Source organism: Dendrobium catenatum, unplaced genomic scaffold (genome assembly GCF_001605985.2).
Source record: "Dendrobium catenatum unplaced genomic scaffold, ASM160598v2 fragScaff_scaffold_1575, whole genome shotgun sequence".
Classification (NCBI taxonomy): domain Eukaryota; kingdom Viridiplantae; phylum Streptophyta; class Magnoliopsida; order Asparagales; family Orchidaceae; genus Dendrobium; species Dendrobium catenatum.
This window is the reverse complement of record NW_021320037.1, coordinates 431204-563235: the sequence shown is the minus strand read 5'-3', so window position 1 is coordinate 563235 and position 132032 is coordinate 431204. Positions and strand designations below refer to the sequence as shown.

The 132032-nt window shown below is 35.3% G+C and overlaps 4 protein-coding genes and 3 pseudogenes across 4 annotated transcripts; 6 read left to right on the top strand and 1 right to left on the bottom strand.

Moving 5' to 3' along the window:
• Window positions 1-17771: 17771 nt before the first annotated feature.
• On the top strand, window positions 17772-18451 carry LOC110116469 (annotated as a pseudogene).
• A 535-nt stretch (window positions 18452-18986) lies between these two features.
• On the top strand, window positions 18987-20756 carry LOC114578372 (annotated as a pseudogene).
• Window positions 20757-42128: 21372 nt separating this feature from the next.
• Window positions 42129-69387, top strand: LOC110116451 (annotated as a pseudogene).
• A 126-nt stretch (window positions 69388-69513) lies between these two features.
• On the top strand, window positions 69514-72206 carry LOC110116452. Its single transcript, XM_028700705.1, has 4 exons — window positions 69514-69981; window positions 70168-71065; window positions 71113-71582; window positions 71676-72206. Exons 1-4 carry the CDS (start codon window positions 69514-69516, stop codon window positions 72204-72206), a joined length of 2367 nt encoding a protein of 788 aa, XP_028556538.1.
• Window positions 72207-77089: 4883 nt separating this feature from the next.
• Window positions 77090-77404, top strand: LOC110116453 (uncharacterized mitochondrial protein AtMg00820-like). Its single transcript, XM_020850018.1, has one exon. It carries the CDS (start codon window positions 77090-77092, stop codon window positions 77402-77404), a length of 315 nt encoding a protein of 104 aa, XP_020705677.1.
• Window positions 77405-78143: 739 nt separating this feature from the next.
• Window positions 78144-85951, bottom strand: LOC110116447 (dynamin-related protein 3A-like). The gene has a single exon (XM_020850014.2). The coding sequence runs from the start codon at window positions 84065-84067 to the stop codon at window positions 82604-82606; it is 1464 nt and encodes a 487-aa protein (XP_020705673.1). The 5' UTR covers window positions 84068-85951; the 3' UTR covers window positions 78144-82603.
• Window positions 85952-125326: 39375 nt separating this feature from the next.
• On the top strand, window positions 125327-129006 carry LOC110116461 (disease resistance protein RGA2-like). Its single transcript, XM_020850026.2, has one exon. The coding sequence runs from the start codon at window positions 125418-125420 to the stop codon at window positions 128790-128792; it is 3375 nt and encodes a 1124-aa protein (XP_020705685.1). The 5' UTR covers window positions 125327-125417; the 3' UTR covers window positions 128793-129006.
• Window positions 129007-132032: the final 3026 nt, after the last annotated feature.

Genomic DNA, 132032 nt, shown 5'->3' with positions numbered 1-132032 from the left:
CCCCCCCCCCCCCTCTTGGTTAGCTTGGGCCAGTTTTATAGGGCTTAACATCCCTAACGAACTTTCAAGTTTAGTCTACCAAAAGAAATTATTTGGGGAAACACATTATCTAATTAAAAACATTCTTACAAGTTTGAATCTTTGCACCAAAAATCTTTTTGCTTGGACTGAAATGAATTTCAATTCATTTTCCCTGCAATAGTGTACAAAAAAATTTGCCAATGACAAAATAACAATAATAATATAGCATATTCAACAAGAAATATGCGGCCTTCAAGAAGAAGTAGAAAAAAGGAGATTTTTAAGTTGCTTAGTGATGAATCCAAACACATCTTTCATCATTTCTTGAAAATATTAGGAAGAATACAGAAGCTTACAAAGTGACTAGAGTTATCTTTTTTGTTATTTTTGCATTCCCGAAGACCTCAAGAATTGGATTTGTTTGAAAATGTTCATATTCCATCTCAGTACCTCCTCCAAGAGCAGCCAAATATTGCATTGCAATATTTGTTGTTTCAGTTTTGCACGCTCCACTCTGGCCACATGAAAAGAAGGCCATGCTTAGCACATTTGAGGCATCTAATTCACTACAAGCGGACAAAGATAGATAAGCTTGTAGTGTACAAAGAATGATAAGATTCAATTTAAATTAAACTGCATTGCCAAAAAAGGTAATAAACCCATTTGACACAAATTACTAATGGTATCAACCTTAATATGTTTATATGAATACATAATAAAAAAGACTTTCCATAGCAAAAAAAACCTAATTACACAATACCCAAGAAAATATCCTACCAAAAGAAAGAAAAGTGAAGAAAAAAAAAAGACACATGATAGCTGAGAAGTAAGTGTTGAATGCAATAAGACTGTGCTTATTGTAAAGGAATAGAATTTTATGGGCATACAGAGAACCCAACTCCTTTTGCTTCTTCCTGAAGCAGGCAGAGAACCTCAACCAATTGCTGAAGCTTACCTCCCTTGAACCCCCAAGGACGAAGGACGAAGACTAGAGAAGACGCCTTGGAACCTTGCTTGGAGAAACCTTTATGAATCCCTCTCACAAACTCCCCCTCACAAGTTCCTCCCTCTCTCTCCCTCTCCTCTTGGTTCTCTCAGGTCAAGATAGCAGCTAAAGGTCACTTTGCATGAGAAACTTTGGGTCCTTTAAATAGAATTTCAAGAACCGACATTATTGTCCAAGATGATAGAAATATCATCCTGACCGATCAGTACAACATAAGCTCAATCAGCCGGGATGATTTGGAACGATCAAAAGAAAATTGGTTACATCATCCAGGCCGATACAATATCGTCCTGGCAGATTAGTTTAAATCCAAGTACAATCTTCCTGAACATCACCCGAAATAGATACTGGCCGATGTCAATCATCCAGGACATCATCCCAGTCGATCCTGCAATCGGCCCAGCAGATGTTATCATATCAATCAACCTTAAGTGCTTTTCATAATTACCAAATTAATTTAGGCATAATTATGTTGCATCATCCAGGCCGATGTTTCGATCGTCCTAGTCAATGTCCTAAAATAAAGAATACCTAAATTGATTATGGCAGTTGATTCTTTCTTATTTTGAGCTTATCATCCTAGCCGATATAAGGATCGTCCAGGACAATGTGCTTAAAGACGGCTTCCTTAACCAGGATGCCCTAATTAGGGTTTCAATTTTTAATTGGATCGTCCTTGCTAGTATGAACATCGTCTAAGCCGATGTACTCAAAACAGAAAAAAAACAAAAAATCCCTCAAGTATGTGTGTGCAAGATTACTTAGCATTAGGAACCACTTTTATAATAGACTCAAGAAAAAAGAAAACATTACAGATTGACTCAAACCAAATCAATCCAATCTTGAGCTAGTCTTGAGTTGCGTTTGATCTTGCATACCTGAAAAGTTAGTAGGCAAGGCAGTCGTAGAAAAACATGAATGTTTTCTATCATCAAAAGTCTAAACCATAATCTCGGATTCGTAATAATCTCCCACTTTTTGATGATGGCAAACATAATCAGAAAAGTTCAAGCAGTTATGGCAGTTTAATGGAAACAGTGTAATGAAAAAGCAGTTTACTAAATTCCAGAATCAAAGTACATGGTACAGCGGACTACTCCCTCTTTTGACATTACAAAAAGGAGGAGGTAAAAAAAAATAGAACAGAGACTAAAATAACAAGCTATAGAAAAACTGGCAAAGAAATATTTTTTTTTAAATCAAGGCATAATCATGCTATAGTCTTCCATGTGATTGATTTTAAAAATTTGTATGTTAATGAGTTAACAACATTAAAATCCAAAAAATGGTAAAAATATTTGATCATGTTAACCCTAAGCTCGGACTTCTTTTAGGGTAAAATCATCTTTTAAAATCAAAAGGCCAAACTTAGAAAAATCAATTGGATAAGAAAAAGAGATCTGATCAAGACTTGGTTTCAGAAAAATATCTTATAGAATAGTATATCAAAGTAGTTTGTTACAATCGTGAAATTTGAATTCCAGTTCTTGAAAATCTCAAGTGATACAAGAAATCTTCTAAGTTTTAAGAGTTGGAAGAAAGGAAGATAGCTTGTTTTTTGATGGGCTCATTTTATGCCTCTTGTCCATTTAATGGTGCACTTTATGCATATTTTGATTTTTGATACACTTTGTGTATTTTTTTATGTGGCGTCATTGCGCATCTTTTTCTTTTGGCATCATTGGCCAATTTTTTTTATTATTTTTGCAAGCTAGATTAATTTCTAAAAACTCTTAAGTATTCTTAGTTGTGAGTATATATTCCAGATATTAGAGAAGAAAAACTCACTCTCTAATATAGGGAAGAACAAACCATAAATCAAAATCAAAGATCATATGAGAGATGCATTGATAGGATTACAAGAAATCTTGAAGTAACATAAAGACTTTGACTATTATAATATAAGCTAGATTACTATAGCAAGGTAGAAAAGATCTCAATTGAAAAATTCAGTTATTAATTTGAGATAGACTTTTTGTTTAGAAAAGAAAATTTCACCACCAAAATAGGTTAGAGAAAGAGACACAATCAATGGTGTTTTTACCCTTTAGCAGATTAAGATATGTAAAACATAACTACAAATTTTCAAAAAGATAAAAACAAGGCATACAATATCAATTCAGTAATGATTAAAAAAAACAAATTAAGGTATATGAAAAAGTAAAGTACTAAAACAAAGAGAACAACAAAAAATCTAACAAAAGATAAAGCAAAGTAATCAGTAGAGAAAAAATCAGTAGAGATCAAGTTCATGCATTAATGTCAATCACACCCAATATGGTCCTTAAAGTGCTAAAAGTGTCGAAGGTCAGTGGTTTAGTAAATGTGTCAGCCAGTTGATTCTCAATCGCTATATGGTGTAACTCAATATATCCATTAGTCACATGGTCTCTAATAAAGTGATGCCTTATGTCAATGTGCTTAGTTCTTGAATGTTGGATAGGATTCTTAGAAACGCAGATGGCACTAGTGCTGTCATGAAGAATTGAGCTGGTGCCTACAGGTAATCCTAAATCCAGTACTTGTTGTTTTAACCAAAGGACTTGGGCCAAACAACTTCTTAAAGCAATGTACTTGGCTTCAGCAGTGGAAATAGCAGCAGAGTTTTGCTTTTACTAGACCAAGAGACTAAAGACTATCCTATGAATTGACAAGTTCCATAAGTACTTTTTCTATCCACCTTATATCCTGCAAAATCATCAAATATCAGATTTAGGAACCCAAATAGGTTTGGGTTCCTTCTTATGAAAAGAAGATTGTGATGCATGAGTGTTATGCAGTGAATTATGTAATTTGGGTCTCCACACCCAATGTGTACTACGGTGAATGATGCAAGTATGTGCTATGTGTTCTAACATGCCACATGAAAAACATCTAACTCCAGTAAAAGGATTTCTTAATCGGTTCGGGTTATAATGCATCTTCTTAGTTATTGGCTTTGGATCAAATGTGGGTGTCATCCAATTTTTCTTAAGTGCATCTAATTCAACTTTAAATCTCAAGTGAGCATTTTCTAAGTCAATCTCCAAACAGTGCTTTTTATGCTCATATTCTTTAGTAGAAGCTTTAAAATCATATTCAAGCAAGGTGTAGGAAGCTTTCAAAGAAGTATGCTCAATTATTAATTTAGAATGTTTTTTATTTAAATCATCAAATTCATCAAGTAGAGACATGTGATTGCTATCAATTTGAAAGTGATCTTTACTCAAAATTTCATTCTCTTTTTGTAAAATCAAAATTCCAATTTCAAACTAGCGTGGGTTTTCTTAAATTTTTTATATGATGCATGGATTTTCTCATATATTTCAAGCAATTGGTCATATATTGGTTGGCATACCTCTTCTTGGTGAGATTGTTCAAAATCATCATCCATTAAGCACAAGTTTATTGTCTCCTCTTCAGGTTCAGTCTCAGATGAGTCAGATGTAGACTCCGTCCAGAAAGCTTTTTGGGCTCTTTTCTTATCCTTTATGAACTTAGGTTTCTCCTCATTCTTTTCTTTGCTTCAGTGATCTTGAAGTGTAGGACAATCAGCTTTGATATGTCCAGGCTTTCTGCATTCAAAATAAAGAACATCAGAAGAACCTTTAAAATTTTTATTATCCTTACCTTTCTCCAATTCAGATGATGCTTGTGACTCTTCCTTAGAAAGTTTTCGAATTGCCTAGCGATGAAGGCAACATTATCGCTTTCAGACCTGGGTGAGTCAGTGTCCGAGTCATTCACGTTAAGTGCCACCTTTTCTCCTTCTTCCTCTCAACTGCACAAGATTTCTTTGGTTCACCCCTTACTAGTAAGCAATGAGTGAACCAAGTAAGTTATCGATTGAATAGGTATTTAAATCTTTAGACTTTGAAATTGTAGTGATTTTAGCATCAAAAAAGGAAGGCAAACATCTTAACATTTTGTTCACTTTTTCATAGTTAGTAAGTTCTCTTCCTAACGCATGCAATGAAGTAACAATCTGAGTAAACATTGTATACATTTCAGAAAGTGTTTCATTAGGTTTCATATGAAAAAGTTTGTAATCATACAATAAAATATTCAAACGAGATTGCTTAACTTCATTAGTGCCTTCATAGGTGATATATAATTTATCCCAAATATCTTTTCCAGTAGAGCAAGTAGAAACACGCATGTAATCTTCAGATTTTAAAACATAGAAAAAATAGTTCAAATACTTTGCATTAAGTTGGGCTAAATCTCTTTAATCAAAAGTCCATTCAGTAAAAGGTACTTCAGTTTTAATTCCATTAAGTTCACGAGAAGGTGGAGAATATCCTTCTTTAATAAGTATCCACATACGATAGTCAATCGAATATAAAAAAGTAGACATGCAAGTTTTCCAAAAATCAAAAGGAAGATTATCAAACAAAGGTAGTCATGTTATAGAATATCCTTCCATTGCATTACGAATACCGTTGTTAGCCATGTATCAAAATTCAAAAAGTTTTTAAACTTAATTGTTATGAATCTCGCTCTGATACCACTTGAAAGTTCGTTAGGGATGTCAAACCCTTAAGAACTAGCCCGAGGCTAACCAAGAGGGGGGTGAATTGGTATTTTAAAAAATCTTCTTACACAATCAAAGCACAAAAACTTAAAACAAAAATCACCACAGAAATCAAAGTTTGGAAAAATAAATGCGGAAATCAAAACTAAGAAAGATCACACTGGATTTATAGTGGTTCGGTCAACTTGACCTACGTCCATTCCCCGGAGGCACCCTCCAAGTATTGCACTATAAAAGTGACTCTCTTTTTGCTCCCACAGCAAGGTAGAGAAGCCCTCACAAAAACTCCTTTTTGCCACCTCTGACGAGGCAAAGAACCCAACTCCTTTTACTTCCTCCTGAAGTAGGCAGAGAATCCAACTCTTTTTGCTTCCTCCTGAAGCAGGAAGAGAACCCAACTCCTTTTGCTTCCTCCTGAACCAGGCAGAGAACCCAACTTCTTTTTCTTCTTCCTGAAGCAGGCAGAAAACCTCGACCAATTACTGAAGCTTACCTCTCTTGAACCCCCAAGGACAAAGGATGAAGACTGGAGAAGACGCCTTAGAACCTTGCTTGGAGTAACCTTTATGAATCCCTCTCACAAACTCCCCCTCACAAGTTCCTCCCTCTCTCTCCCTCTCCTCTTGGCTCTCTCAGGTCAAGACAACAGTTAAAGGTCACTTTGTATGAGAAACTTTGGGTCCTTTAAATAGAATTTTAAGAACACACATTATTGTCCAGCACGATAGAAATATCATCCTGGTCGATTAGTACAAAATAAGCTCAATCAGCCGGGATGATTTGAGACGATCAGAAGAAAATTTGTTACATCGTCCAGGCCGATACAATATCATCCTGGCCGATTAGTTCAAATCTAAGTAGAATCATCCTGAACATCGCCCGGAATAGATGATGGCCGATGTCAATCGTCCAGGACATCATCCCAGCCAATCCTGTGATCGGCCCGTTCGATGTGATCGTATCAATCAACCTTAATTTCTTTCCATAATTACTAGATTAATTTAGGCATAATTATACTGCATCATCCAGGCCGATGTTTCGATCATCCTCGCCAATGTCCTAAAATAAAAAATACCTATATTGATCATGGCACCTGATTCTTTTTTATTTTGAGCTTATCATCCTGGCCGATACAAGGATTGTCCAGGATGATGTGCTTAATGACGGTTACCTTAACCAGGATGCCCTAGGGTTTCTCTTTTTAGTCGGATCATCCTGGCTGATATAAACATCGTCCAGGCCGATGTGCTCAAAACAAAAAAAACACAGAAAATCCCTCAAGGGTGTGTGTGCAAGTTTACTTAGCATGAGGAACCACTTTTATAATAGACTCAAGAAAAAGAAAAACATTACATATTGACTCAAACTAAATCTACCCAATCTTAAGCTGGTCTTGAGTTGCATTCGATCCTGTGGAACAGAAAAGTTAGTAGCCAAGGCAGTCGTAGAAAAACATGAATGTTTACTATCATCAAAAGTCTAAACCATAATCTCATATTTGCAACATGGTCTAAATGGTAAATACAAAAACTCATTAACACATTAGTATCTTAAATGAACAGAAATTAGGGGTAATTCCACGCTAACAAAACTCTAAAAAATAAGTAGAAAAAGATACCCACATAAATCATGTCTTGATCATATATGTATTGTAAGTTGTAGAGTACCGATGGTTCATTTAAATAACTAAGTTGCATCAGATCATCTACCCCATCAAGTATTTCAGGGTTTGAGGATAAAATGTTCTTTGTTTTCAACTTTAATACCTATAGAAGAAGTTTTAGGCTAAGCTAAAGATCATATATAAGTAAATAATTAATATTCATTCCTAAACCAAAACATCAAATGATTAGTTTCCCCTCTAGAAGATAAATAATTGACTCTGCCCCTAAAGTTGATAGTATCCTCCCTAACATACATTCTCCATTCGGAAGTTGGCACCAAGAATGAATCTTTTGATACAATATGAATTTTTCAATAAATCAATAATATGCAATCACATCAGTAAAATAAATCATAAATATATCATAGTTTGAAAAAGCATCCTAGATATTTTTCATGCATTGCTAATCAAATCCAAGTAGGGGATTCATCTAAGTATAAATATAAGAATCTGCATGAGAAAATCTCTAAAGTTGTATGTATATATTAAATTAATTGATAAATGCCAAGAATCTACTAGTTATTGGGCCAAATGAAAAAAAAATGTAAGATGATACTGATAATAGAAAAGAATAAAGAAAGCAACATCAAAATTGCTTAGCAAACAATGCATGGGCAAAGACTTCTTTGTTTTAAAAGCTTCAACTAGAGCTCATGTCTGATTTGTTTCAATGTTTGCAGTGGGAAATTTGCAGTGGATGAACAAACAAAGATAATCTCCCCTTTTTTGATAATTGAGTGTTACAAGTTTCCAACTTTAGTTGTCAGATGCCTGAAAGAATTCATAAAATAAAAAACCAGAAGCAAAAAAAGCACAACTATGAAAGTTAACTAGTAATGCTCCAGTTACATATATCTTAATTTATATGCAGAAAATTTGCTTGTTTTTTATGCCAAAACTATCGTAAACATCAAATAGGACAAAGCTGAAGAAATATGGTTACAAAATGATGTTTCTCCAATAATATGATGATGAATTGGCAGCTGATTAATAAGCTAAACATATAATACCAGACAACAAAGATTTTAGTTATATGTTTATTTTTTTCAACCAGTCACCAATACAGTACGATGCACTAAGAAAAGAATAGCGAATAATGAAGATCTTTGACACAATTTCTATGGTACCTCTGACATTAACATCATCTTTTCCTTCAGGGACAAGAGCGATATTAAACGATTCTGCTCTCTACTCGGACAGAGATCCACCTGTGAATCTAAAGTCGCTCGAAAATAATTGTAAAGGTTGGATACTAGGACAAGATCCAGGCTTCTTATTGAGCCTATACACTGACGGACCCTTCATTGGTTGCCAAAAGGTTCTCTGCAAAATAGGCTTCTTCTTCGTGGTCACTAAAGGTCTCTCTAGCGTCGTCTTCCTCTTCGCAATCACTATATTTCTCCAAATGAATTTAAGCCCTAGTTACACAAAAAATTATTATAAATACACTGCTTTTATAAATACACTAGTTTAAATGAAAAAAAAATTATTAAAAAAGAAAAATGCCTTTACTTTACTCTGGATATACCTAACTAAATAAGGGAAACAATTCTCTTGCATTTATTTTGCAGACAACCAAACATGCTCAAAATATTCGGAATGCACTACATTTACTTTACATTGCATTTCCTTTTCAGACAACCAAATAGCCCCTAAATAAAATAATTTAGTTAATATACAGCACAATTATACTTAATTTAGATTACAAATACATATAATAATAATAAATAAAGAAAGAAGAAACAAAACAAAAAGAATTAAATAAATTTCTTTTCCTTACTAAAAAAATACTCTCTTTTGTCTCACAAACAAAAACACACTATATTCATATAATAATTCAAATTCAGTTCAAATGAAATTTACCTGATTCTTTAAAATTTGGGTTGTGTTTATATTATAATTCATTCCCAATCAATGTATGAGCAATCCAACTGTTGAGAATGACTTGGGCTGTTTTCACAGCCTTTCTCATGTTTTGCTCTTGATTTAGCCACTAGCAGTAGCAATATAACATTAAAGATAACTGGGGAATTGATCTAGGTCGTTCATCTCTAACAAAACATGGTTTGGATGGTCTTTTACTAACTTCTCGAAATAGACCGAAACGAAGAGTGAGAGCGCTTTTAGCAAACAATTAGAGAGCAAAAAAGAGCTAGGGAGTTTTTTTCCGCCTCCATTTCCTTTTGGTGTGTGAAGCTATGAGTTGTTGATCTTGGTTTAGAAATAAAATTTATAATCGTTATCGTCATCCGTTCGTTAAAATCAACTAAAGCCGTTTTCAAACTAATTATAGATCTGATAAAATAAGTTTAATTGTACAACAATTTGATCCGACCTCGGCGCCAACATCGAACCATTCAATTGAATTGAGTCAAATTCAAATTAATCAAAGCTACTTTGATTATAATTAAATAATCTCAATCGACGCATCGATTTCACTTGAGTATAATCAAATCAAGGTTGATTAGCTCAAATTTGTTCATTTAGATGTATACAAATTCAAATTCATGTTGATTAGTTCAGCCTTTATTCCACCTCAGCCCTCCAATGCTTTTTAGATCAAGTATACAATATGAGTCCTTGGATTGGAGGAGTAAGATGGTCTTTTGTCTTCTTAAGGCATTAGGTTATAAAATAGTGGGACGATGGCTGGTTGGTAGCATCCATCGATTAGAAGAACTTACCCACCGCTGGTTGTCCGGGTGGTGAAGAGCTCTTTCTTCAGGATTTTGATTGTTTAAAGGAAATCTTGATCGGTCTTCTTCATTCCAATATTTTGGTGGAAGAGATTATGATTTTCTTGCTATAAAGAATTTTTTCCATTAGAAAGTTAATTGTCTCAAAAAAGTTTGATCATTCCCCGTCATATCAAGACTTCTTGTTGGAGTCCATGTTAAAACTAGTCATAAGACATGGTGTCGATTTGATTTAATAGCAAATGATTATATGCATGTGATGGATCATGATTAAATTGCAATGTTTTTAGCCCATGTTGCATGCCTCAATAGTGTGTGTGAACTTAATGTCGATGAGCTACATTTAAAATTTTTCTTCTCTTCACTTTTCTTGTAAGTTATTGCATTAGAAAAAAAGGGTTGTTATGAATTATGTAAAGAATTTTGCAAACATTAATGCTTTACAAACATACCTACAGGGAGAATGGAAATGTGTCTTATTACTTAAAAAGCTTTACTCAAAAATTCTAATGCCAATCTTTCTATAATATATTAGTTGATTATTGTTGCATGTTGGGTTTGCAATGAGGGTGAGATGGTTGCATAACTCATTCTCTACATTTATGTCATAACTAAACACTTGCAATAAAAATAAAAGTTGTCCTTGTCACCTGCATTTATTTTATATTAATAAAATGCAATATTCAGGTTTCTCCTATTTGTTTTTTGTGTAAACTTTGTCCTTAGAATCATAACCATCTCCTCTTTGAATGTGACTTTTCACTTATTGTTATCACTAATTAATTCCTAGCTTAAGTAATTTTATGTTTAGACCTACATTGTTGCAGGTGTTTTAGTATACTTGTGACTCTCCTCAATTAATTTGGCTCATCAAACGGCCATTTTATCTGAGCTTGTTTCTCTGTTTATTTTATTTGAAAAGAACCTAATGAGAGAGAAAATATATCCAATCACAATTTTGCAATTATGTCCCTCATCAACTCATTTTGCAATTACATCCTTTTATGATTAATTCTGCAAATTTTCTCAAAAACTTCCTTGATCATGGCTTTTCATTTTTTCCCTTTCTTATGTCTCTTGAATTTTTTATCTTTTTTTCCTCTTTGCGGCCAATGTCTTGAGAGCAAGTTTGCATAGTTTGTTTTCCTTTATTTAGTGTAGATTAGTATATGGTTTGTACTTGTGCTTTTCATCAGGAAGGAAGCTCTTGCCCTATTTTGGAGAGTCTTCTTATATGGTGAACTCCTCCATCTACTCGAAAGGTGGAACAATAAATCAAATGGCTTTATACTTTTTTTTTCTCTTTTAAAGCACAAAATTCTTTCATTTTCTAAAGCTGATAATCTCTCTTTTCTATAGATATGAATTACCAAATATTGCAGAAGATATATCAAGTGGTACAGCTTCATAAACTATTTAATTAATAAAATCTTTAGTTAAAGAAAACCTACTAGTAAAATGTTTAGTGAAATAATAAATATTAATAATTTGAAATTAACTCCAAGAATAGTAATTTGCATGCTTGGTAGTGGCTACCCTAAGTTTCTCAACCAATGTTTCAAAGATAAGGTTGCATTTAGGCTTTTTACTATATCGATCTAAATTAGCACCAGAGGATAGATTTTATCTGAACCTTGAAGTGAAAATGTTTCTTCTTTAGCTTCCTTACCGGCTTGTGCATGTAACAACAAAGTAAATGTTGGATAAATCTTTGTTACACGTACTCCAAATATTTCTTCTAAAGTTATAGTGTGAGGTTTTTCTAGTCTCTTATCTTTATTTGTTTCTCTTAATATAAAATTTCAATAATTCTCGAGCTTATGCCCAAGCCATTAGTAGCAGCGGCATGGTGGTCAGGTGTCTTACTTCTCTATAGATGGATCTTTTTTTTTTTAAACCCACAGAGGGGCATTCGATTACTAAAAGCAAATACTAGCCTTAAAGAACCGGCAGATCTCTAAAAGAAAAAAATATAAATAAAATCTACGATCCGACGTTTAACCTAATACAAGAAAGTAAAAGAAAATAAGCCAACAAAATAAAGCTACCACAGCATGAAAGGAAACTCAAGTCTCCGAGCTAGCCAAGGCACCAGCTAAAGAAACCAAAAGGTCAAGTGCAACCAACCAAAGGGACTAAGTCTGGCAATCATGCATCCATCGAGTATCAAGGAAATGACCATCAATTGACAGTAGAAAGACACACCAACCAACAGAAAATCTGAGCATAGAGGAAACCACACTAACCACCACAGTTGTCAACTCCAAGCCAACCCAAGATAAGCATAATTGCCTCATCATAGTCCAAACGTCAACAACAAAGCCAAAAGAAAAAACACATTTTATTTTATTCTTAGATTTACTTTTAGATCTCTTTCTAGCACTAGATGAAACAGATCATCTTGCCATAAGGTAATACATCTCTTGCATATCTTAAAATTCATTTTCAATCTCATTAACCTCACCATCAGATACATTCAACCAATCAGAATATCCACACAAGAATTACTCATAGACAACGTTAGTCGGACATTTAACTCTTCATTATACATGATCGAAATAGGAATATCAACAAAAGTTTTTGACACGACTAAGTTAACTAAAGGATTACCAGCATCCCCAACCACAGAATTCAAACAAAATTCTTTCTTATCATCAACATCATCAATGATAGGTGAAATAACTGGTGTGGGGGGAGATGGGGAAGAAGCATTATTCATCAAGCAGCCACCCATATTAGAATCAATACCCACGTTCTCCAAATTGTTACAGTTTCCCTCCTCCAGAGACACCGCACAGGTTAAAAAATTTGAAACATTACAACCAATCATAGAGCCAAAAATCAAAGCAGCCAGACCCTCAGAGACCAGAGCCACCGAACAAACCTCACTGCCAACATCCAAAGCTTCCACCGGAAGACAACTATCCCTCCCGGTCTCCGCCTTAGAAATATCCACAATATTAATATTAGCAACGCCAGACTAAGTCACTGGCAGCACAGTAGACATGTTTTGATGTCAGATACGAGTTATTACACTATCGATGTCAGATATATTCCCAAATATTGTATCCCGCCGACTATGGTCCTTCTGACCCTTATCACCTGCCAACTACGGCTCTTTCGATCATTATCGTGCACCGACTATAGTTATTATGACGACGACCACCCGCCGACTATGGTCCTACTTATCAAATAAATATTATAACACTCCTAAAAACTGTTTCCATGTAATGCACTTTATACAATGCATATTTTTTAAACTGAGCCAACACCCTTCTATAAAGATGAGTATTATTTATGATCAACCATCAATATTAGTGGATTCATTCAAACTAGGCTAGGCCTAATAATTTTTTTCCTTTTTCAATATTTTCTATATAAAAATCTTGGTGTCTTTTATGAATATTATATCTTACTCTTTTATTTTTTTATGTGCTAGATCTTCGTTCAAATCTAGGATGTTAAATTGTATCTCTCTAGCGCTGTGAATATTCCATGACACAAATGTTTGGCATCATCTGAATAATTTGATTCCTGGCTGAGAGGCAACCTTGGCTACAACCTCAAATGTGTTTATGGCCAAGATAATTTTCTCTAACGTTTTTAACATCCAAGATAATGCCACTAATAATCATTTTTCAATAAATATAAAGATGCTTCAAGTAAAACTTAAAGCTCTATACAGTCCCCAAATGAACTTCTATTTCTAGGATAATGTCTTAGTCTCAATCTCAAAGAGGCAATAACGATTTAAAAACAGACCAATTTTCACATTTAATTCAGGATACACATGACATTCGTCGCCTCTCAATCAAGGTATCATTAATCCTAGGTGGATTCGATTCAACATTTTCTACTTAAGTTAACATTATCAAACAATGCTCTAACAAATAATCTCGGATAAGTCAAACATCTTTGATGGATTCTCTCTGGCTCTTCCACATATTAGTGCTTTGTTAAATAAAAAAATTTAGGTTAGTAAATAATGAGTACAACAACTAGGAGTAATCATATATTCATCTACAAGTTACGATTATTTAAAACATAAGATCCACTTCACCTATGACCCCGGTAGGTGATGTCGGGTATAGGTAGAAGCCTAGGCACTAAGTCTTTTTAGCCTACATTTTCTTTATGCATTTCACATCTCTTTAGGGATATATATATATATATATAGCTTGAGTGTGACATCCTTGGCTAGATAATATAGATGTAGGTTTACCAGTCATAGCCTGCACATTTCTCATTTGTCGGTTTAGGGTTAGATCCCCTACCCCTTTAGTCTACGAAGTCGCCTTAGATGATGTAACTCATGGTTACTAACAAGGATCCTCCGATTGACACTAGACTAAGTAGCTAAGGGAAAAGGTGAACCCGAAATGATGGAACCATGAGCTCTTGATCGATGGCATCACATCCACCTAATAGGGTAGCTTTCACGCTCAAAATACATACTTATTTGGACACCTAGCACAGACTAGAAGTTACATTTAGGCCACCAACCTTGGACCCTTAGGTTAGGAGGTTTATCTGTTTATGTTCTCTTCTTACATGTTCTCATATTTTGCTTACTCGTATTTTCTTTACCTTTCATATTTTATGCTATTCTTTATCATCTTCCTTGATTATAAACCTTAAATCATTAATAGTAAACTCAAAATAAAATAATGTACACATGATTAAAACTTTAACCAAAACTGAAACCCTTAGTTAGGCTAAAAAATAACGGACACCAAAACATTGATTGACACTTTGAACCCCTGTCATTAACACACCATAACTTTTCTGATTTTACACAACATAAATGTTATGCGACGGACATTGCATGCTTGCCTAGGATAGCTTGGAGAGTCGTCGATTAGTAAAACTAATAGTACTAATGTACCTTGCTAATTCAGCTAAATAATTGTAATATTAAGCAAATACATTATTATCTCTTCAGTTATTCTGGCATTTAGTGAGTATGTTTCAGTAATTAAATTTAATATTTAACACCTACAAGTCATAATTATTCCCTATTCTCCCTTCCTGAAGAAAAAATTGTTAGTACTGTGATATATTTATAACATATGGTAGCAAATTTCTACCCACCTATTTATGTTCTTTATGTTCTAAATGCTTTTTATCTGTTTGAAATAATGCTCGTGCCAGTGGAAATGATCAGTGCTTTTTTATCAAAACTATTGTCTTTTTATGAAAACTGTCCAAGCAGTAGTTTATTTGCTTTATCTTCAAGTAGCCGATTACTCGCTAGTATGAGTTCCTTGAATTGAATATTTCAAAATTACTTAGTGACATTTTAGAGGACAATGGAGAAAACAAATCATCTATTGGAAGAAAAAGGATCTCCGATTACGAATTTTTTTTTAGCCATGCTAGCAAATGCACCTAAATATTAAACTCCTGTGAATGTTTTATTAATGTGGCTATCTTAACAAAATGTGTGTCAATGAAGTGTAGTGAAATTAATTTTGAAACAACACCATTATGATTAAAAAAATTCAAACCTGTGTTTAAAAATCAAAAGTTTTTATTTTAATTATTAGTTTGATGTTTTTAATCAGTTATTTTTGTTTATAAAGTAGATTAACATCATGCTTTTATAACTATTTGTACATAGCTCTTTCTTGATCTGTTAGTTAGAAGCTTTGGTTATCAATCAAAAGGTATTGCGTTAGCCTTAATATGCCCAAAAAAATTATAGTCACAGAAAGTTAACCTCATAATATAAACAAGAAAATCATGCAATCCATAAAAAAAAATATAAAAATGCGTATTAGATGAAATAAAACATTTTAAATTTAAAATAACTTTTCATTCATTTCAGAATTAATTCTCATATTGCTATTAATGATTTGACCTAGAGCTAATTTAATCTTGGTTCAGGTTAGGTCCAAGTTTTCTCATATTGCTACATCTGTTGGTTCTCAAGTCTCTATTACGCGGGTTTTAGTTGAGTTTAACATCACCAAAAAATATTCGGATAAAGTCTAGTTTTTCCTTGAAAAGTTCGGTTACATACAAATGGTTGAGATGAAGGGTTTTCCATCATTTTGTGATTCTTGTAAATGCGTTGGGCATGTTAGGGGTGAATGTTCCGCCAATTGAGTTTTCAATTCTGCATTAGAAACAACTGAAATAGGAACATCAACAACATGCTAATTTCTCTTAAAAACCTCCACATAAGGAGTCACTGAACCCCAAAAAAAGCCACCGGTGAGACATGAATGATATCATTCAAATCAATTGAATACTCAACTAAAACATCCTTGTTAACATCACACAAATCTAAATTAAGCCTATAGAAAGCATTACCTAAACAATGCCCACCATCCACATTTTGATTTGCATAAGAAACAACATTATCATTGGGAGAACTAACCCTGGCAATGACATCTTCTTGAGCCTCTGTTGCACAGGATTTAGTTGAGCTTGACATCGCCAAAAAATATTCGGACAAAGTCTGGCTTGGCCTTGAAAAGTTCGGTTACATACAAATGGTTGAGATGGAGGTTTTTCCACCATTTTGTGATTCTTGTAAATGCATTAGGCATGTTAGGGGTGAATGTTCCGCCCATTCCTTTGTTCTGAATATTGATCCTCCTATTTTGTCTAATCCCTCTCCGTCTGATGGGAATGCCATTGTGAATGCATATGCTTCTTTGAATATTGTCGATTTAGATGGAAATCCCCCTCCTGTTCAACCCTCTCAAGGTATTGGTGGTGTTGGAGTGGTGCTCGAGTGTGGGGAAGCTGATGTTGTTAGAGATGTTGGTATACAAGCTGTTGATCTTCCCTTGGTTACATGTGGTACTGAGCTTTTGTATGAACCTGTGCTTTCAACCCCTCTTATTGCTGGTGCTATTATATCGTATAATTTGGTTGCTGCTGATGTTTCAACTAAACCAATTGATAATTTGGATCCTCAATCGGTTGGTTTGGATCACCCGCTTGATGATATGGTGGAAGATGTCATTGACAAGGTTAGTTTTCCCAATGATAATGTTGTTTCTGATGAAAATCAAAATGTGAATGGTGGGCATTGTCTAGGTAATTCTTTGGATATGCTTAATATAGATTTGTGTGATGTTAACAAGGATGGTTTAGTTGAGTCATCAAGCGATTTGAATGATATCATTCATGTCTCACCCGTGGCTTTTTTTGGGGTGCAGTGACTCCTCAGTTGGAGGTTTTTAAGGGAAATGAGCCCGTTGTTGATGTTCCTTTTTTATTTGTTTCTAATGCAGAATTGAAAGCTCAATTGGCTTTATCTTTGAATAATGATGACCAATCGGATTTGTCAGAGGATTCCTACTCGGTGTGCGGGGGTGTCGTGGGTGATTTAGGTGTTGTTGTGGATGAATTGCAAGAGATGCATGCTTTGCATGTGGGGCTCATTGTGCATGATACCTTTCATGACGGTGGGAGGCGTCGTAAGAGAAAATCAGAGAAATAACTTTGTTGGTGCTTAGGGCTGCAAGCGAACCAAACGTTCGACGAGCTACTCGTTGTTCAGTTCGATTAAAGCTCGTTTGTGATCGTTTAAATAACTAAACAAACAAACTTGAACAATATTTTAAATACTCAATTCTTAAATAAACAAACTTGAAAACTAATGTGTTCGGCTCATTTATGTTCGCGAACAACATCATTTGAAGTTCGTGAACAAGCTCGACATTAAGAATTTGTCAATCTCGAGCTTGTTGGATTCGTCACATCGTGCCGCTCGATTGAACTATAAGCATATGTTGCTTTTCCTAAACAAATATTATTCATTTCCTGAATAAGAGTAGCATCTTTGTAATTAATTTTTTAATTTCTACTTGAGCTTTTGGAGTTAACTAAAATAATGGTAAGATATTTCGGGCGAACAGAAGAACTCTGCCGGAGGATCAGTAAGTATCTGCCCCGCTGCTTCTACCCGCGATGGAAAAACCAGAAGCAAAAGAAGCCTTGAAGGAGGTGAAGAGTAGAGCAATGGCGGGGAACGATCAGGACGAGTTCTATCTCCGTTACTACGTGGGTCACAAGGGCAAGTTCGGGCACGAGTTCCGCCCCGATGGCAAACTTCGTTACGCTAACAACTCCAACTACAAGAACGACACCATGATCCGCAAGGAGGTCTTCCTCACTCCCGCCGTCCTCCGTGAGTACCGCCGCATCATCAGCGAGAGCGAGATAATGAAAGAAGATGATAATAACTGGCCAGAGCCGGATAGGCTAGGGTAGGGAGGCAGGAATTAGAAATTGTGATGAGCAACGAGCACATCTCTTTCACCACATCGAAGATTGGGTCCCTCGTCGATGTCCAGAGCAGCAAAGATCCACAGGGGCTGCGTATCTTCTATTATCTGGTTCAGGACCTGAAGTGTTTTGTGTTTTCCCTCATATCCCTCCACTTCAATATCAAGCCAATTCAATCTTGAGTTTGCCTGGTAGTTCAAAGTTCACCTTGTTCTGTCTTTCTTTGATAACGGTGTAGATCCAAGCTCAAAAATATACATTACTGAAGTTATGAGGTTTGCTGTAGTTTCTTATGATTAAATGTTTGGATGAGCTTTAGCAAACGTTGAGTCGGTAAATGATTTTGTGTTGGTTTGTTCTCTTATACATGCAGTAACAGACGCTGCTACTTTGGTCCAAAAATAATAATAATAATAATAATAATGGTAAGATATTTTGTTTATTTTATTTTAAATTATTTATTTTTTATGATAATTTGTTAAATAGTGTTGATATAAATAAGATAAATTTACTTTGATTTATTTATTTTAATTATAGTCATATAATATGTAACAACTATTACCAATTTACCAATTGAATTATAGGGCTTGTTCTCTTCGACCATTCCGGGCTTTCATGGAATCCTAAGTCCTTGCCGATCAAGGAGTGGGAGGAATAATCTAATGGCTGAAGACACAGTTGCTGGCTCCAACGCAGTCCCCTCTCCCTCCCAGCCGGCGACGCCGGGACCTATTGGGAGCTCAGTGATTCCAATCGTGAACAAGCTGCAGGACATCTTTGCGCAGCTGGGGAGCTCGTCGACAATCGATCTGCCGCAAGTGGCGGTGGTTGGGAGCCAGAGCAATGGAAAGTCGAGCGTATGTGATTCCACTTCGACTTGGCTATGTTGGTGTGGTTAACCGTAGTCAACAGGATATCAATCTAAATCGAAGCATAAAAGATGCATTGGCTAATGAAGAGACGTTCTTTCGACGTCAGCCTGTATATCATGGTCTCTCTCATTGTTGTGGAATTCCTAAATTAGCTAAGAAATTGAATCAGATTTTGGTGCAACATATCAGGGCAGTTCTTCCGAGATTGAAGTCTCGCATAAATTCCCAGTTAGTGGCTGTGGTAAAAGAGCATGCTGCCTATGGGGATGTTGTAGAATCAAAGGCTGGACAGGGTGTGAAACTTTTGAACATTCTTACGAAATACTGTGAAGCTTTTACTTCAATGATTGAGGGAAAAAATGAGGAATTATCAGCAGCTGAGCTTTCTAGTGGGGCACGGATTTATTATATTTTCCAGTCAATTTTTGTGAAGAGTTTAGAGGAAGTTGATCCTTGTGAAGATGTCAGTGATGAGGACATTCGCATGGCTATTCAAAATGCCACTGGTCCGAAAAGTGCTTTGTTTGTACTTGAGGTTCCATTTGAAGTTCTTGTAAGAAGGCAGATTGGTCGTTTACTAGATCCAAGCCTCTAGTGTGCCAAATTCATCTATGATGAATTGATTAAGATGAGCCATCACAGCCTAGCTATTGAGCTTCATCGATATCCTGTTCTGCGGAAGTGCATGGATGAGGTAATTGGAAATATCTTACGAGAAGGACTTCAGCCAGCAGAAACAATGATAAACCACCTAATTGAAATGGAGATGGATTATATAAACACTTCACATCCAAATTTTGTTGGAGGAAGCAAGGCTGTGGAGATTGCACAGCAACAAGTCAAGGCCTCAAGACTAGCAACATCAGTTTCTAGACCCAAGGATAGTTTAGATGGTGATAAGTTACAAGCATCTGAAAAGAGTCAAAAATCTCGTGCCATTCTTGCTAGGGCTGGAGCAAATGGAGTTGTTCATGATCAGGCTCTGGGAGCACGACCTGTTTTAGATTCTGACAGACCGGGCTCAGCTGGAAGTTCAAGTGGAAGTGGACCCAGTTGGGGAATTTCATCCATTTTTGGGGTTAGTGAAAACCGTGCACCAGCAAAAGAGATCTCTTCCAACATGTCTTTAACCGTTCCTTCTCACAATGTGGAAGATTCACTATCCACGATCCAACTAAGAGAACCTCCAGCCATCTTGAAGCCTTCAGAAAGTCAATCAGAACAGGAGGCTTTGGAGATTTCCATCACAAAATTATTGCTGAAATCTTACTATGACATTGTTAGAAAAAAAATTGAAGATACTGTACCAAAGACAATTATGCACTTCCTGGTTAATCATACAAAAAGAGAGCTACACAATGTTTTTATCAGAAAACTTTACAGAGAAAATCTTTTCGATGATATGCTACGAGAGCCTGATGATATAGCTGCCAAAAGGAAAAGGGTTAGGGAAACACTAAGGGTTCTGCAGCAGGCCTACAAGACGCTGGATGAGTTGCCACTTGAGGCTGATAATGTGGAGAAGGGTTATTCTCTGGATTCGGATTCAACTGGCTTGCCCAAAGTCCAGGGTCTACCTTCTTCATTCTACTCGGTATCAAATGATTTCGGTTCACCTTACACTGATTCTCCAAAAAATCAGAGATCAAGGAGATCAACCCACTCCGGCGAACAATTGTCATCTCTGTATCCTAGCTCTGATGCCAATGGACTAGGATCTTATCCTTCAATCGAAGCATAAGACCACCTGAAGCAGAAAATAAGCTGGTTTATTATTTGAGATGACCTTCCATGGCTAATTTCTCATCACACCATCTTATAATTGAAGTCTTAAAGGTTATTCTTTAATGCCATTTTCACCCCATGCATGGCAAGAGGTCCTTGTATACTAGATGCGGTCTTTATTGCTTAAAATTCTATTTCTTGATATATATTTTTTACTCATGGAAGAAGAACATGAGCTGCTAGATGATATGTGCATTTGCTAAAGTTTTAATGTATCAAATGGAATGTTGGTGGCTGTATGCTGCCAAAATCTTACAGTTTAAAGATATCTATATTTTGTTTTAAAAAAAAAACTATTACCAATTGAATATTAATTAATGAATTAAACTGTTAATAATTAATTAAAGCGAAGTTATTATGTTAATATATGGAATTTCAAATTCTATAATATAGAATCACAAAGTTCTAAAATACTAACATTTTCTTAATGTAATAATTAATTAAGATTTATACTTTAACATTTTATTTTTAAAATTTCTCCTAGGGGAATATGTAACTCTAGAATAAAATAAATTCTATCTTTTTCTTATAACCACTACAGGAAAACGGCCCAATACCGGCAGAATATTCTGGCGGATTTTCGGCGGTCTTTATGACGGATTTTCGATGGATAAAGATTAAATTTTTCCTACTGATTTTTTGACAGATTTTACGGTTCGTCCGCGGGAAGGGTGCGGTTCTAGCCAGAGCGTCAGACGCACAGAGGCGTGGCGGCTGTTCGCCCGAGGGACGACAGCGGCGGGAAGTTCACTCGCGCGGGTTCTCCCCCGCAGGATGCTTGCCTGCGGGTTGGCGGGAAGGAATTGTTTTAAAACATTTTATTTATTCCAGCAGGTTTTTTTCGCCCCGGAAAAAAAATTCCGACAGATTTCTTATGACGGAATAAATTTTTGACACTCGATTTATCGGCGAACAAAATTTCATCTGAAATCCATCAGAAACTTTTAAAATCCATCGGAAACTATCAAATATTTCGCCGAAAAATCTGCCAAAAATGAGAGATTTTCCTATAGTGAAGATAGAGAAAAAATATTTGGGAATGTAGACTATTTTTTAAAATCTTTTTTTTTGCATTCAAATATCTTTGTAGAATTTCATGTTTACCTTTCAAGATGATATAGTATTCTCGCTATTGTATTAATATCAGAAATCATAATTTTTTAAAACTCCATTTTAGTTTTTAAATATTATTCTAGAATAACATGTTTGCCTTTCGAGATAATATGTTATTATTTTTGTTATATTCGACTACGAAAATGAATTTTTTTAAATCATATTTTAATTCTTTGAATACATTATAGAATGTCATGTCCATCTCTTGAGATAATAAGCTTTTCTCAATGGGGTATTCGATCACAAGAATAAAAGTACTCCGAATCTGTGTGGAAAATTTATTCTCTCATAAACTTGTATTCTTTCTTCTTTGAAAATATTCGATATTTTCTTCAACAGGCATTAAAATAGGTTTAACTCATTCAACTTGTCATTATAAATCTCATGTATTTCATTTTGTGATTTTTTTTTTGTCAATTTCTTGTGGAGTAATTCAAGTAAAGTATTATCCTTACCTATTAAACTTGTGAACTTGTGTGATCTCTTTATCTTAATCTCTTGGGATAACAATGCATGTAGCCAACTTCTTTATCATTGTTATCCTCTCTTATGACATCCAAAATATTCTTACTACATTGTAAATTAATTATGATATTTTCAATATTAGTAAAGATCAATCTGCTACTTTAAATAGTTTTATCTCTAAATTCTCTTTCTAGTAGTTGGGAGATTGTCCTTTCACAAGTTATATTTGTTGTTGATCATTTTATTCAATAACAAGCTTCTAGAAATGATCAAGCAGCTAAATATTGCTCTCATACCTAAGCAACTACATTCCAACTACTTATATGATTACAAGCCATGCTACTCTATAATACTTTATGTAAAGTTATCTCTTAGATTTTAGCAAGCCATATCAATGAGGTTCTTTTATTGCTTATTCCTCCCCCTTCGATTATCTTTATCAAGAACATGCCAATTTACATAAATTGCATTTTTCATATAGATATTTTAAAGAGCATCGATACCTCAACATGTATGAGAATGAACCTTCATAAGGCCTTCGATAAAATGAATAAATATGTTAATCTCAATAAGATGAGTGCTAAGGGCATCCTTTATTAAGTTTATCAATTTTATTAATGCTTGTATTTATGATGTCTTTTTATCTCTTTAATCATACGTACAATGTAATATTTTGATTAATGCATTCTTTGACTAGTATGAAGAGTTAAATTTTATAAACATATTCTCCTAATTATTTAAAAGGCTTACACTAATTTCAAGTTTTAGTTTAAATACTCTATTTCTAATATACAAAAGTGACATTAATTGTCTATCTATTTCAAATACTAAAGAATTATAATAATTTATTAATTATTCTAATTTTCAATAAATTTTAATCAAAGTTAATTATAATATAAAATTATATATCTAAAATCAAAAGTTTTAATTTCAAATAATAAAGCATTAGAATAATTTATTAATTATTCTAATTTTCAATAAATTTTAATCAAAGTTAATTATAATATAAAATTATATATCTAAAATCAAAAGTTTTAATTTTAATTATAAGTTACATGATTTTTAATCAATTTTTGTTTCTAAAGTGGATTAACATCATGCTTTTATAACTATTTTTATATAACTCTCCCTTAATTTATTAGTTGGGAGTTTTGGCTATCAACAAAAAATTTTTTGGGTTCCAACTTTGCTTATGTGGTGTGTGTTTGACTTAATTAGCCTAGATGTCAACTATCTGTAGTTTGAAAGAAAAGTTAACCTCATATTACAAACAAGAAAATCATGCAATCATGAGAGAATATAAAATACAAATTAGATTTTTTTTAGTTAAAACACATTGTGGGGACTACGCGTTAATATCCAAAAATCAGTTACAAAGTCTTTAGAAAGATCCTTCAGCTCGCTACTGCTCATGAGAGCTACAAGCAAAAAAGAAATAAAAAAACCTAAGAGCCGGTGGTTCCTTTTCCGACGATTACAAAAACAACATAAATAAAGACTCGGGCGGAGAGTAGACAGCACCCAAAAAAGGAAGAGCAGATTAATCCCGTTCAGCACATTCTTCCTGTAAAAATACTGATGAAAATTGAAATTGCAATGCGAAAAACAAACCAATAGTACCTTACGGTCATTGAAGCTCCCTAATTGAAATTTTAAGATTTCCATGCAAGAAATTCTCCAAAAAGAAATATTAGATAGATAGATAGTAGTAAACACAGTAAAATGACCCGATAATATCCCTGTTGGAACAACTATTACTATGAACATGAAAAAAACCCAGCATACCCTGTAGAACCCAATAAATATATCGAATACTCCGGCCATCCAGACAAGTTACCTAAATAACCTCCTCCCTCATAAACACCATATCATAGAAACTCTTCCTCATAAGCCAACCATTCATACACAGAACGTAAGCGGAAATATTATCATTAATCCAGATAACCTCAGTAATACCAGCATGACTATTATAAAGTAAAAGCAAAAATAAACTACTGCCCAGGTAATAACTATGGACCTCATCCAATAACCAAAAAAGATTCAGCCCCCTAATAAGGCAACTAGCTTTATTAACATAGGCCCGATAGCAGTAAGGGAAACTCCAAATTGAATGACTCACTAACAAATAAATGTAAACAAGACACTTCCGTTGTAAAGAGAGACTCTCGAACATAGGAAGTTTAGAATTGTAAGAAGACATATCAGTAGCCAAAAACACCCCAGCAAAGGCAGAGTAAAAGGGACAAACGACAAGCAACTAATAGCAAAAACAAACCAGCTCACATGAGCTAACCACAGTAACCAAAGACTCACAAAATAAAAGATCAAACATGTCGAATGTAAGGAAGTCCCATTTTGTCCAGCGTAATCATGCCTTTAAGAGGAGAAGGTAGATTATTATGAGGCAAATCCTGGTAGAAATCAGTCTTAGAACCAAAATTAGCCAACCAATCCGCACAGGTGTTACCTTCACGATAAATATGGGAAATATTAAAGTTAAGACTGTAAAGATACATCTTAATTTTCCTGATAATGTAAAAATCCTGTGGATAAGCCGCAGTATTATCAGATATAGCATGAATAGCAAGTTTGGAATCAACTTCAATATTCACATGATGAATACCCAATCTCAAGCAGATATCTAAACCGTGAGATAACCCCAACAGTTCAGCAGTTAAAACAGAGACCAAAGTGAGAGGGCCAGCAAAAAGCGCAATATGATCACCCAAAGAGTTGCGGATAATGCCACCCATGCCAGCAGAATTAATACCAACCGATCCATCAATATTCAGCTTAACATAAGGAAGACTAGGTTTCAGCCATTTCACAATACTATCCAACTTTGTCACAGTAGTAGTATTGTTGTTAATACCAAAATAACTAGCCAGCCGATTACAATTTCTATAATTTTTTTACGAAAGAAGATTAACATCAATCAACTGAAGGACTTTATTCCTAACATTGGTGATGATCTAATTAGCAAAAAATTTAATTTCATTGTGTTTAGAATCATTTCTCTCTTTCCAAATATACCAAATAATCAGAATAGGAATTAAGTAGTAAATATGCCCTTTACCTTTAGAAAACCAAATTTCAAGGATCTCTGGAAACATACAGTGATCATTGATCATATCCAAACCAACCAGGTTAAAATAATGGTACCAAACTCTACGAGCAATAACACTACTAATAAAAACATGTTGAATACTTTCAATATTGAAGCAGCATTGACATTTAGAAGCAAAATTAAAACCTTTCTTCCATAAAATGTTATCCACAGGAAAAAACCCCTTTAAGACATCTCCAAGTGAGTAAAGAATAGGATAAAGGAATTGTATTATGCCAAAGAGAACCAAAGATGTGAAAAACATCACATTTAAATCTAATATCTTCCCACACCTTTTAAAGCTGAAATTACCAAAAGCAGATAACTTAAACATGATTTTATCTTTAGACTGGACGTGTAAATGAATTTGAACAATTTTCTCAAAAATATTATGAGGGGCCACCTCCCGAAGTTTAGATCTATTCCATTCTCCATTAAAAAAGAATTCATTGACTCTAGTATTAGCAATGGTATGAGTACTGAGGTAATTATCAATCGATGAAGTTCCCATCCAATTATCTTGCCAAAAAGAGACATCTCCATTCCCAATTCCCCATTGAATAAAATGTACAGCTTCCCATTTGATTTTGCAAAGTCTTTTCCAAACAGAAGAATCATAGTTTTTGTGGTGGCACACAAGAGGATTAAAATCCTTACAATATTTAACCTTCATGAATTGAGCCCATTAACTATTGTTAGATCTAAATCCAAACCAAAGTTTATGAGAAAAAGAATGCACGGTATCAGAAATGGACTTACAACCAAGAGATCCTTCTTTAACAACCCATCAGACCTTTTTCCATTTTGCCCAATTAATACAAGATTTATTGTTGGTAGCACCCTAAAAAAACTTGTTTATCATTTTTTCCATTCTCATACAAACAGTAGATGGAGGTTATAAAGTATGAAAAAGAAATATAGGAATAGAACTAGGAACACTTTTTATCAAAATTAATCTACCACCAAACGAAAGGAAATTAGACGACCAATTAAGAAATTTTCTTTGAAATATGGAAAAAATATTTTCAAAAAGAAGAGTCATTTTCCTACCTTAAAAAGAGGAGTACTAAGATATTTAATAAGAAGTAAAGAAGGGATGAAACCACACACTCTTTTGATCCTTCCTAGCGTGCTGTTATTCACTGACTTGCCAGTAATAAAGTTACTCTTGTACCTATTAATGGATAAACCACTAACATTCTGGAAAATAGCTAAGACTTGAGCTATAATTTTTACATTTTTAATAGAAGCATTAGAAAATATAATAAAATCATCAGCAAAACTAAGGTGACTAATAAGAAATCCACCAGCAATGCGAAAATTAAGACTGGGATACATTATGTAAAGTTTCTCAAGCCCTCTTGAAAGATACTCCATAGCAATGATAAAAAGAGAAGGAGATAGCAGGTCCCCTTATCTAAGACCATGCTTAGAATTGAAAAAAACCATGATTACTACCATTGATGATAAAAGAGAAATAACAATTTTCAATATTTTTCTTAATGAGCATCATAAAATTTTGATTAAAACCAAACATGGAGAGGATATTGTAAAGGAAATCCTAATTTAAATTATCATAAGTCTTTGTAATATCAAGTTTAAAAAGAATGTTACCTCCAGTACCTTTAGCATTGATATCATGAACCATCTCTTGAGCTAATAAAATGTTATCAAAAATACTCCTACCTTTAACAAAACTAGTTTGATTAGAAGAAATAATTCTAGGCAGAATTAAAGATACTTTAGAGGCAATGATTTTAGCCACAAGCTTGTTAAAGAAAGTGCAAAGACTAATAGGTCTAAAATCATTCCAAAAAGTAGTATTGTCTTTTTTAGGGATAAACACAATATTAGTGGACGAAAAAGATTTAGGGTAAGGATTGCCTTTAAAAAAGTCCTGCACAGCTTCAACCACATCATTTTTAATAATATCTCAAGTTTTAACAAAAAATTTAGTAGTAAAATCATCCGGCCCTGCCACCGAATCCCCATTCATGTCATGAATAGTGTTCCAAATCTCTTCTTCCCTAGGAAGTTGAGTAAGCAAAAGATTGTCATTATTATTCACAAGCTTAGGAATCACATTAGAGTTATGAATAGGACTAGTAATGTTATTAATATTGAAAGTATCTTTAAAAAACTCAACACCAAAGAGAACAATAGAATCATCCGTATCATAAACACAACCCTGGTTATCTACCAACCTATTAATATGACTTCTAATTCTATTTTTATTAGCTAAGGCATGAAAAAAATCAGTATTTCTATCGCCTTCCAAAAGGATAGAAGAAGAAGCCTTTTATTTTCAAAAGATTTCTTCCTGATTTTGCAAATTGAAGAGATGAAGCTTGGCATTATCAAGATTAGAAAGAATTACATCAAAGGGCTGCTCTTGAAACAAATTGTTTAACACCAAGACTTTCTCTTCCGCTTCCTTAATATTATCAAAAATATTTTTGAAAACATGCTTATTCCACCATCTAAGAAGTTGTTTAAGTCTGCTCAACTTAGTCCAAAGTCTAGTCATACCATGAACATTGTTATCGGGAAAAACATTAGCATGCCAATTAGCAGACACCACACTAAGAAAATCAGAGTGATTAATCCTCATATTTTGAAATGTAAAAGCCAAAGAGAACTTCATTTTGTTATCAGAAATATTCATAAGAAGAGGCGTATGATCAGATAAGGTTCTACTCAAGTGCTGAACTTGAGTCATTTGAAATTTGCTAATCCAATCATTATTGAACAAGATTCTATCAAGCCTTTGCCACATCTTCGCTCGACTCCAAGTAAAGCTACTACCAGAAAAGCCAATGTCAATTAAATTGTAATTAGATATCATTTGATTAAAATCATCCATAGCATTCACATTAGGAGGATTACCCCTTCTCCTTTCACTAGCATGAGAAATAATATTAAAATCACCTCCTACACACCAAGGACCAATAGAGTTGTGAGCAAAATTCGATAGACAATCCCAAAGAGGGGTTCAACCCAATCTAGTAGAAGCCGCATACACAAAGGATGCATTAAAATTAAAGTTATTATAAGAAATTTGGACATGAACAAGTTGTTAAAAATTAGAAATAACATTAACATTCAGGTGATTTTTCCACAAAATTCAAATTTTGTTAGAACAATTTGCAAAACTTCTATTAAAACCCAAATTAGAAGCAGTTGAAACAATTTTGTCAGAAGAGATAAAAGGTTCAAGCAAAATCAAAAAATGTATATTGTGCACATGACTTAAATTCCTAACACGGGTTTTTGAATCTGACCCCCCAATCCCTCTCGCCTTCCAAATAAAGGCTTTAATCATTAGAACTTTTGGTATTAGCTTGAGCCCTAGTGGAACATGGTGTCTCCGGTATAAGTGCTTTGCCATTTTTCTTTTTTTCTTTTTTTCTTTTTTATCTTGGGAGAACCATCCTCCTCATTCATTTTAGAAACATTATGAAAGCAAGTAGAAGAAGAAACATTCATTTGAGATTCCAAAATTCCCTTATTAGCGTTAAGTTCCTCTGAAACCATCTGGTTATTACCGAGTATAATTTCCCCTTCTTCGCATTCCTCCATATCCTCATTTCCCTTATCATAATTTTCAAGATTAAGCAAGAAATTTGGAGAAACGTCATTATGAAGCATAGAGTCAACAGAAATAAAAATATTAGGAATGATTTCACTATCTTCAAATCTTTTCTCATTAACCAACTCTTTCTCGGGAGAATTGTTAAGGGATTTATCTAATAACAACAAATTTTCAGGAGCAATTATAGAAACATTTCCAACCTTCTCAACATTGGAAAGGTTCTCCTCCTATAATACAGGATTAAAAGGAGCCAATTTCTCAGTTTAATCGTTAACAGCTGCCGCAATTTTCGGCTTTCCAGTGGAGTTGTTGGAAACCTTCTTGAGCTCCGGGTGTAATTTAAAACATTCTGAAATCGCATGCCCGTGAGATTTACAGTGATTACAAAAATAAGAAACCTTCAAATTCAACTTTTGTAAATAACCAAAAGCTTTAGAACCCACCCACACTTCCTTAACATGCTTCTTTGTAATGTCAACCTCAACTAAAACCCGGGCAACAGAAGGTCGGTTTCTTGAAGCAGTAGCCTGGTCTGTTTGTAATGGTTGTCCAAAAATTGAACCAAGGGCATGCAACACTTTAGAATTGAAAAATTGAAGTCTTAAATTCGGAAAAGAGATCCAAATGGGTATAATCGGTGATTCTTCTTTAACATAAAAAAGGCGTCCATTTCAAAATATGCATCTGACAATTAAGTATGAAATAAGATCTTCGGGCAAAAACACGACTATAATCCAGATCATTGGAGAGTTGTATCGCAACATGTTTAGAATCTAAGAGACTAACCGAATAAAAACCCGAAAGCTTCATATTACCGAAAAAAGAATGAATCACATCAAGGTTTGGCCTACGGATGCCAAACCTACCAACCAAGGTAAAATGAAGGGGGAAGCAAGTTTTAAAACATCATCGTCAGAAATAAAAATAGCTGGCACACCATTAAAACTAGATTGAGTAGGGGAAGGTAAGGTATCACCTATAGATCCAGATAGAACATCTTTAAACGAATGGGATTTAGTAGGAGAAGGAACCTCCGAATCAGGATTGAAAAAACCCTTGTTAGAATCTTAAGCCTAGGAGGCGACGTATCCCCAAGGCATTGCCGAAGATGTCCCCGCCATCGTAAAAGGGCCCAAAGGGCCGAAAGAGAATCACAAACACCAACAGCAAAGAAAAAGCAAACGATCTCACACAAAAACCCCTTCGATAGAACATGAAAATGAACGGAGAAGGAAACCCTAAAATCGCCCGAGCGGTGCTAGGGCGAGAGCGAGGATGATGAACTTGATGATAAAATACATATTAGATGAGATAGAACATTTTAAATTTAAAATTCGAGCTGAGATAGAACATTTTAAATTTAAAAAAAGAAAACCATGCAATACATATTAGACTAGACATCATGAATCTAAAATTTTAGATTTTCTTTCTACTCGATCATAATCTTTGCAAAATCTTTTTAATCCCACAAATCATACACCAATTGTTTCACTATCTAATTTGAAGCCAACATCTTCACATTCTCCTTTACTAATTATCCAATCTGGCTTTACCTATTTCATAACAAACCACATTATCTCTAAACCTCGACTTCTTCCAATTCATAAGCTATCTCCAGCCAAAATTCTTTCATGTCTTTTAATTACATAATGATTATTCCAATACTATTCATAACTTCATGCTAATTATCATGAATAGGATGATTTGAGAAATAACCTTAGGATTAAATACATAATCATAATGATTATATCTTAACTATTAATTAAGAAAAACTTTGATAATTAGCTTCACTCAATCTTTAATATTTTGATTTATTGTAACATATTTTTATTTTTGTTGTCAAAAATCTATTATAGTTTAGGGTTTTTCTATTCAAAGTTTCTGATATTGAAGGAAGGTTAAAAATTAAAATCTAATAATTTAAAAAAAATTCAAAATGCTAAAAGCCACTTCCACCACTAATCAGTTGATTTCACCTATTTTGCGCGCGCCTCTTCTCAGCAGTGGAAGCAGTCAGTGCTGTTTTCTGAGCCAGCTTGAAAAGTGGCCAATTCATTTATAAATAGTCAGCCCAGCATTTTTTCTTATGGTTTTATCTGCTGCAGTTAAGAAATCATCTTCAGATAAATATTTTCTTAAAATTATTTTTTATTTTTTTAAACGATTTGCTTTAATATTTTAAAAGCTATGCATTTTCTTCCGGCTTTAATATGCATATTTTAGCTTTCAATATTATGTACTTTCTTGTATTTTTTTAAAATATAATTCTATTTATTTGATGCATTGAGATTTGTTACAAATATTAATAAGGTATATTACAATGATGGTAAAAGCAAATTCACAAAAGAGAGAAAATTAATATGAATGTTAAGAGTATAATAAGGAAAGCTTAAGAAATTTTATATAATACTTTTTTTATTTTCTTAGTTCTAAAATATAAAAATTATATTAAAATTAGTTGATAACATGCATGGAAGATATAAATAAATATAGAACCTTAAACTAATTTTGTGTAAACTATCCAGAAATAAGAAATGTAGTTTAAAAAAGCTAAATCGAGAGATTAAACGTAACTTATTGAATTAGTAATCTTACTAAATTTTTACATTAAACACAATAAGATTGTAAGAACATTTTATGGAAAATGCGTATTTAAACTATAAGTGAACATTCATCTAACTGTGTTAGTGAAATGGACTTCTGTGGCTATAAAATACCGTAACGTCCTATAGACGGAGAACATCTGGTCTTGGAAATTCTTCCTTCTGCAACCAATAATAGTAAGAAATTCTCAGTCGTTTCTCTCCAAAACAAATAAAAACATATTATCGAAATTTATTCCAATTTTTTCTTCTTCCATAAATCAAATGATAGTTGTTGAAATCATTTCTCTTCTTTTCCTAAATATCAAAGTCATCAGCTATTTAGAGTTTTCTCCTTTCTTGAGATAGGGAAGAAAAATAACAAGATAAGTGAAGTTGGTTTTATCTTTAAGTATTTTTTATCATTCTAATCTTCTAGAAATTATATGTAAATAAAGAATGACTCTGCTAGAATTCTTTTTAGGCTCACCAAATTTCGTAGTAATAATGATTTCCATCTAATTGAAAGAAATGGTACCCATTATTATTTTAGTTTCATTTTTATTCGTATGCTATTCTATGTACACATACAAAATCTGAGATGTATGCTCCTATTAATGATTCATATTATATACTATGCAATCCAAAGCTTTATGTAAATTTTAGGGAAACATGTACACAATTTGTTTGCGTAGGTGCTATATATTGGTTTTTCTCTTTGTGATTGATTAACAAGCTTTAGAGAAAATCACCAGATCCCCTTTTATATTAATATATATTTTTAGTAGAAGGTCTCAAGTCTTGCATGAGAAAAATGAAGGGAGTCGATAACCAACGTAAAATTTGTCGAATATTAATAATCCTTTAAGAAATATTTGTTGTTGTAGTAGTAGAAGCCCATAGACCCAAATCTGTAGCCCGAGAATGTTAAATACATTTGTCACATGGTCGATCCTCCTTTCACTTTACAACACTATTGACCTCTTCCCGACATCTATTGGTGTCGTCTATTCATAGGAGAACAATTTGAATAGGAAGGTAAATGGTTTTTCAACATTACGTAGATGAAATTTCATAATAAGAGCAATTCACCCTATGGCAGCGCACACTCTATATAAAAGTTGATTTCAGATCTTTCAAATTTGTGTGAAGATTTTGATTGAATTGGAATCTATGTTTCTTATATTTGCCTTTTAGTGATAGATAATTAGAGTTTTGGAGTTATATTTGTAGAATTATATTAATGAGCATTGTTGATTTATGTGTAATTAATATGCTGGTGCTGAATTATTCATAATATGTTGACAATTTCAGCGATTTCAAAATATTATAGTATTTGATGATCTTTGTTGCTTGATATTATATTTTCTTAATAATATAAAAATATCATTCAGATACACCTTTATGCCTTGAAACAACCAAATAAATTTCATGTTCACTCAATTATATTGCTTCTCAAGATCATAAAAATCACATATCTTTTTGTTTTTGAATGAAGGACATTTGATCATACTTTTGAGATGTAGAATTCCTGTTCAAATAGCTGTGTTTGGGTTTCATAGAATTAATACAATATAAGATAGTGAAAGGGTTTTGAGTATTTTATCCTAGATATCTCAAGAAATTACTTCAAGGGCCATTTTGATGAGCTTTTTTTGCTAGCATATTACTATAAGGTGTATTTCTATAATAATAAAAAATTTCTATCTTTTTGAGTTCATGAACATAATCATTTCATAGCTATAGATTTTTTTGTTCTTTTAATTTAATATGTGATTCGTTGTATTATAGTACATTTTTTTAAAATTTCAATTATATTTTACATCTTAAATCTATTGTGAAAATTTTTAAATTCTTAAAATCATAGAAGGTCGGAAATGATAATTTTGTTATAATATTATTGTGCTTCACATATTTGCTCTTATAATATTATTCAATATTTTTTCTTTTGTTTATATGAAACGTTTTCTTTTAGGAAATTTTAGATTGATTGACTATATTACCCTTTTCACCATTATTATTTAATTTTCTTTTAGGATATTTTTAGATTGATTGACTATATTACCCTTTTCACCATTATTATTATTATTATTATTACACTTAAAATTTTCGCCCCTATAAATTTGAGCATGTTGCTCTTCAAGTCTTTATTTGTTTGTTTGTTTGTTTTTTGTTTTTAATTAAGTTAGTCAAACTTATTAATATAAGTAGATTATGTTATTCTGGTTGGTGATAATAATTGTGTTGAATTTAGTTGGGCTTGGATAAGCATTTGTATAGTTGTTATTCTAGCCATGTTGGTGATTTGTTATTGCTCTTTATAGATTAATTCATTAGATATGAAATTATCCTTTATAGAGGATTCATTAATTTTACATTGGAGGCTCATCAATAAAGGTGGTATATATGTTGCGTCCTAGAGTATTCGCGGCGGTAGAGAAATATATAGTTTAATGTCTTAGCATTGTACGAAGATTCAGCACACAAGCAGAGAAGAGAGAGGGTTTAGCGTTCATAAGAGACTCCAAAGTTCTTACATGGAAAACCATGAAAAGGGGGAAAAACCACGAGGCCTAGCCCAGTTTGAATGAATCCACTAGTATTTGTTTTCGATTATAAATGAGGCCCTTCCTTATGAGAAGGCAATCGCTTGATGTCACAAATGTACATCACATAGAGCACATTACATGGTGGGAGTTACATAGTCAGGTTTGTTTGGTCAGCATGACCATAGTCGGCACGAGACAGTGGTCTGAAAGATCGTAGTTGGTAGGAGATCGGGGTCAGAAAGATCGTAGGTAAAGGGCAGTATTCTGGGAGAACTCTTGGCATGAAGTGGTGGCCTGGCGGAGTATAGGGTCTTAAGTAGTGATCCGGCAGAAGTCCACACTTCAGGTGGTGGTCTGGCAGAAGTTCGCCCACCTGCACCAGCACCATTGGGACCAACAGTCCCATCAGAATGAAGTTTTATTTTCTTAGTTCTAAAATATAAAATATATATTACAATTAGTTGATAGCATGCATGCAAGGCATCAATAAATATAGAACCTTAAGCTCATTTTGTGTAAACTATCCAGAAATAAGAAATGTAGTTTAAAAAAGCCAAATCGAGAGATTAAAAAAGCCAAATTTGAGCATGTTGCTCTTCAAGTCTTTATTTAATTATTTTTTAATTAAGTTAGTCAAACAATAATTTAAGTAGATTATGTTATCCTGGTTGGTGATAATAATTGTGTTGAATTTAGTTGGGCTTGGATAAGCATTTGTATAGTTGTTAATCTAGCCATGTTGGTGATCTATTATTGCTCTTTATAGATTAATTCATTGGATATGAAATTATCCTCTATGGAAGATTCATTAATTTTACATTGGAGGCTCATCAATAAAGGTGCTATATATATATATATATATATGAAAATGAATTTTTTAAATCATATTTTAATTCTTTGAATACATTATAGAATGTCGATCAAGGAGTGGGAGGAATAATCTAATGGAAAAATTTTTGAACTAAGCATAATTAACAATTTAATTATAAGACTAAGCATGGTGATTAAAGAATTTAAGAATAGGCAAAGTCGTCCGTTAATCCGGCGACTTAGGTGCAATCTAGAGGACGACATGGCAGCTGATGTGGCAGTCAGCAGAATTGAGTCTAAGTCGTCCGTTAATCCGACGACTTATATCTTAATTAAATGACCTGCTTTACCTTTCCCGATCCATTTCTCTCTTCTTCGGCATTTTGCACAGGTCGCTGCTCCCGTGCATTGTCGGTTCGTCGCCGGATTTCCTTAGGTAAGGTTTATGTTTTATGCATTTTTTTGTTAAATAAGTTAAATCTATGTTGAGTATTTTATTTTTTGCTTAGAGAAGATGATTTGCTAAGTGTTTATTTAGGTTTTTTTGTAAATCTCTGCATTTAGGCTTTGCATGAAGATTTGTTTGCGATTAGTATAGATTTCTGCATTTAGCCATTCAATGCTTGAAAAATTTGTAGATCTGTGATTTAGGTTTAAATTCATTACAGATTTGTGATTATAGGTTTAAATTTTGTAGATCTGTGACTATTAAGCAATGCTCCTTATATGACTATTAAAAGTCTTAAAATGAGAAAATAAACGCAAGACATATTGGAAGTGTTTAATACTAAATATATAAAGATAGTGAAAATAATAACTATATGAGTAATTTGTCTTAGAATGAGAACGCCAATATCTACCACTTTTAAAATGAAAAACTCGAAGAGTCATAGTCGATGAAAAATTGTAAGAAAAAATTACTTTGAAACAATTTCCGATTTTAAGAAGAATTGTAGTATGAACATAATCGAGTACTTTAACATTCATAAATTGAATGAGTTTTGTATTTTAAAGTTGAGATGTCATGATGAAGATAGTTGCCAAGAGGCCACTTGAGCAAATAAAACCTTAATAGCTAAAATTAAGCAAGAATTCATCTTTGGATTTATCACAATTTTCATCTAGTTGAGTGAAGAAAAGTTGAAATATCCATATAGAAAGGAGGCTTGCAAAGTGTATTTCTAGTATAGATTTCATCATGATGAAGATAGTTGCTAGCATTCAAGAGTTAGCACAATTTTTTGAATTAAGCATGAATTCATCTTTGATTAGTACAGATTTATGTTTTGATTAAATAAGACTTTAATTAAATTTAATAAATTTTTTTATTTTGAATGTTGGGTAATTTAATTTTGATTTTGAAAATAAATTAAAGTAGTGGTAATAATGATTAAATTTTTTTATTAACATATGCATCAATCTAATTATTCATCAAACAAATAATATTTTTGAGGAGGAATGGATGATAAATAATTAATATATGCATGAGATCATAGATTGATTTGGAACCGTGAGCACAAAATATGTGAGTCAAAATAAAATTACTTGCAATGCATGAATTATAGTAGTTTTTCATTATGATATTATTGTGTTAATATTATGATTTTAAGATAATATAAATTAAAATAAATATATATTAAGAATTTATTATTTGTTTTTTTTAGTTGTACGCACGAGGATAATAATGAGTGGACGTGGTGCAACTTTCGTGCTCCTATATGGAGGCGAGTTACAAGTTGATGACAAATTTGCACCAAGTTATTTTGGGGGTAGGAATCGTCCGTTACATGTGCCAAGAAATATAAACTTAGAGCAGCTTAAGTTGAGGATACTTAGAGCACTGAAGTATGATCCTACAAAGTATTCTGTGAACTTAGTCTGTCGAGTGCCTGTGAGAAATGAGTTTATCGCTTCACATGTTGAAGATGGCGAAGTTTGTGAAGTTTTATTATGTCAGGCTGCAACAGAATTTCTCATCATGTATGTCGATGTCGAAGAAAAAAATGTAAGTGAAGATAACATTGAGCCTCCAAATTCAGAAAGATATGAAACTTCAACCCAAGTTGAAAGGGTTCAGGTGGCTAGTACTTCAAGGTTCGAAGCAATAGAAGAAGCCCTTCATTAGTGAGTTTCCTATATCATGTTTAAGAAATAGATATGTACGAATTTATCTTATTGATTAATTAATGATTAATAATAATTTTAATGTAGTGATATTGAGAACCAACAGACGCAGGATCCTCCTTTAGCGCCTGCACAAACAGTCCCTTCATATTATTATGATTATGAGACTATGAGTAGTGGATCTAGTGAGCAGTGCTCTGATGATAAAGGTGCTGATCTATTACCAGTGGTTAACGATGGTGATGCGATTGATAATGAGGAGATTAGAAATATTATCCAAGATTATTGTTCTAGATAAGTCGGTAGTACGGATACAATGGTGGCAAATAACGACTACGCCGAGACTTGTAAGACAATAGAAGAATGGGATAAGGAAGTTGACATTGATGGTGATTACGATGCGGTGATAGTATAGGATGAGTTCTTGATTCAAAATGACTTAATAGAAGGGATGTGCTTCACAAGGAAGACAGATATGCAATTTGCATTACAAGGATGGGCAATTAAAAATAATGTGCAATATATTATCATCGCATCGAATAGGAAGAAATTTACAATTGTTTGTGCAAAGCATGATTGCCCGGTATATCCTTGCTTATGGCGACTTCACTCACCTTAGAGTAAACACTTAGGCGGTATATGGAAAATCTCATCCATAAAGAACCAGCATAGATGTGTGTCTCCAATTCTTGATAGTGGCCACCGTCAATGCAACTCACAGTTTATAAGTTTCTATATTCTACCCACAATTAGGAAGCAGATGGACTTGAAGCCAAGGGAGATAATCGGTCGTATGGAATCGAAGTTCAATATTAAAGTGTCATACATGAAGGCTTGGGATGCCCGGAGGAAGGCAATAAAAGTAGTTTTTGGCAGTTGGGAGGAGTCTTATCGCACTCTTAATTTGTTCATGGATGTTGTTGCCTCTGTAATGCCTGGTACGGTATATCGAATTCAGAGCATACAGACAAATAGGTTCCAAAGACTATTCTGGGCATTTGGTCCTTCTATTACTAGGTGAAAATATTGTCGGCCAGTTCTTTGTCTTGATGGCACATTCCTACTCGGTAAATATATGGGGACATTATTAACTGCGATAGGTATGGATGCTAATAATGGTCTATATCCACTTGCATTTGCTATAGTTGAATCAGGGTGTAACGAATCATGGATTTGGTTTTTAAGACAAGTGAATGAGCTACTCCCTGTAGTTACGAACAGGCATAATCTCTGTATCATATCAGACAGGCATGCTGGTTTGGTTAGAGGTTGTAGGGAAATCTTTCCTAATGTTGCTCATCGGCACTGCCTAAGACATCTACGTGAGAATTTCAAGAATTTTTGTGTCAAAAAATGCACGCAGCAGGAAATACTGATGATAAAGCCTTCTTTAATAGATGTATGGAAGATATGAAGAGGATCAAAGTGGACATCCATCAATGGCTCGTAGACCGAGATGTGAGCCGTTGGTCTTTAATAAATGATGGTGGATTTAGATATGGGGTAATGACAACTAATGCAGCAGAGTCTTTCAATGGAGTTTTAAAGCGAGCAAGAGGATTGCCGATTCAAGCCTTGATTACGGCCATATACTATAACATTATTTCAATGTTTATGAGGAGGTTGGAATTCATTGCAATTGAGGAGCAACAAAATAATAACTTCTTCGCTCCACGTGTTCAGACATCACTAAAAAAAGTTGAGACGGAGGCTAGACGAACGCCATAGCCAATCCGACTTAACTTGAATGAATTTTCAGTTGTTGACATGTCCTCTAGATCATACCGTGTCGACATACTAGACGGGAGGAGGTGCAAGTGCAGTTGTAGAAAACCTTTGCTATATCACTTACCATGTTCACATGTGGTCTGTTGTTTAGCATTGTTAAGACGAACACATTTTGAATATGTTTCTACCTACTACACGACAAACAACTACAAATTAAGTTATTCAGGAGAATTTCACCAGATCCCTAATAAGGATGAATGGGGAGAGCATAACCCCATCTCTGGAATGATGCCAGTTCTCCCCCCAAATTATCGAAGAAGATCTGGTCATCCACGAACAAATCGGTATCACAATACGATGGACGAGGCACAAGCAGGGAGCAGCAGGTTATGCAGAGCTTGTCACTTAGTTGGACATAACAAGGCCACCTGCCCAACTAGATTCAGTCGCAGGAACTAGGATTTATTTGTGACAACTGTTGTATTTTCACATGCATTTAAGTAATTTTTAACGTAACTTTTTGTAAGACATCAAAACATCTTTGAGTGAAGCTTTTATGTTTGTAGTTATCATTTGCGTATATGTAATATTTTCAAATTCGTCTCACTATTCACATTTCGCTATCTTTCTAGCTAGTATTTTTTCATAGATCTAAATTCTATGCTAAATTACTCAGCAAATTCAAAACCTCTACTATGGATAACTACGGAGATGCTTACACCAGAAGCAGGATTGTTTATGGAATTAGCCGTTTACGTGAGAGCTTATCATATCCTACTGATGATATCCTCGAAGCTAAAGTAGCATCAAACGAACTATACAGATGTGTTTTGCATGATTGGGGGGAAGATCAAGATTATGTTTTGTGGCACGAATATCAGGAGGTGAAAAAGATTAAGGCATATCGGCTTGGCTATGAACTTCGAGACGTGGGTTGGGACATTCTGCAATAAAGCATGTGCCACTACCAGATGTTCTATACCGAGACCCATTTGATCATCGCATCACATCAAGGTTTCGTATGGGACAGGCACATGCACAAACTTGTATTCCCCTCAGATGGTTGTGATGGACATTTTGACGTGACTCCTACTTGGACCTAAACGATATGGATTTTTGGAGGCATGTCCGGGCTTATATCTTATTCATATTAGACTGTCACCTCCTCCCGGATACTTCAGGTTCAGAGATACATTTACAATACCTTACTATTATGGAGGATTTGACAGTATTCAGTACATACTCTCTTGGAGGAGCAATTTTAGCCCATTTGTATAGAGAGTTGGGAGAAGCAACCCGGCCTAGTAGGGCCAACATAGATGGATGCATTCATTTGTTACAAATCTGGGCTTGGGAGCATCTGCATGTAGGACGACCACTACTTCGTGTTCCCTATCCAGTGGAACTTCATGGTCTTAGTGTTGGGTTCAGGTATGAGATACTATTTTTTAATCAAATGTTTTTATACTACCTGCAATAAAATCATAACTTCTTTGTTATGTAAATGTAATAGGTGGAATGAGGATCGACTAAGAGAGTTGCCTGTTGGAAATATCATTAGCTATAAAGTTGAGCTCGATGGTTTACTTGATAGTCAGGTATGTTCTTAGAGTTTTGAAAAAATAAATTAGCTTGTTATATCAAACTTATAGAATTTTTTATTATAAATACAGGTAATTTGGCAGTCATATACGCCTGATATTCAAGCTCAGGTGGCACATATTTGTCTATCAGGGGAGGATATTTGGATTGTACGAGTGCCTCTGATCAGTTGGAAGAGGGTTGAGTAGCACTTGCCAGATAGAGTACTACGACAGTTTGGATTATACCCAACTGCTAACATTGAACCAATGGATCCAAGCTTCAAAAGGGTAAATGGTCGTGGCAAACCAGACATGGACTGGATGTTATACCACCATGCACACATTGCCATATGGGAGAGTAGGCGTGGATACATAGTCACAGGGGACCTCCTTGACCAGCATAATAACTACTTCATCCATTAGTACATACAGTGGTACAAGTCATAGGCGACACTATACATGTTGAAGGCACCTGTTGAGCCTCCAACAACGGCATATCCTAGAGCTCCATCTGAGCGTCTTCTGGTACATTTAAATTTAATATGCTCTAAATTTCTTATATAATTTTTTTTAATTTATAACTAATTTCTTCTGTAAATCCAGAGGGATTTTTTCCTTGGTACTGAACAAGCTTTGCAACAACACTTCAATGGTTCAGATGATACACAACAACAGAGGGACATAAACACAGTGGCAGAGCTTTGTCGTGATTTGCGTAGCCAGTTGTATATTCAAGATCAAGGATATTTTGAGGATACAAATGAGCATGATAGACCATTTTCCATGACCCAATACCCTCCTCAGCAATACAGTGGATATGCTGGACCCTCTTCTTATCCTGATTAAGGGCCATCTACGGACCTCTTCAGTAGCCAGGTGCCAGCGGATTTGGAGGCATACCTCACACCGGATTTTATACCGAGCTCCCTTCATAGAGATGACATAGCTGAGGAAGAAGTTGCTGAGGAGGAGCATCACATGCTACGTCAAAGGCCACGACGACCTCCACAACATTACACTCTAGGCACTGATGCATTGCCACAAAGGTCGCGTAGGCGACGCTAGTTCTTCTTTTTATGTATTTCAGTATGCTTATGTTATGGATTATTTAATTTCAGTATGCTTTTGTTATGGATAATTTCAATTAATTTAATCTACTGTGTTCAAAATCACATAGCTTTCAAAATCGCATAGCTTTCTACTCCATAAAGAGTTCATTAATTTTAATTTATTCTACTAGTCTTGCATGCTAATCCTTTGCTTTAATGTTCAAATAAGATGAAATGAAGATTACTACCTTTATAATTATTTATTTTTACTTATATACTAATCTCAATAAATTAAAATTTCAATATAATCTTTGAACTTTCAAAAAACTTTAATAGCAAAGGCTTTAAAAACCATTGGGAGCCTTTGCTGTATCGAATTAGAAATTTTTTTTTATTATTATAGCATAAGTCGCCCATTTAACGGGCGACTTATAAGTCGTCCGTAAGCCGGGCGACTTATTATTATAACCATTTATTTGCCAACTCAGCATAACGGCTAGATTCCTAGTCAGCATAAGTCGCTATTTTAACAGGTGATTTTGCCTATATTTAAATTTTTTTTAAACAATGCTTAATTTGTTAATACAATTTTTAATTATGCTTATTGTTAAAATTTTCCCTAATCTAATGGCTGAAGACACATTTGCTGGCTTCAACGCAGTCCCCTCTCCCTCCCAGCCGGCGACGCCGGGACCTATTGGGAGCTCAGTGATTCCAATCGTTAACAAGCTGCAGGACATCTTTGAGCAGCTGGGGAGCTCGTCAACAATCCGAACTGCCGCAAGTGGCGGTGGTTGGGAGGCCAGAGCAATGGAAGTCGAGCGTATGTGATTCCACTTCGACTTGGCTATGTTAGTGTGGTTACCGTAGTCAACAGGATATCATCTAATCGAAGCATAAAAAGATGCATTGGCTAATGAAGAGACGTTCTTTTGAATCAGCCTGTATATCATGGTCTCTCTCCTTGTTGTGGAATTCCTAAATTAGCTAAGAAATTGAATCAGATTTTGGGGTGCAACATAAAGGGCAGTTCTTCCGGGATTGAAGTCTCGCATAAATTCCCAGTTGGTGGCTGTTGCAAAAGAGCATTCTGCCTATGGGGATGTTGTAGAATCAAAGGCTGGATAGGGTGAGAAACAATTGAACATTCTTACGAAATACTGTGAAGCTTTTACTTCAATGATTGAGGGGAAAAATGAGGAATTATCAACAGCTGAGCTTTCTGGTGGGCACGAATCATTATATTTTCCAGTCAATTTTTGGAAGAGTTTAGAGGAAGTTGATCCTTGTGAAAGATGTCAGTGATGAGGACATTCGCATGGCTATTCAAAATGCCACTGGTCCGAAAAGTGCTTTGTTTGTACCTGAGGTTCCATTTGAAGTTCTTGTAAGAAGGCAGATTGGTCGTTTACTAGATCCAAGCCTCCAGTTGTCCAAATCATCTATGATGAATGATTAAGTCGAGCCAATCACAAAAGCCTAGCTAATGAGCTTCATCGATATCCTGTTCTGCGGAAGTGCATGGATGAGGTAATTGGAAATTTCTTGCGAGAAGGACTTCAGCCAGCAGAAACAATGATAACCCACCTAATTGAAATGGAGATGGATTATATAAACACTTCACATCCAAATTATGTTGGAGGAAGTAAGGTTGTGGAGATTGCACAGCAACAAGTCAAGGCCTCAAAACTAGCGGCATCAGTTTCTAGACCCAAGGATGGTTTTGATGGTCATAAGTTATAAGCATCTGAAAGGAGTCAAAAAATCTCGTGCCATTCTTGCTAGGGCTGGAGCAAATGGAGTTGTTCATGATCAGGCTCTGGGAGCACGACTTATTGTAGATTCTGACAGATCGGGCTCAGCTGGAAGTTCAAGTGGAAGTGGACCCAGTTGGGGAATTTCATCCATTTTTTGGCTTTGTGAAAATCGTGCTCCAGCAAAAGAGATCTCTTCGAACAAGTCTATAAACGTTCCTTCTCACAATGTGCAACATTCACTATCCATGATACAACTAAGAGATCCTCCAGCCATCTTGAAGCCTTCAGAAAGTCAATCAGAACAGGAGGCTTTGGAGATTTCCATCACAAAATTATTTCTGAAATCTTACTATGACATTGTTAGAAAAAATATTGAAGATATTATACCAAAGGCAATTATGCACTTCCTGGTTAATCATACAAAAAGAGAGCTACTCAATGTTTTTATCAGAAAACTTTACAGAGAAAATCATTTCGATGATATGCTACGAGAGCCTGATGATATAGCTGCCAAGAGGAAAAGGGTTAGGGAAACACTAAGCGTTCTGCAGCAGGCCTACAAGACACTGGATGAGTTGCCACTTGAAGCTGATAATGTGGAAAAGGGTTATTCTCTGGATTTGGATTCAACCGGCTTGCCCAAAGTCCAGGGTCTACCTTCTTCATTCTACTCGACATCAAATGATTTCAGTTCACCTTACACTGCTTCTCCAAAAACCAGAGATCAAGGAGATCAACCCACTTCGGCGAATAATTCTCATCTTTGTATCCTAGCTCTAATGCCAATAGACTAGACTCTTATCCTTCAGTCGAAGCATAAGACCACCTGAAGCAGAAAATAAGCTGGTTTGTTATTTGAGATGACCTTCCATGCCTGATTTCTCATCACACCATCTTATAATTAAAGTCTTGAAGGTTATTCTTCAAATGTCATTTTCATCCCATGCATGACAAGAGGTCCTTGTATACTAGATGGGGTCTTTATTGCTTAAAATTATATTTCTTGATATATATTTTTTACTCATGAAAGAAGAACATGTGCTGCTAGATGATATGTGCATTTGCTAAAGTTTTAATGTAATCAAATGGAGTGTTGGTGGCTGTATGCTGCCAAAATCTTATAATTTAAAGATATCTATATTTTGTTTAAACAAAAAAAAAACTATTTAATTAATGAATTAAACGATTAATAATTAATTAAAGCGTAGTTATTATGTTAATATATGGAATTTCAATTTCTATAATATACAATCACAAAGTTCTAAAATACTAACATTTTCTTAATGTTATAATTAATTAAGATTTATACTTTAACATTTTATTTTTAAAATTATGAATTATTAAAATGACAAAATTTGAATATTTATTAATTAATGAATTGTGTTATTAATTTCTGGTATATGCATAGATTAAAAATAATAATACAAATAAATATATTAATTCGTTGTATTTAAATATAGAAATAATTGCAATTAAAATCTTTGGCGTTTTCAACAATTGGTTGTTACTTTAATGCAATTAATATAAATAAAATTAAGAAAATATCATACATTTAATTAAATAAATGAAGTTCAAATAAATTAAATGTATATTTTTTTTTTTGGGAAATTTTGGGGCATAAGCCCTTCATCTATTCAGAAAAAGTAAAGGTTACAAGTAATGACTGTAAAGGAAAAGAAGCAAAACCTACATAAGAAAATCCAAAAAACTTATGCAGGACACAAAAAACCACAACTATACCACCCAATACCTACAAAAAAGATTTATAAAGCACCAAAACGTGGTAATTGAAGCAAGATCTTTGATCTTTGAGGACTCAGGCTGCTGACCATGTGACAACTCGATGAATGAAAAGCCTCCAATAAATCCACTGGTTGCCGAAGAACGGCCCTCCAAGGGGAACAAGGTCCAACAGTAGTCATCATTGTCCCCAATAATACTCTCAGAGCCCGAAGCAGCTTTCCTGGCTCCCAAAAAAGGAAACCAAGGATATAATCCGAAGTATCCAGCAGTCCGAAAAAAGCCTTCAGCCAAGGCCATATAACAGCAGTAATCAACAAAAACATCAACCTCAGCTGAACAATTAAATCTCCCAGAGCAGTCCCGATAAATCCAACAACAGCCAGCCATCAAAGCAGCTCCATTAAGGCATAACCATTTTTCCATCTCAGTAATTTAAATAGCACAACACCTTTAATTTTGAGACATAAAGAAGAAGAAGAGGAAGATACATTGCCGAATTTCCTATCATTCCTTTCTCTCCAAAGATGATAAATAGCACAGCAAATAATAAGGTAGTAAAAGTGCTTTAAATCTCTAGAATGATGATTCAGGCATTCAAAAGCTTGTAAGATATTAGGCCTTAAAAATTGCTGCCTCATACTTGGTATAAGATTAGAGATTACTAAAAAAGAGTAATCACACTCAAAGAAGAGGTGCGATATAGTCTCTGGTTGATTATGGCAAAGAGAGCATGCATTAGGCACAAAAATCCCTCTAGAGCATAACACATCCGCAGTTTTGAGACCGCCCTTTAAAGCCATCCAACTAAACGAAGAAAATCTGAGACAATGATGTTTATGCCATATGAAATGATCCCAATTACACCGAGGCTCATTCTTATAAAGAAAATTATAATACTTGCTGTGAGAATTATCTTTTCCCCCTTCCCAGATAAGACAATCAGCATTAATTTCATCATTCCCCCCAACAGCAGGTAGCATAGAATCAGAAAACGTGGAAGGCAGATTCCACCCAAAATCATTCTTAATAACAGACAACCAAGCATTACTAGGAAAAAGAGTAAACAACTCACTCCATCCAGCAGTGTCTTGAAGAAGGGCACGGTTGCACCAGTGATCCCAGAATAACGCAATGGGACCATTTCTAGAGGGATTAAAAATGAATTTCTCTTTATCTTTAAGTGCAGTAATGCAAACATTCTTCCAGAATTTAGAATCCTTAACCGAGTGAGGCTTCCAAGGCGAGACATACTTATAAAAAAGCCAAGAAGCAAGAGGACTGCTGAAGTTGTACAATCTCTTAATAAGAGAACAATTAAAGCTAAATTGCAAAGAGTGAATAGACTGTAACCCAAGCCCCCCAATAGCCTTGGGCTTACAGGTCTCTTTCCAAGAAATAAGGTGCAATTTGGTAGCCTTAATGTACCCAAAGAAAAGAAATTTGACACATAATTTCTCGATTTGCTTTGTAATGGTTTTAGGTATAATCGAGCCTCGAATCCAATAGGCAATGGAATTCCAAATAGTGAATCTAAGATATTGCAGGCGACCAGCAAATGAAAGAGCCTTGGCTTTCCAACCAGATAACTTTTGAGTGACAGACTCCATCAATTTAGAGAAATCAGCAACTTTTGGATTGTAAGGTGAAATTGGAATCCCAAGATAGGCAATAGAAGTGGAGGTAGAGGGGATCTGAAGAGAAGATCTGATCTCTTCAGGATTCTGACAGTGTTTGGAAAGCAAGAGAGTACTTTTCTGATAATTAACCTCAAGCCCAGAAGCCATGGAAAAGCAATCAATCAGACGGCATAATACATGACAATTAGAAGCATCTGCTTTGCCAAATATAAGGAGATCATCCGCATACATCAAATGAGAAAGCCTAATCCCATCCACCATAGGAGCAATAAAAGCGTTATCTTTGTCCAGAAGGCAAGAAAAAGCATCCATCACAATGCAAAAAAGATAGGGGCTTAACGGACATCCCTGCCTCAAACCAGCGGAAGAAGGAAAAAAACCATGCAAGGCTTCATCAAAACACACCGAGAACCAAACATCATTGATACAAGCATTAATCCAGTTGATAAAGGAGGGAGGGAACCCCTTTTGATGCATTCTAGCAAGAAGAAACTCCCTAGAAACACAATCAAATGCCTTTTTGATATCCAATTTAGCACAAAGCATCTTAAATTGAGAGGAGTTTCTAGAGTGAAAAAGAATCTCGTTGGCAAGAATAACATTATCTGTGGAAACCCGATTTTGAATAAAACCAGATTGGTTTTCTTTAATAATCAGAGGCATAATAGGTTTCATTCTTAGAGCCAGAATTTTTGCAATTATTTTGTAAACCGTATTGCACAAAGAAATAGGCCTGAAGTCAGAAATCTCTTCCGCATGATTTGATTTAGGAATCAAAGTGATGGCAGTTGCCTTAGCAGATTTAGGAATGTAGGCATTATGATAAAATGACTTCACAGCTTTGCAAAGTAAAGGCCCAGTAACAATCCAAGTGGATTTGAAAAATTCAGAATTAAAGCCATCCGGTCCAGGAGAAGAATTGGAAGCACCAGCAAAAACAGCCTTCTTAATTTCTGCATCAGTAAATGGAGTAGTGAGTGATAAAATATATTCAGGAGGAATGATTTTACCCACCGGGAAGTGAAGAATGTCAAAGGAATGCCTCCTAGGAGGGTTGTAAATCCTTTGAAAGTGAGAAATAGTATCCTTATAACATCAGAAAAAGAGAGATTATAATTGGACATAGCAAGAGATATGGCAGTTCTCCTATAATTCCTCCTAAGATGAATCTTAGAATAAAGGAATTTAAGATCTTGTTCCCCTTTAGAAAGCCATTTGATTTTAGCTCTTTGGGAGATCCAAGAATACCAAATAGAGGAAGCCTCAGCTAATTGCACATTGATAGTTTTTAGAGCCCTGAAGATGCTCTCATTATTACAGCCCTGACTAAGCATGACAAGACAAGCATCTTGCTCCTTACAGAGAGAATCGAGGTGAGAAGCCACGGAATTAGAGGAGGCCCAATATTTCCCTTTTATCTCAGTCTTCAGTTGTTTCAGCATGGAACATAAAGCCGCAAATGGTTGCCCCCTAGGCCTCACAGAAACATTGGCCAGCAGCAAAAACAAAAAAATGATTAGATTTTAACCAAAAGTTCTTAAAAAGGAAACGGTGTTGATAATCCATCTGTTCACCCGGAAGAAGCATAATGGGGCAGTGATCGGAGCAAGAAGGGGATTTAATAACATAGTGAGACTTGGGATAAGCCGCCATCCATTCCCCATTTACTAGCATGCGTTCTAGTTTAATATGTATAGGATTAACAGTCCTCTGGTTGAACCAGGTGTAAGAATATCCCACATAAGCTAAATCAAACAGGTTGACATCAAACATGAGGGAATTAAAATCAAAGAGTTGATTTTGGTGAAGCTCATTTCCCCCCAATTTATCAGAAGGATACCGACAGCAATTGAAATCTCCCATAATAATCCAAGGTGCCCCCGAGGCTGGACAAATGCTTTTAATCTCCTCCCAAAATACCTTCCTTTCTTCCTGATTATTAGATGCATAAACCACAGAAAGCAAAAAAGGCGTGTTGTTCCCATAACAAACCATACTAGCTATCATTTGATTGGAAAAAAACTGTGGTTTAAATTCCAGTCTATCAGAAGACCATTTCAACCAAATCCTGCCCGAATTGGAACAATGAAAGTTGTGACAGCTATCTTCAAAATCGAACACCCGATGAGAATTGAAGAAGAAAGAATCAACTAAAGAAGAGAGATGAATTCTATTTTCAAGAATACAGATCATATCCAACCGCAAGGATTGAAGGTTAGGAATTGCTATGCTGGGAGGATTAACTGGAATAGAAAGTGTCGGAATAGATATAGGAGCAATGATACCAGAAGAGGAGGCAGTCACAATCCCAGTATCAATATCCGGCAAATTCCGAGATTCAGTAGCCTGGGCAGTAGGAAAAGTAACTTGCGAAGGGACAATTCCAAGTGAGGAAGAGGCAAGAGCAGCAGTGGTAGTGATTTGTTTTGGAGCTTTTCCAGAGGAACGGGTTTGGGATGAAGGCCTCTGGGAGGATTTTTGTCTCCTGTGAGTCCTGGAAGTGCTTCGGCCTCGAGGAGGTTGGGTTTCTTGTTGTGGAGGTTTAGGGTTGGAAGGGCAAAAAGAGGTAGTATGAGCCATCGATTTGCAAGTTGCACATGGGTTAGGTTTCCATTCATACTGGATTTTAAGAAGATAAACAACATCTTCAATGGAAATGGGCACCGATTCAGGAAAATCGGAAGTAGTGGCAACTTGAATACACACCCTTGCATACGTCAACCTTGTTTTTGCAGCAGTAAGCGCATCCACAGATAGCGGAGTGCCAATTTTAGAGGCTATTTTCGATATACCTTCCGAATTCCAGCAAACCAGAGGCAAATCGATAATCCTGACCCAAATCGGAACCGTGGAAAAATTTTCACGAGTAGGTTGGAAGTCTTTTGACCATTTTTGGAAAACAAAAGGTTTTCCATGAAAAAGCCAAGCTCCCTTACTCCAAACCATTTCATAGTCCTCGGCATTAGAAAATTTAAAGAGGAAAAAACCATCGCTTAAAGCTATTAGCTGGAATGTACCTTTGAGCTTCCAGATCCTCTTTGCAGTAGAAAGCAAAGCTTCATAGTAAGGTCGCTTACCAACCGAGTAACCAACCAACGATAACTTCCATTCCAAGGCCGCAGCCGCTGTGTACTCTTTGTTGAAGGGAACAATCTCCTCTGGTGTCTCGATGAGGGAGACAGGAAGAGAATCCAAGGTCGGTTCTGGAGATGCAGCAATAGAAGACCAGAGACGCTCCAACGCTGAAGGAGCAGTAGTTTTTGAAGTTGAGAGAGGGTTTAGAGGAGGGAACGAAAGAGATGACAGCGCATCCATGCAAGGACAAGCAAACCAGCCTTCCGGCGAAGGACGGAGGCCGGAAGAACGGTGACGAAAGGCAAGAACAAAGGAAGAAGAACAAGGCGGCTAGGGCACCACCTTATCTCACCTCTGCATAAGTCAATTAAATGTATAAATAAATAAATGGTTTGGATACATCTTTGATAAACAAAAATGAAGGCTAAGTTTGTTTTCCGGAAACACTATATGTTATATTCCAAATAAAATATTTGCAATATTTTATTTTCTTGGCTGTTAAAAAAAAAAAGTTTGAGATCCACGCCATTTCATTGATGTTTGTATAATTATTTTCTTATATTTTTTTAACTGCACTAACAATCAACCATTTATACTTGCAGGAAATATGTAACAACAATAAGGCTTTTGAAGAATTAAAATCAATTATGCACTAACAATTGATTTTTTTGTTAAAAATAATAAAAGGCACGCTTTCATGAACATTCGAGTGCAAGAACTTACTCTCGATTTTCTCTACCGCCAGTCTGCGGCCTTCGTCACAGCTAATACAGTCGTAGCCGGTACCAACAATCATTTGAAAGCTACATATCACCATCCTAAAATTTTGGAGCATTAATCTCTTGTTTATGGATAAAAATATTTTTAAAAGATGAACATGATTGAAATAAATTAAAAAGCACTTCAATATTTGATATATTAAAAAGTTATTTTGTGCATTCTCCTTGCACAATCTTTCTAATGCTTTACATTCTTCTTACCATTCAAATTAACAAATTTCATGAATAAAAACTTTTTGTAAGCTTGCCAAACTAGTCATTAAAACATAAATACTTAAGATATTAGTCAATCATATGAAATCGAACTTATCAATACAACAGATTTCACTAAGCCTAAATCAGACAAACTTCGAATGAAAAAAATTGTGTCAATCAGTTACCAAAATTAAAGATTATAGTTGCTGGATCCTTTGGAGTCTTATTTTACATACTGCTATTTAGTCTGGAGCCCAAACAACTGAATCATAATAAAAAAAATCACATATCGACATCAAATAAATATTGGATTTAAAAGCCGCTCTATCATGTATTTTTCCAGTACAAAATATATTATCAGACTTGCAAAAAATAATTATTGTGTACACAATTATATATAACAATACCCAATAATATAAGCTTTGATATACTGCAATACACATTAATACAAAGCAAATATATATCAGGGAAAAAATATCAAATTTTCTATTATGTATTTTTGTGTACGAGCTTCAATACACATCAATACGTAGCAATACAAAACAAGTATCAGAGAAAAAACGAAATTACCTACTATGTATTGTTATGTACAAGCTTCGATACAAGCAATAAACGACAATACAAATTTTCAACATAATTGAAACTAGTTAGTATACTTTTCAAAACAATAATCCATGAATTCTCTCATTTCCTCTCAGTTATCATTTCCATGCAAATAAATTTCATTTTGTTTTTTGTTTTTAATTTGGAAATGATAGATACTCTCTCATCCACTACAATAACTTTAACATGTGTAGATACTTGTGCGTAGATAATTGATTGCCTCTTTTCCTCTTCTAACAAGTTGTGTAAGGTGTCTTGATTTCATTCTTATGTCGGCCATCTCTATCGTTTAGATGAAATGCTATACCAGTTCTTGGGGTTGCAACAAATAATTCATCCTCATCTTTGACTGTAGTAGGAGCTGATACATTTTTTGTAGATGACTTGATCAAATGCACTATTAGAAATTCATCCTCATGAATGATGCCGACATCAGGAAGAATTAGGTAGCAGGGGCTTTCTCAATGATGTCGACAACAAGAGGATTTACTACAATAGGGACTTCCTCATGTATTCCTCAATAGCAACAACCCTCATTTTATGCAGGCCAACCCTAGAGCCAAGCTTGTCCATCCCAATCAGCATCGAATTGCACACTATGCACAATTCTATGATGGTTTGTTGGAAGCTCTGCACATTTGGATATAGGGTTTTTGTGCTGCTTGACCAATTCTTTCGTTTAGATGAAGAGGGGAATTTCTGAGGAGAATAAGGGGGATTATTAGTGGGTTGATGGGAGATGAAGGTGGAGAGGGGGATTTTTGAGGACAATGAGGGGGAGAATTCTGCATGTTTGTTTTCTCATAATTTACTCTCTGGAGGAAATAAAAAATATGCATAATAGTTATAAACAATAAGCTCACAAACAAATTAAATTATCTATCTCATTATGATATGTGGGGAAGCATGTGTACCTATTCATCCTAAAACTCATGAAATAATTCAGAGACCTCAATTTTGTTATAAACTAAGTCATTGGCCCATCAAGGAAATGAGGTGTTGACTTATTATACAGAGGGGCTTCGATTGATGTGTGCTCCAACAATCAAATCTGCATATAATGAAGCATAACATTAGCTAATAAATTTCAAATGAATTAGTAACCAAAGAGATTCTTAGAAGTTGTCTGCCCACACAATTAGCAAAGGAACAAATTCATTTATATATCCAAGTGGTCTGGTTTTAGCAACCAAATCATAATAAAATATCATATATCAGCTTCAAATAAATATTTGATTTACAAGCCACACTATATGTTATATACCATATAGAATATTAACAACATTTTATATTATTGGTTGGTGTATAAAAAATAGTTTGAGATCCTATGTCACTTTATATCTTGCATGCTATTAGCTAATGGTAATAAATATTTTTTTTTGAAGAAAATAAAAAATAACTATATAAGATTTCCTAAGCTTTCTTTATATGAATTTTAAAATTCATAGTAATTTTTATTTTAATTAGCTTTATGAGAGTTATATATATATATATAATATTTTGAATATATATATATTCAAAATATTGTTGATGTTTGTTTATTTATTTGTCCTCGATAAATTGAATCTATAGAAAATAATCTTTATTTTGAATGATAATTAATGATTTTTTTTGTTCTTTTTAACTGCATTGACATTCAACTATTTATAACTGTAGGAAAACAATTATGACTAGTAACAATAATAATGCTCTGTGAATTAATTTCAATTATGACAAATATTCGTTTGAAAATGTGCAATGTCGCCGACAATAATATATTTCATTTTATTAAAAGGTTTGTGAATGAGTTAGATGTGCTAATTGTAGAGAATATTAATTTGAAGGAGGAATTAAGAAAAATGAAAAAGGAGGTGGAAGAGACTATAACATTTATGCCTAAAAAATAAGAGAAAATGAAACTTTTATCGGAAAATTTTGAGAATAAAAATATATGGAGAAAAAATTTACAGTTTGTTTGTTAACAATAATAGTTGTTGTTGTCATTGTATTCACAATGATTTAATGACATCATTACATAAATAAATATATTCGTAATGTAGTGACAATTGAGATAAAACTATGATTATGTTGTTTGATTTCTTTCAAAACAAGTAGAGGATGGTAGTCAATAGGAGGAAATGAGAAGCTTGTCCAAATATAGTTATACTTGTATGAGGTTCTAGAGAAGATTGGAGTAGTAGCCTATCACTTGACACAACCTCCAATGATGATTATATATCCATTGTTCCATGAATCACTGTTGAGGAGAGCAATCAGGGATTAGACATTTAGTTCTAAGTTAGCGTAGACATTGAAATAAGACTTAGAAGTGATATTAGAACCACTGGAGTTGATGGGGGTTTGTTATGAATGAAAGGAGGTTATTAAGGAGGTTATAATTAAATAGAAGAGGTTACTAGACTACGAAGTTACATGGTGTTGACCTCATTTTTGTATGAGGTCACTAGAACCCACTTGGGTTTTCTTTTGGTGACCTAATGATTGGCATATTTCCACTTGCCAATTATATAGGTCCCAATCAAATACCAAATCCAACACTAGATTAATTTCGAATCAATCTTCAATCGTTTCTAATCATATTTCAACCATACTTCAATCTAGTTTTAATTCAAATTTTAAACATCAAGTTTTCAGTCAATCGTCAATCAAAATTCGTTAGATTTTTATCAAACAGATTCAATCAAGCGATGAAGAATTAAGTCGACCAATTCGTATTCATTTTGAAGTTAGATGGCTTTGATAGACATGACTTAACCTATCTCGGCTTGACATAAATTAAATTGGCATTAACTAACTTGGATACTTTTAATCAAATTAGTATGAATGCTATACTTAATTAAACTGGCTTATTTGATTCAATTATTAAGTTCTAATCATTTCAATATTTCAATTTACAATCCGCTTATGTAAGAGTCGTTGGATCAAGGGTTGTCATGGGTATGATCGTCATAATTTTGCCCTTCATACTTCGGGGCTGTTTGGTAGAATCCAGGATTTCATTTAAGCAGGATTTCGTAAATCCTCCAAATCCGAATTTACGAAATCCTGGGAGGTTAAATCCTGAAAACTGTTTGGTAACATTCATGATAAATCCAGTTAAATCCTGTGTGACTGTTTGGCTGTTCAATTCAGGCCACCATTTGAGGATCCACTATTTGGGAGGATGAAGCAGCCGATCTAGCAACACCTCACCCCCTTCTAGCTTGACTTCTCCTGCAGCTCACAACCTGAAGCCTCGTCTCCTTCAGCAGTGGCGAGCTTAGATCTCCAGCCCTTTGCTGGTCCAGCCGACTCCGCCTCCAGCCGGCCTACCTACAACCGCCGGCGCTTATTTCCTCTCCAACCGGTCATCTTGCCGACCACCTGCTGTAGCTCCTCTTTAGCAGCCAACTGCGCAACGCCTGACTCAAACAAATCCTCTAAACAGCAGCTCTCTCCTCTCCTCTACTCGTCCAAGCAAAAGAAAGAGGAAGAAGGAATTTATAGAAGAATCGAAGAAGAAATAAAAAAGAGCTGCTGGGCCGGCCACTGGAAGAGAACATCTCTCAATCTCACGTGAAACTGCTCTTCCTCTCTCACGCCTCCCGCCGCTCCTTCATCCTCTCAAGCTAAATTTCTCCTTGCACTTGCTGAAGCCGGCCAAGCAAGCTATAACAAATTTCGGTTAAGCTGGAGATGGCATTTATTGGCTAGGGGAAATATGAGAAGCTGAGCTGCTCGAGTAAGAGATTGTGGAGTTCAATCAGCTAGAAAACCCACAACACCTTGCTTCCACCCCATCCGTTCCTCTCTGGGAAGCGTCTGCTTCTTATGCAGCAGCAGCCGATCTTCTACAGCACTAGCCACTTCATGAGTATCAGCAACGTTTCCACTTCAACTCTCATCAAACCTTGGCTTTGGTTCTACTTCAGTTGCTTCAAAAGAGAAGAAAACATAATGTTGAAAGAGATATCAGAATATATAGATACAAGAGGAAGCTTATATTACTCAATACAAGGTAAATTACTAAACTATTTGGTCAAAATAGATGCTCTCAGAATGTTGTTACAGATCTCCATTTATTTATTTTTAGTTAGCATAATTGCATATCATTATGACGGTATACTACTGTACAAAACCTGATATGTGTTCAACGTATAAATTATGCTGTCATATACTGTTAGGAATAAATCTTATTTATCATATGGAAACAATAGCCACTGAATGTAAATCTCCCCATTCTAAATCTTTGCTAGTTAAATTTATCTGTAATATTTTAGATTTGGAATTCGTCTCTAGCATTGTGAGAGATATGGATAACATTACTTTCTCAGGGAAGTTATATGGTTTGCCTCATTTAAGATTTCTTTTGAATAACATGATTACGCTTCTGTAAGCCGATTACACATTTATGTACAAAGTTTGATTTCATTTGATTTAAACACCTTAAGATGATGTATTGTGTATTTTTCTTTTAGAGCAAGACTTCAATTTGCCATTAGTTGAGAATCAAAGTTTTCTTCTTCACTCTATCTACGGACTTGAGATATTTCAATTGAAATTTGATCAGGATAATCATGCCTCTATTCCGAGTACAACTTTCCATTGTGATAATATGAGAACCTGCTCTTGGGTTGTAGTTATTCATTTATGGAATTTGACAACATCGGTATTGTAAAAATATATGAATAAATTATTTATAAGCATTTATATATGCAGTGACCGTATAAGTGGATCAACTATTATCATTACGTTTAAAATTTGGTGCCCTTGCTTTCCGAGAGTTTCAACATCAAAAGTTTTATTGTGACCAAACCTATAAGCAATTCCTAACTGAACTTTCCTGTAAAAGATAAATTTTCACCTTCTATTTTACATCGAGATATGTATTTTTCTTGTCATAAAATTCAATGAATGAATAATTAATGTAACACTTGGGTATATATTTTAATATATGGACATAAGAATGTGGGGTTTATCACTTCAGGATTTTTTTTGTTTTTTTGTTTGCAATTTTTTATAATGAATTCTTTTTTGAGTTTTCTATTCAGATTTTTATGGTAGCCTTGTAAATGAAGAATTAAGAACTCTCAGGCACATCTTGTATGCTTTATGGTGAACTTCTTTGTTGTGATGCTTGTGCTATGGCTCATATCTTTCAGATTGGGTTGTTTATATGCGTGTCTGAATTACAATATCATACATTCAATTCAAAAGTTCATAGTTCTCGTTAAATATCATATGTCAGAATACCCCTCGTATCAATATATAATTTGTTGAAAGTATTGTTTCTTTTCACATTGTGTTCTTATTTAATTGTACCGAGTTTAATGACGCCAATTGCTAGAGTGAATCTGTGTCAGCACAATGGTGTTCTATATGTCTATTTATTTGATCTTCAAGATGTATTGTCTTCCACAATCACTATATTCATTCTTAAATTAAATATACACATGTTAATTTATGGTTGATTGAATCCAATGAGATGTTAATTTGAAAATCTATGTTCGTCAGAAAGTTTGTACAAATCTCTAGATGAGGTGATTAATCTATTTTGTTTTATGTCGCTCATCGTACTGTCATATTTACTTGTTTTTCAAATTTTATTTTATGATGTTCTTTAATGAACTGAATTGTTAATATTATTTACCGAAATTTTGTCATGATCCTTATGACACTTCTATCATGCTACTTTAATTTTACCATGGCCCATCTTTAATAAGCTTTTGAGTTTATTTGTTTATTTATTTTTCTTTATTGAGGCTTGTAGGTTTTTTTTTTTTTGATATAATTCACTATTTTTTTTTTAATTTTAATTGACCTTTCTCTTATATTTAATGGACAATAGCAAACCATCAAGCTTTTTCTTACATGATTATCATACATGTTTACTGTTCTCCACCTCATGTTATTATCAAATTAGAGTTTTTTTTTAATGACAACTTCGTAATATTGAAATGGTGATTCTCTCTTAAATTCTTTTACCATTGGCCTTGCATTATTCTTATCTAAGTAAAGATGCCAAACTTCTATCACTCATCAAGCTCAATAAAACTTTTACTATATGTATCATCAGGGATTGTATACACTTTCTAGTCATAGTTTGAATACAACATGTTAGCTCATAGTAGTGCATACGATGGCTATGTAATTGATTTAATATTCTAGTTTCATTGGAAAGCATATAAATGGTCTAGACAGCAACCAATAAATTTGTCTCTTACATATTATTGCTTGTACTTATTCCATTAAAATTGTTTGCGCACATGTTCAGTCCTTATATATAAATTATATTATATATATATATATATATATATATATTATATATATATTATATATATGTATTTATATTGAATACGATTACTGACACCGCTTTCTCTCGTCGCCTTATTTGCGAGGTACTAATGGAGCTAATTGGAGGATAGAGCCAAGGAGCTTCAATCACCCCGTTTCTTCTAAACGGGGTGCTACGGCCGGAGTCACCGTTGACTAGCTCCGGTGACCAGGTAAGTTTTCTTAAGACTTAGAAAAGCATAGATCTTCTAGATTTACTTGTTGAGTTATTTCTAGCAGCATTAAATTCTTGCTATAATTCTTGCATTTAGTTAATATCTGCTTTCTTCTTTTTTACAAATTCAAAATTCATCGACTATAGCTTTGTTTACATTCTTAGGCATGTCCAAAGGGTTAGTGACATTGATTCAAACCTATTAAACCTATGACATCTTTAAGACAATAATTAAGGACACTTCTAGAGAACTTAGAAAATTTCTAGAGATTAGGAGAATATCTCCATTTATTCATATAGCTGAACAACGTATAACCTAGTGACACACTCTTTAACACCTAAAACATAATTTACCAATATTTAAATCATTCGTATATAAACAATACAATGAATAAACACCTATAAGACAATATCAAATTCAAAACATCCTTAAAGTTTGTGTTCTTCTCTACTCTAGGAAAAATTATCAACTACAATTATTGAACCCTTTAAACTCAATCAAAACCCTATAAGTTAGAATCAGTCTCAATTAACCCTAACACCTTCATTCAAATAAATTCATTAGTCATTAATAAATCAAATTTTAAGTCCAAAAAATATAAATAACTCTCTAATTAACCAGATTTGAATCCTTACACATAAAATTAAAACAATCAGATTTGACTTCAAGTTTAAGAATAATTTAATAATCATTAAATGACATGTATAAATAAATTAATTAATAATAATTTAAATTCTAGAGAATTCCTAAACACTTGGGAATCTATCCTTGGGTCATTCATGACCTTTGGAATTGATTACAAGGAGTTTGGAACTCAATTAGATTCAAAACATCAAAACCTCTCTAATTAAGACAATTAAATAATTCTAATAAATGATCAAAACTTTGAAAATTCATAACTAATTCAAATAAACTCTAAATCAATCAAACTTAAAGGCGTTCAACTCGTCTTAAGGGCTAATATTTTAATAAAATACTTTTTTTTGAAAACATTCTTAATCTAAAATTCAAATTTTAACCCCTGATTAAATCCTTAATGATTCGAATAATTTTAGAACATTAAATATTTGATTCAAAATCCAAAAAATTTCAATCTAACTTTAAAACTAGCAATCAATCTTAAAATCAATTTTGAATCATTAAGATTTAAACTTTAACCAAAATCTTCCCTTGAGCCTTTCAACTAACCAGAACATTAAAACAACTTTAACCAATTACCCGATTTAGGATATACCTAAACCACACAGCCTGCTACACACACCTAGATTGACCTATTAGGACACGGACTCTAGCTTTAGGTTAGGCCGGTGTTTCTTTCTTTCTTTTTAGATAGATTGATATGCATACAAAATGAGAGTGGCATCCTAGGTTAGATAATATAGACATAGGTTCACTGTCCACAGACCTGTGCACTTCCTGTTTGTCAGCCCAGGATTATAGGTCCCCAGCCCCTTGGCCTACGAGGTCCCCTTGAATGAGGTAACCCATGGTTGCTAACAAGGATCCTCTGGTCGGCACTCGACTAAGTAGGCTAAGGATACCGATGAACCCGGGACGATGGAAAACCATGGGATCTTGACCGGGGACGTCATACCCACTTGGTAGGTTAGTCTTCACCCTCACTTTCTGGGCATTTTTCCGATCAGGTGATCGAGAATATAAGTCCCAATTTTCTAATAAAATTTCAACTTGAACATAAAGATTCCTCCTCAATCTAAAATTTAAAGCCCAACACTTAGCTTAGGTTAGGGCACTTCTGAATTATTTCAGAATCTCTAAGTGCCTCCTATCTTTCCTCCGTTGATTCCGGAAATAAGTGTTCAAGATTTGATCAAATCCCAATTGAAATTCCAAATTCACCTCCTTGATATCATTCATGGAAAATCTTAAAAATAAAATTTTTGCCGTTATTTTAATCGAGAGTTTTCGTAGGAGACCTTGTTTTCTTACGATGTAATTAACTACGAGGGCTTGCGCTCGTAGGAGATTTAGAACCACACACGCACCTGATTTTAAAAATTGATTTTCCAAAATTCATATTGGTTTCCTTTGGGAAAGATAAAAATGATCGTTATTATCACATTCAAAGAATTATCATTGAATGGTGTCATCTCCCTTTGGGGAGATGCATCTTTCTTTGATAAGGCTTTGGATGAGAACTCAATGATCATACTTCTTAAATGTTGTAACTGGATATTTAGTTGAACTTCATCTTAATCCCCCGGGGCCATACGAAGTTCTCTTTAGAATCCGGTCACGATATTCAAGATGAATTTCATAATTCTAAATCTGAACACCGTTATGAAATTTTATTTTCGTCCTTCGGGGTGATATAATTTTTCTAACGGGACGATTCGATTTTAGAATTAGAATTAAATCTCAATTTCAAAATCCCCAAAGAAAACTAATATTTTTCAAAACCTGTTTTCAAAATTCCAACAACACATGGGAGCCTTATGAGAGGGGGATACATAAATTCCCATCTCTATACCTTGAGGATGAGATGGTTCTTTAGGAGCGAGATATTTATGTAAACAGACCAATCGAGGAGGGACTGGTCTAGCCAGACCAACCATTGGCTGACCCACTTATTACATCATGGCTTGCTGTTGCTGCCGGCCTAAATTGTGATGCCCAGAATTTAATATGAAAAAAATTTTCATTTATCTTTTAATAAATAACAATCATAACTATCTAATATCATCTATCAGAGTAAAACATATTATATAAGTTAAAACATCAATGTTAATATCTTTATTCCCAAAATCATATGCAATGCTCATGATCTATACAATCATATCATAACTATTATATTATGAGTAAAAAAAAATAAAAAGAAATAGAACATAAAGAATCATGACCAACCTCACACTCACGCTCCCACTCACGCTGCTCTACCCTGACCTGAAATTATTTAACGATATATAATGAGCTTAAAATGTCTATCAGATCACCAAAACCTGTAATTAAAATCAAAGCATGACAAAGGAGCAATATGCATATCAACATTCATATCATAGAAAAAGAAATATCATTCACATGCAGTAGTAATATAATCTATAAATAATAAAATACTACATTACTAAAGCCAGTAAAATAGTAAATCGGTACGAGTGTCAAATTTATAAAGCATTAAATTCAAACATCAATAAAGATTATTGAAATCAAATCATTACAGTAAAATAATATAAAAGTATGTACATGTTATCAAATTATTCTATATCAATATCAAATCAGTATATTATGTGTTTAGTATGTCAAATGCTTCTTGTACAATGAATCAATAATATCAAATAATATCAGTATTTATGTTAGTAACAGTTCAGTGACAAGACCAGTAGAATAATGCAATAACTATAAATCCGTACAGTAACAATAAATCCATATAATTATAAGAATAATGTCTCAATAACATGCATTTCAGTAGTGATACTAAATAAGTAAGAAGTCCTGGTTATCACGGTGTTTTTCAGTATTGTATCAGTATCAATAATTTGTTTGCTTAATAAACATAGTCGTCGTTCTTTGCCCATCGACACAATAATCATCTCCATATAACTCCTAATTAGTATCACATGAATTAGTATAGGATAACATCATACCAAATTATTTAAAGGAAAGTCTGTCGGCCCAACATCCTATACAGGTTAATCAGTCTTCAACCAACGAGTCAAACATCCTTTACTTGTCTTTTACAAACATAGTATTATCACAACAACATAATAGTAATCTTAATCATATATCCACATTCATTTTCAATGCATTGCAATAAATTGTCGAATTTGTCTCGTCGAGCCGCTCGATTCGACTATAAGCTTGTTAAAATCAGAGACCGTTTGGTAACTAAAATTGTGATACGAGCTTTCCAACAACAATTCGGGTGCTTGATTTGGGCTCATTTTAGCTTGGATTGAGTTGAATTTGATGCTTTTGGGTTCGTATTTCCGAGATGTTCAGTTTGACTATAAGCTCGCTGAAATCGGAGTTCAGGTGCTTCCGAATTTGATTTTTGAAGTTTTCAACTTGATTTTTGCGCCAAGGTTTGTGCCCGATCAAGATAATTTCATGATGACGTATCTGTTGCCCCACTATTTTCGGACGTCGTAAATCCAGGAGTCCGAAAATATGCATCACAAATACTGAAGAATTTTTTTTCAAGTGAGCCAAAATAGATCTTGCGTGTAGGAGCTTTGAATGGTTCTTAAAGTGCCAAAATTGAGTCCGGAACGTCAAAAAACGGTCCCAGTGACCCCAAAAAAGTCTGATTTGATATTTTCGGGGCAAAAATCGGACCCAGAAAGGACCGGGAGCCGAACTGGCCGAAATAGCCGGCTGGGCAAAAATCGGACGCAGAACTGCGGCCACGCTCGCGCAGTGTTGCTGCTCACTGCCGCGCCCGGGCCACGGCCATGCAGTGCCCACATCCGTGCTTGGGCTTGCCCGCGGCTTAGCCACAGCCAGCTGCCGCCGGCGCTGCTGCGGCTGGCCAAAGGCTGCGTGTGCCGCACCTCCACATGCAGGATGGCGATTTGCGTGTTGCGTGCGCGGATCCACGCGCCTCCTCTTATGCAGAAGTTTGAGACTCCTCCTTTTTCTTCTTTCTTTCCCACTCTGACTTTCTAACAATTAAGGCTTTTCGTTTTTTTTAGTAGGAAACTTTCCCTACTCAATCTAGTGCCCCTCCTCTTGTGCAGAAGTTAGAGACTTCACCTTTTCTTCTTTCTTTCCCCTCCTGGAGGGATTTTTGACAGTTGATGTTTTCCGCTGTTTTTTAGTAGCAAAATTTCCTTACTCAATTCAGCGCCCCTCTTCTCACGCAGAAGTTGGAGATCTCTTCTCCTCTTCTCTCTCCCCCATTTTTCTTCTTGCTCTAGGGGCTTTCTGCTATTTTTAGTAGGTGATCTTTCCTACTTAGATTCGCACCCCTCTTTAGTAAGAAAATTGAAATTGGTGATTATGCATCTACAAAAAAATATTCCCGTCAGAGAAGATCAACTTATAGACCGATATGAGGGCGCGAAGAAGACTCAAAGGGCATTAAAAATTGATGAAGTTATCTCCAACATCACCGAGGATTCCTTCATTTCTTTTAGGAAAAAATTCCATTTTCCTAATGATCTGGTGATGAAGGTGCCGGCAATATCTGGTCGTGCTTGCTTTCCTCTCCGGGATATATGACGGTGTACGAATTCAGTTTGCGAGCGGGGTTGCGGTTTCCACCACCTCCTGAATTGATTGACATTCTGACGATCTATGGAGTGAGTTTGTCTCAATTTTCCTACAGGGCCATGTCGGTCGTAGTGGGCCTGATTGTGCTTTTTAGGGACCGCGGAGTGGTGTTGTCTTCAGATTTTCTTGCTTGGATGGGGCGTATCTTTACCGATACGCAAGGTCGTATCTCCTTCAGATCCAAGTGGTTGGATATTCGCACCTGGGACCCATCGAAAGACTAGATCAATGACTTCTTTTTTGTGCAAAATGATTGGGGCCTCCAAGAAAAATGGGGAGAGTTGAAGGAGTTACCCACCCCTCTTCACAATGAAGCAGAAGATTTATTGAGGATACTGAAACCTCCCGATATTGACGCCCTCCGTTATGAGGTGCGTTATTTGTGCATATACATAGACGAAGAATACTTATTCAATGTAGGATTATGTACTCAAGCAAGGAGAATTAATTAGCAGGTATTAAAACCGCAGCTAAAGAATATAATTAATTAAAAAAATATAATGATAAAAAATTACACTTTTTGATCAAATTACAAATATTAATAAAATTGTATACAGGTGCAGGAAGGTGCTCGTATGTTTATTTCTTCATCTCAAATAAAAATATAGCCTAAATAGAGAACAAGAATACCCCATACCTTCCCTTAGGCTTGTAACACAACAAGAGAATTTGTAGGAAAAATATTCGCTCAGGATAGCTGATTAAAATTGAGTACGATGATAGAATTTAACGGATAAAATTCCCACTACATCTATTTTTGACAGTAAATTTAAAATGAAGAAATGCATGCTATACAATCCTAGTCTTGTATAACAAAACTTCTACTCTAAGCAAATCGGTGTTCCTTTCAAAGGGATTAAATATTACAACATCAAAATATAATGTCCATAAATACTGAGGAAATTAGAGCTTGAAGAATTCATGCATTGAAATATGATTTGCCATGAAATAAACAATGGATTTTGAGAAATAACTTACTTTTTGGTACAAAATTGTTGCATGTATCTGTAAAAATATACCAAATCACATCAATAAAGACAACTATAATTGCATAGACAAACAACATCAATCGCATAGGCCAAAACCAAGTAATAACTACTGATGTAGAATGTATTATTCTCGCCATAAGTATGACTAATAATAAGAAAGGCTAGCTATAGAAGATCCGTCCATAAGCTATAAAGAAGTTAGTCATTTGTTGAATATTATAGCCATTGCATCTCCATTAGAGATTAACCTGAGCTGAGAAAAATGAAACAAAGTAATACTACACTTTCTTAACAATATAAGTACTGATAATAAATATCTGGTAACAAAAACAAAATCAGAAGTGAATCAATAAAAAAATACCCAATCAGCTGTACTCATGAATAGCTCATTTTCAGCTGGTTACTAATAAGGAGCCATCATAAGTATATATAACATCTTCATCCTTAAAAATGCATAAGCCGTTGGTTATTTGTAACATTATTTATAAAATCATCAGGGGAAAAAAGAGATTAGTAATAGGCAAACATTTTCGAATCAAACAAAAGAATTGATTTGTAATAATGCTATAATATCAGTGCTTCTTGTCAAATAATACTAAATTATAGTAAACATAAACAAATTTAATATCATACAACAACTTAAGAAAAGAAAACAGTAAGCAGCTCTGATTTTTCAGCTCTCAAAGCGCCTCTTATAACAACTTCAGATGTGTATATATGATTTTTCTGCAACAAAACTTGTTCGCAATTTAGATAATATTTCAGTATTGTTTGAGAATAACAAAGAAAGTACAACGTAATACTGTGATCCCCATAGCATAATTTATAATCTCAATAAGTTGTTGATGCATGAATCCCATATTCTGTGTCCCAAAGAAGCCAATTGCTCTGGGTCCTTGCTGCTATTTTTTTAGAACTTGGCTATGGATAAGTAAATGAGCAAAAGTTAAGTATAAAGACAACCATATAGATAATTGTATAGCAAAGTAGAGTAAGAGTTCTGAATTAAAATTTGATGCTTGAGCAATGTTGAGCAACGTGCTACAAAACAAAAAGTTATGCAAAAAATATTTGTAGTGTGACAAAAAGTTAACCTCATACTACAAACAAGAAAATTATACAATCCATTAAATAATATAAAAATACATATTATATGAAATAAAGCATTTTGTAAAAGATAGGTAAGAAAATCATGTCATCTACGTCTTATTGTAACATATGCTGATCTACCACATAGTTCAGGCAGAGGCGCTAGAGATGTTAGGCTCAACCAACCCTTGACCCTAACCCTCGAAACGATCAATAGTTTCTATATCTCACATACAGAGAAGAAGATGCACATTCATATTCATAGGGATAAGAATCCGAGCTAGAATAGACAACAATTGAATCATAGTTGAGTAAATAAATTTTCATTCATTTCATAATTAATTCTCATATTGCTATTAATGATTTGACCTAGAGCTAATTTAATCTTGGTTATGGTTAGGTCTAAGTTTTCTCATATTGCTAAATCTGTGGGTTATCGAGCCTCTGTTGCGCGGGATTTAGTTGAGGTTGACATCACAAAAAAAATATTCGGACGAAGTCTGGCTTGGCCCTGAAAAGTTTGGTTACATACAAATGATTGAGATGGATGTTTTTCTATCATTTTTTTATTCTTGTAAATGCATTGGGCATGTTAGGGGTGAATGTTCCTCCCATTCCTTTGTTCTGAATACTGATCCTCCTATTATGTCTAATCCCACTCTGTCTGATGAGAATGCCATTGTAAATGCATTTGCTTCTATGAATATTGTCGATTTAGATGGAAATCCCCCTCTTATTTAGCCCTCTAAAGGTATTTGTGGTGTTGGAATGGTGTTCGGGTGTGGAGAAGCTGATGTTGTTAGTGATATTTATATACAAGCTGTTGATTTTCCCTAGGTTACATGTGATATTGAGCTTTTGTATGAACCTGTGCTTTCAACCCCTCTTATTGATGGTGTTATTGCATCATATAGTTTGGTTGCTGCTGATGTTTCAACTAAACCATTTGATAATTAATTTAGATCCTCAATCGGTTGGTTTAGATCACCCACTTGATGACATGGTGGAAGATGTCGTTGACAGGGTTAGTTCTCCCAATGATAACGTTGACAGGTTAGTTCTCCCAATGATAACGTTGTTTCTGATGCAAATCAAAATGTGGATGGTGGGCATTGTCTAGGTAATGCTTTGGATTGGCTTAATATAGATTTGTGTGATGTTAACAAGGTCATTTTAATTGAGTCTTCAAGCGATTTTATTGATATCATTTATGTCTCACCCGTGGCTATCTTTTTTTTTTTTGGGTTTGCAGTTGACTCTTTATGTGGACATTTTAAGGGAAATGAGCATATTGTTGATGTCCCTATTTCAGTTGTTTCTAATGCAGAATTGAAATCTCTATTGGCTTTATCTTTAAACAATGATGACCAATCAAATTGGTCGGAGGATTCCTACTTGGTGTGCAGGGGTGCCGTGGGTGATTTAGGTGTTAATGTGGATGAATTGCAAGAGACGTATGCTTTGCAGGTGGGGCACATTGTGCATGAGACCTCCCATTGCTATGGGAAGCGTTGTAAGAGAAAATCAAAGAAATAACTTTGTTGGTGCTCTTCTTGCTATTCATGATGGGAGCTTATGTTGACCTTCAGGCATGTCTTTCTTGGATTGCTGTGTTGGTTGGAGCGTGGTATGGATAGTGGTTTCTTCCAGTTGTTTCTTTTGGGTGGTCTTGTTGCTGTTATTGTTTACATTGTTTACCTTTATTTTTTGTGTATTGTAATAGTTTGAATCAAAAGCTCATAGGTTCTCTTTCTATTGATGTATGTTTAGACGGCTGTTGACTCAGTTCTTGTATGTTTTCTTTTTAATTATCTTAACGCATAAGCCCCTTTGTGTGGGTTTTATCCAAAAAACAAAAAAAAGAAAAGGTTAAGGCTAAGTTGTAAAACCTTGGCTCTCTTAGATAAGATATTGAGTCGAGCCAAATTTGTTTTGTTTCACTTTTCAAACAACTTTTAACATTCAAGTCTAATTTAAATGAATAGATTGATAAGTTATTATGTAATTATTATAATACATTTTTTGAATTAAATGATTATAATTGTAATTAAATATATATTTTTAATTGAACCTTTACATAATTAAACTAATGGAGAAAAATTAAAAATAGGAAATAGTATTTAGATGTCAAATGTTCTACTTTGTTTTTTAGATATTTAAATTAAATGTTTAAAATATTAAAAATACTATAATAAGAAGAAAAAAATAATTTTTTAAAATTAATTGTTTCAAGAATACATGGAATAAATAAAATTTGAAAAATTATTGATTTTATGGAAGTTAGTTGATTTTACTTACTATGTTAAATAAATAAAAATCGTTACATTTTTGAGAAAGCTCCTTTTTAAAACAATAATAATATTTCATCTTAAATATTATAATAATATAACAAACTTTTTTTGCTAATTTAATTATAATTTAATTTCTTTTTTGATTTTTTTAAATGATAAATAATAAGTAATAAAATACCTAAATTTTTTTAGTGGATCCTTCCCAAAAATATATATGTATTTTTTAATATAAATTATGAGCAATTAAATTATAAAATAAATGATTCTAACTTTGAACGGCCTTCCCCACCGCCCGGGAGCAGTTACCACGACAATAATACGCTGCTTTCCCGGCTTTTATTTCTCCAATTCGCTCTCCTTCTCGCAGCGTGAATTGGCCTCTGATTCTTTTCCTTCAATCCGGACTCAAATTCCTCAGTGAAGCAGGCCTGGTATGTCCTTCATCTTTTGGATTCATTTGCTCTACTTGATTTCTAAGGAGATTTTTTTTTCCTCTCTAGATTCATCCCGTGTTTGATTGATGCTCGATTTGTTTTTGATAATTATTTCCTGTTGGAGGGCTTGTTTTGCTCATTTGGACCTAAGGTTTGCTGAAATGATTGAAACCTCTAACGTAATAGGAGGATTTGATCACACATAACAAAGTGATTCTAATTTGTTTTCTCTCTGCACGCATTTGCATAATTTTTTGTTTTGGTTCAGAAATAAATACAGGTGCCTACGTGTAATATTCCTATTGGATTACGATAATATATATTTGTTATTGATGTACTGATATGGACGAGGTAATTGGAAATTTCTTACGAGAAGGACTTCAGCCAGCAGAAACAATGATAACCCACCTAATTGAAATGGAGATGGATTATATAAACACTTCACATCCAAATTTTGTTGGAGGAAGTAAGGCTGTGGAGATTGCACATCAACAAGTCAAGGCCTTAAAACTAGCGGCATCAGTTTCTAGACCCAAGGATGGTTTAGATGGTCATAAGTTACAAGCATCTGAAAGGAGTCAAAAATCTCGTGCCATTCTTGCTAGGGCTGGAGCAAATGGAGTTGTTCATGATCAGGCTCTGGGAGCACGACCTATTTTAGATTCTGACAGATCGGGCTCAGTTGGAAGTTCAAGTGGAAGTGGACCCAGATGGGGAATTTCATCCATTTTTTGGGTTTGTGAAAATCGTGCTCCAGCAAAAGAGATCTCTTCGAACAAGTCTGTAAATGTTCCTTCTCACAATGTGGAACATTCACTATCCATGATCCAACTAAGAGAGCCTCCAACCATCTTGAAGCCTTCAGAAAGTCAATCAGAACAGGAGGCTTTGGAGATTTCCATCACAAAATTATTGCTGAAATCTTACTATGACATTGTTAGAAAAAATATTGAAGATACTATACCAAAGGAAATTATGCACTTCCTGGTTAATCATACAAAAAGAGAGCTACGCAATGTTTTTATCAAAAACTTTACAGAGAAAATCATTTCGATGATATGCTACGAGAGCCTGATGATATAGCTGCCAAGAAGAAAAGGGTTAGGAAAACACTAAGCATTCTGCAGCAGGCCTATAAGACGCTGGATGAGTTGCCACTTGAAGCTGATAATGTGGAAAAGGGTTATTCTCTGGATTCGGATTCAACCAGCTTGCCCAAAGTCCAGGGTCTACCTTCTTCATTCTGATGCAGTGCATCTCATAGTCGCGGCGGGTCCTAGTGACACGTCATTTTATTTGCTTTCTTTTCTTATTAATTAGTTTATTTACATGAGGTGATGGAGCAGCTTTCCGTTAGCTAATTCCTGCTCCATTCTCTTAGCTTTTCCTTATTTAGTTATTGGTACCGTGGCCTTTCTTTTATGCAGTCTTTGTTTTAGTAAGTTGCCAGTTTTGCTCTTGGCCGCTGGCTTTATCTTCTCCCTTGGAGGATGATGAAGGTAGTTGATGAAATATATTTTCAGGCAAACGCCTTTCTATTGTTCTTGCCTTCATTGTTAGTTTTCTGTGAGCCTACTTCTTTCACAGCATACCTTATCATCTGGTATCAGAGCCGGAGGCTCGGAGAGATGGCAGAGTCCAGCAAGCGTGCGACGAGCTAGGAGGACCGAAGTCTTGAGGCACTTTGGGCTGCGCACACTGGTATGGAGAAAAGATTGGATGATATGGCCGCGGCAATCGACAAGCTCACCGCAGTCTTACGACGTGAGCCGCCAATCACTAGAACAGGGGAACTACCGGTACGAATGGGAAGACCAGCTCCACCCATGGGAATGCCGGCAGTTGGGCACCGTGGATTTCCGGTTAGAGGACGGAGGCGAGCCACATTGCTCCCGGAACTATCTGAATCTGATGAAGAGTGGGACAGTTTCATTCCAGATGGCTTTTCAGATTTTGACGTGGACTTGGGTGAACGGAGACATCGCCGGCCTCTGGGACGTGATCGAAACAATGGTGAGTTTCATGTGAAACTCGATATTCCTTTTTTTAATGGACGATTGCACATAGAGGACTATCTTGATTGGGAACGCTCAGTGGAAAACTTCTTTGACTACATGGAAATTGAAACTGAAAAACAAGTCAAATATGTTGCCTGTCGGCTCAAGGGAGGGGTGAGTGCTTGGTGGTCGCAATTGCTACAGTCTCGTCGTAGAGAGGGGCGAGGCCCTGTCCGCAACTAGATGCGAATGAAACAACTATTGCGAGGACATTTCCTCCCCACAGATTATGAACAGATGTTATATTTAAAGTATCAACATTGTGTACAAGGCCAACGCTCTGTTAGTGAATACACATAGGAGTTTTATTGTTTGTCGGTACGTAATGATTTAAACGAGACTACGAACCAGCTGGTAGCTCGTAACATCGGGGGATTAAAAGACAGTATTCAGGACAAATTGGAATTAAATTCCGTTTGGTCCTTGTCGCAAGCTGTAAACTTTGCACTAAAGGCTGAGATCCAGTTGACACGGCAGTTGAGGAGCCATTCAAACAGAAGAACATTCGTGGACGTTGGAGCGGAACTTCCAAGACCACCTGGAACAGCCATATGGAAGACACCAACACAGACAGACAATAGTGGATTAGCGAACCAGAGCAAATCGATTACTGACCCGAAAGCTCCAATGAGACCGAAAGCACCTTTTAGAGAAAATCCTTATCCTCGACCACAGGGCCTCAAATGTTTCAGGTGTTTTCAACCTGGGCATAAGTCTAACGAATGCCCGAATCGACAGCAGCTGCAATTACTTGAAGGAGAGGAAGATGTTGATCAAGGTCAGTTGGAAGGATTTAATACCGAAGTTGAGGATGTGGTAGGAGATGAAGGTGACCCGTTAGTATGTGTCCTAGAGAAAATTCTATTGGCACCGAGACAGCAAGGTAACTCTCAGCGCCATGCTATTTTTAGAACCAAATGCACCATCTCTGGGAAGGTATGCGATCTCCTCATCGATAGCGGGTGCACCGAAAACGTAGTCTCCCGGGCAGTTGTTCAAGCATTACGAATAAAGACTATGAAAAATCCACATCCTTACAAGATAGGCTGGGTGAAGAAAGGAATGGAGATTATGGCGTCAGAAATGTGCCGAATACAATTCTCCATTGGTAAACACTATTCGTGTGAGGTGTTGTGCGACGTGGTGGAAATGGACGTGTGCCACTTGATACTTGGCCGTCCGTGGCAATTTGATGTGGGTGCCTTATATGATGGAAGAGCTAATACTTATTTGCTGGAATGGAAGGGAAAACGACTCCGATTGTTACCGCATTCGAATGGGCAAAAAGATGGTTCGGAGACCATCCGTCCCGTGCTCCATTTAGTCACAGGCAACAGTTATTGTCAAGCTGGAAGGAGGACACCCAACTATTTGCTCTAATCATCACAGAGGCTGCTCCAGACGGCATAACTAGTGGAGATCAAACTACAATTACGGCACTACTTGAACAGTTTCGAGATCTCCTGCTTGAAACGCCCTCGACATCCTTACCGCCCTTGAGAGCGTTACAGCATCAAATAGATTTTGTGCCCGGATCTACGCTTCCTAACTTACCACATCATCGGTTGAGCCCGAAAGAACATCAGACTTTGCAACAGTTAGTGGATGAACTGCTGAAGAACAATTTAATCCAGCCCAGTCTGAGTCCGTGCGCGATTCCGGCCCTGTTTGTTCCCAAGAAAGATGGAAGTTGGCGGCTGTGCATTGGCAGCCGCGTTATTAACAAAATTACTGTCAAATTCCATTTTTCGGTGCCACAGATAGAATAACTGTTGGAAAAGCTGACTGGTGCCACTATATTCTCTAAGCTAGATCTTTGCAGCGGGTACCATCAAATTCGAATCCGGCCTGGTGACGAGTGGAAAACGGCGTTCAAAACCCGCCATGGTTTGTATGAATGGAAGGTGATGTCGTTCGTGCTGTGTAATGCACCGTCCACTTTTATGCGGTTGATGAACGAAGTCTTGAAGCCGTTCCTCAATATCTCGTGCGTCGCATACTTCGACGATATTCTCATTTTCAGTTCATCTCTGGAGGAACACCGGACGCACTTGGCGGCCATATTCACGACCCTTCAACACAATCAACTATATTTGAATCCAAGTAAGTGTGCTTTTGCCGTCCATGAAGTCTATTTTCTTGGTTTTATTGTATCTGCCGCAGGAGTACAAGTAGACAACCAAAAGGTGGAGGCTATCCGAAATTGGCCAACTCCAAAATCATTTACGGATGTTCGGAGTTTCCATGGGTTGGCTAATTTTTACCGACGATTCATCAAGAACTTCAGCACCATAATGGCGTCGATCACCAACTGTTTGAAGTTAAAACAGTTTCACTAGGGAGGAGAACAGATAGATAGCTTCAAAGAAATCAAGATGGCATTATCTTCCGCTCCTGTGTTGGCCTTGCCCAACTTTGATAAACCTTTTCAGGTTGACACTGATGCCACCGGTGTTAGCATCGGAGCCGTCTTGAGTTAGGAACACAAACCAGTAGAGTTTTTCAGTGAGAAGATGTGTCCATCCAGACAAAAATGGAGTGTGTATGAGCAAGAGCTCTATGCGGTGATTCGGGCACTCAAATAGTGGGAACCTTATCTTCTTCACCAGGAATTTATTCTTTGCAGTGATCACCGAGCACTCCAGTTCATCAACCAGCAAAAACACAAATAGAATGCACGCTCGATGGATTTTATTTCTACAGCGATTCTCTTTCGTGTTGCAACACAAATCCGGGGCCCAGAATAAAGTCGCTGACGCCCTTAGCAGGCGGCATACTCTCATCGCACAGCTCCAGACCGAGATCACGGGATTAGAATGCTTAAAAGACTTGTACACCACCGATGGCGACTTTTCAAAAATCTGGGAGGAATGTTTGGGTGGTGACACTATTAAACACTTCTCCATTCGTCATGGATTCTTATTTCACCAAAACCAGCTTTGTATTCCAGATTCATCTTGGAGGCCGCAACTCATCAAGGAGGTTCATTGCGGTGGACTCGCGGCACATTTGGGGAGAAATAACACTTATCTACAGCTGAAATGTAGATTTTTTTTGCCGCATTTGCATCGGGATGTCATGAGGTTCGTTGAGAGGTGTCCCATTTGCCAAAGCTATAAGACCGGCGGGCAACTCAGCGGATTATACTTACCACTACCTACGCCAGACACTATTTGGGAAGATTTGAGTCTCAATTTCGTACTGGGGCTACCACGTACTCGTCGTGGTCACGACTCGATCATGGTCGTTGTTGATCGATTTTCCAAAATGGCTCACTTCGTGCCATGTAAGAAAAGACATTCGACGCCTTGAATGTCGCTCGTATTTTCTTCACTGAAATTGTGCAACTACATGGCGTACCGCGAAGTTTGATGTCAGATCGGGATGTCAAATTTGTTAGCAACTTCTGGAAGGAATCATGGAGGAGATTACACACGGACATCAAACTCAGCTCCGCTTATCATCCACAGACAGACGGACAGACTGAAGTTGCGAATCGAACTCTAGGGAATCTCCTTCGTTCCTTAGTTCAAGATCATCCAAAACTGTGGGATGATTTGTTGGGACAAGCCGAATTCACCTATAATAGTATGACCATCCGGTCTACCGGAAGGAGCCCCTTCAGTGTAGTATATACGAAACATCCGAATCACACCGTGGATGTCGCCGTGATTCCGAAATGCGCTAGTCAGCCGGCTGCAGATTTTGCTGCTCAATTTGCTAAGATGATCCAGGAAGTGAAGGAGAAGCTCACTGACTCTAATTTAAAGTATAAAGAAGCTGCTGATAAAAATTGAAGAGTTCGAGTTTTCAAGCCGGATGATTTAGTTATGATTCGCATCCAGAGGGAATGGTTTCTGGCCGGTACCTATTCAAAACTGAGCCCTCGTAAGATCGGACCATTTACTGTGCTTAAACAGATAAATCCCAATGCATACGTGATTGATTTACCTAAGCACTATAACACCTCCAGCACATTCAACATAGGTGATCTCACGGTTTATCATCCACCTGATGCCGCCCCGACTAATCTTTCATCCACAGATTCAGATTCTTCTATTAGCAGGGGAGAATGATGCAGTGCATCTCATAGTCACGGCGGGTCCTAGTGACACATCATTTTATTTGCTTCCTTTTCTTATTAATTAGTTTATTTACATGAGGTGATGGAGCAGCTTTCCGTTAGCTAATTCCTGCTCCATTCTCTTAGCTTTTCCTTATTTAGTTACTGGTACCGTGGCCTTTCATTTAGGCAGTCTTTGTTTTAGTAAGTTGCCAGTTTTGCTCTTGGCCGTTGGCTTTATCTTCTCCCTTGGAGGATGAAGAAGGTAGTTGATGAAATACATTTTCAGGCAAACGCCTTTCTATTGTTCTTGCCTTCATTGTTAGTTTTCTGTGAACCTGCTTCTTCCATAGCATACCTTATCACATTCTACTCGACATCAAATGATTTTAGTTCACCTTACACTGCTTCTTCAAAAAACCAGAGATCAAGGAGATCAACCCACTTCGGCGAATAATTCTCATCTTTGTATCCTAGCTCTGATGCGCCAATAGACTAGACTCTTATCCTTCAGTCGAAGCATAAGACCACCTGACGCAGAAAATAAGCTGGTTTGTTATTTAAGATGACCTTCCATGCCTGATTTCTCATCACACCATCTTATATTTGAAGTCTTGAAGGTTATTCTTTAAATGTCATTTTCATCCCATGCATGACAAGAGGTCCTTGTATACTAGATGGGGTCTTTATTGCTTAAAATTCTATTTCTTGATATATATTTTTTACTCATGGAAGAAGAACATGAGCTGCTAGATGATATGTGCATTTGCTAAAGTTTTAATGTAATCAAATGGAGTGTTGTTGGCTGTATGCTGCCAAAATCTTACAATTTAAAGATATCTATATTTTGTTTAAACAAAAAAAACTATTTAATTAATGAATTAAATGATTAATAATTAATTAAAGCGTAGTTATTATGTTAATATATGGAATTTAAATTTCTATAATATACAATCACAAAGTTCTAAAATAATAACATTTTCTTAATGTTATAATTAATTAAGATTTATACTTTAACATTTTATTTTTAAAATTATGAATTATTAAAATGACAAAATTTGAATATTTATTAATTAATGAATTGTGTTATTAATTTCTGGTATATGCATAAATTAAAAATATAATACAAATAAATATATGAATTCGTTGTATTTAAATATAGAAATAATTGCAATTAAAATCTTTGGCATTTCCAACAATTTGGTTGTTACTTTAATGCAATTAATGTAAATAAAATTAAGAAAATATCATACATTTAATTAAATAAATGAAGTTCAAATAAATTAAATGTATAAATAAATAAATGGTTTGGAAATATCTTTGATAAACAAAAATGAAGGCTAAGTTTGTTTTCCGGAAACACTATATGTTATATTCCATATAAAATATTAGCAATATTTTATTTTCTTGACTGTTAAAAAAAAAAGTTTGAGATCCACGCCATTTCATTGATGTTTGTTTTTTATCTGTCTCCAAAAAAATGAATGTAAGGAAAAAAATTATTAGTTTGAATGATAATTTTTTTTTTATATTTTTTTTAACTGCACTAACAATCAACCATTTATAATTGCAGGAAATATGTAACAACAATAAGGCTTTTGAAGAATTAAAATTAATTATGCACTAACAATTGGTTTTTTTTGTTAAAAATAATATAAGGCACGCTTTCATGAACATTCGAGTGCAAGAACTTACTCTCGATTTTCTCTACCGCCAGTCTGCGGCCTTCGTCGCAGCTAACACAGTCGTAGCCGGTACCAACAATCATTTGAAAGCTACATGCCACCATCCTAAAATTTTGGAGCATTAATCTCTTGTTTATGTTGATAAAAATATTTTTAAAAGATGAACATGATTGAAAAAAATTAAAAAGCACTTTAATATTTGATATATTAAAAAAGTTATTTTGTGCATTCTCCTTGCACAATCTTTCTAATGCTTTACATTCTTCTTACCCTTCAAATTAACAATTTTCATGAATAAAATCTTTTTGTAAGCTTACCAAACTAGTCATTAAAACATAAATACGTAAATCATATGAAATCGAACTTATCAATACAACAAATTTCACTAAGCCTAAATCAGACAAACTTCGAATGAAAAAAATTGTGTCAATCACTTACCAAAATTAAAGATTATAGTTGCTGGATCCTTTGGAGTCTTATTTTACATACTGCTATTTAGTTTGGAGCCCAAACAACTGAATCATAATAAAAAAAAATCACATATCGACATCAAATAAATTTTGGATTTAAAAGCCGCTCTATCATGTATTTTCCCAGTACAAAATATATTATCAGACTTGCAAAAAATAATTATTGTGTACATAATTATATATAACAATACCCAATAATATAAGCTTTGATATACTGCAATACACATTAATGCAAAGCAAATATATATCAGAGAAAAAACATCAAATTTTCTATTATGTATTTTTGTGTACGAGCTTCAATATACATCAATACGTAGCAATACAAAAGAAGTATCAAAGAAAAAACCAAATTACCTACTATGTATTGTTGTGTACAAGCTTCGATACAAGCAATAAACGACAATACAAATTTTCAACATAATTGAAACTAGTAGGTATTTTTTTGTTTTGGGTGTGAATGCTTCCCTTTGCTTCCTCAACATTCCCGGTCCAAACTTCATCCGAATTCGACTTCCTGCATATTCCTTGGATATGCAGTTAATCAAAAAGGATACAAATGCCTTCATAAAGACACAAATCGAATTACTGTTTCCCGTCATGTTAAATTTATAGAAAATTTGTTTCCCTTTCATCAAACTAATTATGTCTGCGCTACTACACCTCAGGATATACCCGCTTCAATGCTATTACCTACATCAGTGATTCATCAGGATCTACCTCCTTCACAACAACTCAGACCAACCTCAAATCACGATACCACGTCCAATTATCCATTGCGGCCTAGATCAACAGACAACTCCAGTCATCAGTCAGAACCTCTAACGGTCTCAACAACATCTGACTCGGTTCAGCTACCTCGTCACCATATGGTTACCAGAAGGAAAACTGGATCACTTAAACCAATATGCAAACTAAATCTATTTAATTCAACAACATCGGCTCACGATTTGCCAGAACCACAAAATTTCTCTGAAGCCAGTAAATGTCAAGAATGGAGATAGGCTATGGCGGACGAGTTTCTAGCTCTACAAAAACAGGGCACATGGGATCTACTTCCACCACCTCCAGCTGCCTCTATTCTGGGATGTAAATGGACATTCCGCAAGAAATATAATGCTGATGGCACAATAGCAAGATTCAAGGCAAGACTGGTCGCTCAGGGAAATCGTCAAGAACACGGGCTGGACTATGATGAAACATTTAGTCCGGTAGCGAAGCTTCCCACAATTCGTCTAATGTTCACAATCGCTCTCCATAACGGCTGGCAGATTAAGCAACTGAATGTGGCAAATGCCTTTCTTCACTGGGCATCAACATAGCCACTGAACCAGCTCAGTATTTCCTCTCCCAATCTTCTTATGCTCAATCCATTCTTCAACAAGTTCATCTTCTAAATTGTAACCCCTTAACCAACCCCTCCTGTACCAAACTTCCTTCTCAAATGCTGCAGGACAAGGAACTGTCGGACCCGAACGTCTATCGCAGGATCACAGGAGCACTGCAGTACCTAACGATAACACGCCCCGACATTGCATACGCCGTCAATATACTATCTCCGCATATGCATAATCCCGAGCCTCAGCATTACTATCTCCTCAAAAGGCTCCTGAGGTATATCAAAGGAACGTTAACGTTCGGCCTACCCATCACAAAATCCAGTCTTCATCTTCGGACATTCTCTGATGCGGACTGGGCGGGAGACCCGATCACACGCAAATCTACCTCTGGCTATTGCACATTCCTAGGTGACAACCTGATTTCCTGGACGGTGAAGAAGCAAAAGACCATCTAAACCATCCTTGGGTCTAGAAACTGATGCCGCTAGTTTTGAGGCCTTGACTTGTTGCTGTGCAATCAACACAGCCTTACTTCCTCCAACAAAATTTGGATGTGAAGTGTTTATATAATCCATCTCCATTTCAATTAGGTGGGTTATCATTGTTTCTGCTGGCTGAAGTCCTTCTCGTAAGAAATTTCCAATTACCTCGTCCATATCAGTACATCAATAACAAATATATATTATCGTAATCCAATAGGAATATTACACGTAGGCACCTGTATTTATTTCTGTCTATATATAGTCGTTTCACTCTGTAATCACATATATGAAAATATACAATAACCTTTCTCTGTTACGGTAGAACAAGAAAGATTCTTCTTCATTCTCTTTTTTGCAATCTTCTTCTTCTAAGTTTCAACATGGTATCAAAAGCGGGTTGAGTTTCTGGACATCAACCCATGGCCTCCACTGCTTCTGCATCCTCCGCCGTCTCCGGCAGCACAGGTGCCATTACTGATTCCTCTCAGATATATCCCTCGCTCAAATTTATTGTTTCCAATCTCAAAACATTAGTTCTGCATCAACTTTCGCTGGAAACGTATCCCATTTGGAGAAATCAAATTCTCAAAGTTTTCAAGGCAAATGGCTTTGTCAAGTTCTTGGATCCTCCGTCCTCTGATGCCAGATCTTCAAGAAATCAAGAATCTGGCTCTGACGACATCAACAGTTGGCTCATTACCGACCAAAACCTGGCGGCAGCGCTCTGTTCAACCATCTCAGCCCCAATCTTACCTTATGTGATGCATCTTGAAGCGACACATGAAATCTGGCATGCGCTTCAAGCACGGTTTCAATCTTCTTGCCGTTCAAAAGTGATTCAACTCAAAAATGAGTTACATAATATTTCCATGAAGAATCAGTCAATGCAAACCTACTTGTCTGAAATCAAGAAGCTGGTAGATAATATCGCATCGGCCGGGGCTACCATTGATACCGAAGATATCATTCTCTATATCCTAAACGGATTATCTTCGGCCTATTAGTCGTTCAAAACGACAATTCGAACAATGCAGTCCAATATGACATTGGAGAACTTATAGGCCCTCTTAATTAGCGAAGAGATACACATTCAAGCTGATCTCCAGCTTCTTGACATCCACCCGGACAACAATACTGCGCTATATGCTAACAGGGTGCGAAGCCGTCGTGGCAGGGGTCGCAGCAATCAGCCAACCAGCGCGACTAACAAAACAACTCCAAGATCTTCTCTCCAATGTCAAATATGTACTAAAAGAGGTCACACAGCCGACATATGCTGGCATCGTCACAACGCAAATTACATCACTCCAAAACAGTCGTCTGAAAATGCCAATGCACTTATGGCTACAACAGATACCTCATCTAATGACTGGTATCTAGATTCCGGGGCGTCGACACACATGAAGAACAGCTCTGAGAATCTTGATCAAGCCTCCGTGTACACCGGCTCTGACCACGTATCCGTTGGGGACGGGAGAACCATACCGATTGCTCATTCGGGAACTGGTATCCTTCCAACCCCAGATCGTAAGTTGTTTTTATCTAATTTACTACATATCCCATCTATTTCTCACAATCTCTTGTCTATGTCAAATTTAGTTGCCGCTAATCAAATATCAATTACGTTTTTTCCTGATGGCTTTATTTTCAAGGATTTACAGACTCACAAGGTCATCCTTCAAGGACCCTGTAGGAAAGGGTTGTATCCGCTAACTGTCAAGAAAGCTTCTTCCCAGCTTAAGGCAATGTCTGCTTCGCAAATGCAATCAATAAACTGGCATACTAGATTAGGACATCCGCACAACAGAGTTCTCCAGCTAATCGCCTCAGCCAACCCGTCGCTGCATATACCAAGAAGTTACAATCCATGTATTCCGTTTAACGTCTGTAAGAGTCATAAGTTGTCATTTGACAATTCTGTATACCGGTCTCTTAAGCCTTTAGATTTCATTCATTCCGATGTATGGGGTCCCTCCCCCGTTATCTCGCACCAACATTTTTGATATTATCTTCTATGTGTAGATGATTACTCAAGATTTTGCTGGTTGTTTCCTCTAATAAATAAATCTGATGTCGCAAAAATGTTTATTAATTTTATTACATTTATTGAAAGACAGATAGGTCGCAAAATCAAAGCCTTCAGAATCGTTGGAGGAGGGGAGTTTGTCAATAGCACATTTCAACATCATCTCCAAGCCAACGGTATCCAGCATCAAACATCTTGCTCGTACACACCTGAGCAAAACGGAGTTGCTGAACGCAAGCATCGGCATATTTTAGACACGGCGAGAACTCTTCTCCAGACGGCATCGGTTCCTCATTTGTTTTGGCCAGACGCCGTGACAACAGCAGTCTACCTTATTAACTGTCTCCCGTCCCCTAACACTGCCAATCAAGCTCCCATTACACTCATGTTTAATACTAAACCTGACTATTCTTCTTTCAGGACATTTGGGTGTGAATGCTTCCCTTTGCTTCCTCAACATTCCCGGTCCAAACTTCATCCGAATTCGACTTCCTGCATATTCCTTGGATATGCAGTTAATCAAAAAGGATACAAATGCCTTCATAAAGACACAAATCGAATTACTGTTTCCCGTCATGTTAAATTTATAGAAAATTCGTTTCCCTTTCATCAAACTAATTATGTCTGCACTACTACACCTCAGGATATACCCGCTTATATGCTATTACCTACATCAGTGATTCATCAGGATCTACCTCCTTCACAACAACTCAGACCAACCTCAAATCACGATACCACGTCCAATTATCCATCGCAGCCTAGATCAACGGACAACTCCAGTCATCAGTCAGAACCTCTAACGGTCTCAACAACATCTGACTCGGTTCAGCTACCTCATCACCATATGGTTACCAGAAGGCAAACTGGATCACTTAAACCAATATGCAAACTAAATCTATTTAATTCAACAACATCGGCTCACGATTTGCCAGAACCACAAAATTTCTCTGAAGCCAGTAAATGTCAAGAATGGAGATAGGCTATGGCGGACGAGTTTCTAGCTCTACAAAAACAGGGCACATGGGATCTACTTCCACCACCTCCAGCTGCCTCTATTCTGGGATGTAAATGGACATTCCGCAAGAAATATAATGCTGATGGCACAATAGCAAGATTCAAGGCAAGACTGGTCGCTCAGGGAAATCGTCAAGAACACGGTCTGGACTATGAAGAAACCTTTAGCCCGGTCGCGAAGCTACCCACCATCCGTCTAATGTTCACTGTTGCACTCCACAATGGCTGACAGATTCAGCAATTGGACGTGGCTAATGCGTTTCTACACGGCACATTAAATGAAACCGTGTTTATGCAGCAACCAACTGGATTTGAAGATAAAATCAATCCACATTACGTATGCTGTCTTCGCAAAGAAATTTACGGCCTCAAACAGTCACCGAGGTAATGGTACACCACTTTCACCGATCATCTTCTCAGCATCGGGTTCCGTCACAGTCGAGCAGATCCTTCACTCCTCACCTTCGTTCAAGACAAAATTAAAATTTACTTGCTAGTATACGTCGACGATATACTTATCACAGGGAACCAAGAAAGTGCCATAGCCAATCTGATATGCAATCTTTATTCCAGATTCAATATGAAAAATTTAGGACCGGCAAAACACTTCCTGGGCATCAACATAACCACCGAACCAGCTAAGTATTTTCTCTCTCAATCTTCTTATGCTCAGTCTATTCTTCAACAAGTTCAACTTCTACATTGCAATCCATTAGCAAACCCATCCTGTACCAAATTTCCTTCTCAAATGCCGTAGGACAAGGAACTGTCGGTCCAGAACGTCTACCGCAGAATCACCGGCGCACTACAGTACATGACGATAAGTCGCCCTGACGTTGCCTACACAGTCAATATTCTTTCTCAGCATATGCACAATCCCGAATCTCAGCATTACTATCTCCTCAAACGGCTACTCCGGTACATCAAGGGAACCATAACATTTGGTCTACCCATCACAAAATCCAGTCTTCACCTTCAGACGTTCTCTGATGCGGACTGGGCGGGAGACCCGATCACTCGCAAATCCACTTCAGGATATTGTACGTTTCTCGGTGACAACTTGCTCTCCTGGACGGTGAAGAAACAGAAAACGGTATCGCGATCCTCGACTGAGTCCGAATATCGGGCGCTCGCAGCCGCCACAGCTGACATTCTCTGGCTACAGCGGCTATTGTCAGATTTCGACATAGTGCTATCGGAGCCAACGCAGCTACACTGTGATAATACTTCAGTCATAGCGCTTGCCCACAACCCGGTGTTTCACGCCAGAACCAAGCACATTGAAATCGATCAGAGATTTATTCGTGACAACATTCAAAATCACAACATTAGACTCTTCCTGATTAGCACCGTCGATCAAATTGCAGATATCCTAACAAAGCCTCTATCCACGGCACGATTCAAACTGCTTCGGGACAAACTAACAATCCAACAAGATCCGTTAGCTTGCGGGGGGATATCAGTACATCAATAACAAATATATATTATCGTAATCCAATAGGAATATTACACGTAGGCACCTGTATTTATTTCTATCTATATATAGTCGTTTCACTCTATAATCACATATATGAAAATATACAATAAGCTTTCTCTGTTACGGTAGAACAAGAAAGATTCTTCTTCATTCTCTTTTCTGCAATCTTCTTCTTTTAAGTTTCAACAATCCATGCACTTCCGCAGAACAGGACATCGATGAAGCTCATTAGCTAGGCTGTGATGGCTCATCTTAATCAATTCATCATAGATGAATTTGGCACACTGGAAGCTTGGATCTAGTAAACGACCAATCTGCCTTCTTACAAGAACTTCAAATGGAACCTCAGGTGCAAACAAAGCACTTTTCGGACCAGTGGCATTTTGAATAGCCATGCGAATGTCCTCATCACTGACATCTTCACAAGGATCAACTTCCTCTAAACTCTTCACAAAAATTGACTGGAAAATATAATGAATTCGTGCCCCACCAGAAAGCTCAGCTGTTGATAATTCCTCATTTTTTCCCTCAATCATTGAAGTAAAAGCTTCACAGTATTTCGTAAGAATGTTCAAAAGTTTCTCACCCTGTCCAGCCTTTGATTCTACAACATCCCCATAGGCAGCATGCTCTTTTGCAACAGCCACCAACTGGGAATTTATGCGAGACTTCAATCCCGGAAGAACTGCCCTGATATGTTGCACCAAAATCTGATTCAATTTCTTAGCTAATTTAGGAATTCCACAACAATGAGAGAGCCCATGATATACAGGCTGACGTCGAAAGAACGTCTCTTCATTAGCCAATGCATCTTTTATGCTTCGATTTAGATTGATATCCTGTTGACTACGGTTAACCACACCAACATAGCCAAGTCGAAGTGGAATCACATTTCCCAGCAGAAAATTTCGTGCATCAGTACATTTGTCCATTATATCTAGCTTTGTGATGACACCAATTGTTCGCGAACCATCTGGGTCAACAATCCTCGCCATTTGAAGTGCATCAGAGTTTGATAAATCTGCATTTGCCGGTGAAACTGCCAATATTATACAAGTTTCATGCTTGATGTATGATAATATTATTGTTCTGATTCTAGCCTCAATGTCATTTGGTTGATCACCAACTGGAACCTTCGTTATTCCGGGTAAATCAACCAGAATAATATTGAGAACATTAGGCGAAAAAATTATTAAATGAATTTGCTTGTCCGAAACTCCTTTATTTCCCCCAGCTTCACGGTCTGTTTCAGCCAGAATCTCACGCCGGATCTCCGAGAAGTCGTAGAACCTATTGCCTGGAATGTGCAAGAACTCGCCCCACTCCTCCATGTCTCCAGCAGACGCATCTTGCTTTCGGGTGAAATGAACGAGTTTCAGCACCAGCGGGCGTCGTGTGCAAATATCGGAGCCACGCGGCAAGAAATCGCGGCCTACCAGCGCCTCCAATACGCTCGACTTTCCACTGCTGTGGCTCCCAACCACCGCCACCTGCGGTAGGTCGATTGTCGACGAGCTCCCCAGCTGCGCAAAGATGTCCTGCAGCTTGTTCACGATTGGAATCACTGATCTCCCAATAGGTCCCGGCGTCGCCGGCTGGGAGGGAGAGGGGACTGCGTTGGAGCCAGCAAATGTGTCTTCAGTCATTAGATTATTCCTCCCACTCCTTGATCGACATTCTATAATGTATTCAAAGAATTAAAATATGATTTAAAAAATTCATTTTCCTATATATATATATATATATATATATACACAGCACCTTTATTGATGAGCCTCCAATGTAAAATTAATGAATCCTCCATAGAGGATAGTTTCATATCCAATGAATTAATCTATAAAGAGCAATAACAGATCACCAACATGGCTAGATTAACAACTATACAAATGTTTATCCAAGCACAACTAAATTCAACACAATTATTATCACCAACCAGGATAACATAATCTACTTAAATTATTAAGTTTGACTAACTTAATTAAAAAAAAATAAATAAAGACTTGAAGAGCAACATGCTCAAATTTGGCTTTTTTAATCTCTCGATTTGGCTTTTTTAAACTACATTTCTTATTTCTGGATAGTTTACACAAAATGAGCTTAAGGTTCTATATTTATTGATGCCTTGCATGCATGCTATCAACTAATTGTAATATATATTTTATATTTTAGAACTAAGAAAATAAAACTTCATTCTGATGGGACTGTTGGTCCCAATGGTGCTGGTGCAGGTGGGATTATTAGAGATTATCTTGGTAATGTGATTGCTGCTTACTCTGCCCCCATTCTTACTTCTTCTGCTATATATGCTGAGCTCAATGCGCTCTTATACGGTATGAATATTTGTGCCAATTTGGGTTTTAATTTTATCTGGATTGAGGTGGATGCTTTGTTGCTTATTCAAATTATTAATAATCTCATCCCTGCCAATCCGAATTTGTTTTACCTCATTAGGCAAATTAAGCAATCTCTTGCCACCTTCACTTATTATATCTCTCATATTTATCGTGAGGCTAATGTTTGTGCGGATTGGTTAGCTAAAAGAGGTTGCATTATCCATAATTATGAGGAATTAGACACTACTTGTCTGCATCCGCAGTTACAAGGTATGATCCGTTTCGATAAATCTGGTTTATCTTATGTTCGACATGTTTAGCTCCTTTGCTCTTAGTCCTGGGTGGTTTGTGCTATTTCTTTGCCTTATGCTGATCGACTGCACCTTTTCGTGCAACTTGCTTCTTTCCTGTTATTATTACTACATGCTGGACTCTTCTTCTATTTCTTACAACTTTGCTTTCTTCATCTCTGTTGGTTGGCTAAGTTCTTTAGCGGGTTTTTGCTTCTCTGTTACTGCTTATATTTCTCACTATGTCATTGTTAGTTCTGTGTTTTTCATTGACACTGCTCAGTTCTTCCGCAGTAATTTTTATCTTTTCTGGGTCTGTTGTTGTTGTTGCCACACATTAGTTACGAACTACTGCTCTTCTTCATGTATGGATCATTTTAAATCTATTTCTAGTGATTTCAGGAGGTGGTTTTATCTTTGGTGTTTTTGTATCAATAGGTTGATTCTGGAGTTTATTGTATTTACTTTTCTTTCAGTTCATATGCTTACACTCTGTGTTGGTATTTTGGTGAAGAATCAGTTTCCTTAGCTTGGATTAACTGTTTTCTGCCTTATATCTTTTTTTGGAGATTTCCTTGCAGGATTTTTATCAATCTTCGGATTTTAGATGCTATGTCTACAAGGTAATCTCTTTTGCGTTTTTGGGTTGCTTTCTTACCTTTTGCAGGAAGACAGAGCTGATAGGTCATACCATTCTCTTCCTTTTTTGGGTGCTGTTGCCTCACAGCCCTAGCTTTATTTTTTGTTATTTTTGTAATCGTAGAAAAAGGATCCACCAGCTCTTAGGTTTTTATTTTCCTTTTTCAATGTAGCTCTTTCGAGCAGTAGCGAGCTGGAGGAACCTTCTAAGAATTTTTGTAACCGATTTTTAAATATTAACGCGTAGGCCCCATGAGTGGGTTTAAAAAAAAAACTAAGAAAATAAAAAATATATATATTATATAAAATTTCTTATGCTTTCCTTATTATACTCTTAACATTCATATTAATTTTCTCTCTTTTGTGAATTTGCTTTTACCATCATTGTAATATACGTTATTGATATTTGTAACAAATCTCAATGCATCAAATAAATAGAATTATATTTAAAAAAATAAGAAAGTTCACAGTATTGAAAGCTAAAATATGCATATTAAAGCTAAAAGAAAATGTAGAGCTTTTAAAATATTAAAGAAAATCGTTTTAAACAATAAAAAATAATTTTTCGAAAATATTTATCTGAAGATGATTACTTAACTGCAGTAGATAAAATCATAAGAAAAAATGCTTGGATGAATTTTTATAAATGAATCGGCCACTTTTCAAGCTGGCTCAAAAAGCAGCACTTACTACTTCCACTGAGAAGTGGCCCGCACGAAATAGGTTAAATCAACTGATTAATGGTGGAAGTGGCTTTTAGCATTTTGAATTTTTCTAAATTATTAGATTTTAATTTTTAACCTTCTTTCAATATCAGAAACTTTGAATATAAAACTCGAAACTATAGTAGATTTTTATCAACGAAAATAAAAATATGCTACAATCAATCAAAAAATTAAAGATTTAATGAAGCTAATTATCAAAGTTTTTCTTAATTAATAGTTAAGATATAATCATTATGATTAGGTATTTAATCCAAAGGTTATTTCTCAAATCATCCTGTTCATGATAATTATCATGAAGTTATGAATAGTATTGGAATAATCATTATGTAATTAAAAGACATGAAAGAATTTTGGCCGGTGATAGCTTACGAATTGGAAGAAGTAGAGGTTTAGAGATAATGTGGTTTGTTATGAAATAGATAAAGCCAGATTGGATAATTAGTAAAGGGGAATGTGAAGATCTTGGCTTCAAATTAGATAGTGAAACAATTGGTGTATGATTTGTGGGATTAAAAAAAATTTTGCCAAGATTATGATCGAATAGGAAGAAAATCTAAATTTTCAGATTCATGACGTCTAGTCTAATATGTATTGCATGGTTTTCTTGTTTTTAATTTAAAATGTTCTAACTCAGCTTGAATTTTAAATTTAAAATGTTCAATCTCATCTAATAAGTATTTTATATTCTCTAATGATTGCATGATTTTCTTGTTTGTAATATGAGGTTAACTTTTCTGTCAAACTATAGATAGTTGACATCTAGGCTAATTAAGTCAAACACACACCACATATGCAAAGTTGGAACCCAAAAATTTTTTTGTTGATAGTCAAAGCTCCCAACTAATAAATCAAGGGAGAGCTATATACAAATAGTTATAAAAGCATGACGTTAATCCACTTTAGAAACAAAAATTGATTAAAAATCATGTAACTTAAAATTAAAATTAAAACTTTTTATTTTAGATATATAATTTTATATTATAATTAACTTTGATTAAAATTTATTGAAAATTAGAATAATTAATAAATTATTATAATTCTTTAGTATTTGAAATAGATAGACAATTAATGTCACTTTTGTATATTAGAAATAGAGTATTTAAACTAAAACTTGAAATTAGTGTAAGCCTTTTAAATAATTAGGAGAACATGTTTATAAAATTTAACTCTTCATACTAGTCAAAGAATGCATTAATCAAAATATTACATTGTACGTATGGTTAAAGAGATAAAAAGACATCATAAATAAAAGCATTAATCAAATTGATAAACTTAATGAAGGATGCCCTTAGCACTCATCTTATTGAGATTAACATATTTATTCATTTTATCGAAGGCCTTATGAAGGTTCATTCTCATACATGTCGAGGTATCGATGCTCTTTAAAATATCTATATGAAACGTGCAATTTATGTAAATTGGCATGTTCTTGATAAAGATAATCGAAGGGGGAGGAATAAGCAATAAAAGAACCTCATTGATATGGCTTGCTAAAATCTAAGAGATAACTTTACATAAAGTATTATAGAGTAGCATGGCTTGTAATCATATAAGTAGTTGGAATGTAGTTGCTTAGGTATGAGAGCAATATTTAGCTGCTTGATCATTTCTAGAAGCTTGTTATTGAATAAAATGATCAACAACAAATATAACTTGTGAAAGGACAATCTCCCAACTACTAGAAAGAGAATTTAGAGATAAAACTATTTAAAGTAGCAGATTGATCTTTACTAATATTGAAAATATCATAATTAATTTACAATGTAGTAAGAATATTTTGGATGTCATAAGAGAGGATAACATTGATAAAGAAGTTGGCTACATGCATTGTTATCCCAAGAGATTAAGATAAAGAGATCACACAAGTTCACAAGTTTAATAGGTTAGGATAATACTTTACTTGAATTACTCCACAAGAAATTGACAAAAAAAAAATCACAAAATGAAATACATGAGATTTATAATGACAAGTTGAATGAGTTAAACCTATTTTAATGCCTGTTGAAGAAAATATCGAATATTTTCAAAGAAGAAAGAATACAAGTTTATGAGAGAATAAATTTTCCACACAGATTCGGAGTACTTTTATTCTTGTGATCGAATACCCCATTGAGAAAAGCTTATTATCTCAAGAGATGGACATGACATTCTATAATGTATTCAAAGAATTAAAATATGATTTAAAAAAATTCATTTTCGTAGTCGAATATAACAAAAATAATAACATATTATCTCGAAAGGCAAACATGTTATTCTAGAATAATATTTAAAAACTAAAATGGAGTTTTAAAAAATTATGATTTCTGATATTAATACAATAGCGAGAATACTATATCATCTTGAAAGGTAAACATGAAATTCTACAAAGATATTTGAATGCAAAAAAAAAGATTTTAAAAAATAGTCTACATTCCCAAATATTTTTTCTCTATCTTCACTATAGGAAAATCTCTCATTTTTGGCAGATTTTTCGGCGAAATATTTGATAGTTTCCGATGGATTTTAAAAGTTTCTGATGGATTTCAGATGAAATTTTGTTCGCCGATAAATCGAGTGTCAAAAATTTATTCCGTCATAAGAAATCTGTCGGAATTTTTTTTCCGGGGCGAAAAAAACCTGCTGGAATAAATAAAATGTTTTAAAACAATTCCTTCCCGCCAACCCGCAGGCAAGCATCCTGCGGGGGAGAACCCGCGCGAGTGAACTTCCCGCCGCTGTCGTCCCTCGGGCGAACAGCCGCCACGCCTCTGTGCGTCTGACGCTCTGGCTAGAACCGCACCCTTCCCGCGGACGAACCGTAAAATCTGTCAAAAAATCAGTAGGAAAAATTTAATCTTTATCCATCGAAAATCCGTCATAAAGACCGCCGAAAATCCGCCAGAATATTCTGCCGGTATTGGGCCGTTTTCCTGTAGTGGTTATAAGAAAAAGATAGAATTTATTTTATTCTAGAGTTACATATTCCCCTAGGAGATGTGAATCTTCTAGAAACACTCTTGACTAAAGTAGTGATAAATAATTTGTTAGATTTCAAAGTAAAAGTCAAAGGTAAGAGGTTTTGGAGTTTATAAGTGATTTTTTTTTTTTTTTGAAGAAAATGCAAAAATTGCATTAAAAAAAGAAAAAGAAGACAAACTAAGGTTTCACCATATTAGATTCCTCCTTTATAATAGACATGAAAAGAGGAGGAATCTTATCTATGATTACATCTTCCCAAACAAAAGTACTCATTATTCCATAGTTAGCACAAAGATCAGCTAACTTATTAAAATTTCTATCAACTAAATTAAAAAAATATGTTGAAATTCATTAAAGGGATAGCAGTCATCATACCTCAAAGGATCTTTATAATTAGTATTTTGCAAGTACCTTATGACATTAGCATTGTCTCCTTCAATTATAATGCCCTTGTACTTGAACATCCAATCCTTGATCATCTCTTTGAAAGATTGAATTGCCAACATTTCCAAAGATGCAATATCCCAATGAATATAAGATTTACCAAAAGCCAAGAGAAATCTTCCTTGATGATCTCTTACAACACCACCAATACCGGCTTTATAAGAAGGAAGGAGGGAAGCATCCACATTGACCTTAAGCCAATCGGGTGGAGGGGGATACCAATGAGTATTGAACAGTCTAAAAGACTGCTTAGTATCCCATTTACCCGAGAAATTAATAGATCCTTGAGCCATTGTAGAAGAATAGCTCACAGCATTAGATCCAATGATCAATGAGCTTATTTCTTTGTCATTATGAATCAAATTGTTCCTGGATTTCCAAGTAAAGAAAACCACATTGCAATATAAGTTGATTATAAAAGTGTTTTGAAGAGAAAGCCATTTATTGCATTCCAAAAGTGAGTTGAAATTTGGAATATGAAATCCCCATTTATCCATCAATTGAAATTTTTCTTTCAGCTTTTTACATCTAGCAACCACATGATTTAAGTCTTCATCTTCCATACAGTTTCTTGGACAAAGACTAGAGTAATGCAATCTTCTACGTTCAAGAAATTTGCAAGTAGGAATGGCATCGTTGAATATCCTCGACCAGAAGTTCTCCACCCTTGGATTCAATTTGGCTTTTTTGATCCAGCTCCAATAATTCGGGTAATCCGAAAGATTTTCAGTATGCTGAATAATCAATGCAGAAATTGATTTTCCACTCAATTGATTCATCAATTCTCTCTTGTCTTCTTCAAAATTATTGTAGATCTTAACTTGTGAAATTAAGTTGACAAGATCATTACCCATATGGTTTTTGATAGTTTCCAAATTCCATCTATCATTATTGATAAAGTTTGAAACAGGGAATCTGCTTCCATCATTAGGAGTAACAAAAGTTGGCCATTTGTTTAAACTTTTGTCTAATATCCATTTATCATTAAAAGCATCAATATCATTACCATTGACAACTTTCCATCTAATGATTGTGTTTAGAGATTTACCTCCATCAGTAAGTATTTTCCAAGTTGAAGATCTTGATCTCATAGAGAAGTTTCCATCCAGAATATTGCCATATTTCGGGTAGAGCATTTTATGTAATAATGATTCTTTGTCTTCCATATATCTCCATGCCAATTTAGCTCTCAAAGGTCCTACAAACCTTGAGCAAGAGTGAAGACCTCTTCCACCACAAGCTGTAGGTAAACACATAACATCCCATTTAACGTAATGGATGCCTTTGTTAGTATTAGATTTATTCCATTTGAAATTTCTGCTGATTTTGTCAATTTCATCAAGCACACTCTTTGGAACAAGAGAGTTTGTACAATGAAATGTAGTATAAGAAGAGAGAATAGTTTTGGACAAAAGAATCTTTCCAGCCAAAGAAATAAGTTTACCTCCCCAAATGTTAGTCATCTTCAATGCTTTATTAATGATGAATTGAAAATCATCTTTAGATAGTCTTCTAGAAGCCAATTTGATACCAAGATAAGTCAAATCCTTGGAAATTTTGAACCCCATTATACGGGTAATGGATTTCTTCAACCTTCTTTTAACATTTTTTCCAAAAATCAAGCTAGATTTGTTGAAGTTGATGTATAACCCTGTACTTTCACAGAATTTTTCCAGAACAGTTTTTATCTCCTTGACTACTTTCACATTAGTTTTAGAAAAGATGATTATGTCATCAGCAATAACAAATGAGAAAGTTTAGGACCATTAGAGCATAATTGAATTCCAATGCTATCTTCTCTATACTTCAAAGCTAAGGATAGAAGTTGAGCACAAAGAATAAAGAGAAAGGGTGATAAGGGACAACCTTGTCTAAAGCCACTCTTCCCTTCAATCCAATTTGAAAGATTACCATTGATAAATATGGAGAATTTGGAGTCTTGAACACATTCTAAAATTAATTTGGAGAATTTTAAAGGAAAACCAAAAAGTTCCAGAATTTTCCTTAAAGCCGGCCAACCCATAGAATCAAAAGCTTGTTCAATATCAATTTTGAAAGCCATCAAACCTTTAGTAGAATGAGAAAATCTGAGTTTATGCATCACTTCTTGAGCTATAAGAACGTGGTCAGAAAGAGATCTCCCTCTCAAAAAAGCAGCTTGTTCCATAGATATAAGTTTTGGGATGATAAGAGACATCCTATTAAGCAAAACTTTTGATACAATTTTATAAACCGAATTACATAAGCTAATCGGTCTAAAATTAGAAGGAGTTAAAGGATTAGAAACTTTAGGAATAAGAACAATGATAGTTTCTTTCCAATAAGGATCCATATTAGAAGTTTCCAAAAAAGCTTTTAATAGCATTCCAAAGATCAAATTTAATGATATCCCAATAGGATTTAAAGAAAGAGAAGGTAATACCATCATTGCCAGGAGAAATATGATTACCACTGGATTTGACTACATCTTCCACTTCCTTGATTGAGAAAGCTTTTTCAAGAGAAGTTATATCAGTTTCATCAAGTGATTTCAACGGGATTGGCCAATTATCCAAGTTGCATTTTCTAGTCCTCCATTTGTCTTTAAAGTAATTGAGCAATACATTCTCAATAGATTGTTGATCTTCAACAATTGTGCCATCTTCATTTTTAATCTTGGATATGAAGTTGGAGTTCCTTCTAGCCGAAGCATAAGTTTGAAAAAATCTGGAATTACGATCTCCTTCCATCATCCACTTCACCTTAGCTCTTTGTTTCCACCATATCTCCAATCTTGCAAGAGTTGAATTGAGTTCTTCTACTTTGACTTTGAGTAACCAACTATCATTCTCCGAAAGAAATCCATCATTAGCCTCCTTAATTTGTAGTTCTTCAATTTGTTTCAAAAGATCACCTTTCAAGGTGATTAAGCATTTCATTTTTGCTTTACTCCAATAGAATAAAGCTTTTAGTGATTTCTTCAATTTGGAATTCAGAATTTGAGCAAAGTTACCTTCACATTTTATCTTCCAGATGTTTCTAATGACTGCAATCGAGGCCTTATTTGAAGCCCAGATATCTTCAAATCTTAAAATCTTCTTTGGAACATGTTGAATCATAAGATTAAGGAGGATTGGGCAATGATCTGAAGCAATACGAGCTAAGTGTTTAACCACAAGTCGGTTAGTAGTGTTCAAAGCACAAGAATTTAAGAGGCATCTATCAAGCCTTTCAAGAATTCTATCAACACCATTTTGATTATTACACCAAGTGAATTTAGGTCCAATGTATCCAATTTCATGAAAATCATGATTGGATAAAAAAATTTTCATTTCTTTAGGTCCTTGGGAAAATTTAAATCTTTTCCCTCCTTTCTTCTCTTCTTTGGAAAGAATGCAATTAAAATCACCTCCAATTACCATGTTCAAATCTTTGGAAGAGTGTTTCCCCAAAAGCTCCCATAGACTTCTTCTTTTGTAGACATCCTTGCTACCATAGATAGTAGCAATCCTCCATTTGCCTTTGTTAGGAATCTCCAAATCTCCAATAATACATTGATTAGTAGTTTCAATCAATTGAAAATCAGCAATATTAGATTTCCACAATACAAGAATTCCTCCTGATAAGTCTTCTGATGGAACTTGAGAAAAATTCCATTCATTGCCAATAAGAGTATCAATATCTTTCCTATTAAAATAGAACATTTTAGTTTCAAGAAGACCAATAAAAAAAAACCCATGCTCCTTAACAACCTCCTTTAAATATCGAGAAGCTCTCCTCTTTCTAGCTCCCCTGCAATTCCAAAATAAAATGGAAGAATTCATGGATTAAGAGGGGAAGAAGTCCCCGCCTTATAGTTCTTCATGTCTTTATTAATCACATCACATCTCCTGCTTCTAGGAACCAAGTTGATAGGTCCCAAAATTTTCAATTGCTTTGAACCCTTCTTCTTAAGATTGGAAGATGAATCACCTTTGACTTCTTTTGTCTTTGAAGCTTGGAAATTAGTTTTTGAAACTATGTCTTCAACAGGAACTTCCATTATTTCTTCTGATTCATCTTCATGAGGAATAATCTCACCATCTTCTACTATATTGTTAAGAATACTAACATGTTAGTATTAACAATATTAGAGGATAAGGAAGCCATACCTGATTCTGTATTTGCTGAATTTAAATTGATTGGATTCTCAATCGTCATTGGCTTCTCAGTAATAAAATTCCCTTCAGCAGGAATCTTCTTAGAACAAGGTTCTTCAATTAAAGAGGTGTTATCAGTAATGAGAGGAGAAAGATGAGTTTCCTCTGAGTTTGTAACAGTTTTTTTGTTCACCCATTGTGTTTTTGATCGAGGGAGATATTTTTGAAGCTATTATTTCTGTATTTTCCTCTTCCATAGCTGACATGCAATCAAGGACCATAACCATTTTGAGAATTTTTATCAGAATTATCAACTGGATCTGTTTTTTTAACAGTATTACCAGTTTCCAAATGAAGATTTGATTTCCCAGCATCAATGATTTCAGAATTGTTGATTCCAGAATTGTTTTGAACAGATTTGGTCTTCAGATCGATATCAGGACATCCAGATTTTAGATTTTCTATTTTTCCACATGTAAAGCAAAAGTTAGGTAATCTTTCATATTCAATTTTTTGAAAGAATTTGCTATTACAACCTTCCACCCAAACACCAAGAGGTAATTGTGTATCCAAATTAATTCGAACACACACCCTACCAAATTCTCTTCTCCCCCATTGAAACATGTTCCCATCAATCATATAAGGCTTGCCAATCATAGAAGCAATTCTACAAATGTTGATTTCATCCCAACATTGTAGAGGAAGGTTTGGCATCCTAATCCAAATAGGAGCTGATAAACCTTTTAAAGAAGGAGAAAAATTTGGAGACCATCTATCCATTCCAATTATTTTTCCATTTACAAATCAAGGTCCGTTTGAGAAAACAGATTCCAACATTGATGATTCATAAAATGAGCAGAGGATCCATTCTAATCCAAGCATGGTGAGATGAAATTTACCAAAAGCGGACCATTGCCTTCTTAATTCGGTACTTGTCACGGGAAAAGGAACATTGCTTCCAAAGACTTTAATAACTAAAGAATTTTGAAGCTTTTTAGAGTTTTCTAACTCATTGATACAATGAAGTTTCACAGAAGAACCATCATCAGATAAAAAATTGCTAAGGTCCAGGTTGTGGACTTTAATATGTTCCTTTTTGTTCCAAACATTTTGCTGGGGAGGAGGCATTGGTCTATTGTTGATCAGATTCAAAGATTCATTGCACATTCCCAATTCTCCAGAATTACATGTTCGAACTTTAGAAAGATAAAAAAATTTCAACTTTTCTTTTTCAGAAATTTCAGAAACCGATTTATCAGCAAAATTCTCAGCAGGAATATTTGATAAATTAGAATTATTCCCTTCTGAATTTCCATCAGCATAAACTTGAACATCAGAATTTTTCAGAATCTCTGTCGTATTTCCTTCATTGGCTTTCACATTAGATTTTCTGAACATCAGCACATCTTCTTTTTTCTTCAAAACAGGAAAATTTTCATTATCAAAATAAAAATTTGTAGATTCTTAAATCATTAATCCTTTTCCTTTACCAACAACAATCGGAACAGGTTTGGACGAAGTAAGCAATCCAGCTTCATTGATAATTAAAGGTTTACCTGATCTGGGAATGAATTTTGAATTTTGAATAAAACCTGGTAATCCATCTCCGAAAGCAGGCGGAGATGACGTAAAGGATTTGCTTGGAGCATGAGAACATCCATTGGACGATCGGTGAACATCAGAAGGACCACCGACCGAAGTTGGCCGGCGCGTCTCCGACGACATTCAATCCAGCGGAGAAACCGCGGAAATGAATATTTGAAATCGAACGGCAGAAATCTTAATTTTTCTCAGAGTCTCTCTCTCTAACTTTCTCTCTATAACGGCATATATAATTATATTATGAGTTTATAAGTGATTTATGCGAGGTAAATTTGCTAAGTATCCAAATAAGTTGTATTATGAGTTTATAAGTGATTTATGCGAGGTAAATTTGCTAAGTATCCAAATAAGTTGATAATTGGAGCGTGGAAATTAACCTACCAAGTGTGAATGATGCTCTCGGTCAAGATCTCATGGTTTTATCATTTCTGGCTCAATATTGCTCTTAACATACTAAGCTGAGTGCCAACCAGAGTATACATGTTAACAACCATGGATTACATCATCCAAGAGGACCTCATAGGCTAAAGGGTTTGGGGACCTAATCCTAGGTTGACAAGTGAAAAGTCCACAAGGTTATGCATAGTGAGCATATGTCTATGTTGTCTACCCTAAGATAACACACTTAAGTTTTTTTTTTGGTTAAAACCCACACAAGGGGCCTACGCGTTAATATCAAAAAAGGGTTACAAGGTCCTTAGAAGGAACCTCCAGCTCACTACGCTCAAACGAGCTACAGTCAAAAAGAAAATGAAAACCTACGAGCCGGTGGATCCTTTTTCTAAAAGTACAATAAAGCAGAAAATTAAAACTGGGCTGAAGATCAACAACACCCAAAAATCGGAAGTGAAAGATCAAGGCGTTCAGCATAAACTTCCTGCAAAAATAGAAAACACAAAAGACAATGCAAAGAAAATAAAAAGTAGGAAGAGAGTTACATTGATTGAAGCACAAAAACCCGAACGTCCAAGAAGTCCTGCGAATAACTCTCCAAAGAAGGATATTAGAAGAGAAATAAGTAAGCTGGAAATTAAGAAAAAAAAGACTGATAATCTTGACGGCCATAGTGACGAAAAGAACATTGTTGGGCTCCAAGATATCCAACAAAAATCTGTGCTTACAAACGATAAAACCAATCGATAGACCACTGTCGTAGCAACAAACCCACCAAGACATGAAGTACGAAACAGGAAAAATAGACCCACCATAGTTAGACCCTTTCCAGGCTATCACCAGTAAAAACCAAGTAACCAAATAAAAATTAGCACCAGAAACCATGATTAACGTATCCATAAAAATCGACAGAGAGAGGATAATACTACTCCAGCACCTATAACAGCAGAAATCATGTCCAGTAATATCAATCCAAAAAAGGCTGATACTCAGAATATTAGAAATGCAAAACCTGGAACACCACCCAGCGAGACAGAAACAGAGGCACCGCCAGAAATGAATGCGAACAAAAGTTAATAAGAAAAAACAGAACAAGACAACCGCACCAAAAACAAGCAAGATGAAGCAGTAAGAAGCAGACATCCAAGGCAAAACAAAGGCAGCAAAAAAGAAATATTAGATCCTCATATAGGGAAGCCCCAACCGGTCCAGCTTGGTAAGACCTTTTATTTCCCTGGGAAGGGAATTTTTGTTAAAAAGAAGAAAATCATTCATGTCACACCCCAATTTGGCTAAACCATCAGCCACCGCATTTCCATCACGCAAGATATGAGAGATAGAAAAGTTAATACGAGAAAGACAATTCTTAATATCCCTGATCTTATAAAAATTGTTGGGGTTGTTCATAGAGTAGCCATTAACATAATGAATAAGAAGCAAGGCATCCACTTCCACCCAGATGTTATTAATACCAAGAGAAAGGCATAATTGGATCCCATAAAGCAAGCTGTCAATCTCTGCTTGCAAAGCATTAGTACCAGGGGACGGACCAGCATAATCCATGACAGTCATAGCCTTATGATCACGAATAATGCCACTACAACCAGCATTCCAGTTATTAAAAGAGCCATCCGTATTAAGTTTAAAGCAGTTGTAAACAGGCCATCTCTAGTAAATCAATTTTTCTTTCTTGCTGATAGGCTCAATAAGTAATTTCAAGCCCAGATGCTTAGCCGTATTAATGCAGTTCTTAAAAACCCCAACTTTAATTAAATTGACACTATGAAGTTGGACAATCTTGTTCTTAACTTTAGCAATAACATTTAAAGCATTCATCCCAATATTCTCATGCTTAGAAGCATTGCGGCTCTCCCATAAATACCAACAAATGAGCACAGGAATAATATTTCTAATGTGACCTTTAGTAGGAATAAACCAATCACTAAGCATAGCATTGATTGAAACAAATTGACAACCTTTAAACACATTAAAAATATTATCAAAGTACAACCACACTTTGGTAGCAATCGGCCCATTGATGGAAACATGGCTCAGGTTTTCAAGATGGAAGCAACATTGGCACTTAGAAAAAATAAAGAAACCTTTTTTAATCAACAGGGAGTCAACAGGTAAATACTTGTGAAGAATTCTCCAAAGAAGAAACGAATAAGTAGAAGGAATATTAAGGTGCCAAATATGCTCATAAAAATAGTTCTTAGGCAGAATCTGTCTGATAGAGTTCCAAACAATTTTAGTATCAAACCGGCCATTAGGGGACTTACTAAATAAAATGCAATCTTCATTATCCACAGCAATGGAGATCTTAATAATTAAACTAATAATGGTATTAGGAATAATATTAGCAAGCAAGTTTATATCCCAAGTGTCATTAATAAAAACATCTTTAACTTTCAACGAAGAAATAGAGTGAGTATTTAAAATGTTATCAATAGAGAAGTTACCCAACCACTTATCATATAAGTGTTCATAAAGAGGGCAGGCTAGTGCAGATTTAAAGCCTAAGAGCCTCTACCTATACTCAAGACCCCCTACCAAGACCGTATGTGAAGCGAGTTTTGTATCCTAAGCAGCCTTAGTTTATAGATGAATACAAAATTATTTTTACAAGTGCCGATTCTCGTGTTTTGAGATGTTGTAACATTAACTATGTATTAGTGGTGTCATAAGTAAAAGTCATAGGGGTCCATTTCGCCAATAGAATTGGAGGGGCCATTTTCAGTTAATAATGGGGAGAAGATGCAAATGAGGGGGGTTGGACCGGCCTAACCGAACCCAAATTAAAACATTTCTTTAAATTAAAAAGGTGACGTCTACACTAGCTACGAAGACCTATGTGCTAAAGATCATTTTCGGGAAAATTGAACTCGAATAATGAGGTCAACATATATCAGGCTTTATGTATCAATAAGTTAGAAAGTATTAATAATAAATCCGTATAGTAATATGAACAATGTCTCAATAACATTTATTTCAATAGTCACACTAAACAATTAAGAATTCTGATTATCACGATGCTTTTCAATGTTGTATCAGTATCAGTAAATTGTTAGCTCAATAAATAGAGTCTTCACTCTTTTTCCGTCGGCATAGAAATCATCTCCTTAAAACTCTCAATCTGTGTATCACATGAATCAGTATACGATAATACTAAACTATAATATTTAACGGAAAGCTCATCGGCCCACCATCCTATACATGTAAATTAGTCTCCAAATAATAATTCAAGCAGATTTTACTTGTCTTTTACACACATTATTATTACAGTGGTATAACAGTAAATAGAGACCAGCTATTACTCAAAAAGCACCAAAATTCCCTAACGGTAGATAACAAAAGTTATACTAATAAAAAATTCATATTTTTAAGAATTTAATCAAATTATCAAATATTGTATAAAATAACATTCTGAAGCTTTAAATGAACTAAATCACAATTTTCAAATGTTAAAATAATTTTTTGATTAATAAAAAATTATTATATGTTTAAAACCACCTAGTGTAAATTCTCAAATAAATACTCAAACTATCCATAATCTCAATTTCTATAACTAATAAAAAATTATAATAGTTAAAAATTTACCAATATAAAATTATTCTTATTTTTTGGTATCAGAAACATAAATTTAATCGAACAAATATGAAAAACACAAAATCCTTGAAATTGGAAATATGGCAATGATTCCTTATAATAGGACAATTAATTCTTCCAACATGTCCTACTGGCAAAAATTGCTTCATGACCTCTAAATCTTGATTTTCTTTTTTCTCTTATTTTTTCTCTCATATTCCTTATTACACTTCTCTGTCAGCAGATTTAAGAAAAAAGAGAAGAAAATAATATAATATAATAAGGTTTTTTAATAGAATATTATATAATTATTTAATATAATAATATAATTTTAAATTAATTTTTGTATAAAATTAATATTATAAAAATTAATTTTAAATTGTTTAAAAAAATAAGTTGTATAGTGTGAATATGGAACTAAAGATGACTCTTTGCTTTGTATGGTTTAGTCCCACATCACTTAGAAGTTTTGCTTTGTATAGTAACCCTTTTAGTTCCATATGACAAGGGTTATTAATGTAGAATCCACATAAACTTTATAATATATATAATAAAAAAGATAAAAAAAATAAATAGATAAAAAATAATATTATCAATTAAAATAAATAAAATATTATCAACTAAAAAAATAATTATTATTGCATATTATAAAAATTATTTTAAATCATTTAAAAATAAATAAATTGATATAGTGTAAATATAGAACTAAGGAACTCTTTGCTTTGTATAGTTTAGTTCCACATCACTTAGAAAGTTTTGTTTTGTATAGTTTTATATAGTTTATTTGAGAGCTCGTTCTTTGTTTTCTCTTTTTTGGATTTTGATTTTTTCCTCCAGGATCAGTCCAGGCCGATATGGATCTCCTGGGACGACAGTGCATGGCAAAATCCTGAGAGCAAGGTTTTTGGAAAATTTATTATCGGCCTGACAATATCGTCCTAGACGAGCTGGGATTTTGTTCACATCGTCCTGGACGATGTGTGGCGATCGGCCGGCGCCGATCAGACTTGTTTTATAAGGAAATCAGCTGATTTGAGGAGAGGAAAAACTTTTATAAAATCAAAATATCTGAGGAGAGAGAAAGAGAAGGAAAAGCAAAGGAAAAGCTTGATTTCGGGAGCAGCCGCGGGACGCTTTCGTCCGCCGCCGCTGTTAGCAATTTGTTTATCTCAGTCTGTAAGGACTCCGAATCTTGTTTCCATTTTCGAAGATGTTGAGTTTTGTCGTTTTTGGGCACAGATTTGTGTTTTCTAACGATAAATGCCCGTTTTGATATCTTGACCGAAACTTTCACCGCACAATCTTTTTGATATGTTATTCTATGATTATTCTACACGTTTTGAGTATTTTCTGTAACGAATCTCCCGGTTCATTTGAATTCTACGCGATTTTGATTCGAATAGATAATTATCGGGATTGGTGATTGATGTGCTTCAGTAGAATAGAAAGTCTATAATATTATTGTGAATGTTCTACTTGTAATTTGGTAAAATTGGTATGTTAAATTTTGTGTAAATCCGATATATACTGCCGTTATGCCACTGGATTTTCGTAACTATTTCCAATTTTCCGAAATTGTGATTTGAATTGATATGCATTACGAATGGGATTATCTGATTATTGATACTGAAAGACAAGTGGAGCCTGGTTGAACCGTTGGTTGGAGATTTGACTTGACCTGTACAGGATGGTGGCCGACGGGCTTTCCTTTAAACTATTGATCATTGATATAACGATTGGGAGTCATAAGGAGATTGATATGCCGACGGGCACAGAGTGATGACTCTTATTAAACCAACGTATGGATATCTACAACAACACTATGGATTTTCTACAACTACATATGGATTATTGATAGCCAGTGATTGTACTTGTCCAGTAAGATTATTGTATTGAAATGCATGTGTACCGGCATTGACTCGTGATTGGTTTATCGCTTTATAGATTTGGATTTATTGCTTTATTTGATTTGGATTCACTGACAGATTTACGGACTTACTGTTATCGTACGATTCATTGATATTGATTGATACTATTGTTCTACACTGTATTGAACTGCTGCTTTTGGATTCATTGCTAGTCATACGACTGGGTTTTATTGTATTGATTTGATGATTTTCATAACCGATTGACCATATAGTATTGTTTTAAATTGATTCGATTGATTTGACTGATCGATTGATTTCCTACTGTTTATTGATTCTTCTACCGCTGCGCTTGACTACTGATTTGATTTTCGTATTGCATTGATTCATTGATCATGTGCAATAGACTGTTATGGATTTGATTGACTGACATGCAATTGTTTCTAGTATCGTGCTTTGATTTCAGTTATAGGTATTAGATGCCTGCTGGGCTTTTGAAGCTCATTATATGTGGTTATATTTTCAGGTCAGGTAAGGGAGCAGGAGATTGAGGTTGATCAGGAATCTCCAAGTTTTTTATTCTTTTGTCATATGTGATTTCTTTGTACTCAGGACAGGATAGATGCAGTTCATAGTGTAGCTCCTGAGTATTGTATATGATCGTTTTGAGATATGAATCGACTTGTACATTGATGTTATAAATGTTATAGATTTTGCTAGACTGTTTGATTGAAGTATAGATAGCTTCTGGTAAATGGTTTTAATGAATTGATTGAGATTCTTTCCAAGTTAGATCTTGGGGCTTCACATATTGGTATCAGAGCAGTGTTATTGGAAGAATGGATTGTTACCAGAGTTAGAATTGTGATTGAGAGTTTGGGTAGAATGGGTAGCTGTAAGTGCAGTCATGTTGCATACAGTAATTGCATTGTGTGATCATATTATTCTGAATTGTGTAGGTGAAAAGATAATAATGGATAATCCGGAATCAGTGTACCAAACGAGCCAACACAGTGCAGCTCCAGTACATGCAGAGATATGATGCAGTGTGGCTACTCTATATATACAGGTGATGGGGATGCACAGAGTAAGATGATGGAAGTAAAGAAGAAGAAGCAGATAAGCACTTGCTATGTTTTATAAGCTGAAGCCTCCGTTGCTCAAAGGAGCTGTGGGACCCCAGGCTGCTGAAGATTGGATAATGAGGGTAAAAGATCTTTGACAGCATGCAGTGTCCGGGAAATCGAAAAGGTACATTTAGCTGTGTTTCTGTTTGAGGGAGAAGCAGAGAGATGGTGGATTGGACAGCAGAGGGAGAAATTCCAGGGAAAGATAAATGTTGAGATCACCTGGGATGAGTTCACTACAGTGTTTTCGGATGTGGTTTGTACCTCCGTCAGCTCAACGACAAATGCATGAAGCTTTATGAGATTGGAACAAGACGCAGGACAGTGATTGCAGTACAAGGCCGAGTTTACTGCACTTGCGAGGTAATGCTTCGCATTTGATCCTTACTGCTGAAGAAAAATGCTATAGATTTCTACACGGATTGAATAGAGAGCTGAACATCCACTAGTACCTTCCGGATCCATGAGTTTTTCTGAGTTGGTGGAGCGGCCAGACTGATAGAGATTGATTGGCAACGCCAGTATCGAATGATATGACGAACCAGGAGGAGGAGAGATGGAAACTAGACGAGAGGACATCAGGTAGAGAAAGGGTAGTAGAGAAAGAAGCAAGTATGGTGATTCGAGGGGATCTGCATCGGGATCTGCATCAGTAGTATCTTCTGGTTCTAGCGAGTGCATTCATTGTGGGACGACGACATGCAAGTCAGTGTTACTTATTGACGGGGATGTGCTTTCACTTGTGGGATAGGCAAAGGGCATAAGTAGCAAATTGCCCTCAGAAAGGATTGGACGGAAGGACTGATTCAGGTACAGGACATCAGAGGACCATTGGCTCCGAGAGCTTACAGTGAGAGATCAGGGAACCAGATGATTGATAGAGCCGTAGAGATGTCAGAGGGAGATGTTGCCCCACGACCTCCTGCACTTCCTCCAGTGGTGCCACGTATTTACAGTTTACAGCATCATGAAGATCAACATGACCAGAAAGATTCTGCTGGTAAGACGAATTTGACTAATTGATTGATTGACATATTGGACGATGCATAGTGACATGTGATTACTGATTGTGTGATTTGTATGATTTTCGTCGAGTTTTGATTTTGATTTGGCTTTGATTGGATTTGTTTTGTCTCATTTTGCTCCGGACCCTTAGGGAAATGTCGGGACGACATTTTTCTAAGAGTGGGGAGATTGTGAGAGCTCGTTCCTTTGTTTTCTCTTTTCTGGATCTGATTTTTTTCCACCCAGGATCATCCAAGCCAATTTGGGATCGTCCTGGGACGATCAGTGCATGGCAAAATCCTGAGAAAGGTTTCTGGAAAATTAAATTATCGCCTGAAATATCGTCCTGGACGATTGATTTTGTTCACATCGTCCTGGACGATGTGGCGATCGGCGGGCCGATCAGACTTGTTTTATAAGGGAAATCAGCTCATTTTTGAGAGAGAGAAAAACTTTTTATAAAATCAAAAATATCTGAGGAGAGAGAAAGAAGAAGAAAAGCAAAGGAAAAGCGTTTGAAGCCGCGGAGCGGCTTTTCGTCCGTCGCCGCTGTTGAGCGATTTGTTTATCTCGTGTAAGGACTCCGAATCCTGTTTCTGTTTTCGAAGATGTGAGTTTTGATCTTTTTGGCACAGATTGTGTTTTCGTACCGATAAACGCGCCGTATTTTGTATTGACGAAACTTTCACCGCACAACTTTTGATATGTTATTTGCTATGATTATTCTACACGTTTTAGTATTTTTTGTAACGATTTATCGGTTATTTTGGCATTCTACGTGATTTATTCGAATAATAATTACGGGATGTTGATTGATGTTGCTTCAGTAGAATAAGTCTATAAATATTGTTGTGAACGTTCTGTGGAATTTGGTAAAATGGTTATTTTAGATTTTTGTGTAAATTCCGTATACTGCTGTATGCCCGCAGGATTTCGTACGATTTCCGATTTTCCAAAATGATGATTTGAATTGATATGCATACGAATGGGATTATCTGATTATTGATACTGAAAGACAAGTGGAGCCTGGTTGAACCGTTGGTTGGAGATTGACTTGACACTGTACAGGATGGTGGGCGACGCGGGCTTTCCTTTTAAACATATTGATCATTTGATATAACGATTAGGAGTCATAAGGAGATTGAATTGCCGAACGGCACAGAGTGACGACTCTTATTGAACCAACGTATGGGATATCACAACAGCACTATGGATTCTACAACAGCACTATGGATTATTGATAGCCAGTGATTGTACTTGTCCAGTAAGATTATTGTATTGAAATGCATGTGTACGACATTGACTCGTGATGATTTATCGCTTTATAGATTTGATTTATTGCTTTATTGATTTGGATTTACTGACAGATTTACGGACTTACTGTTATCGTACGATTTCATTGATATTGATTGATACTATTGTTTCTACACTGTATTGAACTGCTGCTTTTGGATTCATTGCTAGTATAGACTGGGTTTTATTGTATTGATTTGATGATTTCATACCGATTGACCAGATAGTATTGTTTTAAATTGATACATTGATTCTGACGATCGAATTGATTTCCTACTTGTTTATTGATTCTCTTACCGCTTGCATTTGACTACTGATTTGATTTCCGTATCTGCATTGATTCATTGATCATGTGCAATAGACTGTTATGGATTTGATTGACTGACATGCATATTGTTTCTAGTATCGTGCTTTGATTTCAGTTATAGGTATTAGGTGACCTGCTGGGCTTTTTGAAGCTCATTATATGTGGTTAATATTTTCAGGTCAGGGCAAGGGAGCAGGAGATTGAGGTTGATCAGGAATCTCCAGGTTTTTTATTCTTTTGGTTATAGTGATTCTTTTGTACTCATGACAGGATAGATGTCAGTTCATAGTGTAGCTCCTGAGTATTATATATGATTTTTTGAGATATGAATCGACTTGTACATTGATGTTATAAATATTATAGATTTTTGCTAGACTGTTTGATTGAAGTTATAGATAGCTTTGGTAAATGATTTTAATGAATTGATTGAGATTCTTTCCAAGTTAGATCTTGGGGCGTCACAGTTTCTACCTTTCACTTATTGCAAGAGCTCTTAAGGAATAATGAAGACATATAAGAATGATGAAATTATAATAATATTGTGTTTAATTTAATTTAAGAGTTTTATATTAATATTTCTATTAATTGCGATTAAGTTTAATATTTATTTAAAATTAAATAATTTATCTAATTAATATTATTATAAAAATTTGAACCTGTCGATTTTAAAAAATCGGGACCGATTCACTGGTTGAACCAGTGATTCTTCCAAAAACCCAGCCGGTTCAGAGCAAAGATGGTTTTCATATTTGACAGGACCGACCCTCCAACCGGTTCACAGTTGAACCGGTTGGACATGCTGGTTCAGTCCGATTTTTAAAGCACTTCCTTTTCTACGACCTCTTCCATGATAGCTTTTATAACTACTGTTAAAGCTTCCCTCTTATTTAATTAATTTAAGATCTAGCATAAGGAGTTATTTAGTAATCATTTCATTCATCTTCTTTCTTTCTTCATTGAATCCAAGAGTTTCTCGATTGTCATCTTTTGTAAATCTTTGGTCTCCTCGATGTTAGTTGTGATACTATCAAATCTTGATTCTAATGATCGAAGAATCTAATAGGAAATGCTTGTAGATTTCAAGCGTTACATATCAATCAAAGAAAATCAACGAGAAAACTCCACCAAACTCCAAAAGAAACAAAAAAAAAAGTAGATAGCTTTGTATTATTGGTTGAAAGGAATAGAAAAATACCACTTTAAAATTGATCCTATATTCAGGAGGAGGATTTATCTCTCCAAATTCAAATCATGGTTTTTTTTCTTTTGATTTGTTTGGTTTTTAGATGTTTGTGGGTCATCATTTATTTGCTTTTACATGACTAATATATGCTTAGCCCACAACATAAGTTTATAATTTTCATTTATTTACTTTCTTTTTTATTTTAAATAAGCAGTTTTAATGTAATAAAATTGATACTACATACTTTCTTGTGTAATTTATCTTTAATAACATGATTTGCTGTTTTTAACTTCTAATTATTAAGTGTTTCACAATTTTACTTTGATTTATCATTGTTGCCACAATTAGGGCTTAATTAGTAGTTAAAAATAGAAAATCATGGGATTAAATGTAAATTAGACAAGAAAGCACTGAATATTAATTTTCTTTGAATTAAAAGTGCTTCTTTGAAAAAAAAAAGTATAAAAATAAAAATTCCAAACTTTCGTTGTTGGTTAAGCAGATATTAGTCCAATAAAAACAAGCCAATGATAACACACAAACATCTAGAAATCAAAAAACTCAAAAGAACAAAAAAAAAAAAACAGAGAAACCAAACTTTATTATCATAGTTTTAACTCCATTATCGTTCCATTACAAATATATTATTTTTTTACTATAATAGCGCTGAATCATTATAATTATAGTGGTCACAATAATAGTTATTATTGTGATAAAATAAATTGCATATTTTTTTCTCCTCCATATATTCTTCTCCTCAAAATTTTCCAATAAAATTTCCATTTCTCTTTATTTTTAGTTATAAATGATATCATCTCTTCCATATCATTGTTCACTTCTCTTAATTCTTCCTTTAAATTAACATTCTCTATAGTCTGCCCATCTAACACATTCGCAAATTTTTTGATAAGAAAATATATGTTATTGTCTGCAATATTACACATTTTCAGCGAACATTTATCATAATTGATGTTAATCATCAAGAGCATTATTGTTGTTATTGGTTATAATTGTTTTCATGCAATCATAATTCGACACAATCCTAGCTCAAATAGGTTTAAATCGAAGATCTGAAGCGCATTTGAAAGGTTCAAACCATAATTTTGATTACTAAACAGTTTCCAAACATGACATGCTTATAGTCGAATCGAGCGGCATGACGAGAAGAATCCAACGAGCTCAAGATCGACAAATTCTAATATCACTAAGACATTCAAATTTCCAGTAAATGCCCCATGATTAAGGGAATCAACATCGACCGTTCATTCAAACCAATCCAAATTTACCCTTGATCTTCCTCTTATTTAATAGTCACGCCACTCTAAATAAACTACAAATAGACCTCTCATTCCCCAAACAAAAGGAGGAAGAAGAGCCCCGAAACAAGGAGGAAAAGAAGAGATGAGAGGAAGAGAAATTGAAGCCACCGAGCTCCTCCTCAACCACTGGAGTTTCTTCGGATTCTAACCGTCGCCGGACTTATACTTGACACTGGACTTCCACCCTTCGCCGGACTACTGCAGTCATCGGACTTTCGTCGAATTTCTACCTGACATCGATCTTCCCCTAGTCACCGGATTTACACAACACTAGACTTCCGCCCGTCGTCGAACTTTTGTTTGTCGCTATATAGTTGTCGGATTTCTACCTGGAACCGGACTTTCGTTCGTCACCAGACTTTTGCCCGTCATCGAACATTCGTCGGACTTTTACCCGACGCCAGACCTCCTCCCGCCGCTGGACTAACTGCATCAAACTATTAACTATTAGAACTCACCGAAGTTTTTTTTGCACTTGTAGGGGCTACTTAGAATTCTATCATAACCTATGCAAGCATGTTGGCTAACTGCATCAAACTATTAGAACTCACCTAAGTTTTTGTTGCACTGTCCATTTTGTGTATCTTGATAGTAGAGTTCATATATCCTCTGATAAAATTCTCTTTTCTAATCAATAACGCACAAACACAATATATAATTCAATCAATTAAATGCATAAATGACAAATCTATACTACCAAACTTTTATCCCACTCATAATCACTTCATATACCACTAGTTACAATCTAATTCTTCCGACAACTGCTCGTATACCAATTTGTAATTCCCATAATTAAATTTGGAAGAATTGTAGATTTATCATTTTAAGAATATACCAAAGCTTCTATGAATCATCAATAAAAATAATATAGAAGCCCAAACTCTAACTATCGAGATATTGGATGCTTTAGCTAATGACCTCACAGTTTTATCTTGTTGGTGTAACTTCTTATGAGGTCACCCATCTCAAATTTCTTTGAGATGAGCATACTTAAATATGAAGTTTCTTAAATAAAATTTCAGCCATTACATCAAAAAACACCTCAATATTTAAGAGTTAACTTCTTTTACTTAAGAGATTTCATAATCTTCCCCACCTAAATAACTGAAATTCTTCTCAGCATATGAATCCTAGAATCATCCACTAGGATGATAGAATTCTAAGTAGCCCCTACAAGTTTAAGTGGTGCTCCTGCCACGTAACACTTTATCCCATACAGGGTTCAAGAGGTAGCTCTCATGACGTAGCATTTTGTCTTGTATGACACTTATTTCCCATCTTCTAGTTGGTGTATTGCTCTGATATCATTTGTAATAGCCCAAAATCTTAACTATCAAGATATTGTTCGATTTGGCTAAAGGGCCTCACAGATTTTTCCTCTTGGTGTAACTTCCTAATAGGTCATGCATCATAGAATTGCTCTGAGATGAGCACGCTTAACTAAGAGTTTCTTAAATAAAATTTCAACCATTACACCAAAAGGCACCTTGATGTTGAAAATTTTAGCTGCATTTACTTATGGAGTTTCACACAAGTAACTCAAGTAAAATTGGGTAGGTGTACAATCTAGCCCTAATTGAAAACAAGTTCATGATAGACATCAATGAGAGAAAAAAATAGAAAAATTCACAATACATAAAACATGAGAAACTTCCTATAAAATGTGTTGTATATGGCCATATGGTTCACATGCTCTAGGATGAGGAGGACCTCCCCTTTAAACGATAAAAGGCTTGGGACTCATTAAATTTAGGGACAATGAGCTTGCCCTTCATGAAAGGATTGGGAATGGACTCCAATATGACATGCAACTTTACAAAGAAAAAATTAAGTTTATAATCCCTCAACTTGTTTTCCAGGACACTCATCCTTGTGTGGATGGAGGAGAGTTGAATGCCACCATCATTAAATGCACTCCCTATGAAGATATGGAGGAATAATGTGAGGTTTCATCTAATCTTCTCTCACTAGAAATGAGATATGAAGGCTACTAAACTTGCCACTAAGTTAGGCATGATTTGTGCAAGTACAAACCCATAAACATTCAAAATCGTGATGAGTTGAAGCTATAGAGGGAGTGCATGTTGAGCTTGAAATGGTCATAAATGAAACACAACTTGTCCTTAGGGCGAACTTGCACTTTGAGTTCTAATCTTTGTGGTAGTATCCAAAAAAGATTATGTTGATGAGTAGATCCATTGCTATCGAGACCTAGTAGTGCTTAAACTTCACAAAGGCCTTGTGGGATCTCCTCAAGGCAGTCTATTGAATGGGAGTACTTACGCCAGCAATGTGACGAGAGAAACTAAGTGGAGAGAGTGTTACTGAAGAAATAAATGAATAAATACTACTAAAAGGGGCAAGGGGGCATTAATATAAAAAATAGAAGCTCAAAATTTTTGTGTTGTGTGTCAATTTTAATATTAAAGAGCAAGATCTCACCTCTCTCTCATCATCATGAAAAAAATCTGCTCACACTTAGCTCAGTCACCCAACAAAGTCACTCTAACTAAAAATGAAGAGTTTCTCTTAAACCAACAACAAAGAGCCACTCTCAAAGGACAAATGAAGATTCACTCTATGGGAAATAATGAAGAGCCACTCTTATATAAAAAAATAAAGAGTCACTGTCAGGCCAATAATGAGGTGTCACTCTTAAAAAAAAATAGAGATGCCATGATAGAAGCTCTTGTTGCTTTTACACTAATATTTTTATGTATCTTCTTACATACGAGTGAATATATATTACTTTCTCCTCAAAAATGACTTCTATAAAGGATCCAAAAGGAGGTTGAAAGACACTACACCCATTTTTCACCAACTTTACAAAATGAATCACACTCCGAAAAAGAAATTGGATTAATTTTGATGACTCCAAAAGTTTGTGATTTGTCAGCACCTTAGCCCTCAAGTCTGGCATGCCCCTACACAATGCAAAAAACTCATCACTCGCAATAGAGGATAGTTGAACCTTAACCATGATGTCCCTCATGCCTCTACGCAATGCAATAAACAAATTACTCAAATCAAAGTAGTTGGTTCTCCCTATGGCCTCTACCCTCCTCTTCTCTTACTTGAACTTAGCCCTAACACATGCAAGCTCCTCCTCTAAAGCTTAGATTTGATCCGACATAACCTCCAAGGGAATTGGCACATTTCCAATGACATCAGTGTCTTGGTGACTAGACAACATGGTAGGTTCACATCATCATAATAATCTTGGAAAAGACGCTCTTTTGAGGCAATAGTAAAAACTTGACAATGAAGCTTTATTTACTTTCTCATTATTAAGAGAGGATATTAAGCACTTTCGAACTTAATTTTCTTTTTCTTTTCACATGTTCTTTTCAAAGGAGTATGTAAATTGAAGAACTAAATATATGTCAATGACGCCTATGTACTTAACTCGTATGTACTAAACAAGTTTACCTCTGAGGTGGTCGACCAAGATGGGCGGTCACTTAGAACAAGCTATATCTTGAGGGGAATTTGTCAAAATAAAGTTTGGAATAGGAAGACATTCGCCTTAATAGAGCTTGTAGTACAAAAGCTCACCCCAGAAGAATCTGATTAATGATGCACAAATTCTGAATGATTTCAACTAGGAAGCTCACCTCAACAAACCTTCAGTTGAAGAAGCACTCACACTAGAAGGAATCCCTCTCAATAGACCTCCCCAAAAAAGACTATTCACCTATAGATATCCTCATCTAAATTATAAGAGGCATACAAACATATAAAGCCCACAATCAACTCCACTATATTTGTCCTCACTCACAACCAAACTCCCTTTAAAAACTAGTAGCTTTCCCTAAGAGACTCACCTCTTGTCTATATGCATCACCTTCATAGTTTCCCTAAGACACTTGCTCCTAAGAATTGACCCATGGCAATTGCCCTCGAGGACTTGCCCAAATGATCATATATTCCCCAACATAGTCCATAAATCTTAGTCTATACTTTATTAAATCATATATTATTTCTCTAATTTGTTTCTAGATATAACCTTTCCTATATATTCATAACTTCATTAAAAAAAAAAGACTTCATATAATTTCTCACAGTTAACCTAAATTACTTAGTTTCTCTCCTACTATCCATACTCATTGGTTCTCATGTTTTTATTCTTTCACTCAAGCTAACCGAGCTTGCTAACATAGCCAGAATATCATCCAAATATAGATTTGAATCCAACAATAAGAATAAGAACAATGTCAGATATTTTGCTTACAAAGGAGAATAAGCTACAATATAATTATTAGTCAAAACTATTAAATTTTTCCTCCCAAAAGGCCAAATAAGAAATCCTATAAAAATATTCTTTGTAAGCTCCATTGCATAATACGGTTAATTATTATGTGCAGATGCTGAACGTCATTCGGAGACCAATCAAAATGCGCCACATCACCTTTATGCTCAGTACCGCTCGATATCATGGCTAGGTACCAATGACGTGGTGCATTCTGATTAGTCTCCGAACATTGTTCTGCGTCCGGTCTCCGCACAAAATAATCTCTCACATAATACACACCCACTCCACCAATAACATTTCTAAATATCAAGCATCCTCTTTAGAATAAGGTAACATTACTTCAAAAACATTTTCAAAACAATCTACTGGAACCATCATAACTGGAGCATTACAGAATCTGAAAGTCACATAAAAATACCAAAAAAAATAACATACTGCTGCTCCAGGAAAATAAATAAAAAGATCACACACAATTAAAAAAGATAATGCAATAAACTAAAATGCATAATAATATTTACACTTTAATACAACTTATAACAGATTTCATATTTGAAAATTTTTGGTCAAGATATTCTAATCATCACTAAAATTTGAATGAATAAATCTTCTAATAAGTTAATTTACTCTTGAGTGCAATAAAAAACTAATTAATTAATTTTATATTACACTCTTCTGACAATAAATTCAAGAATTAAAAAATTTATCAGGATCAAATTTAAGTAAACAGATATCTTGTCCTAAAATTTCTCCTTCTACACGAGATGGGAGGCGACCAGAAATTATAGAAAGAACTTCAAGTAAAAACTGATTCCTATGATGCACCATGGGTGAAAATGTACAAGTCCTCTGTATTCTTTTGGTCATAGAAACTAGCACCTGCCTCAAAAGTTGAACGAGAGAAAAAAAAGATAGTCAAGAGGAGAAATTATTTGCAAAACTGAACCTATGCTTCGTTTGGGACGGCTTTCTTACTGCTTCTTAAAGCGGCTTTCTAGTTAAAAAATTTTAGATTTTTTACTAGAAAGCCGCTTTAAGAAGCAGGAAGAAAACAGTTCCAAACGAAGCCGTAAGCTCAGCTAAAAATCTGAAAGCTTCTGCTCCTTAAAAGTACCAACTTCTTTAAAATCATTTAAATGCGGCTTTGGTAGAGCATAGGGTTGATGGGTAGTAGTACTTGAATGAATGCCACCAGTAACGTTATTTGGAGAGGAGAGCTGGTGATAGTTCCCTACAGATGAGTAAGTGCCATTTGTTACAGAGCCAGAAGAATGATGGTTCCCCACAGCAGAGTGAACGCCGTTTAAGATATTTGTTAATGATCCTGCGAGAAAGCCATTTGTGGCATTCATTGAAGATCCTGAAGGACCTGGCAAAGAATGATTTGAATGTGGAAATATACTGTGGGCAACGTCAGGTGCTGAACGTAGTGTGAGTTTGGAAGCTGTGGTTTCAGAAGTTTCTACATGGGAGTGATTGGTTTCACTAGGGAAAGCATAAAATGAAGTTAGAAAGCTGATTTTTTTGGCTGGTCAAGAAATTCTTCTGATCAAATAATTTTTTTTTTCAACTGAAGTGCCAAGGAAAAGAAGACAGCTGAACATATCACTAATGAAGCATACTAACCCATTAGTTGAGTGTCTTCCCTTCATCGAAGGTTCACTTCTTGACCGAGGTTTATCTCGTGGGCTGTACGTGATCTCCTGTGAGAACGTTATATAGGTTTTATGAATAAAATTCTTACATTTAGATTTCGTTTGGAACGACTTTCTGACCAGCTTTCTAGTATAATAACTAAAATTTTTGAACTAGAAAGCTGCTTTAAGAAGCAACAAAATGAAACCTTAGGCATGGAACATAAAGCAATAAGATAAATTTTGGTGACCTGAGGCATACATTAAGTTTGATTCCTGCAAAAGCATGAATGGAACCATGGAGATTGTAATGGTTTGACCGAATAAAGGGATGATCAAGTAGCATATTTGCTTTTGGCCTTTCTGCTGGGTTCCTTCGGAAACAACGCTGCAGAAAATCTTTACCCTCTGATGGCAAAGTCTCAGGTATTGGTGGATCTTTATGCAATACCTTAAACATTGCAGCAACCTTGTAGGCATAGGAAACAAATATTATATGCTAATGAAAGGGAAAATATTCCAAAGACATCTAAGAAAGTATTGTACATTAGGAATGAATGATCGAAAGGGTAAAGAATGAAATAACTGATGAGGTTGATAAGGTTAGGAATAAAGTCGTCGTCATAAAACTAACTATTACAAAGATATTGTATTAATAGTGCCTATGCATGCCAAATTAGATAAAAGAAAAGTTTTAAACCTACAACAACAACAATTATAACAATAACATTAAGGCTTCATTTGGGACGGCTTTCTTACTGCATATTACAGCAGATTTTAGTACAAAATGTTTTATTTTGTTCTAGAAAGCTGTTTTAGGAAGCAATAAAAAAGCAGTTCCAAACGAAGCCTAAGTCTTTACCCCCACTACGTGAGGTTGACTACATGAATACTTTTTCCCAGTGTCCGATAAAATCTAATAAAAAAGTTAGCTATTTCTAATACTTTCTAGCCAAGATGTTTTTAGATCTACTTATATTTTTTTTAACATAGGTTAGATTTAGTACATCTACTCTTTTAATCTGGTCATCGAAAGGCCAATAATTTTGTTAGGATGCAATGTCAGTCAACAGCCCAACAATGTTTTTATTAGATTTTATTAGGATCTTCCTCTAAACAGGACAACAGGTAAATGGCAGGTTGGGCTGGTAGGTTCTTGTCCTTGGATGATATTCCTGTTGGCAGATCCTCGCTGATTGGAAATGCCTACAGCTTTCTCCCATTCAGAACCATGATTTTGCGCTGAATGGAAGGATGTTTAATGCTGCTGATTTATGGTTGATTTCTACGCATTCTACCTATTGTTTAAGTTGTTTTTTTTTTTAAATTAAATCCTATTGATTTATTTAGATTTCTTTCATTCTAGGATTAGTTAATTTCTCTCTATTTTTACTTTTGTAACCCTTAAGGCCAAGTTTCAGCCACTTGATGCAACGAAAATTTCTACGAATTTGTATCTTCTTCTTTTCTAAAATTATTTTGCAACTACAAGAAGGGACTAATAGGGTCAAGCTAAGATTTCTGGAAGAAAGGTTCTCCTTCCACCTTAGTAAGACACAACACCACTCAGGAAGTCTTCATGGAAAGCTCACCTCTTCAAATCACATCCTACAAAACTCATTGAGAAGAACTTCTTCCAATGATCTCACTCAATTCAAATGGTGATCTCACCCTTTTCGTTTCAATGTGGGATACTAACAATGCTTTGGTGATGTCCTAGCTCATCAATTCTATATAAGTGTACTTGATCCACAACATTGCATAAGCAATTTAGGATAAAGTTAACATATGATATTTTTATAATGTGTATCTATAATGTGTATTTCACCTTGAATATTATTATTGCCTACAAAATCTATAATGTGTATTTCACCTTCCTGAGGCAACTCGGGCAATATGGATGCCTTTTCTGATAATTTCAACATTCTATATGTATCAGCATCATCCGTTTAGTGAACGGGCGATTTTCGAGTGAGCTTTATGCAATGTCCACAACCATTGTCTATCATTTCTATCATGTTTGATCAAATTATGAGTGAGAGAAGCATCTTTGGTAATTTCAAATACTCCAAAAGATCAAATGTAATTTTAATCAAGTAATTTTGATCCAACTTCATGCATTTTGAACTGATACGCGTGATGTCCCATAGTTGGCTATCATTCTCATAGTATTCACTGGAATTGGATGTGAGACACATATAAAGGTCAATAATAATAAATGTTTTGAGGTATGATCATCCATCCTCTTCAATAAAAGCTTTAGTTTCCAACATAGTAGAAATTGAAAACCCAAAGACTACATGAGGCCATTAATAAATTAAAATGGCAGGATGTAATGGAAGATGAGATCATTCAACTACCCAGAAGGAAATTCCTATTGAATGTAAATAGGCATTTATTGTCAAATGTCAAACAAATAGATCCTTTGAGAGATACAAAGTATGGATGGATGCACAAGGGTTCATCCGAACTTATGGGCTTAAGTACTCTAAGAATTTCACTATTACTGATAAATTTAACAATATTCAAGTCCTCTAAAAAATAATAAACCTAGACTGGTCGCTCCATTAAATAGATGTCAAGAATGCATTGATTGGTAACTTAACTAAAAAAAACCAACATTGATCTTCTTCTAGGCATCAGTGACCCTCAGAAGATATGTTCAATATATAAGTTGAAAAATATCTATGTGCATACTGAAACTATGGTTTAAAAAATTGTTCGAGGCACACGCCTCAAGGAGCATCTCGAACTGAGGCACATGATGAGTGCCTTGATGCTTAAGCCTCATTGGCACACCTTTTTTAAATTAGGCTTAACACCTTGAGACATTTTGTGTGCTGAACCGTCCCTTGGCCCTTGATCCCACGGTGCCGGTCTCCTTCCATATTTGGGAGGCTGATTTAGGAAGGATTATATTAGGGTAATTATGCATGATTTTGTGTTTATTTGTTTCTTTATTAACATATCTTGTATAGATCAAAAACTAGGGATAATTTTGAATAATGAATTTAGGAAACATTTTCCCTCTCCAATTCTCTGAATTTAACATGGTATCAGAGAGAGGCATTCAGTTCTTCTTCAAAAATGAGGGCCTGAGAGAGGGAGAACTAGTTCTTACATTCTGTTCCTACTCGCGTGCGTCCAGGGCAGTTGAGCAAGTGAGAGAGCTTCCCCTTTGCGATATCTATGTGCGACTCTTATACGTGCCTACCTAGGGGCTAAGCTGAGTGAAGAAGAGGATCAAGAGGGAGTGAGTAGGAATTGCATGCGTGTGCTAGAGCCAAATCTAGCAAGGAATGAGTGGTTGAAGAGCAGTTGTACATGCCATCAAATCCTCCACTAGAAGAGCCCCTCCTTGTCACAAATCCTAACCGCTTCTACATGTTCTAGATTCACTACCCTCATATCTGGGAGATGTAAAAGAAGGTAGAAGCCTAGTTCTGTATAGTAGAAGTCGACTTCCTAAGATCTCAGCCACCAGGATCAATCCTTCAAATTGAACAAAGGACACTTCATAACCCACGTTTCTCACCTCTACACTATCGTTGATGGAATCGTTATTTAGAACCTTGCGGGGTCGAATTTGGACTGAAGTCGGTTCGATGGATTCAAAGTTCGGCGATGGAACGGTCCTGATATGTGGAGTTGCCCAGACAATGCATGCGGTGTTGAAGAATATGGTTTTCTTGGTGGTAAGGCAACTCACTGCTATGGTCCAATGAGTGCTTATGGTGATAAGGAGTTGGTGAGCATGCAAATGGTGAAGTGCGCTACTTACCTAAGTAGGGAGTTGATCATAGATATCTAGAGTGAAGCTACAAAGAGATTAGAAGCACTTTATCCTACCCTAAAGAAGCTGGCGCTTGTTGGTGGAGAGATTATCGGAAGGCCCTGAGTCAACCTGATTGATCAGGTCAACCTGGGTTGACCCAAACTTGACCCAATTCCCTTTCTTTGATTTCAAATCAAATTTACTTCTTCTCAAGCTCAATTCTCTCCACCCTTAGACTCAGTGGGTTAGACCCAACCTACTGGGCCCAATCCCATGCCCTGGGTCAACCTGGTTGACCAAGCCAGCCCAAGTTGACCCCTTTAGACCCATTTGAGCATAAATCAAATTCAATCCAACTCCAAGCTTCCTGGAGCCCATAACCCACAATTTTCTGGCGACTACGGTGGGACTCGAACCCACAATCTCCCACTGAGTATGTTTTGGCCATGATTGAGGTGAGATGTATTCTGCCTTGTTGACAATTGCCCATTCTGTGAAACTTATAAGGGTGGAGCTCAGAATACAGGTCTTTATATGTCGTTACCAGTGCCAGATTAGATTTGGGAGGATCTCAGTTTGGACTTCATTTTGGGCTTGCCGCGAACCAGGCGGGGTAACGACTCTATCATGTTGGCCGTCGACAAATTCTCGAAGATGGTCCATTTTATCTCTTGTAAGAAAACTTCTAATGCTTTGAACATTGCAACACTTTTTTTTAATGAAAATGTTTGTCTACACGACCTATATCGAAGTCTTACATCGTATCGCGATGCCAAGTTCATAAGTCATTTTTGGCGTGAAATATGGAAACGATTGGGTACTGATGTCCGACTCAGTTTGACGTACGATCCACAATTTGATGGGCAGACTGAAGTCATTAACCGCTCCTTAGGAAACATGTTACAGTGCCTGGTACATGACAATCCAAATCAATGGGAAGAAGTTCTGTGTAAGGTGGAATTTGCCTATAATTCCATGACAAACCGTTCGACAGGTAAAACACCTTTTAGTATTGTTTCTACTAAATAACCTAGCATTGCTTTGGAAATTACTGTGTTGTCAAAATGAAAATCTTTGGCTGCTACAAACTTCACTGATCAATACATGGAGATGTTAGCAGAGGTTCGCCAACAAATTATTAAGTCCAACCAACATTACAAAGTAGCCGCAGATGCTCATCGCCGACATACCACATTCAAAGTGGGAGATCTAGTTATGGCCAGGCTTCACCGAGAGCGATTTCCACCTGGAACATACACCAAGTTAGCACGCCGCAAAGTGGGTCCAGTACCTATTACCGCTAATTCAATGACAATGCTTACAATGTCGCCTTACATGCTGATTGTAATACATCTCCAACTTTTATTGTCTCCGACATTTGGGAATACAAACCTACAGACGTTGCCGAAATCATACTAAGCTCGTCGGAGTCGAGCTCTTCTAAAGCCGTGAAGGTTGATGCGGAGCACGTTAGTTCACGAGAACTAGCAGAGCATTGCACCTATGCTAACAAACTTGTGCGGTGTCCACTACATTTTAACTTTTCCTTAAATTTTGTTATTTTCGATTATATATAGTACTAGTAGTTCTTTTAGAAGCTTGGTCTAGATATACATGAAGAAAGGAGGAGAATACATATACCTCATAGGAGATATTGTACTCAGTTTTTTACCTATCCAGAAATACTTACAATTTCTCTAGTACAGAAATTGGTTTATGTATTGTTTTTCTTGCTTTTCTCTCTACAGGTGACAGACGTTTGTATTAGAATTCCTAGCCAAGCCAGAAGCCTAACACTTGCCACATAACTGATCCCCACATCCTCGATCACTCACACCCCCTAAGAGCAAGTGCTTACATTTCTTTAGCCAACCAGGGGGCCACACATATCTCGAGGGGTATGTAGCGTTATACGGATGTCTTGTTACTATAAGAAAAACCCTGATTTCAGACGAATTTTCTAGCAGAAAAAAATCCTTTAGAATTTCTGGCGAATTTTCGGTGGAATATTTCCGGCGAATTTTTCGGCGTATTACCGACTGATTTTTGGTGGTATTTCCGGCAAATTCTTTGCTGAATGTTTTGGCAGAATTTCCAGTAGTGGGTTCAAAGCTTAAATTTTTTTTCATTTTCTTATTTTTCTGACGGCGTATATCTGTTGGACAAATTTTCAACATTTTTTTCACTAGAAATATTTCCGCCTAGCTCACAAGTTTGCTCTACTAATAAGGTCTAGTACCTTTTATGGACAAATTTGGATATAACAATATTTATAATAAATAAATATAATAGTGCTACAAAATTTTATTTTGTTGAGGTTTTCATCCTTGAAGAAATTTGATGCATCTGAACTTTTTTTTTTTATTACTGTTTTTTTTATTATTTTTTTTTTTGAAGAAAATCATCTCTTTATTATCATCTAATAATAAATACCATTCTGAAATAAATGCAACATAAAAAAGATGGGCCAATATGCTAATTTGGATTAAATTTGAAATTTTGAAATTTGTTTGGGTGATCGCCTAATGTCAAATCTGATTAATGGCTCAATTGATTATTTATAGATAAAGATTTATATAAGGGTAATTACATAATATAACACTTAATTTTTGTTTATTTATAAAACCAACCCTCACTATAATTTTTGAACTATCAAATCCCAATTTTTACACATGCAACAATCAAATCGTTGAGAATTTGACAAAAATCAACATCAAGATGCCAAAATTATATTTTAACAATTTTTTTTTTTTTTGAGATTTTCTTAGCAAATTTAATTATAAATTTACACATATAGCATATACAAAGTCTCAAAATAAACTTTTTTTCGATAATTAAGGCAAACTCACTCATACACATCACATAAGTAAGATTCAAACCCAAGACCTCTTAGTTGTTAGACAAAACTCCCAACCAATAGACCCAGATAAGTTGTGTCAAAGCCTCAAACTTAATAAACTTTTTTTTTTTTAGACATTTAGGCCAATTAAGGCAAATGGACACATACATACGCAAGACTCAAACCCTAAACCTCTTGGTTGACAATTAAATTCTCAACCAACATATCAAGGTGAGTTACATCAAAGCCTCAAACTTAACAATCTATATTAGACATTTAGGCCAATTAAGACAAACTTACACGCACATCACATACGTAAGACTCTAACTCAAGACCTCTTGTTTAGCAGCCAAAATTCTCATTTAACAGACCAAATTGAATTGTGTAAATAAAAAAAACTATAAAGATAGCATAGATTTTGGATCATCTAAAACTTCCATTTCAATCTTCTATATATTCTCCAAATTTTGCGTTCATCTTTATGATTTTCTTGAAGTGATCTGAGTAATCAACGCCTACTTTAAAGTTAGCTTCATTTTGTCACATAAAAAGAAAATAAAATATCTCAAACGCATCTATTTGTCAGTTCTTCAACATTTTCCAATAGAGCAACAGCTCTCTTCCTAAGGAGTAATTATTACATCCGGACAAAAAACCGGAAATCCAGATGTCTACCGAGCAATACTGAGTACTCAATACCGAGTTTTAGGTGATGTGGCGCGTGATTATTGGTCTCTGGACGCGTCCGGTGACCTGACGTAATGATTGCTCCTTCCTAAGGCATAGTCTTGTGATGGGGCCTCACCCAAATCCTTCTCAACATTTATTGCACTAAAAACGACCGGACCTGAATATAAAAATAGCTCTTTTGTGAAGAAGTGAATAAACAGCCAAAGAACGAGAGAAAGAAATCAGAAACATTAGGAAAAAATAGAAAAAAAAAAAAAACAAGAGGACGCGTTAAGCTATAGAGAACTATCAACTATCATTACCTCTCCTTTACATAATTATTTCATGAAAATTTTGTATAATATTATATATATAATTGGCTCATTTTATAAAAAGCAAAACTTTAATTTTAAAAAATATGTTGCATGAATAATAAATCAAATTGATAGGGAGAAGAGATTGTTTGATTTAATGACCTTATATCCATCAATCTGTTAAGTATAAAAAATGTATCAATATTTAATCTCCTCGTGTATCATTTCCAAGTCTCGAGCACATATGTACAAAAAAAAAGTGTAGGCTTCTCGATGTTTTAAATATTTCATGAAGTATATTGCAAAGATCCCAATTAGAAATTTCATAGTACCAAGAACTAGAAAAGAGAATACAAGTATTTAAACTTCCCAATGCTTCTTAACTAGTTGGAACAAATAAGTGTTGAAGAGTCCCATGAATTACAAGTTGCAACTCTTCATTACCCATAACTTTGAGGCATTCTCGTGCAAAAATATTATGTCCCAACTCATGTAGTAAATCATGCATCTTGTATTATCCTAAATCTTTAAACTTGTCAAAGAAAATTTTTTTTACTAAACTATCTAAATATCTTCCTCTAATATCCTCCATAGTCTCTCCTTGAATATGAGATGGCTGAAAAAAAAACCAATGCAATCCACATTCAGCCTACGGTTTCGTTTGGGATGGTTTTTTTATTACTTTTTAAAGTTGCTTTCTAGTTAAAAAATTTAAAAAAAAAAATTATACTAGAAAGCTGCTTTAAGAAGCAGTAAGAAAGCCGTCACAAACGAAGCCTGAATCATCTTTATTCAACATATGATTTTGTAGAAATATAGAACAAAATGAAAATCATATTTGTAGAGACCTGGCAGACCTATATAGTTCAGTCTTAAGATGAAAAAGATATAATTCTGACCCATTGTTGTAGTACTTAATTGCTTTCTAGAACTATCATCACTTGCCTTTCATCCGTGTTAGAATTTAGAACATCACAAATGACCTTTGCCGCCAATGGAGTTCCTGAAAGCTTATTTATTATATTCCAGCAATGGCTCTTAATTTTTTAAGATCATTAGGGTTCTCTACATCATCAAATGCATGAGTTGAGAAGCTCCAAACACTCATCCTCCTTCAGGCCCTCTAATCTAAATATTTCTATCTTTTTAATGACCTTTGAGATTCATCCTTGATTATCCATTAGAGTTGCTTCAGCAATCTTATTTGTTAATTCTCTCGTTTTGGTCAGATATTGTTTGGGAATTGGTTGGGACTTCTTCTGCTTGATTATCTTGTGGTTATCATTTATATGATTTTGGGCAGCTGCCTCCAATGGATGATCCTTACTACCCAATAGGGTGGCAAACTTTTCTATTTGTTTAGCAAGAAGCCTCCTGTTCCTAAGTCTAGTTTTTGGTTATTTTTGCTACCTACAGAATGTCTAAATTTTTGTTTATTGTCCTTTTGAGGTTGCTTTGCAACCTTTAGTTTATTTTGGTGATTAAAGATTTGTGATCTTAGTTTTGGCCTCCTTTTGGGCCTATGTTTATAAATCCTTTTTTTTTATTTAATGATATTTATAGCTGTGGTAATGGATTTGTTTATATTTTTTTTTTTTCCAACAACTTATCCAAAAAAAAAAAAAACCTTGATTGCAACTCATAGTTATGGAGTTCAAACAAGTTGGGCATGTCTTTGAATATTCTTCTGCTAGATGGTTGCTTGGTTAGTTTTTTTTTCTTAGATACCTTGATTAAATGTGGGATTATTACTCCTACAGAAGATTGTGAAATTGAAATTAGTGTTGACACAGCTCACCTTAGCCTGTTGGTTGAGAGCTTAGGCTTCTAACTAAGAGGTCTTGGGTTCGAGTCTTTGTCTATGCGTTGTGTGTGTGAGTTTGCCTTAAATGGCCTAAATGTCCAAAAAAAATTAGTGTTGCAATTACCTTAGTTCTCTGGTTTATAATTTTGCTAAAAAATTTGTTTTTCTTCTACTAACATATTGTTTTATCTACAATAATGAGCTTGCTCCTACAATAATGAGCGCTCAAAAAAAAAAATATTTACAATATGTAATTATTTACCGTCCACAAGCTTCATTAATTTTTATTAATCACAATTAAATGCACTTTCAAACTAAGTCACCATCAACCAGAAAGAGAATATTCGCACTATCTTGCAAAGCTCCAAAAGCACTTCACATTCAGAAGCTCCAAAAGCAATTTTGACTAAATTTTAAAAATCCAACTTAATTTTTGAAAATCCGTCTAATTTTTAAAAAATCTGACTAAATTTAAAATTTTCCTCCCATGGCTGGTGAGCCAGCTCGAGTTCATTTACAGTGAGATGAGCTCGAGTTCGAGCTCGCTTTTTATGTAACAAGCCTAACTTGATAAGTGCAAAAACTCACTCTACTCCACTCATTTACGACAAATTATTACGTCCGCTCACCGTACTCGGAGATATGTCCGGATATTAATAAAATATTATTTTAAATTAAGCGCATAAAAAACGCAAGTAAAGCTCACCTAAAGCACAGATAAAGCGCAGTCAAAGCGCAGGTGACATAGCAAGTTTTAATTGGATGTCCGAACCTATTTATAGGTCCGGTGACCGGACTTAATAATTTTCCCTCCTTTACACCCCTAGTAGCATGTGGATGAATCTTCATTACATTATTAAGTGGCAGACAGCTATGACTGTGCATGTGACGTACTTTTGGATCTTTGTGAAAAACAAGGATACTAAGTGGCAGACGGCTATGTCTTTCTGCATGAGACGTCCTGTGGACTTTAATGCCATCAATTCATTAGAAGACAACAAAAAAATAAATTCAATAAATCTTAATTATTATTATTATTATTATTATTTTCACTTACTTGCATCACGTTACATTGAAGGCTTTAGCTTGTGCTTATCAAATAAAAACAAACTTAAACTTCATCGTCTCATATCTCTTCTCCAATTTGTGAATTAAGAGGTTGAAATTCAATTAACGATTTTTTAATAAAATATTTTTCATTTCAAAAAAAAATTTATATTTAAAGACTGATTTAAAAAGTAGTCAGCTAATGATTATTTCTCACAAAATTTTTACTATTTTTTAGAATACATTTTTAAGTACAAGAATTTTTTTTAAATAATTTTTTTTTCACTAAAAAGTAAAAAATTTTAGTTAGAAAGAAGTAAAAAATTGTCCAAATGATGCCTTCGCTCGACCATTTCCTTAAGTTTTATCGTTTATGCGACACCGCATTTGACCATTGCCAGCTAGAATTACTTGACGCTGTTGACGTCTCCGCTAGGCCGTTGGATTTCAAAGGAACGGTTGGGATGAAGTATTTAAGGATTTTCCATATCTTAATCAATAGGATATCGTTGTGAGCCGGTAGACTATCTAATCTGCATCTCTTCCAATCTCCTTTTTTTTCTTATTTTCGTTGGACCACCCCGGCCGCTAATTGTCATCAAACTTCCACCAAGGCGTCGACTGCCAAAATATTTTCATCTGGCTGTCGATCACCCCAACATTACATCACATCATATTTTTTTCATTATTATACATATATTTTGATGCATTTTATTGAATAGAATATAATTAATCTCAATTAAAAAGTTACCAAAATATCTCAACCCTAACAAAAAAAAATCCCAAACTTATCTACAATACTGCTCAAAAAATGAAAAAAAAAAGTTTGACAAAAGAATTGAAGAGTCACCATGATCAGTTTCATTAAAGTCCAATTAATTGATGACGTTAAAGTAAAATAAATTTAGGAAAGTAGCATGTAGGGGTATAAGCCTAGCACGACTGGTTTATGGGCTCGCGAGTCGAGCTTATGAAGCTCACGAGTCGAGCTTGAGTTCGAGCTCATTTAATAAATGAGATCGAGTTCTAGCTTGAGCCGGCTCGGCTCGTGAGCTCGTGAGCCGGCTCGAATAAATATTAATATTTTTAAAATAATTTTATTTATTAAATTTAAATATTAAAAATAATAATAATAATCAACTAAATTATATATATATATATTCCACCTAATTTTTAAAATTTCCACATAAATTTAAAATTTTCTGATACCAAACAGCCCCTTAGTGTGCCTTCGCTTGACCATTTGCTTAAGTTTTATCGTTTATGCGACGCCACATTTGACCATTGACAGCTGGAATTCCTTGGCGCCCGCTAGGCCGTCGGATTGCAAAGGAACGGTTGAGATGAAGTATTTAAGGATTTTCTTATCTTAACCAGGATATAGCCGTGAGCCGGTAGACTATCAAATCTTCATCTCTTCCAATCTCCTTTTTTTTCTTACTCTTCAGTTGCTCTGCTCTTCTACATCAATCGTCGATGATTGCCATGGCGGATATGATTCTTGATCCAATCATGGAGAAGCTCATCAGCGCTGGCTTCCGTTACCTGAAAGATCAAGTCAGATGGCAGAAACGCACAAAGGAGGAGCTTGAAAAGCTGAAAGAGATTCTCCCCCAAATCCAAGCTGTCGTCAACTTTGCTTCCAACCAGGAGCAGACCATAGAAGAATATCCGGATCTTAACAAATGGCTATGGAAGCTACAAGATGCCATTGATGATGCATTTGACGTCGTTGATGAGCTGGAGTACATGGAGCTTGAAAAGCAGGTGACCAAAGACAAGAAGCTGAGAAGGGTGCGTTCCATCATGAAATCCATGAAGAAAAAACTTGTCAAATTTGGCAAACGTGCTGTCAAAATTGATCCCACCTTGAAGCGACTGGAGGCGGCTGTGCAGAAACTTGATAAAGTTACAACAACTGGTGTTGATACTTTCCTTCATCTTGTAAAAGACGCAAAGCAGGAGCTTCAGAAACAGCAGCTTGAGCTGCACGGAGCACGTGAAACGGGAGCCTTGCCTAAAAATGATCTCATTGGGCGGGGCAAGGATAAGGAGCTTGTTATGGAGTGGCTGAGGAATCCATCAAACGAGCATCGGGGAACTGATTTGTACAGAAACATTTCTCTTTTATCTATAGTCGGCCATGGTGGTATGGGGAAGACAACTCTCTTGCAACATGTTTATAATGATGAAATTACAAAGGAATTTGGTCGTAAAATGTGGGTTTGTGTTTCCAACAACTTTGATGTGAAGAAAGTCATTGCAGATATGTTGCAATCTCTTAAGATGGAGAGGCCTCGTTGTGACACACTTGATGCACTTCAAAATAGTCTTCGGACTGAGATTATGTCCAAAAAGTTCTTACTTGTGCTGGATGATATTTGGGAGGAGGATGAGGAGAAGGATAAAAGCAAATGGGAGGATGTGCTCGCCCCTCTATCTTCTGGGGGTTTTGGTAGTAAGATTCTGCTAACAACTCGAGAAGAATCAATTGCACTGATGCTTGCAAAGGTAATTAAAAAGAAGAAGGAAATAGTTAAATTACAGGGCCTAGAGGAAGATGAGTGTTTGCTGCTCCTCAACTCTCATGCATTTGCTGGTGTAGAGAACCCTAACGATCATGGAAATTTAAGAGTCATTGCTCGAGATATAGTTAAAAAGCTTTTAAGATCTCCGTTGGCAGCTAAGGTCATTGGTGGTGTTCTGAATGAGGACTTGGATGTAAGGCATTGGAGGACAGTTCTAGAAAGCAATTTATTGGGTCGGAATTCTATCCATTCTATCTTAAGACTGAGCTATATAGTTCTGTCAAACAATCTACGAAATTGCTTTGCATTTTGTTGTATGTTCCCAGAAGATCATAAGTTTGATAAATATGATTTAGTCCGAATGTGGATTGCATTGGGTTTCATTCAGCCATCTCAAGAAATGACTATGGAGGATATCGGAGGAAGGTATTTTGATGCTTTAGTCAAAAAAGCTTTATTTGACAAGGTCGAGGATGACTACAAGATGCATGATTTAATACATGAGTCAGCATCTAAATTTTTTGCTCAGGTATGCGGTAAATTTGTGGATGATCAAAAGCCATCTTTCAAAATTTCTGAGACTATTCGACACTTGTCAGTTCTAAATGCAAAACTAGACATCTTAAGAAATATTGAGAAGTTGAAACATTTGCATTCTCTTTTCTTTTTCTATAAAGATTTTAATGATCAGGATCTTTGCGGTGGACTTATTGAAGTATTGAAAACATCGAGAAGCCTACGCTTATTATACATATGTATTGGTCAAGTTGAATTGAAAATGATACCTGAGGAGATTGGAAATTTGATACATCTTCGATACTTAAAGATTCAAGATATTAATTTGACTATGCTGCCAAAATCTCTAAGTAATCTCTATCACTTGCAATACATAATCTATAAGAGGCCATATAGCTCAAGCAATCCTGAAGGTGATGTTTTTTTACCAAGTGACATTAATAGCCTTTCTAACTTGCGTTACGTGGAATTTCCCAATAATTATATTTCATCAATATATGGGATTGGGAAGCTAAAGTCTCTTTCAGAACTGTATATATTTGATCTTAGAGATGTGAGTGGTTATAGAATTGGGGAGTTGGAGAATATGAATGATCTTTGCAAATTAGGAATCAATTGCCTTGAAAATGTTAAGGATGCCGAAGAGGCTTGTAGTGCCAAATTATATTCCAAGAGTAGGCTCAGAGATTTAACCTTATGTTGGAGTAACACTTCTTATTCGAGGAACATCGATTTAGATGAGAACGTGCTTGACGATATTCAGCCACCAAAATGTCTAAGCAGTCTGAGCATAAAGAGATACATGGGTGCAAGGTCTCCAATATGGACGAACAATGTCAATTGGATCTTCAATCTAGAGAAAATCGAATTGTCAGATTGCAGAGAGTGGGAAACTCTTCCACCTTTTGGGCAACTTCCCTTCCTCAAGTCACTGGAACTTTATAACATGCCGAAAGTAAAATGGCTCGAAAGTAAAATTAATGGGATTGATAAATACCGTGCCTTTCCATTGCTAGAGAAGTTATATATTGAGGGATTAGAAGCATTAGAGGATTGGTTTGAGGCAGGAGTAGCTGCTGAAGATGGATGTTTGTTTCCTTGCTTAATTCGACTGAAGCTACGTCACTGCCCGAAGTTGAAAGAGTTGCCCTCTTTGCCCCCTAAGCTCAAGTTCTTGTGGATGGATAACATGGGGTGGAAGACTTTGAATTTTTGTAGCAATTCAAATCCTATTCCCCTTCAATCATTATCTGTCATTGACTGTCCAAACATTACATCTATTCCTCTGGCTGATGAAATAGCAAGGCTTGCAGCACTAAGATACTTGAGAATTAAAAAGTGCCCTAATCTGATCTCTCTGGGAAGATATCGAGAAGTGGAGACCACTTATAATTGTTATCTCATACTTAGCAATCTCTGGATAAGTGATCCATCCGTGTTGCTAATGGAGCCATTGAGATGTGTCGCCTCTTTAAAAGAGCTGACTATTAGGGATAATGATGAGGTGGTTTCATTTCCAAATGAGGTGGAGCAATGGTTTCTGACTGTTAGGTCTTCTCTTTCTGAGCTGTATATTTTTAATCTCAAATCCTTACAGTCTCTCCCTTCCACCTTCGAAAGCTTACCTTCACTTCAGTATCTAAATATCATTGGCGTTCATATGCTTCGGGAATTACCGAACCTTCCTCCCTCTTTGGAACGTCTAGAAATTTGGGGATGTCATCCAGAGTTAAAGGAGCGCTATGGAGAGGATGGAGGCTCCGATCGGCACAAGATTGCTCACATTCCTGATATCTCTATTCGTTAATGAAAATTTCAAAATACATAAAGCAAACTTCTTTCTTTCTTCTTATCTTATTTGTTTGATATATATGAAATGTGAAGAATGCAATCTCAGCGAGAAACAGTTTGTAAGCACTCAATTTTATTTATGTATCACTTCGTTGTCCTTTTATATACTAGTACAAATGCATGTGCACATGAATAAAAAAAAATAATTATTATAGTTTACTTCCAACACATGTTAAGTGGAGAGAAAATAACTGTGGGTCCTGCACGGGTGGGGTTGGTTGCTGGTAGACTCGCAGAGGGATTAGTGGACATCACCAAGCGCGTCACAAGCTGACGTGGCAGCGGGCCGATACCCCCGTTCCCAAAAAAAAAAAAAAAACTTCCAATACATGAAAGAAGCTAAGTAAATCGTTAAATTCAAAATAAAGAAAATTCAAGATCTACTGATTAAATGCACGTGCATATGGTGCACATGAATAAAATTTTAAAAATAGAATATCCAATGACGATTGTTCGACCCTAAGGCAATTGAGATTGATAATTGTTTTCCCAACTTAATTTCTCACATACAACAATATTAAGTAGCAGAAGATGACCTACCAAGATTTATTTCTTTATTATGAGAAAAAGTATACATGAAAAAATGCAAATACAAATAAATAATAAGAAACAAAATGCTGACGTTATATAAATATATTGAAAATAAAAACCATTTACATAAAATATAATGAAAATAAAATCAACTAAGTACATAAATCGACATACACAATTTGTACATTCAGGCCCAAAAACATGGTCAAAATAATATATTTTCTCTTTATTTCTATTCTGAATTCTTTCAAGGTAATCCTTGGAGAAATATGTATCCAAAAAATGAATCAATACGCACATTCTATCTTAAACCGTATAAAATCAATGAAAATTTTCAATAGTAAAGTGCTTATCCCACCTTGTCATCAATAACTTGAATAAGATTCCTATTTATGCATCAATCAATGGCCTGCATTTGACTTCCACCTTTCACCAACAAAAACTATAAGAAAAAATTAAAAAAAAACACACATTAATTAAAAAAAACCTTAACCATTTTCATTCGTGCTTAAGATCTGCATTAGTAGTTTTAATTTTTTTTATAATATTACTTCTAGAAAATTTGTTGGATTTGTTATGAAACATTGTGCTATAGAAATTATTTTTGAGAAGAAGGAAAAATTTAAAACATTAAAACCAAAGACAAAAAAAAAGATTAAAACCAAATATTAAAAAAGTTAAAAGGTTACTAAAAAATCAAAGACTCAAAGTAAACGTGAGACAAATAATCTATAATTAAAATTAAAAAGAACACTTTACCCATAAAGCAGGTTATCTCAATTGCGAAGAATACTTAATACTCAATCATATATGTAGAAAATAATAGCATAAGAGGAGGCATTCATGAGAAACCCTAGGGTCATATGACTCATCATAGCTATCTCAAAAGAACAAATCTATCAAGTAGCAGCCGACAAAAGCCATTTTAGAAGGGTATTAAAATCATATAAAGTTGTCTCAAATGCACCATCTACTCGAAACTAGAAATCTATGATTTAGTTTATCATATAATGCATCAACTCGACATGTATCTTATTTTTTCAGCATAAATTAAGAAAAAAAAAACAAAAACAAAAACAGAGGAACCATCAACATACAACAGAAACCAGTAATGAAAAGTATTAGCTAATAGAACTTGTATTGCTGGCATTAAAAAAGAGGAATAAGATACTACTGATATATTGGAATTATGATTTTTGCAGTCATGTAAGAACACAATGTTTAAAATAGAAGAAAAACAAAGATGAGAGGCCATATTTGTTGTGTTTCCATTCCCTCCAGACATGATATTCAAAACAACATACAAAGAGTAGTGAATATTTCCTTTCATCCATTCCCAATGAGGCTTTACTTTTTGGCATTTGAGTAATAGGGGCTCTCATAAAGGAAAAAGCAAACAACCTAAATCACCTTTTATGAAAGGCATTGGATAAAAGTTTAAAATAATGATATCAGAAGTTCAAATTTGGGGCAGAATGGCATATGAGTGCGAAGTAAAGAATTGGAGGAGACGACTCAACAATGAGGTAAATAATGCAAAGTTTTAATTAAAGAGTAGATAGTATCACTGTAAACATGTACACTGATTTTTAATGACAAGTATTCATATATCAGTAATGTCATATACATACGAACAATGAAAAATTTATATATGAACAAGCATGATAATATTAATATTGATTAGTTAATTATATTTTGAAAATATAAATTATCACTAATACTCATACTAATGATTTAATTAATTAGAATAGATTAAACTAATATAATGTCAATTATATTAATAATATATATAATAAGAAATAAATTAAAAATATTAATTAATTTAATTTAATGATAATTATACTACTAATTATAAAATTAAATTAAATTATTTAATAATACTACTAATTATTTAATTACAATGACTTCAATAGTAAGCCTAGCTCTATTGTGCCTCCACTAACAGTTATGACTTGAAAGTTCGTTAGGGATGTTAAGCCCTATAGAACTGGCCCAAGCTAACCAAGAGGGGGGGTGAATTGGTATTTTTAAAAAATTTCTTTTCACAAAGAATAAAAAACACATAAACCAAAATCACACTACGAGAAAAAATAAACGCGAAAATTAAAGTGCAGAAGCAAGAAATAAGAACACAAAAATTTATAGTGGTTATAAGTGGTTCGGAGTCAACTTCGACCTACGTACCACGTCCGGACCCGCCTGCTCGAGTATTGCACTAATGCAATCGTTGACTCGCCTTATTAGCCCTGCACAACTGGACGGAGAAGCCTTTACAGAATCCTTTTTTGCTCACCCGTTTGCCGCACGAAGGCAAAGGAACTATCTCCTTTTGCTTCCTCCTGAAGCTGGCAAGAGAACAAGCAACCAGATGCTGACTCCTTACCTCTACTGACTTCTTCCACGGATGAGAAACTCTAGACGAAGGAAGGAAGCGATTCCTTTGAAGCAACCCTAGTGAATCTCCCCACAAGCTTCCCCCTTTACAAGATCCTCTCTCCTCCCTCTCTCTCTTTTCGTCTCCTCAAGGCCTTCTCAGGTCAACACAGGCACGCAGTCCAAAGGATATTTATTAAAACGTTGAACAAGAGCTCTTATCATAGAACGAGCTTCAAAGGGAGGGGCGAGCTCATTAATTGAAGTTGCCGACTATTCTCCAGGACGATAT

Bases quoted from the DNA above. Each gene is read 5' to 3' on its own strand.
- LOC110116452 (XM_028700705.1), top strand. From the start codon at position 69,514: ATGGAGAAAAGATTGGATGATATGGCCGCGGCAATCGACAAGCTCACC. The intron at 69,982-70,167 runs GTGAGTGCTTGG...GAATACACATAG, and splicing joins CCTGTCGGCTCAAGGGAGGG to GAGTTTTATTGTTTGTCGGT. The intron at 71,583-71,675 runs GTTATTAACAAA...ATATTCTCTAAG, and splicing joins GGCTGTGCATTGGCAGCCGC to CTAGATCTTTGCAGCGGGTA.
- LOC110116447 (XM_020850014.2), bottom strand. From the start codon at position 84,067: ATGACTGAAGACACATTTGCTGGCTCCAACGCAGTCCCCTCTCCCTCC.
- LOC110116453 (XM_020850018.1), top strand. From the start codon at position 77,090: ATGGCGGACGAGTTTCTAGCTCTACAAAAACAGGGCACATGGGATCTA.
- LOC110116461 (XM_020850026.2), top strand. From the start codon at position 125,418: ATGATTGCCATGGCGGATATGATTCTTGATCCAATCATGGAGAAGCTC.